The sequence below is a fragment of the Grus americana genome, chromosome 11 (assembly GCF_028858705.1).
Source record: "Grus americana isolate bGruAme1 chromosome 11, bGruAme1.mat, whole genome shotgun sequence".
In the NCBI taxonomy this organism is placed as follows: domain Eukaryota; kingdom Metazoa; phylum Chordata; class Aves; order Gruiformes; family Gruidae; genus Grus; species Grus americana.
Window position 1 is genome coordinate 7072763 of NC_072862.1, and position 144179 is coordinate 7216941.

At 44.9% G+C, this 144179-nt stretch overlaps 2 protein-coding genes across 9 annotated transcripts; both read right to left on the reverse strand.

The window, feature by feature from the left end:
• Positions 1 to 6453: 6453 nt before the first annotated feature.
• Positions 6454 to 56655, reverse strand: LOC129211520 (monocarboxylate transporter 2-like). Of its 7 annotated transcripts, none has more exons than XM_054838730.1 (6): positions 53915 to 56655; positions 48800 to 49062; positions 48322 to 48579; positions 20402 to 20545; positions 14727 to 15602; positions 6454 to 11995 (listed from the first exon to the last, which is right to left on the reverse strand). In XM_054838730.1, exons 3-6 carry the CDS (start codon positions 48536 to 48538, stop codon positions 11709 to 11711), a joined length of 1524 nt encoding a protein of 507 aa, XP_054694705.1. In that variant the 5' UTR covers positions 48539 to 48579; positions 48800 to 49062; positions 53915 to 56655; the 3' UTR covers positions 6454 to 11708. The 7 variants fall into 7 exon arrangements, with proteins under 7 accessions (XP_054694705.1, XP_054694707.1, XP_054694711.1 ...); XM_054838732.1 differs by having other exon boundaries at positions 48908 to 49062; positions 53915 to 56649; XM_054838736.1 differs by having other exon boundaries at positions 48800 to 49065; positions 53915 to 56649.
• Positions 56656 to 60647: 3992 nt separating this feature from the next.
• Positions 60648 to 71244, reverse strand: KBTBD8 (kelch repeat and BTB domain containing 8). Of its 2 annotated transcripts, none has more exons than XM_054838570.1 (4): positions 71127 to 71244; positions 68576 to 68786; positions 66859 to 67973; positions 60648 to 64286 (listed from the first exon to the last, which is right to left on the reverse strand). In XM_054838570.1, exons 1-4 carry the CDS (start codon positions 71140 to 71142, stop codon positions 63823 to 63825), a joined length of 1806 nt encoding a protein of 601 aa, XP_054694545.1. In that variant the 5' UTR covers positions 71143 to 71244; the 3' UTR covers positions 60648 to 63822. The 2 variants fall into 2 exon arrangements, with proteins under 2 accessions (XP_054694545.1, XP_054694547.1); XM_054838572.1 differs by lacking the exon at positions 71127 to 71244 and adding an exon at positions 69769 to 69886.
• Between the last annotated feature and the right edge of the window lie 72935 nt (positions 71245 to 144179).

A 144179-nucleotide genomic window follows, 5' to 3' on the forward strand; every position in this document is an offset into this window, starting at 1 on the left:
CCTTAATTAAAGAAGATATAATTAAGACTATTTCAAATTGATCCAGCACATTTCATTCAAGGATGCTTTGTGTATCACATCCTGCCCATCCCAAGCGTTTTTGATTCTGCCTGTACAGCAGCTAACACGCCATGATCTACTCCCCGGCCGGGCATCTGATAACAACAACTAATAATATTGTCACCAAAACCACAACCACTTCACGGAAAGACAGAAATACCTAATCAGCACATAACCATAACGTGGTGGGAAGGAGCCAAGCTGAAGGATATAGGAATTTATTGAAAGAGTGGGTTTGTTTTTAAGTGTCCAACACTGGTCTAATTCTCCTCCCACCAACAGCACGACTAAGATCCCCTTTCTTAGGTCAGTACAGTCCCTCTGATGTTCCACACATTTGAAAATTTCCGGAATTAGCACGTCTTAGGGCATCTCTCAGTCGGCACTGGAGCTCGGGCAGGGACAGTGGCTTGCACTGTGCTCCCATAGTCAATGTCCGTATTTTGGCTGGAGGAAGAGCTGTACTCCGCAGGTGTGCTTCCAGCCCAGGGAATCTTTTTTTTTCCTGTGCTGAAATCTCTCCTTTTTGGCAAAAGCAGGGCTGTCCCTTGCAGCAATGCCTCACTAGTGATGACTGCTTATGGGAAGAAAGAGACCTTGCTCCTGAAGAGAGGGGTGGCGAGTCCAAGTCCCATCCATCCCCGAGCCAGGGCAGGTCTCCATGCGATGCCTGTGTCCTGAAATTTCCTTAATGTCACTAATGAAAGGATTTACTACAGGGCTTTTTTTGGTTTTAATGTCACTTTGGTGCTGAAGGAAGGAAGGTGTGCAGGTCTTGCACAACATAGTAGTTCATGCCGTGAGTTGGTCAGGGCTGGGCTGGGTTGTCCTGGGAGGGCACTGCAAATAGTAATGCTTACGCCAGTATAAACTGGGAGCACAAACCTGTGCAGAGGAAGCTTCCCCAATTTTGGCACCTTTCCGGTAGCTCCTTGGAGAGCAGTTTGGGTTTTGGTGGGGCAGACACTTTCCCAGGCTCCTGCCATGGGGGCACTGTGAAAGGCAGGTATTCAGGGCTCATGCCCCAGCATTTCAAAAGCAACTCTGAATGCTTTTTGCTGGCTTCAGAGCCATTTTTTACCTTTTGCCACCAGCTGTCCCTCTCATGGCTCCGGCAGCCGGCACTGAAAGCATTTGTTGCGCTGTGATGAGGAGCTGTGTGACAGCCAACAGGCAATAAAAGTCCTGCAGCAACCCGCTGCCATCGGTACAGATCCTTAGGCTGATTCATGTCTCCCTCTCCAGCAGCACGGGCCTGACACATCCTGCTCTTTCTGGTGTTAAGGAGAAGCCAGTCAACAGCTTTGCACTTGGAGGAAGCAGCCTGTAGAGCTCTTGCTGAGCCTTGCCGAGGAATCCACCTCGCCTGGCCACACTTGCAACAAGCAGCCCTGGCTGCAGAGATGGCACTGCCAAGTGTCCATTTGGTGGGCTGTCCTGCACAAGCAGATGTAGAGGAACGGAGGAGTTTCCCTACTTCCATGCTGTCTGGGGCTCTTCCAGCCGAGGACTGATGTTTGCTATGCAGGGTTTCCTTCCCGCTTTGCAGTGCAGGCAGGACAGGCTGTGCTCCACCTTGAAGGGGGCATCAAAGGGAGTGGTGGCTCTTCTTCTTCTGCCCCCCCATCCATGTAAGGCTACAGTTCTCCCTCGTTTGGAGGTCACAGGGATAGAAGACACACTTAAAAGCCTTCTTACTTATTTATATACATATTTATATTGCTGCTTCAATAGCATTGAAGTATTCTTTGTTATGGGCTTCTGCTTTTCTAGTTTTCCAGCTCGTGTTAAAGTTATGATGTCATGACCTGCGTTTTAAAGTAAGGTCTCTGGGAAGTGCAGAACATGGTCTGTAGATAAGTGTATGAGTTCCTCTCAGCCTGACAGTACCAAGTTGTAGTGTGGAGACACTGGGAGGGCAGGAGCCACCAGCCCAGCTGAGTGTGGGACTCATGGATGTGCAGAAAAGCCACAGCTGGTGAAATGATAATGGCCAACAGACAAGGACCCAGGGACATCTGAGCAACCCCAGGATGCTTTTAAGTCACTAGGAAGACCTAGAAACAGCCTGCACACACATACATAGATTCTCTGTCATGTGCATATTGTATCTGATCTCTGTGTGCAATGTGTGCACAGATAAGTGTGTGTGCGGTGCACAGCATGCCCAGACACATCTGCACATCTGGATGTTCTGCACATTGGCCAGAGGTCTCTTTCCGACTGGGTGCTGGGGGCCTGGGCTTGTGGCTTAAAATGGCACTGGAGTAACAGCCATGAGCTGGTGCCGTTCATGTCCCTGGTGCTACCTCTAGCTGTCAACAGCTTTGTCCCCTTCTGCAAAGCCTCTCTGAACCGACACTCACATTTCTGTTCACATTGTGCAAAATGGGAGCACCTCCAGGAGTGAAGACCTACTGCTCTCATCCGTGTCCGCAAACTGCCTGTGTCCAGGGGAAAGCCCTGCTCAGCTCGTGTGCTCGCTGTCATTTCTCACAGGTAATGGCTCCTGCTAAATGAGCCCCCAAAAATTTCTCCAAACAGTGCTTAACTGCTTACATGCTTAGAAGTAAACCACATTTAGCTGCCTTTAACACTTTTCCATCTCTATTTTTATGCATTAAGATCAATTTCATGAACTTTCCTAGGTAAGATGATTGCCATCAGCAGGAAGAATGTAGTAAATTAATTATAGATGTATGTTAAATTACTTTCATTACCACCCTCAGTTCTGGGAGGGAATCGTGTGAGCAGGATGACTGATGAAACAGTGTTTTTACATATTCCCCCGGTAATGGAGATTTTTACTTGGCCGCCAGTGTTGTTTCTCAGTTCAGAGAAGCTGGAATTACACATTTCAGAAAATGGAGGTTCAGTCTGAAATTAACCTCCAAACGTTGCCAGACAACTGTGGCTAAGACAGACTTACTGGAATACAAGCTGTCTATTCAGGGTCTTCTGCTGGCATTCCTCAGTGATGTACAAAGGTGAACTTAGGGAGGATTCATCCTCTTTAAGATAAACACATCCGAATACAAGGGGGAGGGAGTCACTTGCATGTAGGTGTTGTTTCTACACGCTGTCAAAGACAGAATAGCTAAGACAAAAGTCAACATGTATGGAAAGTTATTTTCCATATTCACCTTATAACAACCTTGGTGCAGGGTATTTTCTAGGGATTAATGACCAGGTCGGTTTAATGGCTCTCTGCTGAACTTCAGGCTATCAACTTTTCACAGCCTATCATTAATCCCTGGAAAATATCTAAGTTCATGATAGATACGAGTGAAAAATAATACACTGTGTGAAGGTAAGTGTATTGCTAGTGTTTCATCATGCCCTGGCCCTAATTACTAACTTCAGATACACTTCAGAATACAAGTAAATTAGCTACAGCTTAGTTACACTGTAATTACAAAGCTGCTTCATTGGACTTCTATTTATATAGTGTGCAATTACTACCTTCTCTAGCTGAAAGCCAAAATCATGATATAAATGTCCCTCATGTTTCATACTGGAATGTACTGTACAACACTGTATTTTGGAGGATATCTGTAACAGGTAAGTCAGAGGACAAATATCTTCCGGGTAAGTGAATTCAGTATATCTCTAGCCACTGCATGCATGATCTGTTTAGTTAAAAAAAAAAATAGTTTGGCAATGGTTTGCTAACAAAAAGGAAAAGAAAAAAAGATAAACCCAAACAGTCAGGCTGTTTTCCAAAGCAGTGAGCTTAGTGAGAAGGACACCAGCCTTCTGGATGTTTGGGATTTTCTAAGCCAATCCATTGACAGAGGTCTCCAAATGGAGGTTTATCTTTGGAAAGGTGATGGTTCCTCCTTGTAGTTCTCTGTTTAAATAGCGTCATACAGATGACATGTTTGCACGCCATGCAGGAGAAGCCCCACATGGGTGTAGCTCACCCTTTGAGCAGCAGGGAGTTTTAGTTTCTGGTGTTAATTAATCAGCACAGTCATGTTTATTAACTTCTTGGATGAGACATGAAGACTCATTCATCTTCCCCATATCAACCCACTAGCAGTGTTATCTGACAGACTCCTGACAGACTTTCTGGAGATCCCATCATCTAATGAAGGAGCACGTGTGCTCAAAAATCTTTCCACATAAATACCCACAGTCTCAGTGTTAAATTGACTTTTGGGAGTAATGCTAAGAGATCTCAGAAGAATAAGTCCAAAGGAATAAGAAATATGAATCATCATACATCACGTCCCAGATCAGGAGCTGGGAACAAACTATAACATGGATTTTCCTTGCTGGAAGAGCAGAGAGGAGACCCCAGTCATGGAGAGCAAGTTGTGTTGCCTCCTCAGTCCCCAGCTGCAGTCTCGGGTTGGAAGTCAGGCTTGAAAGAAGCTCCCTTGTCACTTCACATTGTGACTGGCACCTGGCTGGGAGCAACCTCGCACCATCAAAGATGCTTTGAGGCTCTTTGCCACCAGATTTGAGTGACTCGCAGTCTTTTAACACATCAGTCCTGACATCACATCGCTGGGGAATGCAGCCCCTGTGTGCAAGGCTTGTGGATTTTCCCTCTGATCTGTTGGAGCGAGGTTGGGGTGTGGGTGTATGCATGTGCACACGAGGTAGGGACTACCTCGAAAGTCTGAAGCACATCAGAGAGATTTCCTTCCTCACTCTGCCGCTGTAGGAGCAGGCTGCTTTAGTTTCCATTAGACTTGTAGAAGTACCAAAAAAACCCCATAGTCTGCTGGGAGAATAATTAGACTTGGCAAGTTTGCTCAACAAGCACTTATTATACATAGTATTAACGGGTAATAGGTAGAGTCTGCGGTTGTTTCACTTAATAATGCATGGATCCTCCTAGATATCCTAAGGATCTCTCTCTGGAGTTGTGTTTTGTGATCAGATGGCATAACTAATGGCTGGGGCTGATTACATACTGATTAAAAACGACTTAAGAATTTCATCTGTCCAGGAAGGGAATGCCAAGCTCTGCAGTACAAGGGAAGTGCTTGTCCCTATTTCATTTCAGTTGTACCAGTTCATCTGTCGCTAGCAGCAAGCACTGAACGGCTTTGCTTTGCACATCAAAGGGAATTCAGGATACATAAGGAATCCGATGTGTCTGAGTTTAGTCAGAGTTAGACCTTGAAGCTGACGTCTTTGGTGAATGGGCATCCTCCCCTCCTCAGAAGCCAATGGCTTTGACTAGGAAAGCATAGAAGCACATTTGGTGCCTACCCAAAACATCAATGTTCCTGCAGAAGGTGGGAGTTTCTTCATGTGACACATTTCGGTGGGACACCTTTGCGCTGAGCAGACAGAAGTCTAAAAAACTCTGGAAAGCCTACAGGGAGCCAGTCCTTCTCTGTGTTTCTCTTCCCATGGATTTAGTCTGGTGTGAAAAATGACAAATTCATGGGCTGGGGACTTGGTAGGGAAAAATGGACCATTCGGAGATGATCGTGTTGGGATGATGGGCAGTACCAGCTGAGGTGTTTGCACCATTAGGATTGTCAGATAGTTTGAAGTACAGGGTTTGGCTCCTATGGGCAAAGTGCAGGACTCTGTCCTGTGCGTGCATTGAGGGACACCTCCATCCTTTCCAGCATGAGATACCTCTTAGCTGCCTTTGTAGCAATAGACATATTTCCTTCTTACCCTTCTTAAAATCTCCTGGGTAAGATGTAAAACTGAGCTGCATTCACCAAAAGGCTTTAAACTATATGCTGGGCTGCTGGAACTGCCTCTAGCCTTTTCCACAGCATTGGCTGGGAAACACTAATTCAGCTAAAAGCAAGCTTCTGGTGTGATTTTAATAAGCCTCTGAAGAGAGGGTCCTTTGCAGTGTTCAGTTTACAAAAGAAAGCTGATGGGGACAGCCATGGACACTTATGGCCAAATATCTGTCACTGAGCTACCTGTGAATTCAGAGAAATCAAAATGTAAATGCATTTTTTGAACACTGGGAGGGACTGTTATATTTAGAGCGTACAATCCTCAGTGCCTGTGCTAGACTCACCATGAGCTGCCTGGTCCCTGCTGCAAGAGGCATGGTGTTGCTCCTCCGAAGCTTTCCCCGCCTGGCTTGCACTGTAACAGGATTCTCAGGCTGTCCAGCAAAATTGCATCTTGAATTTCTGACTAAAATATGATCTACAGCTCTTTAATGACTTTGTAGTGTTTCAAAAATGTTGGAATAGGGGGAAAACATGCTTTTAAAAGTATAGGAACAGCATGCTATGACAGCCAAGGTCATTGTAAAGTTAGTGTGTCTGAATAAAGAGGTTTAAAAAGAGAAAAGAAAGGAAAGTCATTAGAGGAAGCATTTTCAGTCTAAATTCATCAATAATACTAAAGTTGAGGAGATGTAGAGTATGTTTCAGAAAGTAGTAACATATAAACATATAAACAAAATACTAAAAAAAGATTTATTTTTTTTTTTAATATCGTCCAAATGTATGCCTTTTTGGAGGGATAGGATGTATCATTTTCCCTTGCATAAATATCTTAACTGTTTGATTAATGGGCTAAGGGCTTGAGTGTCTCAAGCCATGTAGGACTGTGATTGTCTAAGCCTCTAGACACCCGCGCTGTTGAACATGTGGAGATTCGCCCTCCGCAGACACACCAAAGTTGTAGGCACAAATGTCATGGCAGGGTCAAACCTTGATAGGTGCTTGGCTCTGCAGGACAATGGGTTCTACGTTTTTAACAGGAATTATATGATGCCGTTACCTGTGATAGCAGGGTCTTGCCTGTGGTGACATAGAAGATCCCATTTAGCTATACGTGTTCATTTTTTTTGGTGTCAGAATGTAAAAGAGCCTCTCTTCAAATGCAAACCAAAGCACAGCAATACTTCAGTGAGTGCCAAAGCAGACGGCAAATCGAGTCTTCGTTTCTGAGCTGCACTGCCATTATGGGAGGCTCTGCTGACAGTTATGAATGTCACTCATCAAAACACCCTCACACAGTTCTGATAAGTCTAAATAGTCAATGTCACTGTCACTGCAGAGGGCACGAAAGTCGTCTTTTAAATTCATTCCTCAATGTAATCTGAATCCACCTGTATTGTCTACGAGGCATTTTCTGAACACACCCAAATAAATTTGGCATCAGCTGCCACAGGAACTGTCCTTCTGAATAATCTCTTGTGTTGTCTAAAATGATTGCATATTTCAAATATATAGGTTGGCACTTCATTTTTTTTTTGTTTGCTTGCTCGTTTTTAACACAGTTACCACCAAATTACCTCTACTCAGTCATGGTTCCAGACCTCTCTGGTCTTCTCGTGTTTTGCACAGTCTGGACGTGGTTCATTCTTTTTATTAAAAGGAAGCCAATTGCATTTTGCTCTATTGCTACACAAATTGGCAATGAACATCCTCCCCCTTTACTGCCATGAGCTCCTCTGTGTGCCGAATGTGGAGGACTGCCCAGAGCAGCGTAAACACACGCCGGTGATGGTTACAAACCTGAACACTGCAGCCTCCTGCGCTCGTTTAACAAGACAGCCTGGTTTTACACTCTGTTCCTTAAGTGCTGGGTACTGGCATCCTCTTGGCTATCACCTCACTGAAGAAGATTTTCATTAGCGGTATAAAATAAAAAGCACTAAAGCTCTTCGTGATGAAATCTACGGCTGACCTTGCAGAGCTGTGTCCACCAGCCTTGCTCGTCAGCCCTGCTCTCAGGCAGTCCGTGTTGCTCCTTTCCCAGGCCAAGGCAATGCTATGCGTGGTAAAGCAGCATCTGGCACAATGCGTGATGGCAGAAAATGTCCCCTTCTAGTAAGGTGGCACTCCACCATGTGGCACAGTCACTGCTTTATCATTGTGTTGAAAAGGGAGGTAGGAAAGTGTACAAATTTTGCCACTTCAGAATAAGTGTTGAAATACTCGCATTCCTCCTCAATGCCTTTCAATTTGGAGACCTAAAGATAGGGAGGGAAAAGGTGATAGGAACTATAAATAAGAAAGGAGTACATGGGAGATATCTAAATCCAGTCCATGGTACTTGTCACACCACCCCATCAAACTCCACTCGTGGCTCACCAAGCAGGACCAGGCTGCAGGGAGTGCGGTGTTGCTGCCTGGTCTGTTGGCTTCTTTTGTGGTTGTTGGGAATGATGGTTCAGCATCAAAGTCAGGCTCTTGTAGAAGTTCAAGCAATCCTGGAAACAATCGGTAATTGCTTCTAATAAGGTCACAAGCTAATGAAATATAAACCATGTCTAATAATTGCACTCCAGTGAAACTGTTAGTAATCATCCTTGCACATCTGATATCCCAGATATGCCCCATGTGCCTAGTACATATGTTTATGGTACAACACTCACACCTCTTGACTTTCCTACACAGGTGCTTTCCAGACTTAAGCATGCATGTAAATATGAATATTGTGTTCAATTTGCCACACAAATCACTAAATTAGATGCACAGGCAGCTTCTACTCCTTCACGAGAGCCTTCTCTAATGGATATTTCATATTGCGGCAGTCATTTTTAGTAACTAAAAACATTCTTCAGAAAATTTTAGACTTTTCCAGGCCTGGATTACAGCTTGAGCCTGCAAGGTGTTAAATTCACAGGATTTGATTCAGCAAAGCATTTCTAGGGCTACTAACATGCTTAAAATTAGAGAGTTATTTGGCATTGCTTTGCTGCATTGGTTAGTGAGATGTTGTGGTTTGAACCTACAGCGGGGACAGGAGGCCAGGTAGCAGAGAAGAGGCCGCCCACCCGCCTCTGACAACCAGCCATAATAGCCAAAATGGTATCAAAATAGTCTGGCTTCCTACGTGATGGAAACAGTGCCATAATCTTAAAATATCTGTTTCTGTGACAGGAGGCTTGAGTAGGTTAAATGAAGTAGCTGCTTAATGGTAGAAGACTTCTGAAGCCATAAAGAACTACTTATCCAATGTAGCATTTTTTGCCCTCAGGGACAGGTTAACAAAGGTGTACCTTTTCCAGAGGATTTTCATAGATAGCTGAGCAAAAAGCCTTTTTATTGAAAATGTTGCCTGTATTAACAAAGTTTTATGATCTAAAAAGCTTGCTTTGGGTTTCTGCTAGACCAAGAGCCTTAGCATCAGCTCCTGCAGTAAGGACAGCTGAGGATCTGGGTCATTGTTCCCAGAATTAATTGATACAACCTGGTGGGAACGTATGCAAATCATCTTGTCAGATCTTGCCAGGTCATTCTCAGCTGCTTTCAGACTCATTGTGAGCCCAGGCAAGTTGAGGTGCGAGTCAGACTAGCCCAGATCACTAAAAAATGTCAAAGAAACTGTGTGGCAAGGAGCTCCCGGTGGTGGTCCTGGAGTAAGAGGCTATGACCAAGAGTTGTACTACCACATACACGGAGCCAAGACTAGAACCCCTATGAGGATAAACTCCTTACTGAATAGAAAGGCAGCATCACCCTACAGATCACAAAGGGCAAATGTAAACTCATTTCATTTTTTTAAAAGAGTTTTATTAAGTATACTAAAGCTTCCAGGAGGCATACTGGAAAATGTTCAGGGCCTTCTATCAATGCCTTTTTTACTGAAATACCATAGATATATATTTTACAGAACTAAAGAATATTAAAACCACCACAACAAAAGCTTAAGTATATTGCATAGATTTTGTTTTTCAGAGAAAATGCAAGATACTACACAAGGATAAAATTTAAGTCCTATTGAAGTTAATGGCCAAAGACCATTACTCTTTAGTGGAACAAAAGATTTTGCAGAAAAAGTTTTGTACAAGAAGATCTGAGTGATCTAAATCTAAGAGTATAGTGTATTTATGAAAGTATTTTTACAAGCTGTTCATCATAGTGTGTACCAAAATGATAATTAAATACAGTTCTTCAGTGACAAAGTCATGAAAAAAGACTTTATCTGATCACATAAGGTTGCCACTGAAGCAAAGAAAGAGGAGACCTAGCCTACAGACTGGTGTTAGCTTCGGATTTGGGTGATCTACCTCAAAAGTCACTTGAAGCTAAATCTACAAAAGGCTGATGATTCAACTGCATGATGCCATGCTCAGCATCCTTGCTCTTGGGCAACAGCTGCTTATTGTAAAATACATCAGTGCTTGCTGTCAGAGTCCAGATCTTCTTAGCTCAAAATTATCACCACCGGATAAGAGGCTGCTACGTGGCCTGAGCTCCAGCTCTGCATCACTGACCTGGGGAAACTTTATTTAATGCAACAGGATGGCACGAGGCCACCAGGTATTGCAGTGCTAGCAATAGGGAGTTGCCTAACCCAGCCCAAACAAGGTGGGGGGGCCCCTCTGTTTGGATTCCCTCCAGCATGGATGCAACCTAACCAGGTCAAAAAAATATGGCACAAGGTCGCAGCTCTAAGACAGTGTTTAAAATCATTAATCCTGAGTCGTATGAAGCACAAAGTAAGCAGGCTGCACTGCAGAGAGGGCTGTGGTTTAATGCATGGCCATCCATGGTATTTCCTATTTTCTAGCAGGGGGATGCCTGTGCTCAGCAGGGAGGCTTTCAGCTCCCCTCCTCAGCTGCCGATGTTTTCCTTCAAGTAGGTGGCCAAGGCACCCAACTCAGGGCAGTGGATCCCGCTTCAGGTCTGGCGTGCCTAAGCTTTATTCACTGATGCAATGATGCCCATAGCTCCTCTGTGCTTCAGTTCTTCATTTGTACAATTAATTAATAGTAACAACGCTCACTGTCTCACCAGGGTGTTGTAAAGAAAAAGCATGCTGAAAACAGTAAGGCACTCAGATATTGGGTAATAAGGGCTATGTAACCTCCTAGGGAAAATTTTAAAGAATTTGTACTGTTCAAATGTAGATCAAAGTTGAAGCCCTTGAAGACTAGATTTCTGCCCCACACAGACAAAGGACGTGCAAGGACTCCTGCAGCATGTCAGCCTTGTGCTGGCCCCCTGCGTAACATCACCTTTCTCAAGGCATTTTGCTAAATGCAGAGGTCCCTGAGAAAGTCCCTGATCAAGCCATGATGAGCCACCCCACGGTTAGTTCCTTCCTAGCATGCTCCGGCCAGAAGGACAGGCTGCCTTGCTGCCGCTTCACGCACAGGCATGTACTGCCCTTGTTCTGTCCAAGCCGCTCTCTCATGTTGTATTTAAGAGAAGTGTAAGGTCTATTTTACATTTCCATGAGACAGAGGTGCAAGTCACAGTGCAGCTGCCAGTGGAAGGCAGCACCAAATCCCTGGGATGATTCTGACGCTGCAGTCAAAGAGTCAAAGAGTTTTGACCACATGGTGAGAAGATCCAGCCACCACAGTACTCAATGCAAAGCCTGTTCAGGCTGCTGGAAGGGCTCTGCATTGACTCCGATGGCCACCGGCCTTTTCACTGAGTAGAACTGTAGTACAGGGAATAAAAGTGGGGTGTCAGTTACACCCTTGCTCAGCCACTCTGGGAAATGGGAAATAGCCAAAGAAAAATGTTGCAGGACTTTTGGTATGCAGATGAATACTGCACTGTGTCCCAGCACTTTATAAGAAACTAGACTTCTTTCTGGTGTAGTCTTCTCCTACAACAAAGAGGATGCACATGGCAGAGCATAGAGCAAAATTTAAAAATCTAATGTGATTTCACAGCTGGTGTTCACTTAAGCAACCCAGAAGTATTTTCCCGTTCAGCCCATGAGAACAGGTTTAAACTTAATTTGTGCCATTCACTTCCTTCTTTAGTCCTTCTTGTTCCTCTCTCAAAGGTTCCAGCTCGGGTCCATCCTGTGCAGTTTCTTTGTTCCAGTTATTTCTGCCTTCATTTTCTGTCCTTACAGATTTAGGATCCTCTTCTTTTGCCTTTCTTTCCTTCTCCTCCTTGGCAAGCATACGATAATTATAATAATTCATGATGAACAGGAAGGTTCCTGCCAGGACCATCACAGCTCCACATTTAATGAACATATATTTATAGTCCCCAAAGGTATCGATAAGAGTTCCTGTAAAACATATATTAAAAAAAAAAAAAACAGAGATGAAGGCAAGAATACTGTGTTTTCAAATCCTACATACAAAGGGACACCCTTGTGGCTTTAGGATAAAATAAGATGTTCTCTGATCTCTTCCACAAATACTCTGATCACATGTGTTCCACTATATAGCCTGTGGGTAGGTAACATTTTTATAGGTAATACTACCGATAATTTGTACAGTTAAGTAGAAGGGGACAGAGAACCTACATTGCAAAATCTGGACTTTTTAGGTACATCTATTTTTTTCATGCAGAAACTAAGTCCTCTGATCACAGAGTCTGTAGACAGTCTTTCCGTTGACTCCAGTGATCAGCTACAAGGATGTCCATTTGACTTTGTAGTCCTCAGGCTGCCAACAAAAGCGTCAGCTTTCAGGATGACCTTTGTGAGATGGCACCTGGCCACTGGGTCTCGTCTCAGACTCTTGACAAAGACCCTCCAATTTATTCCACCATGGGTCATTCACCAGCAGTAGAGGGGACTCAGCTTTTGGTCACAGCTGCCCTTTCTGCATTTATACTCGTGATCTAAAGATGAAAGGGCACTGCGTGGAACTGGAAAACATTAGTTCCAGGGAAAGCAAAGATGATGCTGTCAATGTCAGATAATTTCAATGCCAAGACAAATGTGACAGGTTCCTCTAAAAGGTTAATGCCTCTGCTACGGAGTTACAGAGTAATTGAAGGGAGGCGGCTTAATTGAAATGTCAGTGTTCTCCATTATGTCAAAATGTAATGCAAATCTTATTGGGATTATGATCTTGAGCATTAATTCCCATTTACTGGTGCAACACAGACCAGTCTTAACATCCCAAATCCTAATTAAAGTAAGACCCACTCCTAACCTGGACTTCACAGTACAGATAGTCCTCCTTGAAACTGGCCCATCATCCATTTGCTCTGTGACTTTTTGGAATATGTTCTCCTCCTTAAACAAAGGGACCTTTAATTACTTTCTGACTGACCCCTGATGTTGAAAAGCTGATGATTAATTATCCCGCAGCATTACACTAACAAGGGATTTTATGGCCACCAAATAGATTTCTTGATCACAAAAATAATAGTTTTTAACTGGTTTTGGTCAATGGTTCTTCCTGAATCATTCCTAGATGTCTTGGTACACCATTTTCAATGCACTGTGTTTTTTGTGTTACTGGTGAAACATCAACCAAATGCTAATTGAAGCAATTTTTCCTTTTCTGCTAATCAGGATGACCTAGAGGTCTCCTAAATGGGTTTCAATGAGAGTTTTAATGAGTAGAGTATTGGAAAATTCAACAGTAGGATAGTCTTGCCTCTTTTCCTTTGAGAATAAGATAAAGTCATAAAACACACTGGGAACAATTTACTTAGTTCATCAAAGCAGAACCCTGCAGTAGGTTATTAAAATGCCAAAGAACCAATAAATTTGCTGCTTATTAAAATGGTGGGGAAAACCCTACAAAACTAATATTACTGATTATTACATAGAACTGTTTTAGCCTCATTAGCAGTCCCTGGTCATTAACTTAATCTTCCACACAGAAAATTACATAATTCAGAAAACGGTCATTTTGAAATTGTATTTTCTTTTGTTTGTCATTAATTAAATAATGAATCTCTAAGACAGCAAGAGGATACAGCTGCTTCTGTCACACTGTATGAGCTACATGGTAATAGGAGGAATTAAATGGCTCTGCAAGACGTGTTCTACAGAGTATTAGCCAGATCTCAGTTTTGAATCCAGGAAATGGGTTTAAACTGCCTTCTTTCTATCTGTGCTGTCTTACAGCACACACAACCTAATTAAACATTTTAGCATAAAGGTGACCAGTTTCCGAACCCGTTATTCAAGCTTGCATGCAGGTGAAATGCAAATTGCAGGACAGGGCACATAGAAAGGATGGTATCTATACACTGAGAGGATGTCACCTATAAAGTCATTTAGTTCATAGCCAGCTCAGATTTGATAAGGACTTTATTTGAGCCAAATGCCAGGTTCAAATATAGTGTCTTCTAGACATGGTGTGTTCCTTGTAGAAAAGGAAGGGAGCACGTGCTATAGAGGGAAAGAAACGGAGGCTGTTAAAATCACAGGAGATCACTGCTCCCACTTATCTTCAGATGACTGTAAGCCCCGCTGCAGGTTCAATATTGTCAGCATGGACCTTTGAGGGTCTCTGCCTTTTGATATTTCAAACCATGCCATCCAAAATAAACCCTTTTTTAATATTCGGAACAGCCTTAAATCTATCAGATGCACTAAGATGACTGAAATCCATAAGTGGAAGTACTCAGAGTCTTAGAGACAAGTAGCAAGGCTTAGGTTTGAGTCAACAAGAGGATTTTGTAGAACTGTTGTGTTTTAAATTGTGGTGGACTCCAGCCTCTTGCAACAGGAGGAGTCTCCAGGAGGAGTCATCTGAAGTGCAAGGTTCTTGGCGTTGCAGAAGTCTCACTCTGCAAGTTCAGGTCAAGTGTCTGAAGGGATCAGGGACTAAAAGATTACTCTCCAAACTGTTGACTTCAACTGGAGGACTACACAGAAAGGAGTAAAGAGGAAATACCTAGGACCTGCCTTCCCTGACCAATTATTAGTGGAGAAACAGTGGGTGGGAAACAGAGAAAACACATTTACAATCACTTCTTACAAACTGCGCTTGCAAGAGTCTAACTGTAAGTGACAACACAGTGGAAGCAGAGGAAGAAAATACACTCACCTCCAATAGGTGGTCCCAGCAATATCGTGCAACACTCCGCAATGGTGACCAGGCCAACAGCGCTTGTGAACCGGGCAGCTCCCACGAGGTCCATGAGTGTTTCAAAGAGCATGGCACAAACCATGCCAAAGGCCAAACCGAAAAAGACAGAGTAAACGACGAGCCCCGTGTAGCCAGAAGCCAGTGGGCACAGAAGGTGGCAGGCGCCATTGAAAGCTATGGAGAAGCTGAAAAAGTATTGAATCCGTGGCCTCACCCATTTGCTGTTTGCAATGATGCCAGTGGTAGGTCGGGCAATCATATCCACGATAGCAAGGATAGAAAGGAGGAAAGCAGCTGAATATTCATCAATGCCGATGTGCTTTGCATAGGGTGCCAGAAAAACAATGGGGGCAAAAAACCCCAGGAACATGAGCACGTTTCCGATCAGGTAAATCAAGAACCCTCTGTGCTTAAAGAGGGAAAAATCGAGGTACTGATTGATTTTTTCACAACAGTCCTTTCCTTCTTCCTCTTCCATTTTGGTCTCCATGGGGACATCCGTGGGACTACTCATTTCCATGGCATCCTTAGTGACCTCTTCTTTCAGAGCATCCTTCCCTTCCTGAGTCGCCTGTGTTTTGACCGATGCTCTGGCTGCCCCAATGGGTCTGAAGAGAGCTCCTGCCACGCAGCAGTTTAATAAAATTGCCCCAAGAATTAAAAAGCTGCCTCTCCAGCCAAAATTGTCAAAAAGGAACTGGTTGAGAGGAGCCAGGGTACAAAGCATCACGGGGCTCCCCGCCATAGCAAGGCCATTTGCAATGGGTCTTCTCTTTAAAAAGTATTTCCCTATGATTATCACTGATGGCTGGAGGTTGAGAGCAAGGCCAAATCCTGGAACAGAGAAAAATAGTTGAGATAGATACACAAAGGAAGACTTGAGACCCGTTTATCCTCACTCAGCTCATTGTTTAAGGCAAATTCGTGGACAATTGGTCCACTGGATGCAAACTTTGCTTAAGATATCCCTGAGCTTCTGGCTGCCACATTTGGGTCACCAGACCCCAGACCACTTTTAGTCAGAGAACGCCCCTTCCTTTTGCACTGCAAATCTTGGGTGGCAAACCTAGCACAAAGGGTTTGCTTCAGAATAAACTGACCCTATACCCTCAATGAGTGCTGGCTGGTTTTGGCCAGACACAGCAGTCTTGTCGGAGGAGAGGATGGATCAATTAAAAAACAAAAATGACAACTCTCAAGTTTGAGGAAGGTTGTTCTGGCTTGGACAGTGGTAACCACCAAAGTGCATCCTTCTCACGTGCGGCTGGGGCTGGCACCCCTGTCCGTGGGCGGTGGGCACCCAACACTGCTGCCGGGCAGACAGACCTGAACAGAAAATAACATCACCCTTCTCAGCCACTACTAATTTGGTGGTGTGGGCAATTCAGATCTGATGGCAAAAGTTTAAGAAGTCTGCAAGTACACAGCAAAACAACCACTGAGGATGCTAATTAAATAGGACCCTAGAGTGTTTCTTTTAATTAAAATTTATTTTTATTGCATTTAGATACATAAATGGTATTATAAATCTGCATTGCTAATTCAGTTAACCAGCCTCTCTTGCACAGGTGAAATCTGAAGGCAGAGATACCAAATGCTGTGATGGTCTCAACTTTCTGTGGTTCTGTCTGAGAGCACTAGTATATCATGATCTCTTATTTTCAAGCATTTCTATGATGTGTAGTATTTCCTTAAAAAATTTAAATTTTCAGAACTCCATCAAAATTACATTTAAAAATGATGCCACATATTTTCCACCCTAGCATCCAGGAAAGAATGAGCCACATTAGAACAAAGCAGAAGTGTAATCCTTGAAGTGATTAAACCAGAGAACATGAATTCTGAAAATAGGGTCATGCAGATTTTTTCTTGTTCATTAGTCTATATAATTAGTTTGTTTAACTGTGCAGTACATAATTAGGCATATTGCTTTACAGAAGAGAATTTAGAAAGGTCAAGGTCCTCAAAATTAATTAAGGAACACTATCATTAGTCCCTGATAGAGTATAATCCAAATGATCCAGCAGAATTCAACTGATGTTTGATAGCTTCAGTTTGAATGGGTTTACAAAATTATGATTTTTGCCAGGATTCTTTTTTTTTAAAAAAATTACTTGGAAGTTTACAATGTTAAAAATAAATTGAAATGGCAACATATTAAAATTAGTCTTGGTATGAATCACATTCTCAGCGTGAACTTTTCTAGATACTCCATATATTTGGTAGGACGTGTCTGTGGGAAGTACAGCCTGCTCGTAATGCATAAGGGACCAAATTCATCCCCGTGAAGAGGGCTGACCTGAGAACTGTGGAGGCAAAACACAGCCTTGGTTAGAGAACACCCTTGATGGTGCTCAGGTATAGGAATGCATCTTCTTTCACCTGAGAAGATGCAACGCAGTGGACTGGAGTTTGCTTTAACTCTGTATTTCCCAGGCTGGTAAGTGCAGATATCGAAACATCATTTCCACAGAATAATTTTTGGTAGGGACCTACCACGTGTCATGCGGAGAAGAAAAATTAGACTGGTTGCCAGCTACCCACTTAACCAATAATCAACTCAAATTTTTTATTATATGAACATTAATTTGCCAGTCAGACAAATCTAATTTAATATTACCTCATGCTCTTCCCATTAATTAGAGAGTTTCAAATTGACTGACTGGAATTTCAATTTACTTTAAGCTTTTGGCTGACTTTAGTTGGAAATATTTTTATCCATTTTATTCCAGTTTTCAGAAACTACAGCAGCTTTGCCATGGCTGAAATTGTCACTCAGATAACCACATTTTCTCCGCAGGTATATGACAGAGAGACCTATTGGTGGTGGTGCGTGAACAGAGGCAAGCCCATGCCAGCAGGAGCATCCTTCCCTAGATTAAATACATCTCCCTCGTGTTAGAAGGAAATAAGTGGTGCTTCGGGAGTCAGCTATGTAGCTATTGATCTTGTTCTTAGTTTATTAGCAAGGGAAGATCCTACCAGGTATTTCAGTGCTCAAGACTAACAGCTGAGGCAAAGACTCCAACCTCATTAGTCAACGTGCTTCACCCTAGATCCCATTTTATTTTGTGGCAGTCTAATTGGTACAGATTGAACTAAACTCCGACCAGTTGTTATTGCCTTGTATTTAGCTTTGAAATCTGCTGCTACTACCTCAGACTTGAAGAAGAGGTTGCATGCCTAAACACCTATTTAACGCATCCAGGCTGGCATCTATCCAGGTCGACAGCTTGCAAACCCCATTTCTTTTTCTAAGCGCTATAGGGAAACAAGTGAGGAAGAGAACATGGGTTTTACAGCGTACGCAAAGTGCCTCGTGTGCCAATCAAGGACAGAACTGCTTCAGAGCTGTCTCTGACAGCGGAGCCCGGCCCCTGCTCTGCGTGCAAATGGGAGAAGACATAATCAAGAAAGCATTTGAGATTGCCGTGTCTAATCCCTCCACCGTAAACAGATACTTCCTGCTCTGCTCCCCTGAAGAGATTTCTATTAATATGCCAAAGGCACAGGACTGTAGCAGAGACCTCCTAGTACCAACTGTCTTGTTTTTATCTCCATGCCTGCGAATTACATGAACACGGTCTTTTACATCAGTCTGTTTCCTTTTCAGGCTAGTAGGAAGGAGGCTAGAAAGAGCCTGATGTTCACAGGTTGCTTTACAGTCATTGCAAATCGCCTTTACGGAAGCCTCTCTCCCCATACAGTAACACTGTCTCAGCTGCATGATGAGCAGGCAGCTTCGTAATTGCCCTTGAATGCTTCCATGTTAGGCCTGACCAGCAAAAGCACTTCAGGCGTAATTAGAGGCATCAGGCATGTTAGAAGGATTACAAGAATATTCCTCTCTCCATCAAATTAATATTCCTTCCCCAGCACACACACACCATGTCTGGAAACGATGGGTTATTAGTGTAGACCTCATCCATGCAGCTGCCCTCGTTCAGCAAGCGGGAGGGAAAGATGTACACAACAAAAAGTGCGCTTTGCTCTGAGGAAACATCACAGCATTAAAGACGAGGGAGACACAGGGACAGCTTTGGTCCTGTACCCCGTTGCTGGCACGAGGGTTACACGTGTGCATTGAGCACAGCTTGTACTATCAGCTCTCTGGGATGGGCGACAGACCAGATGTGGACCAAAAAAAGAGCAGGGTCTTCGTAAATCCTAGGCCCATTGGGATTAGGCACAAAATTCCCTCCTGGCACATTTTTAGACAAGTACCTTTGAAAAGAGGAGTTGATTCCTTCCTGCAGCACTGTTCCTTGCCTGAGCCCTTCTGCTCACCAAATGCATATAGTTTTAGCAAAGGATTTATGGTTTCTGTGTGCTAATCCAGCATTAGTCAACTTGCTAGAGGACATTTGTTTAGCAGGGAATAATGCAAGCTCATGCATCAACGAATATTGAATTTATCCATGGGAGACATCGGTTATTTTTCTCTCTCATCACTTTGTTTCTGGAATCTCTTTCAAGGAATCTGCAAGATTTATGCATTCAGTAATACCACAGTTTCATCTAACTACAGTGACTCCCCTTAGAAAGAGTAAGGGTTAAAAGAGGGAATCCTACATGGGGATTTATTCACTACTGTACAGATTTTATAAAGTAATATTGGTGTAGGAGAACAGGGTGACAAACTTTCTGTCCCAATTTAGTTTGCTAGTGGCTGGTTGTATTGATTTTAAATGTTGAGCTCGCACTTTTCATGTTCAGAAAGCAGCAACACTTAATGTGGCTGCAGAGAGATAGGGAACATTCATTAAAACGTATACCTTGCAACCTCAAAAGCCAATTTTGAACTCATTGTGTCATGATTTCAGGCAGATGTCCTAGCTGCACTGGAAGAAACATCAGCTGTACCTTAGCCAAAATAATCGAACAAAATTGCTTACAATTAGGCATCTATACTCACAGAGGTGGAGAACTCTAATCCATCTACCTTTAAAAGCAATAACCCCACACCTGCAGGCTTTAAAGATGCAGGACTCAGCCTATGCCTTCTCCTGTTTGAGTTTCCAAAATGGAAACTCGTATTTCAATACCAAAAATTCAAACCGTAACTTCAATAAGGAAATACGGATGTATTTGTTTCACAGTAGGGAGAATATTGCATATTTTCAATCAACTCCAGTGGTTATTATTTTCAGATAAAGGACCTCCTAACCTCACAAGCAGGCAAAGGGCAAGTAAACCAAAGCAAACCCCTGAAACCTCATTTCATATATCTCGTAGAGGAAAGATAACACACAGTAATACAGGAACACAGGTGCTTTCTTCATAGTCGCACTTGTGTCTGCTTGCCCAGGGCAGAGCACAGTCAACCCGCATTCACTTCAGCGGGAGCTGAGGGCGCCGATGGCCATCCTCACCATCGCCTCTGGCAGAAAGCACTCAGCTGCAAAGAGCACATCCCCTGTAAGACCCCGCACGCGATGTTCAGCCAGGGGCATGGTGCTCAGCAGAGGAAATGATCTTTGCTAAAGCTCATCTGGAGCAGCTGACGAGCGAGGGCCCCTGTCCCACCAGCTTTTCATCTTACCAGGTTCCCATTGCATTTGGCTGAGGTGCCCAAGGGTGGGTATCAGAAGAGGACCTCAAGTGTGGGTGGAAAGGAGACGCTTTCTTCTTACCTGTGATGAAGCCCACGCAGATGTAGAGCTGCAGGATGCTGGTGCAGAAGGCAGCTGAGACCATCCCGATGCCACACAGCAGGCCTCCAAATATAACCACGGGTCGACTGCCATAGCGGTTTACTAAAATACTGCTAATGGGACCTGGGGAAAGAGTGCAAAATGGTTCCTGAGGTAAGTATCTTCTGACAGAAGGGCATGTTTGTCACAGACCAGGTAAAACTCTGCAATGTCAGCGCCCCGAGGTGCTGCTGACAGCTTCTAGGGTGACTTCAGGAAGAAGATGGAAAAAGAGAGAAAGAAGATCTGCACTGCATGGAGATGGCAGCATGTCCCATGCCACACAGTGGCTGTGTAGCTGGGGACAGCTCCCGCCTCCAGGACTTTAAAGTGTCATCAGAGAGGGGAAACGGCAATAACAAAACAGGTGGACACCTGACCCCAGTGTAGGAGCTTCTTGATTTATTATCATGCTAAACCATACACAGAAAGCAGTGGTTCATATTACGAAGCTGATATCATGAATACTGTTGCATATTTAATGCCTCTATTTAATGCAATTCCAATACTGCTGACCAGGACTGAAGCTTCAGCAGAACAGTTGTTAATTAAATCTTAACAGCAGTCTACGTAGGTAGAAACAGTTTGGGATGATGGATTACTGGAGCTCAGAAGAACCAGTTTGGTCTTGCATTCATGTAAAGAGGTGGTTCAGGAAAGTGCAAAATTATGAAAGAGGGAAATGGCTTAACAAAGACTGTGCCTGCTGAAAGGAAGCATTGAAATCTGAGGAAGTGAAACATGCCAGCAGCTTTGGGTGGAGGAGGAAAGAAGGGAGCTCTTGTGTATAGTAGTCTCAACGAGCTGGAGGACCACTAAAAATCAGAATCACAGGATAATGTATGTTGGAGGGACTTTGAAGGTCTCAGGACCAGCCTCCTGCTCAAAGCAGAGCCAACTGTGAAGTTAGATCAGGCTGAGAAGTCAGAATGAGAGAAAGCAAACTGAGCAGGAAAGAGCGGTCCAGAAGTTAATTTATGAGATGTAAGAAAAAGATTCTGTATTACCCAAAAACCCTGGACCAAAAAGCTGCAAAAATGATAATGGAAATGAGGCAGGGGGATACAGGCAGCATTTAGTATTTTATCTTACCTGACAATTTCTGGTGCTGTTCAGCACACAGCAGTGGTGTTTCAGAGCCCCGTGTGCCTGTTTGCCTTCATCCCTGCCGTTATGAACAGCCCAAACTGTCCACATACAGATTACTGGAAATGGGTATTTTAAGCTTACAGGCATCTCTGAAGAGTTTGACTGTGGGACCTACCTCACCACAGAGCCATTTGGTAGGATATTTACCTTTGCTTAAATAATCTCAGCCAGAAATAGTGCCAGAGCAGTTCCCAAACCCTGCAAACCACAGCACGCTTGAGCACAGGAGCGAGACCCAAAAACCCCAATATCCCCTCAGCATGGCTGACAGCATCCAAACAAGTTCTCAGCTGTTATAATGTCCAAGAACAAAAAACAGTAGGTATGACTGGTTTAATCTAGAGAATGAAGCCCATCATTACATCTGTAACACCTAAAATACTTTCCACTAGACGTAAGGTCAAAATACTCATAAATGAAATACACACCAGCACAGTCTTAACAGCATCCCTGTAACTGCGATCTGTGAGCTGGTCCCATCAAATGCACCATTCAATTAAAATTTCTGTTAGTGTATGATTATGTGGAGAGTTTTTTCTCCTAATCCTATAAGTAGATTCACACACATGCATCCTTTTGCTGCACAGAATACAACAGCATTCAAGGAGGAGTTCTGGGGAAAGAAATACATGTGTCAGATCAGCACAGCAGGAAAGGGACCCCTTTCTCACTGAGCTTCTCCCGGTCAGGGCCTGGATTTGCATCATGCTTGAGCTGGTCTCAGCGTGTCCTGTAATTCAATAGAACGAGCCAGTGTTCCTCGGAAAGGCAGCGCCGCATTCATCTGCAGCCTAAGGGCACACAACTCTTCCATTTTTCAATTTTCCACATGTCCGCATTTCTCCAGAATCAATCTAATTACTCAACTAAGAAAATGTGGTTTTAATTACCTTCTCCCGCTGGAAGGGGGCTTTCACATCAGTCCTAAAAGTACAGGATGTGGTACCACGGAGCAGAGCATTTGAAGCCCGTAGGACTTCTGCTAAGGCCCCTCTCCTGCTCTGATTTGGGGCAGCTCCCAGGGGAAGAAGTCCCTGCTATGAAAAGTAAAACAAAATGCTCACTCAGGTCCCACTATTGCAGCATCCAGGAGAAGGGAAATATGGATCCACATCCCTCTTGCTCCCGTCCATAAGCTGTCATATTGGCTTCACCCATCAGTAAGGATGGGTTTGGACCATGACTGCAGATGATGAACTGGAAGGGGCTGAGCGTGGGACACACTGCTCTGCTTCCCAGCTACAGGGATGACCCAGGGTAGAGGCTGGAGTAGATGAAAGCAAAAGTTCATATCCCAACCAGTGGCTTTACAAATGAGAGCACCCTTCCCATGCCCTGGGGCACCCTCCCTGAACATGCAGTGCCCCCAACCACATCCCAACTTCCCAGCCATCACTTATTAAGCCATGAGACTGCAATTGCTCCCTGTTCTTGTCTTGCGTGATCTCTCAGCAGTGCTTTACAGCAGGTCTGCGTGACCTTCAGCAAACAGCCTTCATCTGCTGTAACCAGCATTATCAGTTTTTCAGGGGGATAATCAGTCCCACTTGTTTGCCAGCCTGGGCGGGAGAGCTGTGGTCTCAAAGTTGTTATCTGCCTGGGCTGGGCCGCGCTCACAGGGAACTGTGACAAACTTCAGAAGCAACATGAGCCTTTCTCCTTCGCAGCCTGAAACCTTAAGCCCAGGCCTTGCGAACCTGCTTTGCTAAAGAAGCACGGCATACAGGATCACAGCACACGCTTGTGAGTGACAGCATTTGATCTCACCCACGTAGGACTGAGGGTCAGAGACCTCTGAGACATTAAATGCAGCCAGTTAGAGGAAAAAAATAGGAGCAGAGCATCTGGACTAAACAGATGAAGGCCATGATGAGCACTCAACCTGCAGGGAAAGCATCAGCTAGACCTTTATAAGACATCAGAGAATCCAACCCAAGGCCTCAAATAGTTGGGAAACCAAACTTCCCTGAGCTGCTGCTCATAGGCCAAATGTTTTGTAATAGTCCTGAGCAGACCTTTCAAATGCACTGAAGCAAACGCAAAATCACATCCCCAAAATTACTTCCACTTAAGTCATTTGAACCTACAGAAACGTCCATAGGCTTTAATGGAGCAGCCTTTCAAAAGCTGTCCCATCTCTCGGCAGCAACCGGCGCACGCGATGTGTCACATAGCTGTGCACACTTCAGCACGCAAACCCTGCCACCCTGGGCAGGCACACTGAGCACAGACACGTACACCCTCACCCTGCCCAGATGTCCTCAGTGATCAGCATCACACCCAACAGATCTAAATGCACCTCTCCTGCCCTGCTCTGCCACGTGCCACCCGTAGTGTATTTCTTGCAGGGGGCTGATTAGCCATCAAACATTAGATAACTTTAACGACGGTGTTCTGGAAAGCTTCGGAAAACATCAAATAGCTCAAGTCAGGGCAGAAGAATTAAGAAGAGGGAACAACAAAGCCAGCACCGCAGTTGTGGGAAATAGGAAACATGATTACTGCTTTGCTTGCAGCTATTGCAAAAATTAGAAGTGTGACAGCCCCTGGAAACATGGTGGAATTGAAAAGCAGGACCTGTCATTTACCACTTACTCAGCCTGCATGAAAAGAATAAAGATACTGTATATTACCACACAGAAACCAATTATGGTAACAACACGTGCAGCTCAGATCCCAAGGCACCTTTACTTGCTAATACCTGCCCGGCCAAACGTGCAGGAACCACAGGCTCCCTGGCCTGGCATCCAGACTAAATCATCCTTCCTTCCTGCGAGCCGCCAGCAGGAGAAGCTAACGGGAGTCGGGGTGATTTTTGTCTCTTAATTTACAGAGTCAGGTGAGGACAGGGCAAGAAAAACAGCTGGCAAAATTCTAAAAAGATGCCATTTACCTGGCTTGACCTTGCAGAAGCAGCCACACAAATGCTGTCAGAGTCCCTAAAAAGTCATGGTGAGGAGCAAAAGCCACCTCAGGTGCTGAGCGTGTCCCCGATGCATGGCTTCTCTGGGACCAGAGCAGGCAGGGCTAGTGTCAGCCAGCCAGCACTGTCCCCACACCTCCACCACCATGGTGGCATCACAACCTCTGATGAGGAAATTAGGAGTAAAATTTAATCACCCTTTTACACCCCAATACAAGGATGAGGCTGATGACACAGGAGTGCCAGTGCTTCACTGCAGGAAGGGATGGCATTTCCACCCAGCCAGCCTTAGGAAACAAAGCAGCCCCTCCCACAACCCAGCAAGTGGCTTCCTCCCTCCTGACAAAATTCCAGATGCAGTGATCATTTATCATCCATCGCAAGAAGATGACACAGACAGCAGAGGGCACGAGGGGATGCTGAGCCTCATCCTGCTGCTGGCTTTGCTCAGAGCCGTGCCCGTGGCTCTGCACCTCCCCTGGCTCGCAGGGCACTGCTGGGGGACACGCTCTCCAGTGGAGCTACCACCATCGCCTGGGTAAGAGCAAGGAAAGCCCGCTCAGAAATGCCTTGGTGTACACCCCAAGCCCTTGCAGAGCAGGGTGCATACAAAGGGGGTTCTGCTTGCAGAAAAACTCTACAGTCTAGGGAGCAACTGTTCACACCAAATATCCCCTAAAGATGCTGCTGGGATCATGGCACTCCTGGAAGACTGATGTAATGTAAAGCACTATCCTCAGCCCATATAAATCATGCTGGTTTAGCGCCTGTCCTGCATAAAGCCTCTCTTTTCTCATACCTGTGGCAGATTTCCATTCGTTGTTAGCTGGTACATGAAAGGCCATGTCAAAGAAGCTGATCTTGGTGGCAAGCAAAACACAGGAACTCGCCGGTGGGAAATAAAGCAAGCCCTAACTCATTTGTTAGCTTGTCCAATTACTTTTCACCTTGAGTTTTGTGTTTGCAGAAGTGAAAAGGACCCTGAAGAGGAGATTGTAAAACCATAAAGAAAATGCAAAATACCCTGGACTCTCCTGTCTTCTCCTCCACAAAGCTGGGCCATCTTGTCATTTATTCTTTTTGAGCCGCTGAACTATGATCCAGACAGGATCATAACGCAGAGCTGGCATTTAACAAGAAATATCAATCCAGACTGGCTTAAACCCTTGCAAGTATGACAGTGCTCAAAAAATAGACACCTGAATTGCCTGTTTTCCGCAATAAGCCTTATGAATTTTTTATGAGCTGCAAAACTTCCAGTGTTGATGCAAAACATCAATGTATTTTTAACAAGGACTAAAACATTCTTCTCTCCTATACCTCTGACCATATATATATCCCTTATTTGTAAAGTATGTTTGTCTTTTTTTTTTTTTTTTTTTTTTTTACCTTAACCTAATACTAACAGAAATAGTTTTTTCCCCTTTTCAGTGGAACCTGACTTGGATGAATTTCTGCTGAAATATTTCTGTGCAGGGCTCTCGGAGAAGCAGCTAAGAGCTGAGACCCTGAAAGACTGAACCCGTAACCCAGAGGCCTCCATGCAACGTGGGTTTTTTCCCAGGTTTCACAAGACTGACCTTCTACCAGTGTAAAGTGGCACAGAGCCATTGCAAATATCGCATGTCTTCTGGTAAGACCATTTGATGGCCACGCAGATGATAAAATAGCAATATTAAAATAGTCCACTGCACGGACCCCAGTGCTGGCAGATTTGGGACCACCAGTGCTTTTCCCACTTTTTGGCAGTGACAAGTGGCTCTAAAGAGCTGTTACTGTACAGGGACATTGGTCAGCACCAAAAGATCTGCCCAGAACGTTAATATTTTCCAAACTGCTGTGAAAACACAGATAACACTAAGGAACTCAGCACGACGTGACTGGCGTTGCCTACGTGGAGTCACTGGGGCCATAAGAAGGAGCGGAGCGTACTCAGCTGGGAGGAAAGGGGGGGAAATAATTTATACTAATAAACCAAAGTCTATTACTACACTAGTAGTAAAGCAATGACAGGAGCAGCTCTGCAATTTCCTCAGTAATAATCTCATTCCCTTGGTGGCATAACAACACTGCCTTTGGCCTTGTAATTTATCCACCAGGGTACCAGCCCATTGTAACAGAGCAACCTCCTCATTACCCCACAAATGAAAGCAAGTGCCCCCGCGTTATTAACACGCTCTCCGAATTCACCGGCCTCCCGAGGTGGAGGGCATCAGCGTCAGCAATCAGCACCCAGTAACGATGCACGCCCCAAAAGGCCTGAGAAAACACAGGGCACAGTCCCAAAGGCAGGGGGAAAGGGATGAGAGGGTTAAAATGTGCAGCCTTTCAGTCTTTTGCTTTGCTACAAGAGAAGTCCAAGGTCCAGGACCGGGGTGGCTCATGGTCTTAAGTATTTGTCGCCGGGGCTTGGAGAACTGCCGTTCACCAGCTGACCCATGTTAAATGAGCCCTGCACGTGCCTGCTCCAAATCACCAGAGGAGAAGAATTGCTGGTACCTGGTAATAATACAGTCTATTAATAGTCTCAACTGCTTGGTTCAGATGGTTTGTTTTGCAGCTGCAATGGCTGAGGAGCTCCCACACAACTGGTTCTTCCTCAGGCAGTGCTGCTGGAGACAGGATGACTGTGCACGCTGGTGCTAGAGGACAAGCGGCAGCGAGCAAACGCCCCAGCTGACAGCCATGGTATCAGATACCCCTCTGCCAGACCCCAAAGGGCAGCTTCCAAAGACCTGTCCACCCCTAAACTGCCCTGATGCCTTCTGTTAGTAGTACTTTGTACTGCAAATAATTTTTAAATGAGGCTGAAAGCCAGCATACGCACTAGCAGCTCCAAGAGCTAACCCGTCACCAGAAGCTGCCTCTCTTTCTTCCCCATAGGGGAGGAAAATGGTCTGTACATTAAAGGGGGAAATGGCTGCAGTTTCATCACAACCCCCATGAGATGCACAAGCCAAGCACAGGGGACACCACCCGGACGCATGTTACTCGGTCATCAAACTGGTTGGTCCAGGCTCTTTGGTGCTGGGTCTCCTGGGCAGGATTGCCACCATATCCAGATGAGAAGGTAGCGGGTGTAATGGTCTGGTGCAGAAACCAAGCCATGGCAGCCCTCCCTCCTCTGCACCCACCAGGCACGTCCTTGAGAAGCCAGGGACCCTGGCCTCCCGTCAGAAATACATGCATTTGCCACAGCAGCATCCTGTTGTTAAAAAAAGAAGAAAAACAAAGCAGACGAGGCCCACGCTTCAGAAAGACAAAGCGTCCTCTTCCTTATCCAGCAATCTTATCTGATCAGTGCTCTGGCATTTCAATTTCCAGATTACACAGCTGACACGCGCTGCTCCTGCGGCGCACGGAGAAGCCACAGGCCAACAGCTCCAAAATTGGGGCTGGAGCCAAGGTCCTTCGTGTCACTTCGTATTTAGGCAATTAAATATCCACTCCTGCAAGGGGATGGCGTCGCAGGTGACGAGCACGCAGCTGCCTGTGCTCAGTGGTTTCCCCAGACTGCTGGTTTGGATCTCGCCCACACAGCAGATCACAGCCGCTGACCTTCAGAAGGTCATGACTTCACGTTTTTTGAATTTCTTTCCCATGATATTTTAGCTAACCTTTTGCTTTAGGAGGACAGCAGACTTTTATCCCTTCCATCATTTGAAACCCAGCTGCAGAACATGAGTTCCCTACGCAGCTGAAACACCTATTCCCTGGGATCAGCAGCCCCTCCTTACCAGTCTTAACACAAGCAAATTGGCCCCTCCCTGGCCATGCTCTCCAAAGAGCTTTGTCCACCTCCTGGAAGCCATACATAATTTGACCAAGAGACCAGCTACGCCGAAGAGCCATCCAGGGGCAGAAAAGCTGCAATGCTGCAGGACAGGTTGGCATCAAAGCTCTCGCACTCCTTCCTACGGCAGCACACAAACCACGTGCCGTACTGACCGGGGGAAGAAGCTTTCACGTGTTTGAACTTCACTGAGGGGAGTGGATTATAACTTACTCCTGGGCTTAACACCTGTCCATGAAGCATTAACAACTCCCCAACCAAAATTCTTCGCTTTGTTCTTCCTAGTTCTTATTAATCTCGGGTTTTATTAAGTCTATCACATCTCTATTACTGCTGCCTGGTGACCTTGCTAGCTCCAATGAAGGGCGAAATGATAAAGCTTTATGACCAAGTCCACGAACACAGAAATATTTCACCTGAACCTATAAGTGCTATTATCGCTTTTAAGTAGAACAGGGCTATTTAAAAAAATAAAAAATATAAGCACATACGTAGTGACCTTGCAGGGCTTGAGTGCTCTCTGAGAGTCAAGAGAAGTATATGAATCTGCAGCACCATCCATTACAGAAATCAAATCATTCCTCACCTGGCTTTCTTAACAAAATCCAAGATCGTAACGGTGCTACTACCCCGGGGATGGCCCCAGCGTGGGAAGACATCTTGTTTCAATGACATGGGGAGGCTGATTGCCTCTTGGTGGGACTCCAAGAGGTGGTGAGGATAAGCGAAAGGATGACACCCAGCACCGGGCAGCTGAGCCGCGGGTACGCAGGGAGTACCTGCCTGGGCTTGGGCCATGATGGCAGGATGCTGGATATCCACTGTGGATAAACAGAGATACTCCTTTTCTTTCAGCCTACACAAAATATCCAGGTGGAAAAGCACATGCCTAGGGAAATCCTAGTGAAAGCCGTACTTGAGAATTTTTGTTGAACCAATGCTGTAAGCACATAAGTAGAGAGAGCTGACACATGCTACATTACTGCAAATATCATCTATCCTCCCCTCCTCTCCCTCTCCTCTCTCATAACCCTCGCTCAGCACTAAGGGCTGATGAGGAGGTGCCCATGTCGTTTCAGACACCCTCAGATAACTGAGGCGTCTCACGCGGTGGTCAGACACAACACAGGACCCAGAGAACACAGATGCTGAATTTCCTGGAAAGAAAATCTTCGCACCACAGATCAACTCTGCATCTGTATGGGCTGAGCATCTCCAAATGCAAACCGTGCCCAAGTACTGACCCTTTTATTTCTCTGCTAAGCCCAAGTTACAGAAAATGATGGGAAGCCCATAGTGCAACCACCCAAGCGTAACGCACAAGCATAACCTCCTTGCTTTTTAGGAGTGAAGCCACTTGTATGGGAACTCAGAGGCTTGGGGCTCAGGGTTGCTCAAAGAACAGGAAGAAGCCCCAGCACATGCTGCGGCAGCTCATTTCTTAGCAGCAGGCGATGAAAACAGCAGCAACAGCATGTCAGCACAGAATCTGCAAAAGGACTCATACCTTGGAGAGATTATTTCTTAAAGCAGACGACAGCCCCGTAGGATGCTCCACACAGGCAACCTGCTCTCATGCAAATAGCTCTCTTCCCCGCAGCAAGGGGGATGCCCATCCGTTTGGGACTCCACACACAGAAAATCCACTGCAAAATGCTGGGTAATGTGCAATACACAATTTTGTCAGGCACCCCCGTTACTGAGCTTTTAGCAGGTAAAGCCTCCACTGGTCAGGGCACACCCTGCCCTGGCGCTTGTGGCCCATCAGGCAATGTCTCAGCCAAAGCTGGCTTGCAGAGAGCTTGCACCTCCTGAGGCCTGGGACTTGCTGCTTGTCCCTGAAACCCCCCCCCCCCCCATCTCCCTTCCCATGCCTCAGTTTCCCCTTTTAGCGTACTTCACAACTGCACCACTTGGGATGGGTGGAGAGTGCTGGGTGAGGTCTTCTGGAGGCAGAGAAGGTTTTGATGAGGTTTGGACCAGACCAGAAGAGACCATTGGCAGTTTTGATGAAGTTAAAAACTGCAGAATCAAACTCATTATTAATATAGCTTTACACCACTGCATGTTGTAAGGTGCTTTCCAAACCTGTCACTGCAATTTATCATGCTAGCAGTGTAATAAAACACAGCTATAAAATTTTGGATTAAATGTTCAAGGTCAATGGTTGACTTTCAACTTCCCAATCTCTTCCTTGCTGCTTTAGCAGATGCTCTATTAAGCAGTTACAAGCTCTGGGAGGAAGTTTCTTTGGAGAAAAGACTCAGTTGTGGAGCATCTCCAGAATTAAATCTTTGGATATTTCATCCAATTACAAAACAATAAATAATGAATAACAAGAGTAGTAAACACTGGCTGGCTTCAGGATAAGGCTTTTACTTGAGAAAGGCTCTCTTTTCTCTTGTGTTTGCAAAAGGTGGCTCTCTGCACCTGTCTCAGAAAACAGACAGAAAGTGATTCCCTAATTTTAATAGAAATTTCGATCTGTAAGAACAGCACCCTGGAGATTTTGGGGCGAGTATTACAGCAGCAAATAGTGAGACTGAGACCAAGACTCCACTGCACTATATACTGAATAAAACCAAGGTATGGTCCTGATGCAACTTGGCTTTTTATGTATTAAGGGGCAACAGAAACACCACATGTTTACATCTACAAACTGTACACAAATGTGCACAAGGCTGGCTGCACAGCAATCGCAAAAGAAAGTGAGATTCTTCAAAAATGAGCCAAAAAATAAGCTCAGATGTCTCCTGCTCTAGACCCAGCTGTTCAAGCTTATCACCTGAAATCTGGTCTCAGTTTCACTCAGATGACTTCTGTTGTTTCATTACAATGATGAAAGGAGTGTTTTGGCCACACAGTCACTGTTAAAAAAAAAAAAAAACAAACAACTGAAAATGCAGATACTGTCCTAGGTATTAAATTATTCTCTCTCTTCTGGCACACGTGCCAGAGAGCCGGTTCATTGTTCAAACTCTAACTGTTGGCCATAATAAAAGACATTACTTCTTCCCACTTCTTGCCTCTCTTACAGCCTTAGAGGAGACCATAACAGCTACAAGAACATTGCTGCTATTAAATTAGTGGCAGCACTATTTCTTATTTTTAGACTGTTTGGCTGCTTCCCCCAATGCTGAATAGGGCAACTGAATTACTAGCAAATTAATATTGCTTATCTTTTCTTTCCTGGGAGCTCAACTGCCTCTTGCTTTCCCTGGGTAATGGTTATCTCTGGGGGCTCATCTGTGGCCTAGCTCAAAATGTGTCACCCTTAAAAAAGGGAAAAGGGCAGCTCAGTTTGGTGCTGTGAACACAGCTGGCCCAAGTCAGGAGGCATGAAGGCCAAAGGCTTTTATTTTTGCAATTACATTATTTAAGATTATCTTCCTGGACAAAATTCATTCCTGCACATGAGGCAAGACCTTGGGAACTTTGATCTCGTGTTGGTATAGCTAAGTCCAAGGAGGCAGTTTGCAAAAGGAAACCCTGCCAAGGGCATGCAGCAGCACGACGGGTGCCCTGTGATGCTCCACATTTTGACAACATTAGCGTGTCCTCGTCACCCCCAGAGCTTATACCTGGGAGCTGAGGTGCAACTGAAAGCACCTGTAGGGAGGGATGATGGCATCTCCCCTGGTCCCTTATGGACAGATCCTGGTTCCTTTTCTTTCCATCCGTCAAAGACTCTGCTCTGTAATACTTTTCTCATTTGGGGTAAGGAATGAGCTCTTCACCCATGACAAAAAAAAAGTAGAAACATTGCAAAACAGAAATCCTCCTTTATCAGATTGATAGGGTTTCACCCTGCAGGATTTGGTCAGAGAAAAGCAATGTTCCCTCGTGCTCCTCACTCACAAACTCCCCGTTGCCCTCCGCAGCTGGAAACGTGGAATTGCTAAACATGAACACTGGCGAGAACTACAAGTACCCTATCATAAAGTCCAGGCTATCCACTTTACTGCACACTAATCTGTTTTACTACTTGTATTATAGTGACAGAATTGTTTTCTGCAACCTAGTTCAGATTAAGAAACTGGGGGATAAGACACATTAAAACTTCTGCAATATATATTGCCAGAGCCTCGGCTGGTGTAAAACAGCTTCCTAGGGGAATTAAGCAAAAAGTGAAGGGCAGAAACAGTCTCGGCTGCTGATTTTCAGTTTTAGTCTGAAAAACGAGAACTGCTCTGGTGCTACAAGCCAAAGCCTCAGGTGGTCACTGTAAATCTGCATCCATGCTGTCAAAGTCAACAGAGCTACTCCAGTGGAGATTTGGGTTAGTTCATGCAAGTACTTTCAGAAAATACGCTTTATTTGCATTATTTATGAAATGCAAACATAAGCTCTGTTGCACAGTAAGCAGCACAGCCTAAAAACAAGTCCCCACACCAACGAGCACGCCAAGGAAACAAGGACTGTCTCCCGAGGATGTTTGCAAACAGAAGCTGTTGTCAGTGAGAGCGTCAGACCCTCCGCACCCTGCCAAGGCGCGGGGCGGCACGGCTGCCCGGAGCTCCCGGGGATGGAGGCAGCAGAGCAGGGTGGCTGGGTCAGTCCTTGTGGGGACATCCCCGTGCTCGGATGCCAGCTCACAGGCAGCCAACCCCAGCCCTGCCTCGCTGCCCTGAGTCCTGGCTCCGCGAGCCCAGAGATGTGGCCGCACACCTCGGAGGGGACAGCAACACCACAGCCTTTCCCTGAAGCCAACCGGGCAAACAGCGGAGCCCGTGCACTCTTGAGGAAAGCTTTTGATCTATGTGGCCACCTTCCAAATCATGGCCATTTCCTGCTGCTGGAGCAGGGGGAAGGGGTGGAGGTGAGGCAAGTTTGGGGCTTTCCTTTCGTGGCAGAGATGCCCACACCTGGGACCAGCAAATGCACCACTTGGCCCCTCCAGCCCCTCAGGACACAGGGCCTGATGCGTCGCATAGGAGGTGCTCAGAGCACCCAGCGTGGTTCCTGCGTGGTGGTAGCCCACCCACCCCTGCACCTCCACGCAGGCTGTGACAGTTCTGCCTCACCACTGATTTGGGAGAGGAGGGGAAGGAATGGACAAGCCATGGCAATAATTACCTGGTTTAGTAACTCTACTAGTTACTCAGGACTATGTTGAAAGCTTACTTTGGCATTTTTAGAATTTCTTTTTTTCAGAAAAGATTAACCAAAATCCAGTGTTTAACTAGCTTCTAGATTTTCAGCAAAGTAAATCAAGCTTTGCCGCACGGGCATCCTCACAGCTCTAACAGGCACTGCAGCAGAGCAGGACGGGCAGCTCACAGAAACCAGCGCCCCGTTCCTTTAATGGGAATTTCCAAATCACTGAAGTCATTCATAAGTCAAACCCACTCCGGCATTAAATACCCAGTCAATCAAATTAGATGTGTTAAATAGGCTCTTGGGCACGCGTGTGTCATTTGCTCCACGTTCTGCAAACTCCCACCGTGGCCCTGTCTGCAGCCACTGAGGAATTTGGCGTCTCAGCCTGGATCGCTGCAGAGAGAGTGACGATCAAATGAGCATAAATCTTATTCCAGAGCAGAGCAGAGGAGGGAAGGACTATTAAATGGACATAACTCTGAGCAACTGCAAGGCAAGTGGGAAGGTGCAAAGGTACAATCGCCTGCAATTAAGTCTAACAGTGCCCAGTTGGATCATCCCCCATATTACTATATAATAGCATATGGGAGGGAAAGTTAAAGCTCCTTGCAAAAAGGGAGGCGATGCTCAGTTAATTGGGATAAAAGCCCACTACAACATCCCAGGTACAGAGTACATGGCACTGGCTTAAACACTTGGAGAGAAAGAGAAGAGAGTGAGTTGGAAAATCTGCAGATGGGAGAAGGCAGAGGCGATCAGAGCAGCATTTCACCTGCTCCAGCACCAGCTCATCGGCCGTGACCTGCACACTGAGAGGCTCAAGCCCCCCATCTACACCCCTGTGAACAACTTCAGGTGCTGCAGGTGCAGGGTTAATCTGCAGAGCATGTTCCTTGCTCGGTCATGGTCAGGCATGAAGCATCTCTTCCATACAAGAGGGTGAGGGAACACGTTTTTATTGGAACACAAAGCAGAGCTGGCAACAACCCACAAAGGCAGCCACGGAGCCCCCAGCTGAGAGGTAACTGGTGCATTTGTTGCAGCGTTACGGGACAGGCGATGGGGTATCACTTCAGCACGTGGCAGTCTGCGGAAGGGCCATGATTTTTGGGGCTGCTTTGTCAAGGTTTTCCTCCACCCACTCCACCCCATGAGAGAGTAGGGTTTCCCACTGCTTCACTGTGGATGATGGTGGTTGAAGTCATAAAATCATCATCATGGTACCTTGAGCCCCAGCTAACTTCTACCCAAGACTGAGTGCCATGGAAGAAACAGCATTTCCCCAGGAAGAAGCTTGCACTGTACAATGCCCTGAGCTACTGGGAAGACAGAACCATGTTAGGGACCCAGCCATCAGGGAGAGCAGCGGTCCCTGCTCTCCGTGAGACACATTTAGCACACTCACCTATATTAAAAGCCCAAGCACAACAAGTGATGTCCTAATTTTAGTACCCAACCACGAAGTTTACAGCAGCCTCTACTCATTTGCATGCTTTTGGTACCAAATATTAGCCATCTCTCTTTGACTTCCAAACCATGCAGCTTCCTAGACATTCATCTATAGGCAACTGAAAGGCATGGGTTGCCTAATTTTCCTTTTTTTTCCACCTGACTGCTTCAGAGACATTCCACATAATTTACCCCCACCCTTTAAAACAGCATTTAAGCAGCATCTAAATGACAAGTGGTCCTTTCGCCTGCCTCCCCACAGCAGTGTTTCCCTCCCCCATCACGACCCACTTGCTCCCGTTCAGCCTATACAGAGCCCGACTGTTTCCTTTTCACTGCAGACTGCTTATTTATATAGCTGGGGCTGAGGCAAAAGTGCTTTTCTCTGTATTTATTAACAAGCCCCAGTAGAAATCTATCGCAAAGCCGCAGCACTCCCCAGGGCTCGGGCTCAGCATCCCGTCAGGGAGGCCAAGGGGGTGGCCTGGGACAACAGCACTGACTTAAGCGGAGGATTTCTCTTTCTAAATCGCTGCTTGGGTTTTGCCCTTGAACTGCTCCATTTGTGGGTTCTCAAATAGGAACTCAGCCCTTGCAGAGTTACTCTCCGTGGGACCAGGCCTTTGCAGTGGGTTACAATAGAGTGGATTACAATAGGCTCTGATTCAAGCATCGCTTCCTTTTTACAAACCTTTACAAAGCATCTTTACTTTCATTACCAGCTGCACTCTCCAAAAAGCACTACAGTGCATTATTAAGGGGGGAAAAAAAAAAAAATCCCTTTTTAAAAACAAAGAATATTTTCAGAATTGCTTTAATAGCCAAGATAAATATTGATGAAGTTTTCTGCAATTATAGAGTGTGGTTCCTGTCTACCTCCCATTGCAGATTTAATCAAAAGCAGCCCAAGCTTTTCATTGAGTCATGAAAGTTATATCAAAATCATAAATAAAGAGCAAAATTCTATGCACTGCTTTGCAACCATTAAGAATGACTGAAGATTTCACTGCTGTAGTTATAAGCTGCCACAATAAACAAGCAATTACTTTGTTTATTGCTCTAGTCCATGCTCACCTTTGGCTGAAACCCAGCTATTTCACACCAGCCTATTCTCAGGGCTTTTTCACTGATGCCCACGGAAAACTTTTGTAGTTAATCATCTGATTTCTGGGTAGGGGACCCTCAGCAACACGCCAGGTCTGAGCCATGCTGGTATTTCACAGCCTCTCTCGCTTGCAAAGTTGCCAACTTGTGTCAAAGCAAGGCAGGAGGATGCCAGTGTCTCTTTGAAAGAGCTCGCCCATCCCCTTGCCACTCGGATACAGGGAGCAGGGCTGGTGCTGAGTGCCTTTCGGAGAACGGAGGTGCTGTGTGACACGGCCAAGGCCACGTTTTGTTTCTGGTCTCAGAAAAATCCCCCAACGCAACCCGCAGCTGGCAGTGTGGCCAGGAAGGGGATGCAGCAACGGCACACGCCACGCAGCTCAGCCTCTGGTGTGCAGAGGACACTTCACCCCTTCTAAAGGCTTCTGCGTAACGCTGTGCCCACATCAGTGAAACGAGCCCTATTTTGAAAAGCAGCAAAGATACTGCAAACCTAGCTGGAAATAAAGGGGATGTCAGCACCAAACTGGTCACGGACCACATTTTCAAAGGCATTTGGAATCCCCCACAGGCCCAAAAAGCAGCCAGAGGGGTCAAAATATGCCTGCACCCGCTGAACCCAGTGACAAATTTGGAAGGCACCAGGCCTGTTTGAAAATCACAACCAATTTACCTCGGAAAAACTGCCCCTTAGCCCCTTTACGCTCTACATATTAGTTGTTTCTCTAAAGAACATTGGAAACGCCATCAGAAAATAAACCTGTTGATCGTGCCCGTGCAGATGGACACTGCTGCTTTCCCTGTACGCTGGCCTGGAGCGGGGATTTCTGGCTTATTTCTGCTTTTACAACACACTGCGCCGCAGGAGCTGGTGCAGGTTTACTCACCTGCACCGTACGTTGTGGCCAACATGATCGAGGAGACCCACGCGATCTCGCTATAGGACGTGCCAAAGAAATCCTGGATTTCTTTGAAGAAGATGGCTATGCCTTTGGGGAAGGCGTACGCGAAGCCAATAGAAACGAAAGCGCCGAAGACCACCGCCCAGCCCCAGCCGCCGTCCGGCAGGCCGGGGGCTCGCCCCATGTTAGCGGAGGGTGGCATGGCCAGGCTGTGCGAGCAGCCCAGCGCTCCTCGGGAAGCCCTGAAACACAAAGTGCAAAGGCGCAGAGTCAGTCCCGGAGATGCTGCTCCCCCAGATCCCCGGGCTGCAGCGACAGCATCGCCCCAACGCACCTTCAAGGTAGTTAGTTATTTCTAACCTCGCACCCCACCCCTGCCGTTTTGCGTTGCCGTTTAATGCAAAGAGCGCCAGCTATATGTAACGGTGCGTCCTGGCTCCGCGCTGGGGCCGGGAGGAGCGCGGGACGGTGCCAGAAATGCCCCGTGGAAGGGGATAGATTAGAAACGGCGGCTCCGACCCGCTGCACCGCCCCCGGGCCAGCTCCGCAAGGCAGGCTGGGCTGCAGCCCCCGGACACCCGTGGGTTCCCGCACCCCCCACGCGACAGCACCCACCTGCGGGACCCCGGTGCCGGCGCGACCAGTGGGCCCCCCCGCGGCCGCAGGGATGGGACGGGGCAGGACGGCACAGGGCGGGGGAGCCGCCCGTACCGCCCCACGCGGGACCGGCCCGCCTCCCACCCCGCCCCGCCCGACGGGGGGGACAGACCAAACCTCCTCCCGGTTTTACATGCCTTTCTGCTTTTCCCTTTGCCCCGCCCCCCCAAGCCGGGGCGCTGCAGGAGGTATCCCCAGCACCCAGCCACCCCGCGGGTGTTAATTAAAGCATCCTCGGGTATTTACGTGGAAATTTTCTGCCCTCTCCCCTGTGCTTCCACCAGCATCCCAGCACTTTTCTCCTCCTAACGGAGTCGGAGGCCGCTCTCCTGTCCCCGTACCACTGCATCATTGCAGGCTTGTGCAGCGTCCACTCGCTGTTTATGTTCACCCATTTGCTGTATATTCTAGTTTTCATGTTGAAGTCCATTTGGAGAAACGTTAGCAGTATTTGCTCTTGCTGGAAAGTTGCAGTTTTGCTACCAGACGGGCATCTTGCTCAACCTTGCCCCCCCGCCCCGGCTTAAGTAACAGCCCCACAGGTCCTGGAGGAATTCAGCAATGTGCCCTCCCGGCCCCAATTTTGGGGAAATTCATATGGAGATGGCAGGTGAGTGTCAGCACCCTGTCCCTTCCCACTCTGCCTCCAGCCTACCAGGAGATGGAGACCTTCTTTCCTCCATGTGTAACCATGAAGACTGGGGTATGATTTGGGCAGATTTTACGAATCATTTTGGCAAAAGACATTTTGCCTGCAAATCAATTACACTACCTGCCTTGCAAATGTAGCCCTTTCCTCCCAGTTCCCTTCCCCTAAGCAGAACTTCCATTCCCCTTTGGCTTCTCTCTATTTTAAGGCTCAGACCAACTCTTGCCTAATCTCTTACAAAGCTGTATTCAGTCTGTTTTCAAAAAAGATACCCTAACACTCAAAAACCAAGTCACACTAGTTAGGTGCATGGAAATCAGCTGGGTTTAAAATCTGCATTTAAACACCGCTGCTGTTTGCATTTTTCTTTCCTCCTCTTCTTTTTGAGCCGAATGCCCCCTGCATGGCGATGATGTCGCAGGGGGGCAGGGGAGTCTCCCCCTCCCGCTTTGCCTGAGACAGGAGGGCCCTGCCTGCCCGTACCCTCGGCATGGGGATGGCGGGGGCTTTTCCCAGATGGTCTGGGAAAAAGCAAATCCCTGCACTCGTGAGGGTCTCTGTAAGGCTTTGCTGCTGCTCCATCTTACACCCTTCTGGGCCTGTACACAGCTCTTCCCTCCCCAAGGAACAGGGAGACAAAGCTTGCTGGTCCAGGCTGGTGTTTCTTCTCTAATTTTGAACTAACAACACGATTTTAACAGCTGTACCACTTTTGTTTCAGGTACAAATATGTCAGTCTCTGATGAAATGAGAAGGAGCTCCTCTCCTCCCTATTTCCACTCTTCCTCCAACGTTCCCAAAACAGACCCCGTGTCACTGTAAATCCCATTTTTCTACACACGCAATTAAGCAATAATGGAGAGGGGTAAAACAAATCAGTGCCTTGCTCAGTAATTTTCCTGGCACAGTTAATCTAGAGCTTTAGAGATCTCCTTACAACGCATCTGTGAGATGTTTTATTACTACTATTTCTTTCTTCCTATAAAACTGAGTAAACTTAAAACGACCAGAAGACCTTTACTCTCAGGTGCAGGGTCACAGTGTGATGACCTGGAGAGTTTTGTTTTGGTACAGCCCAGACCCACTTTATGGGCCATACGGATACCTGCTTTTATTGCATCGCTTATACGACGTACAGTCCTGCATGCACGAAGGCACAGGGCGCAGTGGCGGGCAGTCTGCCATCACAGGAGATAATTAAAGTCTCTCCAGTATGAAAACTCTCTCTGCAGCTGAACAAGGGGATGGCCAAGGGGTCTGAGCTGTTTTCCTCTATTTTCCTGCGGAGGGATGAGGGTTTGGATTAATGGAGTTGTTCTAATAAACGGGAATGAAGTTTGTTTCAGCAGCTGGTTTCTGTATCCTGCCAAAGATAAAAAATTGGACCAAATCTAAATAAACAGACCTGAAACTGAACTTGGGCACATCCTTAGCAGCAGTGTGGAAGGCGGGGAGGGCAGATGGAAACCCCCAGCAGCAGAGGGATGAAGAAGCAGGTACAACTCCAGCCATGACCTCAGCTAGAACATTTCTTCTGCAGAAATCCTAAATTTGGTGTCATGTTGAAGAATGTCTTTTGCAGCAAACCCTGGCATGACACCTTCTGGGTAAACGTTCACAGAAACTGGTGGCAAACTCAAAACTGCAGCAGGAAACCAGTTGCAGCAGGAGATGTTGGGGCCAAACAAGTGATTTCTAAAGATGTCTGAAAACAATTAGTCTTTGCCCTCATGTTGCTGCTCTGAAGAGATGCTCACAAGCAAAGCACAACAGCCAGAGGGTGGGACTGACAGTACGAATCCTGGGCTCACTAGGTCAAAAAGGACTTCCTAGCAATTTGGGGAGACTTGGGGTCATCTCACAGTAGCTGCCTACATGAGTGCTCCCCCTCCATTTCGGGAGCACAGGCTTCCCCGGGGCCGGGCTCCGCTTACTTATCCACAGACAGCAGACGCTTCCTGGACGGCAGGGTTTTTTAATTTGCTGGCAAGCAGCAACAAAATTGATTAAAATTGCAAAATACCTTTTCAAATGACTCATTTCCCTATTGCAGTCCTCCATGTAAATAAGTGACTGCTATTGCATTCCCTGCGCTCCACTCCAGAGCTGTTGAAAGTAAAGGGGCAAGGGGGGAAAAGGGGCTAGGAGCAAGGCAGAGTCTGAAACTCTTCCTCCCTTCCCAAAAGGGCTCATTTTCCAATCTTTGCAAAGCTTTCCGTGACAGTTCCCATAGATATTTTAAGTCATGATTTTTAAATCAAATGAACTCACATCCTTCACTTGAAAGCCCAAAGTTTGATGAACAATATTTGAAATATAAGGTCATCAAAAAAAAAAAAAGTGACTAGTGTTGACAACTTGAATGTTTTTTCTTTTTGTGGAAAAAAAGGAAAAAAGAAAAAAGAAAAGAAAAAAACTGGGCTCCCCTGAGAATGGAAAGCATTTCTATCTATTCTCAGTGGACCACTTTGGTATTTGGAAAGAATTTTGTTCGAAGCCTTTTACGCAAGGCATTTTATTGCAGCCAAAGGTAGGAGCTACAACTCTATAACCCTAACAGTGTTTTTCTTTCATTGAGTCTTTGAAAGTCAATTAAAGGCTTTAGAAATTGCTTCCACGTTAAAAAAAAAAAAAAAAAAAATCCATACCTAGCTCTGCTGCATGAAAACAGCACCGGGTAAGCGAGCACCTAAAGAGGTAACTGCACTTCTTTAAAGCGCCTGTGATTCTTACTTCCATGACATACCCACATTTCTCAAAACTATTCCATTGTCATTTTCCATTTGCTCATAAAAACATCAGCAGTGAAATCGAATCCGTAACCACTGTTAAAATGGAGCTTCTGAATTAAAGAATGAGATTATAAGCAGCGATTGTCTGCAAAAACGAAGGGCTGGACCCTGTGGCCCAAGATGTGATATCATTACTTTCCTCAGTGCAATCTCTCTTAGGAGAGAGATATCCCAGTCCTCTGAAAATAGGCACACACATTTTTGTTCCTCATAATATTCTTAACTTTTTCCCAGGGATCAATCCATACTAATATAGATTATTACTTGGGAAAAGGTTTGAATTCAGCAAAATTCTTGGCTCTGGACCCCTACCAGATGCAATCACACCCTGCAAGCCTGGGGACAGATCAATAGTTCCCTGCCCAGCGAGTGCAGAATTACCCTTATCCCCCCGTGCTCTGCTCACTGCTGAGCGTGACCGGGCTGATACAACACATTCCTCAGTGTTTAGCCACAAGACCTCCAGCGTTCAGGGATTTACCACTAATATTTTCATGCTCGAGGTTTTAATTAAAGGGAACCTAGCTCTGCCCAGCAGTTCCTTGGGCACCGAGCAGCAGGAGGGATGCGGGCAGCACCCCACCAACATGGCATCCACACGTGCTCCAAAAGGGGCACGTGGGTCAAGCGTGGTCAATCCTCATCCCTTGACATCCCTGCGGCTGTTTTGGGGAGACCTGTCATTTGCACACAGACTCTTTGCGGCTGTGTAAGATGCTCTGCTGCGGGCAGAGCCACCAGCCCCACGCGTCCCTGCACCTGGAGGTGGGGTGACACTGCGTGGAGCTGAGGGACATCGGTGCTGGTGCTGCTGGGAACCACCAGGACGCTGGCAGAGCCCCATGGCTCTGCTTTCCACCAACTAATGTTTTACAAGAGGGTCAAGGAGAGGTCAAAACAGAAAGTTATGAAATGTCAAACTTGTTTTTTGCTAAACCCTAGTATCAAAAGCACGGAGGCCAGGCAGGCAGAGGGATTCATATGACAGCAAACCTCTTAGATGGCTCCAGCCCTGCATCTATGCTGTCGAACCAGCCGTGTGCACGAAGCATCGCTGCTGGATGTGCTGGTTTCCTGGAGATGATAAAATAAACCGAGCAGTGACATCATTTCTTCTGTTTTTCCCCTGTTGCAGCAGTTTAATCAGCAGCCCAAACCAAAACATTTGTGTTGGTAAAAAGATGGCTACAATTAATCTAAATCTAATAACTGGAATGTTCTCACTGGGGAATTAAAACAAATTATTCCTTTGCTATTGCATCTTCATCTCATTTACATTTTAATCCCGGCAGGATCTTCCTCTGTTATATTTGGAAAGTGACTGCATAGAAAGGGAAAAACAACACGGTTGAAGTACTCAAAGATGCATCGAGAATTTAGCTATTAACTTTTATGGCAGAAGTCTGGCTATGACAAGCCTTGAATGATTGAAAATTAGGACGAATACTATGGTTTTTTTTCCAAACACCGCTGAATGCAGAGCCTGGTGGCATTTCAGATTGTGCACACAAACACGGGCGAACAAATAGCTGGGGCATAAGGTTTTGTTGAAGGTGTAATTACACATTAGCCAGAGCAGAGCAGGTCACTCTTTGATTTGTACCGAAAGTAAAGGGGATTCTTTACTGCAGGACACTGTGAGCAGAGGGAACCCTCTGCCTTCCACCCTGTGCTCCTCCACTCCCAGACTCAAGCCTTGTTTTCCTCGCTGTGAGGTTTTACCACAGGATAATGAGTTCATACTGTTTTGCTCAAGGTAAACACGTAGTGAATAAAGGCACTTTAGTGTTGTCAAAGTAAAATCAGTACTGTATCCCATCTTTGGTTTGCCTTACCTACTTTGCCTGCTTGTTCTTATTTTGAAACAAAAGCACACCAAAAAATAAAGGACCTACATTTCTGTCCTGTCAAGGATGGGAAGTCCTGGTAAACATGAACTGTGTCACACAGGTACCACTCTGCAGATCCCCGGTGCTGTCACAGAGTAGCTGATCCCACCAGGGACACTTGGTTGCACCAGCGACAGAGACCGCGGCTTCCTCCACCCCAGAGCATCTTCTGCCACTTTCAGCCAACTTAGGCAGAGTCACCGCATAATCTCAGTTTTACCTGAAATAATTATTCTCCTGTGATCCTGTGCATCCCTTCTCTTAGGAAGATGTGAAATGACAGTAACGTACTAGAAAGGCATCAACTACCTAAATCCTTGGAGTTGTTTCCAAGGGCAGTGTTTGCCCCTGCTACCCCAACACATATTCCACACAATCTTAGACCTGTTTGCTTGTGATGATATTTTACTACATTTTTTCACCTTAAATGAATTTAGCTGATCTCCACAAGGTCATAGCTTGCAAACAGAGAGATAGATTCTGCGTGGTACCCATACACACATACCCCTGCCATGTACTGCAGCCCAAGCATGTGAGCTTGGGCTCTCCTCCACGGAGCCCACAGGTCTCCTGTGGCTTCTGATGGAAATACTCTTGTGAGAGTTTCCTTACGCACTTCAGTTAAAAGGAACCAGGTTAGCAAAGATCTGCAGCTTAGATTGTCAAAACTAATCCAATGAATTGTGACTGCAGGATCCGAACACATCCAGCCCCTCCACAAGCACCTTCTTCAAGGCATGGCCCTAAGCAGCTGTGGCACAGCTGAGTCCAGAAAACCACGGCTGTCTCCAGCCCATCCCCAAGGCTGTCCTGCCACAAATAAACTCTTAAGTAGTTGTTAACATAAAAGAGGATCACCTGCCTCAGGGCTGCCTGAATAACACTTTGACAAGGTGGAGAGCTTTAGATCTCATTAAACCCTCCTGATGTGTGAGAGAGGATAGATGTTACAGGGCCACCATGAAGAGCGATTCCCACTCCAGAACAGCAATAAACTGGAACTGCACAATGTTGGTGGAGCCTGAATTGAGGGTCAGCGGCTTGGGGACAGAGGGATGTCACACCAGTTTGTTTGCAGATCATAGTACTCTGACCCATTATATAATGCAGGTATTTTCCCAAAATATTAACCCCACCTCAACCAAGTTTTAAGGAATAGGAGGGATAGTCAATTAAAGCTACAGAAAACCATCATAAAGAGGCAGCTGGGGCTTTGTTGGGGTTTTTTGCCCCATGAAATAAAACTGTTGTGACAAGTGATCGTAACTCCATGAGGGCTTCTGCTCTTGATGTGAGTTCCCCCAAGAAATCTTCCTCTAGGACTGCAGCATTCTGGGAGCAGTTACTGCTGTTTGCTGCATATATATAGGGCACCTTTGATTTGCTTCAAGGACAAGGATGCACCAAGCAGAAGCCAATCTTGGCTGACACCACGCAGTTCTTGTCACCAGTGGGGCTGCTAGACACTGCAAGAGAGCTGGTGGGCAGCAGGATGGCAGGATCTGGTCTGCAGCCACTCTGCACATAACGAACTCCTCTTCATGGAGCAGAGGAAACCCGGCAACCTCCTTCATTACCTTTCAAATTCAGTAAATGCTGGCATACAGAAACAAGAAACAGAATCAGGCATGGGAAGACATTAGTTCCTGCGTCATGCGGTGTGGAGAGCTGTGTATAACATCACTCGAGGCTGATCAGCCCTCTGTGCCCTTAACGCAGGGTGATGCAATACATGATATTACTGGAGGTAAACTCAGCTGGGGTCCTGTGCCTGCGTTTTCTGTGTTGCTTTGCCCTTCTGGCTGACTGTTATCCAGCAGATCAAGCATGATGCTTTAGTATTAACTTTCAAGGTCTCACACAGATTGTTCTTTAGGAGCTTGTTGAACTTTTGACACTGTACATCCATGTTACCCCACAAGATCAAAAAGAGGAGACTTTTGGTCCAAGTGTAGTATTTGCTCAAGCTTGCTGTAATCCCGGATTTACAGACTGACCTTCCCAAGAGCCCCCTAAGTGCCACAGAAATGACTCCTCGTAAGACAGGCTTCAAAGATGCACCTATTATCTAGGTCATGTTTATCGGGCACTCCATCACTTAACATTCCTGGAGACCTTTGTGAAACCGAGTGTTTACAGACACAGAATTAATTTCTAAAATTTCATTCAGTTCTCAGCCCCCTTTTCCAAATGCCATGCTGGGGGCTGAAATTTGCCAAGCTTCTAGCGCTATAGATCAGCAAATCAAACTTTGCAGCTGAAAGATGAAATCCTGGCTCCACTAAAGGTGATGGCGAGATGCCTGCTGACTTCAGCGCAGCCAAAGTTTCACCCAGAAATTATATTCAGTGTTTGTTGAAGGTTTTGTTTTTCTGGTTTTTTTTAATTACTTTAGTGCAAAGAAACACATTCTGTCTTAAACAACTACTTTGTATACACTTTGCTGCAGCATTTCTGAGTATTCTAAAACTAAAGTTGGGGTTTAAAGGTATAATGGATCCCCTGCATGCCCTCAACCACTCTGGGCGGGCTTTGCTGGTGCTTTCCTCCTCCCCCTAACACAGCGTACAGCTTCACTGGATGCTACAGTATTGCTCTAGATTTATGCTGGTGTAGCTGAAAGGAAGATCAAACTGAGTATTCAATTACTTATGCACTCAAAGATATTTATTCCCCGAGATGAAACTCCTAAATCTGTTATTGCCATTCCCTCTTCCATTACTATTAGCATTCTGCTGCTTTCAGATCTATGGAGATGTCAACACCATTTACTGGAAACAACAACTGAAAGATGAGAACATGACAGGGAAATGTTTAGAATTATTAATCATTCGCAAGAACAGAGGAGGTAATTGATCTTCCTTAATTCTAGAAGAGTCTATAGTCATTACACAGGGATTCTTCCTAAGACTTTCTTTTCAAGATCTATTTCTTTCATAATTTTTTTTTTTTTAACCCAGATGCTACAGTGATTTAAAAATTGAGTGAGGTCAAGTGCAACAGCTACCACACTGCAGGACAGACCCCCAGAAAGGAAAGGTGCTCTTGCAGCAATGAACACAGGTGTTTGTGAAAACGCCAGGAAAGGTGGGACAGGACCCCCCTGCCAGCAATGAGTTCTTAGCCCAAAGTCTGTGGGCTGAAAAGAAGAAGTCATCTTGCTTCACAGCATCTCGTATTTTCTCGCTGCCGCAGACACCTCCTGTTGTTACACGCAGCATCTGGGAAAGTCAGGCGCTTGCACACGCGGTTGTAGTTTATAACGATAGCTCTGCAGCATTAAGATTTCATACAAGTCTGCATTTAAAGATGGGAAGATCAAGGATGGAAACTACAAGTTTTATACTGTAACAGCTTCTTTCCCCATCAAGAGCACTGAGAGCAGTTCCCTTGCTGTACTCTGCTCTGTATCTTCATCCAGGTGTTGAGGGCCCTGGCTCAGGAGAAGATGAAAAGCCAGAAATCTCAACCAGTCTGAGATGTGTCTAATGTTCAGTGCTCGGTTTCAGACACCCAATTTTCAGAGGGCCCTGAAGAGCCATCCTGAGGAAATGAGCCCTCTAACAGCCCCAATCTCTCTTGGATCTCTCTCTCAGACTCCGTTAGTCCTTATCAGCTCCCGACACGAAACCACCAGGGCCAAACGGCGGGCACAGGATACACATTCATTGCTGCAAGGGCAAATAGGTGCTCAGTAGAGTTGCTGAACTAATAACCCTGGAAGTGAACCCTTCTGTCCACCTGCAGCAGAGACTGTAGCCCAAAAAGCCCGACAAAGCCTCCTCGCTGACCCACTCCAGCCAGACCTGAAAAGGCTCTTTCTGCAAGCAGGGAAACAACTCATCCCTCGCACCTCTCAGGTCACGTACATCCCAAACCCCGAGCGTGCCAGCCAGCCCCGGTGGGTTAGTGACCTCAGGACCTGCCTGCTGGGAACGGGCTGAGACCAGCTGCTGGCTCGGTGGCAGCAGGGGCCTTCAGTCTCCCTTCACAAGGGCTAGATTTAAATCAGTAAGTAACAAGTCACTTGCTCCCATGCCAGCTTTCCAAGGCACGCAGTCATCTTGGGAATCACACGCTCAATAACAGTAGGCGTGAGCTGCCGAAAGAGTAAAGACACAGGTTGTCCATGGAGTCACAGGCATTGCCCGGGGCACTGACAGAGCAACATGTATCACTGTCCCGAGCGCCAGGTGAGCCTTACAGAAATGTTCTCCTCTCACCTTAATCCATCTCATATCAGATGACAAAACAGCTCTTTTTTTATTGCCACGTAAAACCAGTTCCTAAAGTACCTGAGATGAGTATGTGCGACTTGTGTACGTAGGGTGTACCCTGATGTTTGTTCCGTGTGACCCAGGAAGCCTCCAAACCGCACCATCCTCAGAGCAAGGGGGTACCAAGAGGACCCCTCCACCTACAACTGTTTACAATAGTCTTTCCCCAAGTGCTTGTCACCAACCTTGTTTGAGGAAGAATACGGGTTTGGATAGGTGTGAGTTGGTGTGGCTATTCTTGTGTTCTCAAGTGTTAATCCTTTTACGTTTCATCCTTGCAAAACAAGCTGAGAAGAAGCAAGAGTCTGCTAAGAGCCCAGCAATAACCTCCAGCAGCTGCACCTCACAGGCATCAGCAACCTAAAAGCAAGATGGTCCTCTACTAACCATTAACAGCAAGATACACACCAGCTACTCAGATCAAAGTGGCAGGCTGATACCTGGCATCAGTATCTGAGGCAAACATCCCTCTGAGAATATCCACTTGGTGATTTCATTATGAGGACAAGCAATACCTTCCCACAACCTTTGCACAACAGCAACTTTTGCAGCTGAGGTGCGAGTACTCAGTGAACGTTTTAACTTGGAGTAACCAGTGGGCACTTTTGTCCTTTCAGAAAGATTCTGCAGAGAGCAATCTAGAACTTCTTCCCTTAATAAATGACATGCAGCAAGATTTTGGCAACAGAATTATGGAATATTTAAAAACATATTTACATACTATCTCAAGATTCGCATGCATGTATACCATGAATGTTCATGAGCAAAACTTCAGGTTTTGAGTTTCCAGCATCTTCTGTACAATCTTAAGTGCAAGAAATACATTTTTTGTTTCAAAAAGAAAGCCAAAAATATGAACAGAACAAAAGATGCAATACTAAATATGCTGAAATAACTGTCCAAGACTCAAATAATTCCAGCACGGCCAAGCCTCCACCACACATAGCAAGATTTCTGGTAAAATAACAAGAATTAGTGACATCGTATGTGTTGTCAATATAATACTCAGCAGTACTGGTTTTCTGTTTTGCCAATGTACATCATCAGAAAACAGAGTGCCAAACTTGCAGATAGAGCTTTCCAAAAACTTTCTTAAAGGAATATATTCTCCCCTCCCCTTTTGGTATAGACATCTGACCTCTTTTCCAAAGAAAGATAGGGTCTTGCTTCACTTACCTCCTCCGTAGGTGGTAGCACACATGATGGATGTTATCCAGGCAATCTGGCTGTAGGAGATGCTGTAAACAGCCTGGAGCTCTTTAAAGTAGATCGTGAAAGCCTTAGGAAAGGTATATGCAAACCCAACTGAGATGGAGGCTCCGAACACCACTGCCCACCCCCATCCACCGTCAGGGGGTACATAGCCCAGGTCTGAAGGGACTGGAGGAGACATGGTCAATCCAGATTTCAGAGCAAAAACCACTTCCCAGTGTCCTGCAGAGTAAAGGATATGCGTGTTTTACAAATATGCATGTCGTGTGATCAGGCATCATTTTAAAGTGTAGAAAAATAATTTAGAGGTACAGAGGATCACCCACTCTTGAAGCCTTGATCTTTTGCTGGCTATTAACAGTTTTATTGTTCAATTCTAACACAACAAAAATCTGCTCCAATAACCCTGTCCAGCCCTTCCACCTGTACTTTTAATACACACCCTCAAAATACTCCCACGACTTCCATGTTCAGGGATGGACCTCATTCAGAACTGGAGTTAATGCCTCCATTCTCTCTTCCACATCCAGCCGGTAGCTCGGTCTCTCACCTCGGGTGACGGCTTCTGCAGGTTGCCCCTGTCACAGTTGCTCAGCCCGTCCCTCTGGCGAGAAGCAGATGCCACAGTCGTACCGCTTTTAGGGTAAATGCTTCATTGTGTGTTTTTCAGACGTGGGTGGAAAACCTTAGGATTTCAGGTTATCCCTGCTTAAAAGAATAATTCCCATTACGTGAGCAGCAGTTGATCGGCTCCGCAGTGCGTCCAAGCTCCCCCGTTCTGCAGGGGGATGAGGCTCTCTTGGCCGCTCGCTTCCCTCAAGCCAACGAGCAAATTGCAAGCAACTGCTTGCAAAGTGGCTGAAGTTTCTTTCTGCTTAGGGGCAGCAATTCCACTTGTGCCTGGCGCCTGCCAGGTTAGCAGATTATGCTCAGGAGCAACACAGATCAAAGAGGGCATTCACTCATTTGCATTCTTCCCATTTTCCCTGGCCGTTAAAATAAAATGAGGATAAAAAGAAAAAGAAAAAAAGAGTAAAACGTACGTGCCTCTCAGGAATCTGTAAGTTCCCTCTCAAGGTCAAGACATTAAATCAGAGGGGAGAGGAGAAGGTCCTACAGCAAAGGGTGCCACGTAAGTTCACCTGCATCTTTGAGCATAAAAGGTGGTTTATTGCCTTCATATTTTGCAAACTCAGAAGCAAGGGAAGGTGATAGGAAAAGGCATCATCAAAGCTAATGAGGAGGAGCAGGCCCACATACCAGCTGGACACATTTTGCTGAACCTCAGACGTAGCAGTCAGCTAATTAGGGAGAGAGGAACCTTCACTTGCCGGGGAGGGGAGGGCGGAGGGGGGGAAGTAAAACACCATAGGAAAAGTACAGTGTAATTTGCATCTATTTGAGAGTCCACTGCCTCTTCAGAGATGCAGTTTGGATTCAAACTGTAAGTAGCAGGACACCACTGGAACACTAGAGAAAAAACTATTATTTTAAGCTAGTGATGTGCCTACAGATATACTCCTGAATTCACGCTTTCTTTCGCCTGCTTTTACAGCTGTTAAGTGATAACACTAATACACTACAGGCTTCAAGCTCCCCTTTTGTCTGGACAAATGTTGCATGCACAGTAGCCGGAGACGTACTGTCTGCTCTCCAACCTCAGCAGCGTGCTGGGGCACCCCCAGATTGTGAATTGAACGTACAGCATTAAGAGAATGAGCTGAAAGCCAGTTCAAGAACACTATATAAATATAATTAGACCTGGTTCCTAAACTCTCAAACTGCTCTAAGTGTTTATTCCCCACTCCTCTCATGAAGATGATGTCCCAGAGCCTCCCACTTCTCACTGTTAATAACATACTAACTCAAGCTTATCTACTTCTATTTAATAATGGTTTTGTGCTGATGGTGTTATACAGCTCAACGGCTTTCTCCTCTTCCCTGATGTTATCCCCGGATGGTTTTACTGAGAGCAATCCTGTCCCTTTTAGCTTTCACCTCACCTAGGTAAAGCAGCTGTATTTTTCCCCTCTCCTTAACAAGGACGGTGGGAACAGAGAAGCTACCTTCCTCTGGTTACCTGTGTCCACGCTGCCCGTCGTTGTGGTGGCAACTAAAGGTGGTGAAAGGGAAAACAGCCCCAACCAAGGAGATTACCACATGGCTTTTGGATGAGATTTCCAGATACATCAGGAAATATAGGGATGGGTTTAGGAAGGCCTCTGCAAAATACTACTCCGACCTCCATTGAAAGTTTTCAATTCCTCCCGAAGGTAACTGTCGCTTTTTTCCTATCGCAACCTTTCTTCATTCTTTTTTTTTTTATCTGAGACTGTTCAGCTCCATTTACATTTTATTTAAGGGAATTTATGTAATCCCATGCTCAGTGTTGCAAAGGCATCACTGCTGGTTCTGGAGGCCCTCAAAGGGTGAGAGGTTACACTTGAGAAGGTTCACCACACATCAGTCTTGTTCTCACCTTCATCCCTCTGCATCCACTGCCAGCCACTGAAGGCAAGGAGAACCTGTGGTCAGATCCGGTCTAACAGCACATAGAAATTGCATTGCATGTGGCTGCAAGCTTTGCCCCACTGGGACCCACGTGAGGATTCGTTACCATTTATAGCCCAGGATCCTCACTGGAAGATGAGAGGAAGGTGTGGAAGAAGTCCTTTTGCCTAATGCCCCTTGAAATTAGAGTCATCTTATTCCACTGCTTGTCTGGGATTATCACGGGTACATCTGCACAGGCAAGTCCCAGCAGGCATGACTACGGCTCACGTTTTGAGGTGGCCGCATGCCTGCGAGTCTGGGGCAGGAGCTGTGCAGCCACATGAGAGCTGCACACGTCTGCTGCGCCTGGAAATGGGCAGAGAAACCCACGTCAGTCTGCACCCTCACTCGAAAGCACTCTTTAAATGGGCTCTTCACGTAGTTGCTCCGAGGGCCACCTGGCAAATGCACACCTAAGGGCTACTCAACTCTTAACACAAAGAAAAAACCCTACAGCCCTAGACCTCTGTCCAAAGCAGATGAGCAAAACCCAGTTGTAACTGGATGAAACATTAGTCCAATATGTTAATATTTAATAAATCCAGTCTCGATGAACTCTAATTTCTACCTAGATAACATCCAGGGTGTCAAGTGGTTGGGTTTTCTGAGATTTCATTGCTATATCTAGAGAAGACCAGCTAAGAAATCTTTCACAACAACAAAACAATAGATAATAATGAAAATGTCCTGATACCCTATGAGGGATGCTATGTTATAATTTCAGGACCAAGGAAGACTTTACTTGCAAAGTTTCTCCTGGTCTGATATTAAGTAATAAAATGGTCTGATAGAAATTTGTGGAACATTATTTTTCCATTGCAGGCATCCAGAATATATGGTACAAGTTATTCTGATGCAGAATCTATTATCCCCCATCATCTAAGTTTTTCCATAGAAAAAAATAATTGTCTTTTAGAATTATATTCACTACACTTCATTACTGTAGGGTGGGATTTTAAAAGGAAACCCAAGTCAAAGGATAATAGTGGTCACATTGGAATAACTGTCCATTGACAAGATGTTTAAGAGTTTTTATTACTTATCAAATATGCATTTCATTGCACTGTTTTCTTCATTTATGGCTATTCTACCCAATTTAGGCCATTCAAATATTAGGGAGAATACCAAGCTCCCAAAAATATTGACATATCCTAGTGGTTCTGAAATTAGGCAAAATAAAATTAAGGGGGTGACCATAGTGAGGAGGAGCATAGGGAGGAGGAGCATAGGGAGGACACGTTTCCTTATTTAACATTGTTTGGTATTCACAATTCACAAAGTTTAAGATATGCAAAAATTCTTAGGCCCCTCAAATTCAAATCTTTTCTGGCAGTCCTTTAAAAAGGTTGAGCCTGAACTTCAAATATATTTTCAGGGATTAACAAGAAAGGTTATTTTTTATTACCACCAATTCATTCTGCTTGTAAAACTGTGACTAATTGTACACCACCTTTAAACGTCTCACGTTATGAATATATTTGTTCATTTAATTTCATTTTCTGTTTAATGGGAGATTTATTGAGAAGACATTAGCATAAAATCAGATTATGTTATCAGATTCATTGTCCAGCTTTTCTATTTCAAGGCAAATTTTTACATAACACAAAAAAAACAAAGAGAGGAACTGAAGTTAAATGAAAATGTAGTGTACAGTAAAAAATAAAAATCACATCAGTTGACTCTCACTTCCCTGACTGTAAAACAAGGCTTCCAGAGGACTTGGGGGAACTGAACTTTAGAGATTATTTTAACAGAGTTTAATAACCTGAGCAGTGAACAGACAGTAATGTGATCATTCACATTCTCCCCTCATTTCTCCTGTGGCACCCCCATGGGTTGTGGGGGCATCAGCACTAAGGCAGGCCCAGGACCTCTCATAGGGCATTGCCCTTCCATTACCACCATCTCAGCCATGTCTTTGTCACCTCAAGGTTTCTCTGCACCAGCCTCCCATCTCCTACAGGTTTGTTCTTAATTTCCATGTGGCACCATAGAGCTCCTTGTCCAATATCCACTTCAAGGAAATGTTTTATGTTTTGATTTTCCTTTTTAGTAACTGTTCTCTATACTGTTTGATGTCCTCTGGGAAGCCCTTGTTTTCTCACGTCAATGCTCATTTACCTCCAGGACCATGCTTGTTTTTTTTCCCCTCCTCAATATTGCTCAGGTTCTGCCACACCACTGAAGTAAAATTACAGACCTAGAATTTTCCAGGTCATATTTAAATGAATGGAGACATTAAATTTCATTTGATGTTCTCCAGTTGCATTGTGCATGGAATTTCATTTGTCAGCTCTTTGATTGAGATCATCCTATCTCACCCCCTCCTTGACAGGTTTTCTCTTTGCTTTACCCAGAGAACATTGAATCCCTCATCTCTTTATTCACCTTTTATTATAGCAGAGGAAAATAGCGAGAGCTGCCTCTGTATAGCCATGCTCTGACTCAAATTCACTTGTAGGCTCTCTCATTTTACCCCTATTCCTTTTTGTGAAGTTACACATATCTGGACTTCCCATTTCTCCATCCACTATTTCCTACAGGCTTCCTGCTTTATTCCTGTTACTTTTTTGGAGTTAACTAGTCATTGGTCACATCTGGATCTTCTTTATCTACTATTCTTCCCTCCTCTGTAGGAAACTGGCTGAGGCTACTATCAACATCAACCCAAAGAAATTCCAGGTCTCTTGAATAATCAAGGCCCTGATGTCTAAACCCAGTTGATATTACTATCTTCTTTCCTTAATTTATTGAACTTGTGTCTTTTGGAACCAACATATACAATCACAGCCCTCCATTCTGTAAGCCAAATCAACTGGGGACTATACAATTATTTTCTACAACCTTTGTTTTATTTGGGCATGCATGGGGGGTTGTTATTAAATGAGAACACCATGACAAATCAAAACCAAGTCTAATGCAGCTTCACCTGTTGATCCAGGGACTCCCTGGTGCCAAGTTGCCCTCAACCCAAGCAAGCCACCAGCCATACAAATTCACTAACCGCCATTCAGTGGGACTGCTCTCTCCTTGGCAGAGGTGGGTACCACTCGGACTCCCCTCCCTGTGGCACTCCGGTTTCTGGCTCCCCTGGCAGTGACCTGCTTAGCTTTTAAAGCCATCTGCTGAACTCTTCCCCCACCCCAGATGTAGCCGAGATCAAAGGTTGAGATCAGAGGCTATATCCACAGATGCAAGACCTTGCTGTAACTCACAACACCCTCTGCCACCCGACCCTCAAGTTACATCCAAAAGCAGCCACATCCCACATTAACTAACCTTTCATGAAGAGGGATGGCCCTTCGCCCACCAGGGACAAATTCAGGGCAAACTCCCCATTTCCAGTACTCAGAGTGCTTCCCTCTCTCAGATCTCTGTGGATGTTAATAAATTATTTGTCAGATATCCCTCTTCCTTCCTCTCTCTCTTCCCTCTACATATTAACTTATTCTTTCTTCATGACACGTTTCTGCAGGCTCTGCTCCTATTCTCCTCCAGGGGAATTTGCATATGGAGAGCCCCTGTCTTTGCCCATCCTGCTATAGCAATTTTAACTTTCTGTGTGAAATTCTCTTGCATGACCTCTGGGTCACCTAAAATCCTGAGTCAGACTTCTTTTGATCACTCAAGAACAATTGAAGGGATCCAGAGGCCATGGCATCACTTATCAAGGGGTAAATTTCACCCTGGAGTGAGGGGAGGGGATACAGAAAATTCCTGAATTTCTTGCCAGTAACCGAGCAGTTGACTTGGACTAGTGAGCGAGCAATGTCCACAACGCGAGTCCGCGCTTTGCAGAGGTTTATATAACCCAGTTTTGGTAGGAATGTTTCCACAAGACTCACGTTGCAAATACCCATTTGGGGGATTTAAAACATTCCCCTGCCGTGTTTATAATCCAGACGCTGCAATGCACTAAAGCGCAAGACAGAAAAAAGCTGACCATAGGCAGGCCAGGGTAATGTTCTCACCCAAACTGAGTAGAAAACTCAGCAGAAAGGTAAACAGAGACAAAAAGAGAAGTGATTCATCCAAGCTAACTTTGCAAGTCAGCACCTACTGTAGCCCATATTTCCTGCCTTGTAGCCACATGCAGTCATCCATGTTATTTCCACCAAAAATACCTTACTTGCAAGGACACAACAAATGCTTAAAACCACACACTAACTCCCAGTTTACATTAATAAAAGGCTATTACCAGTGCTATCGCAGCCAGCTCAGATGTTCTTCTGACAAACACAGGACACACAACGCACATCTCCCGTATGAAAGGATTTTCCACCAGCCAATAGTAACAGCATGCTAAAAAGCCTCCAATGGTCAAAAGACAGTATGATAAATTCTTGGGAGAAATCCATCGAGGGCTATTAAATACAAAGATGCCAGCTCTGGCACTGCAGATTGCAAATTGCTGGACACTGGGGAATGTTGACAGCTAGCTCTGTTCTTGACTCCCCAGGTATCCACCATTAATTCACTGTCAGGAAGAGAATACCAATTGGACATACCTTGGTTTGATCGATCTTGTGGTCCAGCTCTTTCTACCTCACTGGTCATGGCTTCTACCAGTTATTCTTTCTAAAAAATGTTTCACAACCAGAAATATAACAAGCATATCTGGTGTTTCTCTGATTTCTAAAAGGAATAAATCCTTAAATGCCATTATAGGCGCTATGAGAATTGATGATAGATTGTTCGAGATGCTCCTGGTCCTCCGGGCTCTGTCCCACAGGAGGTCATCAGGAACTGCCTATTGAAGAGGCTGCAATCACACCAGATCTAGAGTTCACAGGAGTCATTTCTTTCAATGCTACACCTTTAGGAATAACATTATCGTAAAAACTAATGGCATTGCAAAAGGTGAAATTCCTTTAGACTTTTAGAATTAAGTAGCTTCTACACTGCTGGCCTTTTTCTTCCAAAAATGTGCTTTCTCCTTTGCTTGCAGACACTTGATAGTTCCCTTGGCTCTGAGCCATTTTAGACTTTATTAAATTATATTGTCCTTCCTCCACCTCTGTGTTAATAGCAATTGCCTAAATTATAAAGGTTTTCTGATGATAGTTACTGGGCTGTGACCATTTTTATGTACTTCAAATGCAACAGCAGTTCAAACTATTGAGACTGCTTTTCAAAATCACTTTGGAAAACCTTGGTCACCTCCATTGGTGGTTGAGATGGACAAGAGTAGCATAAAACTCTCCTTTACTATTTCATTGGCCTACAAAACACTGAAACTTCAATGACTAATCAGATGGCTCTTTCTTCTTAAGACTTGCTCTCTGTATACTACATTCTACATCAAAACTAGTATATCTTTTATTTCTATTGTTGAAATAAAAGCAAAAAGCAAATTTGCAGAGTAAATACAATTTAAGAGCTTCACTTAATTTGTTGGCTATGGGACAAGATTAATTTGATGATCACCAAATATTCCTGCCCCTGAACTTATTTTTCAGAATCAAGAAATTTGTTACTAAAGGAATATGAACAGAATCAAACTGTAAGGTAATAAAGTAATTCAAAATTTAACTGCAAATATTTTTCTGCAGCTGATATATCACATACCATCTTGACTTCAAATTAATCTAATGAAATTTAAAATTTAGTTTACATATATAGGTTCTGATTATCTGTATCATAAAAAAAGAGACTCAAATGCTGGCACAAACGATGCATACAGTTCATACGACTTACATTTGGACTGGACATTGCCAGGTTTCTGTAAAAGTAAGAGCTGCAGAACAGAGGTCACATGCAGGTCTAAGGAGACACGGAACACAGAGAGCATTCCTTTAAATGGATTTATTTGGTACTATTTTGGTTGATGTTTTACAGGTATGTTATCATTGCTGGTACTCAGTGACACTTAAAGATCTAAATAAGTACATACTGTCTTTTAACAGGTCAGGCTCCACACTTTAGAGACGGTAACTGAGGCTGTCGGGGCACGCAGCCCTCTCTCCTGTTAACCTGTTGTGGCTGTGGGGCCAGGCTACGTCCTGGTCCACAGTTGCAGGGAGCAGTGGCACGTCGGAGAAGCCTGTGACCCATTGTTACAGAACTACATTCAGCAATGGTCCATCCACGCTGGGAAGGCCTCGCCATCATTCAGGTACTATAAAAGTAGGACATTATACTTTATCCATTTTCCTTATGTTCCTCTTCAGGTAGATCTATGCCTTCTTTACTCAAAGGTTATGACATGCAAGAAGCTGCCCAGCCCTTCAAAAACAGCCAAACCCAGCCACATGTTCTCCAAGTGGGGATTTTTAGCATTTTCTCCATGAGGAAACACAGCATGTTGGGTTTGTACATGCGCTCAATCATTGTCACTATCTGCTACCACACACACCTCAACTTCTGAGCTAGTGTCTGGCTTAAATTACATTCTGCAGAGGGCCACAGCTTTCAAAGATATAAAGAGTCTGTACAGGTTTTGTGGGCAATTAATTGGTTAAAAAGGAAAGAGATCCCACTGCTACCTCCTGTAAGGGAAAGCTGACATACACAACCTTTGTTATATTTCAGAAAATCCACTATGGAGAGATACATTAGAAATCAGTTAGCTTTGCTGCTCCTGAAATAATTTGTTAAACCGTAGCTTGATCACACAAACTTAGCTAAAGTTAATAAATACCTGCCTCTTACAGTGGATATTTGCATTATTACTTGCGTAAAGTACAGAAACACTTAAATCAGCAGCGAGGCACGTGGGACCTTAACTAGATGTTAAGAAAGGGGAGAGGTTCAAGCTTTGTTGGTCTAACTCTTCCCCCTTCAAAAGGCAGAGAGGGGAGTACTTGTTGCAAAGAGATAAAGAGAAAGCAACGGCTGGGTGGTTATTTCTCCATCTATTGACTGCACATGAGTGCCCGGTGGTGAGATATTCCCCTGCACGCAGCATACGTGAGTCATGGAAATTATCTGCCATGGAACAAACCTGGTGGATTATTTAATTTAAGTAATGCTGCTTTGTTTAGTGTGTTCCATTCCTCCAGCCAACAGTTCCAAAATAACATGCCTTCCTTCCCAAAGGATATCTGAAAGGAAAAACAACACAGCCAGAAAAGAATTCCACCCTCCCCCAGCCCCCCAGGACAGAAACAGTCTCTCAAGTTCCCATCTATTTCTCTCTTCAAAAAAATACATCAGAGTTTACTTTAGTGTCCAAAGAAGGAAAATCCTCCTTGATGCTTAGAGGGTATAATCATTTGCAAAACTGCTCCCTCAGTTAGCTGTTAGACCTCCTCATACCTGAATAGGTTAACTTGACTGTGAAAAGTTATCTCATCTGTTGCTGTGCATTATTTCACATTATAATGCATGCCAAGTGCTAAGAGGATTTCACAAGAGCTACTAGGAAATTTGGGGCACTGCGGGCCAATCCATTTATCTCCTTTTTGCCATGACAGCAGAAGAGAAATTAGAGAATCAAAGAACATGGTCGAACCACTCCTGTCCCAGTTTTGGCTCTGGTCCCTCTCCCTGGCCATTACAAACTCAGAGTGCTTTCCAGATATGACTTTGATGACTTAGCTGAAAGTTTGCAGACATCTCCATAAACATCTTTTACAAAACAGATAACGGCTATTACTTATTTCAGATACACCGGCATCTTTTTGAAGGAGCCATGAGCACTGCAGCAAAGCACAAGAACCACTCGGATGTACCTGAAGAGTGAGGCGCTTGCTGAGGCTTCTGCTACAACTGCTCAGTTCAGTTTCTTTTCCCTCCCGTTAAAAGAAGAAATGGAGATAATTCCAGTTAGCTTCTGAAGCGTTAGTTTTGTCCTGTGGACCCCAAGTTAATTTCATTTTTGTCCCCAGGAAGTCAATGCAATTTGGTTATCTCTTCTTGCAGTCTGTTGTTATTTTGCTTTGATATAACTTTTTCCCTCAGGGATCACAGAGGGAGGTATCTCTTTTTTTTGTTCTTGTCAGCTTCAGCTCTTTCTTGATTTCAAGTCCCAAGAGCTCATTACATACCACCGTGTTGCAAAACCATAACATGGCACTAGAGGATCTTCCCTTATAAGTCCTTAGAGTTTTGGACAGAGCAAAGGTTCTCCAAAAGGAGACTTAGGTTAGGATGCTTTTACCAGTCAAGTATTTGGTAACTACAACTGAAAACTCCATACCAGGGATGGACAATTTGGACTCTCAGTCACTGTTTTATTAGCAAACTCCAGAGACAGCATGAAAGAACAGCCAAATCTAGTTAGACCTGTCTGCCTAACAGCAGCCACTAGTATTTCATAGCCCCAGCTGGGTCCTTGGGTGTGGAAGCAAGTAGAGAATGTATATAGTTCGGTGTGTGTTGATTTATTCAGCCTATTAAAATAAGTTAAACAGCAAGCCTACCTCCTCTGTGCTGGCTTCATCACTTTTTCTGCTACGTCTTCAAGGGGACGCGTCCCTGGTTTTTAACAGAACAGATCCGGACAGGAAGGCACGCAGTGCCTTTGCTCTGCTGGCTAATTTCTCTGGAGGAAGGCTTCCCAGCAATGGAAGGCTGCAAACAGAAAAGATATCAGGACTGTCCAATATATATTGTCATGGATTGGAGGAAAGGGGCTCAACTATATGAGGAACAACCCGGTGATCACACAAAATAAGCCAGTGGTTATACAAAGAGGCTGGGACCCATGGGCGCTGTAACTGGCGAGCTGCAGGCTGCTATTCAGTCTGACTGGAGGGAGTGCACTGTTCTGAACCAGTGACCGGCAGCATGGATCTGTCAGCACAAACTCACCCACGGTTAGGATCATCGTGCAGCAGCCTCCAGAAAGGTGGGTACCGCACCGTGTAGCTCACCTGCGGTCTGCCACATCAGCCTGCTGCACAGACAGCTTAGCAGCCAAGCCAGTCTGACTGTTCACACATGGCAGAGTTCATCCGAACATACACAACCACCACTAGCCTGGACTCCTGAATTCAGGTAAACAGTCTTCAAATCATAGCCAGACAAGTTTACAGGCTGGGGGCGCGGGGCTGTGGGGGTGGGAGGGCAGAAATACTGCCTGCGAGAACCTCACAATAGAAGTGCCTGCCCATACAAGGGAACTTCAGGTTGTTTTCCTAGGCTGCGATGACTTAGCATCGCCGCTAAAGTCATTAGACAGTCTCTGAAAGGAAACAAAGGTTCTCTAATAAAATGTATAGTTCACAAGCACACATGCTAAGCACCATCACTACATCAGAAGCTACATACAATGCTCAAGTTTTGCTTAAACAGCTAGGGGAGAGGAGGCCTCACTCTCAGCTCTGCAGCAGACTCCTTTGCAACCAACATCACTGTCCTCTCTCCATCCCTTTTACCACCTGGGAAGTAACTTCCCTACTAAGTAAGGATGCTGGGAAATTCAGTACGAAGTGTTTCAGGGTTTTCCAATATACAGTATTATCAGACTAGAAAGCCCTGTGTGACACTCCTGCTGGGATGTCAGCTCCAGCCAAAGGCAGGGAGGAAGGGAAGACACAATGTCACCTGTAAGTGAGAAGCTAAACTTGAGTAGTCACAAGGAATGAGACAAAAAAAACAGAACAAAGCACCTTCCACCTCAAGCAATAACTTAGTGCTGGCTTAAAAAAAAAGAGATATTGCATACAGCCGAGACACGCAAGTGCAGAAATAGAAGTAGACAAGCATAAAAAAGTTTTATCATTTGGTTAATTCAGATATTTACTAAAACGCACACAAGAGCTTTATCACAAAACTAGTTGAACGCCACCGTATTTCAACAATAGGTTTATTTTAAGAAACATAACATGACATTAAGTAAAAATGCAAAATTGTGCAATTATGGCAAAATGTTTAAAAATCCACACATTTGCCCTCATAGGACTACAGTACTTCTTACTAACATACCTGAGCACTGAATGTTGGATGCCATTTCTAAACAGCCTTACGAACAGGGAGCTCTTCAATTTCTTGTAGAACATACACACACTGCATGTTTGGTGCACCAAAACTGCTTTTAGTTATTCTAAATTTTACTGATGGAATCAAGTGGAAATTACAAAATGTTTCCTTCTAAAGTAACTAATAATTTTGGAAAAGAGATTTACACTCACATAAGTCCTTACAAGCTAGAAATTCATTTAATAAAGAGAAATAAATGAATGCAGAAAAAATACCAAGTGGGGAAAATGTACAGATTACTGTTTAAATATTATCAGTACCTTTGGTGCAATTATTTATTTGTGCTGTGCAAGTTTACCTAAGCCTGACTCTAAAGCAAAACTTTACCAGGAATCTGACTTTCAGCAAAATGTAGAAGCATTTAAAAATTGGCAAAATGTCACAGCTACATTACTGTCTCAACAAACTCCTCATGCAAAAGAATTAGTATATTCTACTCCCACAGCAAGTTCCAGGATTTAGCTTTTAAACACATCGCAGACTTGGATCACACCCTCAGTTTGAATGGTTAAACAGAATGGAGATCTTCGTACTTTAGTGCAGATAAACAAAATTAACAAACCTACTGCAGAATTAACCACAGCATATTGTACTTCTATACATCACATGACCAGTCAATTGCTAACTCAATTCTATTTCATAGTTTCAAGTAATATATTGAAATTTGTTCTACTAAATAAATATAGAAGATTGTCAAAAAGCAGCAAGAAGTCTTGTAAATATTCAACCAAGCTTAAAAAAAAACAAAAAACAAGAAAAAAAGTTACATAACACTTTGCAAAAAAAAAAAGTTTTACACACAAATGCAACACTGTTAGGGAGGGTGCTTCAGAAAGCTTGCAGCTAGAGGCCTACAACAGCGCAAAGAGAGCTAGCCAAGGACTAAGGATAATTTTAAAAATGAAATTAGTTGTAATTTTTAAAAAAACTCATATTCTTGTCTATGGATATATATATAAAATAGTATCCAGAAGAAAACTCAACAAAGAACCAACACACCTCAACTGTTGGGAAATGCAGTCTTAGCAATAATTGTCAACTTCACTTCAGAAAAAAAATTCAGGTGCTCACATTGGAAAGAAGCAGTTTGGTGAATCTCTGGAAGATGAGGTATGTAATGCAAACAGGCATTTTTTTTTCTTTTAATTTCACAGTTTTTTGTTTGTTTTTGCCTTTTAAACATTTTGTGCAAGAATTAAGAAATAGAACCAGGGAAGTATTTTTTGTGTATTAGAAAGATTCCATTTGGTAACAGTAAGACCACATAGTAAATGAACATTATCCAAATCCTCAGCCATGCCAGGGGGATAAACAATGAGCTAAATATTTGGCTTAGTGAAATATCAGCTGCTAAGCCAGATAATGGTAAGCACTCACAGCCAGTGATGGCTGCTGCCATTTCAAGTTAACTGGTTTACCTAGGTCAATTTGAGAAAATAGGGAAGAGTAAGATAGCAAACTCGCAGCTCTGCAAAAAATGAGAGCTGTAACAAATTAAACCTGGCAAATTACAGCTGACACGTCTTTTAGGATTCATCTTTTCCCTTTTAAATCCAGTTTTCACTACTGAAATAGAGGCTGAACTTTGAACTTATTTACTTCTTAAAAAGTCAGCTAAATGTTAAATACATTGAGAAAAGTGTTGCAATATATTGGAACTCTATTCTATATTTACATCTAAGATTATTTAAGCCATGGATACTTATTGTCAATTTTGCTTTAATACACTGGATAACGAAGACAGCTCAGTAGTGCAAATTTTCACATTATAGATCAGAATGAAATAGAAGGTATTTGAGGGCTTGATTGTGGGGAGAAAAGGAAAAACAACTTGTAAAGTTAAGCCACACTTTTCCAAATTACTGGAGCACACGCCAACACTGCACATAGCACTGTACTTCAGTGGAGACAGAATGAACACTCCACACAAAAAGAAAAAAAAAGAAAAATCAATATTATTAAGGCCATATCCTGTCACCACTCTGTGCAAGAATACCACTGCAGTAAAAATGTTATGTTAAAAAAGACAATATGATGACAGGACAGGGCCTGATGACAGACACACACTCTGAAAAATAACAGGCTGTCTTAAACAGTAGCATAAGGCTAGCCCATTTCAGACAAACAAGTAGTAAAAATGTACTAGCACCATCAACTTTTGGGTTAAAGCCCTTTATGGGATGAAAAAAAAAAGGTTTTAAGCAGTGTTAAAAAAAATGTTTATTACAGCACTACATCTACGTAGCAGAAAACAGGTGTTGGGATTCCCCACACCCCCCCCCATCATTAAGCTCAATTTTAACAAAAATCCACAGACAGGAAGTGGTACAGCAATCTGAACAGGCCTCTGTCCACGGCAAAGGTACTCCATGTTCTAATTCTGACTTGAGTTTTTCTCCCAAACTGTAGTGCACAAACAACATCACAAGCATCTTAGCAGATTTCAAAAACAGTAAAAAAAAAGATCATTATGAATCAGGATCTACCATTCCTCTATGTCATTTCAATCTAAAATTAAAAAACCTTCGTGATATTGCCTCAAATTTTACCCGTATTTAAAAAAAAAAAAAAAAAGAGAAAAAAAAAGTCACTTCAAAACTTCTTGGACATCCTTAGCTATTAATGCTAGATTTTTCTCTCACTGTAGTGCATAGTTATCCTGGCTCTTCCACTTAATTTGCTCTTACCACAAAAACACCCCTCTAGTATGACATGATTAAGTGTTTACCAGAAAAAAAATGCTGATAATTGCACTTTGTAACCTCCTTCTCATTTCCCAGGAAAATATCAGTAAATATGAAACTGAACCAGTAACTCCCTCCCCAGACTGCAACCTTTAAAGAGCACCCATCCCCATGTACAAAAAACTGTCTGTTTCAGCTTACAATAAATACTGACAGAATTTCTTTGTTTTCTTTTAAGACATGTCTTCTCTAGCATCAGATTACCACTGAAATCACTAAGGCCTGTTACTGGAAAAAAAAAAAATTAAATAACTTTCTGAAGACACTGCGGATACAATTTAGCAACAACACATTCAAAATGCCGGCCTAAATCCCAGAGCCTATCTGGAGTCTCATATACTTTTTGCCATTGGTCAGTAACCTCATCATACTGGTAGAGGGAATTCTTCCTGCTGGTTCTGAAAACATGTTCTTCGACAGTGACTTGAGTAGCTCTGACAAACAGATGGAGTTTATTTTTGAGGAGTACGAGTTTTATATACGGATTAATGGACTGATCACATGGAAAGTCTTTTTTTCGAGTCCACTTATTTTGTTCAATGTCATAGGCCTCTACGGTAAACATACGTTGATGGTTTCCACAGGTTCCAGCTATGTAGTAGATGGAGTCATTGTATACAGTTGCCAAGCCTTGGATTCTAGGCACAGTCATTGGGGTCAAAAATCCCCAGTAATCCTTCTGAGGATCATAGCAGAGAAAAAATTCCCCTGAAAAGAGAGAGGAAAAATAAAACATAACTTACGCTTCATTTCCAGAACAGCAATTCTGCAGCTACTAAGCTTTCGGGTATGTTCTTCCACAGACAGAAACACTACCAATTTTTAAAAGCCTTGATCCCATAACAAAAAACCTAGCACCATCACCTGCTTTATTCCAAATGCATGAGAAAAATATTAATAGCATGAGTAAAAACTACTTTGAGTTTCTATTCCAGTTTAAGAAGAGGGGATTTGAAGTATATCACAAATACAACTGTTTACATATTTCCTAGCTATCCTTTACTACTTCTAAACCATGCTTAATAATTTGGGACAAAACCTTTCAAGATTCCAGTGTTGAAATGTCTGAAGTATTTGTTTCATTCTTTAACATCTTCACGTGTCATCTACAGGCTGTGGGGTCTCACAATTCAGTGCTTGAAAAGTTGTTAAATCTGAGCAAATAATTGTGTCTTGTACTACACACAGATTTTGAAGCTACTTGTATCAGGTGGCTGGGTTACACATTTAGGTTGATTTGCTTAAAAGGATGCCAGGTGAATACTTGCATGAAGCTACTGATTCATCGTTAGTTTTGCAATAAGATTATAAAACACCACTTCTGTTGACTGTACAGAGTAGCATCTACAGACCATAGATAATGGAAGTTCAGATGACTGAAAGCTCATGCTCTGGAAACTTGATGAAAAAAACATGGATAAAGACCACCTCGTCTTTTGTAAAGCCCACGGGAAGAAAGGCCTAATGTTTGCCAAATATTAGCATAATTCAAATCATACATAATTTCACATGGCTATTTCAAGAATTTTAACCAAGCTGCTGTGTAACCAAGCACCTCAAGTATAACAAAGAATACAGAAATAATACAGTAAAATGTGTGGAACATAGTTTAAGAATTCAAGTCTTTACAAATAATACATTTTTTGACTATTCACTTTTGTTCCACAATGTAATCTCCTATGACTGATGCTTGTGTTCTGTTGGCATTTTAACACTCTCATCAATCCTTATTGACTACTTCAAACTTACAAACTTTCTCTAAAAAAATTATTGAAAGTTAACTTTTTTATACTACTTCAGTGCAACTCAATCAAGGTTTTATCTACCACCCTCAAGCAGAAAAGTTGCCTATTTTCCATAACATGAATCTTTATGATTTGCTGGTTAGCATAGTGAAGTCAGCTTGCTTATTTATGCAAGTATTGAGTGGTCATTTAAACCACTGAAGCACAGAATTAATGCAGCTAAAATTTGTAAACAAGATGCACTCTTATTCTACAGGTTACAACAATATCCACTTTTTAGCAGTTCTAAAACACATTTAAAGGATGAATAAATACTCTACCATGTTAACTATTTTTCAGCATTCCTTTTTAACCATCTAAAGCAGATGTCTGACCCAATAGAAGAGACAGATTGAGAGAACTTGCTAGCGTAAGAGATTTAAAGCCACGACCAACAAGAGTCAAACCTGGCACAGAAACAACAGAAGAAGAAAACTCCCTGCAAATCATGCAAAAGCCCACCAACCTTACTGAGTGGCAGGAATGCAAAGTCAAGAAATCAGGTTGACTTCTTCCGGTAAACAACAGTGACCTTACAGTATTCTCTATCCCATTTCTTTCCTGTGGTCCAGCTTTGTATGGAGAGTGACCCAAAGAGGGAGCTGGTATGGATCTAAGACCCCAGCTTCTGCAGGTGTTTACACAGAGGTGGCCCTTAGTAAAACATAACCAAGACACCCCCTCCTCCTTTCTTTCCACTTCTTGGGACTCTTACTACAGCCTCATAGACCAGTCTCAGCACTTTTAAGTGTAGACTGCTATATGGCTCATATAAAATATGTATTTGTATGTATGCATAAGATCTCCATAAATAAAATAAAGGGAAGAATAACTTATTTGATCCATTCCCATAATGATCCTTTTTATTCATTTAAGAATCAATATCTAATACACCAATAAGTCGTATCATTTACCGGAAGAAAGGATGTAAAGGCAGTATTGTAATTACTGACCAAAGAAACAGAGCTAACTAGAGAGAGATAAATTGTCTGTCTTAGTTACCAGGATGACTTCAAAAAGCAAGGCAGGGCAGGAAATGAAGACCCACAGTGGTTAACTGACTTTTACAAGTTACCAAGAATACAGACACCAGGAATTTTCACAGGTTTAGCTAAATAAAATGCAAAGTGCTTTTTCACAGGACAGTATCTTTTCTTCAACATTAGTGCATTTCACCCAGATAAAAAAGATTTAATGAAGAATTTTCACACTAAACTTAAATCTATACTGTTGACTTAGAACACCACCAAAACTGCCATTTGTGCAATAACTCAGTACTACAACTTAGTGACATGTTCCCAGAGCATGAGAACTCAAGCAGCAACCTCACTCTTCCTTGCCCACTGCTCTCCCTAGCTTTCCGCCCACCCCATTGTCCCAGGGCACTCTTTAAATGTCCAGGAAACTTGGGTTTTCTAAGATGCTCAATGGAGAGCAGATAGTTGAACAACCCCCACTTCCAATAAAACACCATATAGTCAGTCAAACCACCTTACCCTGTAAAACATAGATGTTATCCTTATATTCCACAGCACTATGAAACTCCATTGCTACCGGCATTGGACAGACAGCTGTCCAACAGTTCTCTCGGCTGTCATAACACTCCACAGACTTGAGTGAGTTTCGCCCGTCTCCTTCATAAACGCGACCACCTATTGCATACAGTTTACCACAGCAATGAACCAATTTGCAGCCTATTCTGGCTCGCAACAAAGGAGCTTTTGGAATCCACCTATTGCCAGAGTGATCATACATCCAAAAATCACTCTCTGCTCTGTGGTCAATGGAGACCTCACTGCTGCTTGGTCTGTAACCACCCGCAATATAAATATCATTATCAGGAGATACAAGAATTCCAACCTCCCTCAAGTCATTTGGTGGCTTGCATAGTTTAAACACTCTCCCTGTGACCGAATCTAAACAAGGCACTGTTTGCTTCTTTCCTGAGTGTTTGTGGGCAGCATCAAAGCATATGATCATTTCAGAAGCGGTCATTCCAAGCCGTTGTGTATAGCCATTGGCACTATGTTGTCCCTTTTGTACACAGCTTTTGGCCATAGCCTGTGCAAACATGGGAGGGATTTTCTCTAAAAATGTCTCTTCCAACAGAGGCATACGGATGCATTTGGCAAATATTTCTGGAAGGTGCACTTCTCTCTTATTTTGTTCATGTTCGAACCATCTTATAATGCTGTCATAAACATGTTCTTCTTTGTCTACATTTAAATCATCACTGTCGAGTATACTTATCAGTTGGTCTTTTCTCAACTGAAGGAATTCTTGCTCTTTGGTGACACTCAGAAACTTTTTACGAATGTAGTCTTGTGATCTGTCTTTGAGTTCCTGATGACCGTAGTGATCAGCAAAGATAAACACCCCAATGGAGTTCTGTGGGTCCAAATGACTGATCATATATTTAGCACACTGGTCTTGTATGGAAGGGATCTGGAAGATACTAGCTGCAGTGAACAAAGCTTGAACGTTGGCCTCTGTCAGCATTACTCTGGAGGTATATGCATAGTTCAATACTAAATGCATTGACTCTGCTTCAACACCAACTATACGAACTTCTTTCTGGGTACTCTCTGTAAGGCCGCTAGTGAACATAGATCTACAAAAGAAAAATATTTAGCAGTTTATTTGCAATTACCTTCTAACTACAGGTATAAGAAATGAAATTATATTGTACAGCTAATCCCAGTGCATTTGGCCTTCTATCAGCACAAATACGTTTATCACTCACTGATGTTACACTGTTCTGTTTGGGTACCTAAAATTCACTCAGTTTACATACAAAGCTCTTGACATACACAAGTCTTTGCACTCAACTTTCAACATGTTATTTCATATGCATATTCTAGCATGCTAAAAATATATAACTGTAAAAGGAAACAAGTAGTTTAAATATGCTGTTACTGTATCCAAGATGCCCTCAAAACTGGAGGCATTTTTGTTTGGTTGGTTTATGCTTGGTTTTTTTTAAATCATGTGACATTTTCCCCAATGAAACTCTCCTTTGATAAACAGATACTGATAATTCATTGACATTAAGAGACCAATAATCTTTGCTTACGAGGTGCACTATATTATCAACAGTTACATGGAACATTAGTATAGGTGTGATATTTTATTATTTTTTTTTTTAGTTTTCATTTAATGAAAATAAGTTATAATTCTGCTTTTAATCACCACTAGAACAATGGACTATTGTACCTGAAATAAGGACTGATTGCAGCAAGAACATTCCTATGACAGGAGAATGTTTTCCCATGATCCACTTCTACTACGATATCTGTCAGTTGTCCTTCATCGTACATGGTTTTAAGCTGTTGAAGAATACTACAGGCATGGAAGGGGTCCATTCCACTGTTGACTGTGTTTGAAGAAGGAATTCCGTTCAGTGTTTGCGAAAACTTACTTGGTTCTACAAAGCAAAATTGAAACTGTTTAACAAAAAAACAACCAAACGAAAAGCAACCCCCCAAAAGACCCCGCATGCACCAAAAAACCCCATGCATGAACAAGAATTAGCACAAATTAATATTCCATACTTCCTTACTGTCATCATCCATCAACAAGTCTAACATTTTCAAGGGTGAGTAAAGACATAAAACTACCTCAATTTTTTCCCCTTTTCCCCATGTACATGTAGGTTACCATTAACCTATAAAATTATATCCATTAAGAAAAAAATCATATAAATAGTTCATATTTTTTACATATCACTGGGGAAGGGGGAAATTAAGTCAAGAATCACAATGTTTACTGACTTATAAAACAGAGGGAAAAAAGAATGTAGAAGAATAAAATAAGCCCCCAACCTACATCATCATTACGCAAGTCTATATGTACATACTTAACTTTACACTGAAACAGGAACTGGCTACTAACTTACACAAGTTATGGTTAATAATGTAGACGCATGAAGAAACAGCCCTACAGTAAGTATGTTGGGCAACGAACAAATTCACATAAATTTGTGTATGCGGTCACATGTTTCTCTTTACAAATAAAATACAATTACCATTTAAAATTACTCAAGTACAAAGGAGCTCACATATAGTTGTGAAAGCATATGAAGTGGAACGTACGCTTCTAAGTAACATGTGATATGCCTAACAAAGTAAATTCCAAAGTGAAAACTGAGCAATATCTCAAGCACAAAAATCTGTTTCGTAATAGCAACAAAATTTTGATGCAACAACAACAAAGTAAAGCTCAAAAGAAAAACATTAGGTGGTAAGAGCTGCAAATCAGGTAAAGCTGCTGACTGCAACAGAGAATGCTTCCAACAAATTTTAGGCAACACAAATGGGCAGAGAGGATAGCAAACAACAATGCTGATGATGAATAGGACATTTAAATTCTAACTCATGGCGATATACAGTAGTTACAATTTCTCTTACTCAGAATTCAGACACAGCTTTGAGGACAGCCACAATTAAATCTGCTGTTGGGCACACATTTCCCATGGCAGGCTTGGTGCCAAATATTGTCAGTGTCTCTTCAAAGTACTGTTAGCAAAAGTCTTCAAAACATTTTTTTCTTTTTTTTCTTTATTTTCCAAATACAATAGTAAATACTTAAAGGTAAGATCTACAACAGGGGAGTTTTCTTTATCATGGTGAGCTCCAACATTCAAAACTAACCAATCCTTAGGGAAGGGGAGAATTTGTTCTTGTTTAGAAACAATGTTAATCACTAGCGAGCAAATTCCAAGTAAATAATACCCTGCTAGATTGGTTCCAAGGCTTTCCACCCAGGAAAGCTTTGATGTACAAGAAAACTTCGATGTAGCTACCAGCGCAGAAGTTTCATTTACTTTCTAACAGTGAAAAAGATGCAAAATAGTTCTTCTCTGACCCTGCCAGTCACTTGGGCAATGAGCACAGCGATCAAGGCATCTTCCAGCTCTGGTGGACTCAGCCAGGAACAGATACCCATCCCCGTATTCCAGGTTTTTTATGTAATCCTTGACACTATCCACATTACAGTTTTCACCCTGTAAAACCTTCCCAGTCACTTTCTTCACCTCAATTTTTCCCCCTCCCACCCCAAGCACCTTTTTCCTCTATTAATATACCTCCCACTTGCACCTCACAATTTTAACTCTGTTCCTCCTAGACATCACCCCAAAATACTCTCTACACTAATTTCTCAGGCACCCTTCCCTTCTCCACTCCCCACATATCCACCTTCATAGAACCTTTTATCATGGACAACCTCGCTCCTCCCTTTCGGCTCAGGTCCCCTCACATAGGCCACACTGTGGGGGTGTCCCTTACAGGAAACCTTCCTGCTACCCCAACAAAGCACAGCACCACTGCACGCCTGCTCTCTCGCACTGCTGCTCTCTCCCCATAGACAGGCCCTCACTCCGGCGTTCTCTTACCTCACACCCCTGAGCCCATCTCCCACAGACACCTCCCAGGCACCTCCTCTACTATCACCTTCCTAATCGGAAGCGACACCCCACACTGCAAGCCCCTCACCCAAGCAGCCCAGCCCCAGCGGGCCTCCCCACCCCTCAGCCCAGGGGCCCCACGCACCCCTCCCTCACATGGTGCTCCCCACGGAGCACCCTCCCCGACATCCCTCAACAGAGAAGCCCCAACACCCCTCCTCTACGTGCCCCCCGCAGAGGCACCCCTCAGCACATAGGCCCCAACACCACTCAGCAGCGACCTCTCCCCGAGCTCCCCACACCAGAGGCCGCTCCCCACCTTCAGCCCGTTCCCCCCCCCGACGACCCGGCCGCACCGACCTCCTAACGCTGCCATTCTCGGGGCCCCGCTCCGGCAGCGGGAGAAGGGGGCGGCCCGAAAGGAAATGTCACCGGCGCTGCTTCCCCTGCGCCGCTCCCTCTCCGCGGCCCGCTTACTCCCGCGGAAGCCAACCCCGCTCCTGGCACCCACCAACCTGGGGCACACGGATTGGCCGCCATCCCCGCTGCCTGCCGGGAAATGTAGTGCGGGCGCCCGGAGGCGCACAGCCCCTGTCGCGCGGGGCATGCTGGGAGTTGTAGTTCCTCCTTGGCCGGCTGCCTGGGAGTTGTAGTTTTCAGGAGGCGGCTCGGGGGGCGGGCTCTGCCCGTCCCGTAGCAACGAGGAGGCGGGCGCCTCAGGGCGGGGCGGCCATTTTGGAGCCATCAGGCCGGGGCCTGTGGGCAGCCCTTAGCGCTTTGCCATGGGGTGCTGGCCTCTCCAAGGATGCCCGGCAGAAATGGCCTCTCCACATAAATAAATCCTCCCTCAATTCCTGGTTTATCCTCCCCTATGCTGCCCCTGTCCCATCCATGCTGACCTGCACCTCCTGGAGCAAAACCCCGAGCTCCTGAAGGGGATCAGAGGTGTGACCCAGAAGCTGCCAGCCCAGCAGGCCGGGGATGACAGCCACCATGGCTGCTGCTGGAAAAACGCTAGAAAAGGGGAAAAGAAAATGCCCGGCACTGTCCTAACTCTGCAAGGACACAGTAAGGGCAGTGTCTGGATGCAGGACCCAGAGCTGCGCAAGGCTGAATTGACCTTTAAAGAAGAAAGTATAATCAGCTACTTAGTGTGAGAGCTGGTCATGCCAGGAGTCTTTTTTAGAATTTTTTAGCACTCTGTGGCTAGCCAGATCAGCCATGCCCATCCTACACACAGCAGCTGAACGACTCCAGCAGACAAGCAACCATTTTGTCACCAATGACCTTTAATATCACAAAGCACATTTCTCTGTCCATCCCGGAGATCAAGTGGCTGATAGTCACCAACTTTTCCAGTTTTCTTCAGCAATTAGCCACTGGCTTCGTTCTTGGTGACTGAGTCATTACTCGAAGCTTGCTGTGGAAGGGAGTTTGTTTGTTCTTTTTCTTCTTTGTGAAATACAATTGATGAAAGAATTAACAAATACTGGAAGTATTCAGAAATCCAGTATATTTTTCTGGTTTTAATCAAAATGGATTCAATAGAGCTCTTAGCTGGGAAGTTTGTTTTGTTAAGAAAAAAAAAATGCAAACACCACCAATTTAAATAAGATTTTTCAAAACACATTTCCCTTTAACTCTCAAAAATAATGTAGCAAGGGTACATTACCAGTGCTCTAAAGCAGATGAATTTAAAGGCAAGAGTAGTACCAGTATCATCCGACTGCTGCTCACATGGTTTCGCTTTCACTTGCAAGGCATAGCTTTTCTCTAGTTTGGCAATTATCAGTGGTGTCCAGGCCGCTGCCGATAATAATACTACACAACACAGGAATGATAGAGACTCTGATGAAGGAGATGTAAAAGAAAATAGAACTTCACGTCTGCAAATCGATTCTGCACTTTTCCAATTTCCCTGTTCAGCAATGGCATGGCCTGTGAAATTGTCCCTAGAAATATAAAACGAAGGGAAGGAGAATACCTCCACACTCTAACCTTTTAGCAAATGACATTGCCTGATACAGTTCATTTCCTTTAGGCTGGACACTTAGGCTGGGCTGGATTAGTGGTCAAAATGCAGAAGCAAAATAGAGAATGTTTTTTAATATAGATACAGCATTGAACTGGTACATTGGAGCACAAGGTTTTCTTGAAATAGCTTACCTTTGTAAGGTTTTTGGTGAAGCAAATAAATTGCCGTACAAACAGGTTTAAATATTCTTTAAGAGGTATTGTTATCAGCACTTTCTGTTAATCCGAAGTCTTTCTCAAGTGTAATACACCATCACCCGCTCCCCTCTCCAGAAGCCTTCATTAGCACTCGTAGCACTCAGAAGATTTAGCACAGTGTCACACTCCCTCAGAAGTCCAGGGACCTGGCTTTTTCACCCAGCATATGCAGCTCTGCATATTATTCGCTGGATCTCTCAGGTGCAAAATGAGAAGCATGTTGCCTGTGCAAGTTACTCTGAAATCCATAGCATGTGGAAGCTAGGTATTATAAACGGCATTTGCATCACACACAAATATGAGAACCAGTTGCTTCAGAAATTACAAGAAGCTTAATGAGTTTCAGGTTCCTTTCCTTCTGCTGCATCCTTTTCTTTCTACCTTCTGTCGTTGTTTTGCCTGGGAAGCGATGCAGGCCCCATATTTGAATGTAGAACTAGGAGTCAGAAAATTGGGTTCTTGGCTGGGTGCTGACACTAATTTACTGCATGCTGTTGATCAAATCATTTGATTTCATGGATTTTGGCTTCCCAGGAAACAGTGGGGAGTTGTGAAGCCCTTATATATTGATGTAAATTTCTTTATCAATTTTGTAATAATTTTTGGTAGGATGGTTTTGTTGATTGGGGGGGGGGGGGTTGTGTGAGGGTTTGGGGGTTTTTGTGGCATTTTTTGTTTGTTTGTTTATTTTAATTCTTCTGGTCAGCAATGCACTGAAACTGATGATACCATTTTAAGATTTTGCAAGAATCCAAAATGTCCTGGTTATTGGGAGACCAGGATGCTTTCACTTACGCTTTAATTTCACACCTAATTTATCATTCCTGCGGATACAGCTTGAAAACATACAGCTGAAAACGCTCAGTGGAGAAAGTGGAGTTTTTTTCCCATTTGATATTCTAAAGGTCCAAAATTAAAAATGAAATAATATCAACTGAGAAGGAACACAGAGTCCATGTCTGTTTTTTATAAGTGATTAGAAACATTGCCCCTCTTATGAACTCAGAGCTGGCACTGCTTGTTCTGGGATTCTTGCCTTCAGAATAAAGAATGTCTTTGTCATGAGCCCAAGCAACAAAAAAGGGGAATGAGAAGGTTTCAGGAGAAAAATGAACAAAATACACACTTTTTCAGATATTTGAGAACTTAGAAGCTACCAGAAAAAAAGTTGGAACAAACAAGTTATTGAAAATGTTTCTCTTCATTACACCTACCGAATAAGTTAATTAGACAACTATGGTTCATCTACCTTCAATATAGGGACCATGAGAGCATCATTGGCAAATTGTTGGTTTGGGTCATCTGGTAGGGAACTGCCCGAGCCCTCCTCAGGGCTTCTGCTGCATGAGAGATGACGCATAGAGCACTTTTGGAGGATCCAGCTCTCGCTACACAGTATTAGGTAAGACTTTTCGTGTTTTCTCCTGCTGGCAAAATGAAGATAATAAATTGAACTGGAGCAAAATTTAAAGAAAAATATGAATAGAGGTTTGTTCAAGCAGCTTTAAAAGGGAACAATTTTTAATCCACATGAATATTTCCATTTTCATTCTTCTTTAGGAAGAAGTCGTTGCAGCCTTTTTTCCTTTTTTTCTTGGCCCTTCCCTGTATGGTGTTTTTTCACTGAAAAATGGAGAGCATTGTGAAAGGAAGGGCCAGCCTACCCCCTCACACACACTACACAGTCCAAACAAAGCAAAGTAAGGTTTGCGGAAGCTTGACAAGACTTTCCCGTTTTTCACAGCAATATTTTGAATGGTCACTTTTTTTCATGAATCTTTTGAGTTAAAGAAAACAATAATTTCCAGCAAAATTGTTTAACTATAAAATTTAAATACAATACTAGTAAAACAATACTAATATTACGTGCTATCTCCCAAATGTCTCAATTACTAATATTTACAATTCTTCAGCTATTTGTACATGTTAATTCATACAGTGAATCTGTGAGAACTAATACAGCTGATACAACTGCATTCTGAAAACCCCTCATATTTTAATTGGAAAAAATCTTGATATTCACAGTGGAACAATCTAACCTTGAAAAACAATCTTTTACCAGTTTGTCTTTAATGCATAAAACACTGCTCATTTTCTGCAATTCTGTCACCAAGGGGCACATTAATTTAGTTGCACAATAATTTAATACATCAATACATTGATTGAAGCAGAGAGGTTTTTGTTTAGCGGTTCCAAGAAATCACGCATTTCTTGCAGAATCTTTAAAAAGATAGTTCTTGCTGCAGTTTAAGTAGGGGGGATTGCGGATCGTTAGGGAAAGTTGCCCTTCAAAGCCGATCGATCCTGCCATACTGAGCACAGTGGGCATTACATCAGAAGAGAGGGAAAACTGGCAGGGGGCAATTAATGGGGCAGATATTGGAGTGCCTTTTCAGATTACCCCATACTGTACAGTGGATTTGGCCTTGCTGAGACAGGCTGGTAGAAACAAGAACCCTGATGAGATATGGCTCTGCTAATGTCAAGAAGTGCCACTTCCTAGCAGCAGGAGCAACTTTATTGAAACCATCTGTTGTTTTGGAAGACACGTGTGTGCACGCACACACGTACTTCCTCCTCCCAAAGTGTTTAACCTTTCTCTTAAGGCTGACTGAAATCGCACAGCTAATCCCTCCTTAATCTCAGAATGACAGGCTCTACTGTTTTCAGCAAGTTCCAGCAGCTGCTGAAAATCTGCGTGACTGGTGGTGTTTAGGTGGTGCGACAGTGATGTATTCTGGAGCAGTCACTTTAAAACAAAATACCCAGTCACCCACCATCAACGTAAAGTTTCGCAAGAGCAGTCTGTGATTACTGGGAGCCTGACAGAGAAGGCTTGGGTACCTGCGTAGAGGCGAGAAATCTGTACTCCCTTGGATCTGCTGTACACAGGGACAGAAAGAGGAGATTCAGGGAGTTTGGGCCCAGTGAAACTTCATTTTTCAGCAGGTATAACCCAACGGCAATCTCAAAGGAAATGGCCCTGTTTGGGTAACAGCAGACTCAGAGTATGAGCCCTGTTCCAATTTGTCAAGTCTCTAATGGTATTTTTATGATGATCCCTCCTTAACACGCCAGGACCCTTAAGCTTCTCATGGCTGTTACAGGGGTATGCATGCATCAGAGCCCCGGTTGCCAACAGAAAATGTGGCACTACCAGAGCATTCACTGAGATCGAATTAACTCTAGCCTCTTTGCAGGTCAAGTATTTCTGTCAGTATTTCATGCACATCTGTGAATGTTGAATTTCTTATTCCTAAAAGCCATGTTTAAAAACACCACTTAAAAAATAAACGGCTTCCCAGCTATTTGGAACAAACACTGCATATCAGACCTAGAGTCTCTGAAATCCCCCTTGCCAGCAAGCATGACCCATATCCCCCAGGCTTCTTGGCCACTCTGTAAAACAAACCACAGACAAAAGGGAAATATGCCTGCCCCATCCAGAGCAGGAAGAGGTGTATTTCTGACCTTGTCTCCAGAACCAGATTTCAGCAAGTAGGTTAATCTCATCTACAAACCCTTCTGGCTACCTCCAGAGGGCCCAGATCAAACAGACCCTTGCAATGGTGGAAGAGGGAACAACAGAGAGCAATGACTTCTTGCTCTCCCTTCTCTCCTCCATCCATTTTTGCTTCTACCTACATACGTGTGTGTGTGTGTTATTAAAACTCGGCAGCTTGCATGGGAAAACCCACATAGATCTCCAAAGAAATTGGTTGGAGCTGGCCAGGCCACCAGTGACCTATAAGAGCTGGAACTTTAATGCACTAGTGTAGATGTAAACTGATCCAGCCGCTAGTCAGAATGTGATCCAACTGCAGGAAAGATGCAGAAACTTCCCAAAGAGCACAGATGGCTAGAGAAAGAGGAGAGCAAAAAATAAAGCACCTCTTCTGCCTGGAACAAGCAGAGAAGGTTAAGAACAAACTAGTTTTCCTTATTAATTGGGGGCACTGGCATAGCTGCAACCACATTTCTTTCTTTTTAGGGACAGGACAGTAAACTTGAATTACTCAACACCATCCTATATCCCTGGGCCATTCTGAAGTCATCACTCAGAGCTGCTGTGTTTTTCATTTTTTTCTCTCTTCAGTAACTTTTTTTGTGTTTTAAAGAACTTGAATATGGAAAAGACAATCCCTGGAGCTGCAACAGGAAGGAAAGTATCTCACCCCTTCGTACTTTCAGCCTGAAGAACACTGGAAGCTTAATACACTGGAGCTATTTTCATAATTCAGAAGGCCTGATGCTTAAAAGCAAACAAACAAACAGTGTCTCAGACATCTAATTTTTAATTGCTATTTTTGAGTCAATATTATCTGACAACAAGATGGGGCAGTGTGGTGTTACAGACCTATTCACTGAATGCAGGAAGGTAACAACCGTAAACAATCTTAACATCCTTGAAAGGGTAAGGGAGAGTGTGAATGTTTTCATAGTGCCTCTGTATTTGCCTTTTTGTGTAGAGGAAAGCCCAATGTGTCAGCTTTCAGAAAGAAATCTGTTTAATACATGGTATTATTTTTTTAATTAACAGGCTGTAATACAGATGCCTCATTACCTGCCCTGCCCAAATTCACTTGCATAATTTATATCCTATGGATTCAATTTGGAATATTTGACCATTTATGAAAACTTCAGTTTACATATTTCTTGGCACTGGCAATTTTCATTTTCTGTTTGTGGCTTTAGATCTTTCTCTCATTGTGGTCAATAGCTTTATTATTGAATGGAGGGACACTAAGATGAGGTCCATGGAGGACATCTAGTCTGTTATTGACTGTAAAAGTGTATTTGATGGTTATGTGTTAAAAAGAGTGAAAGGATATTTCCTCTCAAATCTCTGTGCAACAGAATAAATCAGATAACTGGAAGTCAGACAATGGGTGGATTCCTAGAAATTATTTGCAAATACTGTGTTAGAATATACAAAAAGGAAGATGACTCATTCTGGAATCTAACACAGTAAGATGGACGACAGGGTTTTCCCCCAATTGACCCCCACATTCCCCCAAATAAGGTCATACAGGTTTTGCTCACTAAGTCTTTTGCGAAGACTATGTCTAACAGCAGTCACTCAGCTTTAATCTGGCCCAAGGAAATACTAGCAACAGTAAAGCTGCAATGATGCCAGCTGTAACACAGACCAGCCACCCAATTTAGGCTCCAAAAACTTCAATGATTAAGTTGCTCTTTGGTCCCTGGGCTAATCAAATTGTAGGTAGCTGGACTGTCCCCGCACATCCTGCCATTGCACCTCTGAAGCAGAGGAACTCTTCCAAACTGCATTCTTTTTAGTGTCTTAATTTCTCCTCTAAAATTCTGGCTTGATGATATATGGGAAATAATTGCCAGTTTAAAAGGCCATTTTGAGAACTGCCTTTTTGAAAATCCTGACACATGGTACAGCTTTAAAGCCTGGAACTGTGTTCCTTATACAAGAGGCCTTGAACTCTCTCTGGGCAGACCACTTTCATATCCTCTTGGATGGAACACTTTCATATCCTCTGAGCTCACATATTTCATGGTAATAAGCTGTGGGATTTAACTGTGCCGAGACAACATGCCTGCTCTTTAACCTAGTAGAATGAAAAGCAGCTTTCCAAGCAAAAGTAGTTAAGATAAAATGGTACTTGGAGCTAGCAGGGTATTCACTTTTTTGCTACTGAGGGGTAAGGGGAAGCATTTCCAAGACTTCAAATCTGACCATTTAAGAATTATACTGAATATCACCATATCTTCACTACTGAACTTTCCTACACTTGTTTGATAAATAGATGATAAACTGACATATAAATAAAAGCAGAGGCTCATATGTAGATACCTGTATTATCCTGCCATAACATCCATTCACATTTAAACTTAATTCTTTTGATTTGTTACACAAAGTTAAGAACAACTACCAAAGGCGATATTGGAGTCAAAACCAGGATTCTTATCTGTCAGGCTCAAGATGGGACCACACTGTGCTGAAATGCAGAAATTGCCGGCTGTTGTGCCCCCAGCCCCTTGTTCTGTATTCAGCACTCACTGAGCCTCACACAACCATTTCTGTTTCAATCATAGGAGTTTTCACACTTGGCCCTCCTTAGGGGGAAAGCAAGAAACAAATGAGAGGTGAAAAATCTGGAATTAGCTACATCTTGGAGAGATTGTGACCAGTTTCAGTTACTGGGGCAGCACACGGTAAAAGACACTTGCAAAAACCATCGATTGAGTAAGGAAGGGAACTGCAAGGTCTGCCGAGAGACTGCACAGCCCGTGATGCAAGATGACAATCTGGCATACAGGGGAATGAGAAGCTCTACTGTTGAGGCCACATCTGAAAGGACTACACATACAGACTTTAAGTACCACTTTGATATTAGGTCAGATGTTCAGGCTGAAGACCTCTAACCCCCTTAACTGGGACTATGTTGCCTTTTGTTTTAAGGATAAGTGGTATGACATTAAGTACTTCTTTGCGTAGCATATGCCCACCAGTTTGCAGAAGCTCCATACAGTAGCCTTTCCCTGCCTCATCCCAGAGCAGGGCATTCAGCACATGCACAGCAGAAAGACCTAAGGGCCTGATTCACCACTGTTTTTCCACCCTTTGAACGCACTCACCGTTAACCAAATGGCTTTGCCCTGAGTCACGTGCCAGGTGAGCCCAGAAGCACATACAGTTCCCGTAGGAAATCTGAGACAGCCACACTGGAGAGGAGCAAAGCACTCACCCTGGAGCATCCATCTCTACCAGAGGATCCACCTGCACTGTTTGTTTTTAAAGTCTGAACATGCCTTCAGAACTAAATTTGCTGATTAGTCAGAAAGGAACCCTACAAATGTGACTGCAGGTATGGCTGGGCCAGCTAGGGCCCTGCATGCCCATCAGCTCCTCTGTAATCTTCAGGCAACTCCTCAGCAGGGTCATCAGACCTTCCCAAGACCTGGCTTGGGCAGCATTCCTCCACCTGCTGGGAAATGGCCCATCACTCCTGCTGCCCCAAACCAACTGGAAGGCAAAGCTTGTCAGCAACACAAGGAGCACGGGAATTGAAGGGCATGGAAAACGAGTTAGGACATTTATTCCTTTTTCAGGTTCGTCATGCTTGCTTGTCACTGGCATGAAGAACATTCAGAGCTCGGTTCTTTTACTAATACAACAATAGTATAAATGCTAAAAGGGAAAGTAATTTTAACACCACTTTCTTCTTGCAGAGGCTGTTCTCATTTCTAGCATGCACTGTGCAGGCAAGATCTCAGGGTAGTCACTCTTATTCACCATTCTTTCTTTTTACATTTCAAATGAGGGGAAATTAAAATTTTTCTCTATTTGCAATAGAAAATAGCAAATGTGCTTTGGGGACCTGGTAAGACAATTAAGTACCATTTTTAGCAGTTAGCATATCTGCTCATTTCAGCTAAAAGATTCAAATCTTTATAAATAAGGATTTTATAAATTCAGATCTGAATAAAGATTCATCTTTTTATCATTAAAAAAATTAAATCCAGTTCTATCATAGTCAATATAAATGTCCCTTTGAGGCAAAGGGAATGCTGGGAGAAAATTCACTATGAGCCAGTCACTTCTCCACAGAGTAGTGGAAATGAAACTTGGGGACAGAACTTAATTCTTTCAGTGACAGAAAGATCAACAGTTGGGAAAGCAAAAGCATGTATCTGTTGAGGTTGGCTCCTGTCTGCTAATGGGAATAGTTTTCTATAGCTTCCTGAATTTATACACAGACTATTGATCCTGGCATTACAGCTTTCCTGTCAACAGTAATGAACCAAAACATACACACATTAAACATAATATACATAATTTAGACATATATGTCACACTATGTATTGTACATACTTTCTCTCAAATATATAAGCCTGGCATTCAGCTAAACAGAGTTGTTAGGTACAACACACATGCTTAAGTGTAAGGCATCTGTTATTTTTAATATATTAAACCCCTTACCTTTCAGACGGAGGCCAGGCTTAGCTCCCCATCTCATTGTTCTCCTCTATCTAAAGCTGAAATGCGGGATTAGTTCCACTCTCTGAATTCAATGCATAGCTAAGCTTACCTGATGTGACTTGAGGACAGCTACTCAGCAGGGAGGTTTGAAACCTAATAGTGGAACAGGAACAGAGAAACTCCCCAGCGACTACAGTGCACCAGCGTGTGAAAGCTGGAGCTGTCATTTCAACCGCATGTCAATGGGGGAGCTGTGAACTGGCTCTTGGCAACCACGCACGATAGAATGAGCTGCAGTTCCAGGAGAAGAGGCTTGAATAGTATCAGTAAGATAAGGAAAAGAAACTCAGTGCCAGCATTTTGGAAAATTAGCTTGACTGGAAAGTTTGCATTGCAAAGTTTGGGATTTAACACAGCAGCCTCTTTCAAAGTCTGTCTGTTTTTCCCAGAGCAGCCTTGTTTTGTGTCTTAAATGTTATGGCATAGAGAGTAAAAGAAAAGAAGTATCGGTGGCAAAAAGGAGATAAGCCAGCTCTAAGTGCCAGAGGAAACTGTGAACGTCACACCATGGTGCTCCACACTCAAATAGCTGTGGCCATGCAGTGACTTCTGTCACCCCATCCCCTGCCAGACCTCACCTGGTATGTCAGAGGAAGATTCAGAGTGAATAAAAGAGCATGGAAAATAGAGAAAACACAGAACAGTGGAGAGCAGAGATGCCACACAGAGACAGGGAATTTGCTTCCCACAGCAGAGATCCCACTCCAACCTCTCCTTCACCAAATATGACCACAGAGCTGTGCACACACCAACACTTCTGTTAAATCTGTCAGCCTGACAACCCAAACATACACCCCCTCAGTGATACACTCTTGCCAACAGGACTTGGCTGCCGTTGTGTGCCAGTGATTTTAGTTCATTCAGACACGAAGGGCTGGTGTGGATCCACAGACAGTCCAAGGAGCTGTGTCCCTGATTTAGTGACCTCTTGGTCAGAAGGTGCTCCCAGCCAAGGTGCCACGCTGGTTTCAGTGGGCTGCCTCCTGTTGTCATCTCACCAGCTAGTGGTTTGGCAAACCCCTTGTCTTACCTCTGTTGTCCTCTTTCCCAGAGGTATACAGGATGGATGCGTAATGGGATCACTAATTGAACGTTTCACTTAAAATAAATAAATAATAATGAAACACTAATTTGCATCACCCCAAGATGAAAGCAAAGAAAATACATCCCCAGCCCTGCATTTGCCAAGGTTGGCATTCCCGGCTCACTTTGCTCTGAGCCAGACCTTTGGCTTTTACCTCCATCCTGTTGATTTCTGAGGCTAAGTATTTCCGAACTGCAGCTGTGCAGCTCAGGAGCTCTAACAGAGCCTTGCTGTTTTACACCAGTGGAGCATCCTATCTTGAAGGCAAAGCTCAGGAGAACTCCAGCATGTAATGAATGCAGTCCAATTTCCAACCAACAATATTCATTTTAAGGCCAGGATCTTTCAAACTCCCTGCGCTGCCACACATTACCTGCCAAACCTTCCCACACTTGCGGACTGGAACAATACCAGAAGAGTTGATTAGCGTTAGTCAGTAAATAACATGGGATGAAAACAAATTAGGTAGTAAAAGGACCCTTGAGAAATTAGGAAAAAAGCTCTATAGCCTTTCAACTTATTCATGATTTACTAGAAAGTTGTATAATGTAGCAGGCCTAAGAGCTAGCTAAAATGCTTCTAAGGCCAAAATATCCCCGTTTGAATAGCTAAGTTGCATACTGAAAGCCTGGGGAACTGTTTAAAGTAAGCTAAAAAGAAAACCGACATTCTCCCTTCCCCCACCCCAAACCTTTGATTAAAAAAGCAACAAAAATGCTAATCTTCTGTGGTTAAGCAGAAAGGCTTAAAAAGTGGCTAACAACATGAATTATTCAGGAACAAGGTTACTGCTATTCTACACACATCGCTCCAGAATGTGAGCGCAAAGCCACACAAGCACTATAATTTCTATGAGTGTTACAGTGATAAAATAGATTCGAATAACCTCTATTAATTGCATCAATGTAATATCGCCTTTCTGGATCTTTAAGGATCCATAACAGACTCTCTAAAAATGGACGGCCTGATCCCAGTCTAAATTGAACAGGATTGATATATTACACAACTCCAGTGGGACAAGTATTACTTTATGTTGAATGTCAGAAGCAGCCCCATTCTTCAATCTGATATTGGGCAAGCATCCTGGAGAGCTGGCAGTCCATAATCAGAGGAATCCATTTAGAGTTTCCATGCTCATAATCATCACCATCTTCCCTAAATCCAGAAGAAACCTTGCCTCCTTGCAGGCTGAAATCATATATGTACATGCATAGACACATTTCCTTAGCAGGAAAAGTGAAGGTGGACCAAGCAGGCCCATTCAAGAACTGAGTGACCACAGCAATTGCCCAGATCTCAGACCACAGAAGGTAACCCATGCATTAAACTCACTACGTGTGTTTGGGAGGAGAGGAGGCATGAGCAGCCTCCAGAAGCCTATCCTTGACCCAGCTTCCAACCTAGGTAGCTAGAGGTCTTGCTGAGAGGCATTGGAATGCCTTTGGCTTCATGGTTTCTTTCTTTGCCACTCACCTGCAGGTCCTCTGCTGCTGTTCCATAAACCCTTCAGTTTGCTGGGCAGTTTGCTGCCCTGCAGAGCTCATTGAGAAAACAATCTGCAGCCTGATTAGGGAATCAGGATAAGGGACTCATTAATAAACTTTTCCAAGGTTCCTGCATATGACCCAGCATCTCTGAAGCACAAGGTGGAGAGCAAGGCAGCAAGTCCCTGAAATTATCTCTGACCAAGCACCTACAGAAGCAGGGGCCACCCAGACCTCTATCAGCCTGGCTTTATAGTGCTGAAAGTCAGCACCCTCAGAAACAGCCACAGATATTTTGGTACATGTTAGTAGCTCTGCAGGGGACTGGCTTTTACCCCAACACACATAAGACAGTCCTAGGACTTCCCTTAACTTTATGATCCACAGAGTGCTGCAGTACTTGCAGTCCTATTAAGGATCCCCTAGGGCCAGAAATCCCCTTTATTGCCACTGATGTCTACACAGCTGTGATTACAATCTCAAGGGAGACAACCCAGTGCTGGTCTCACAAGGAAAATCACCTGATGCTGCAACACATCGGATTGATGAAGAGGCCGATGTCATAGCAAACAGCAATGCTGTTAACTGCACAGCTGTATGAAATGATTTGTTTTCTGTCAGTGGGTTTTGGGTGGGGATGGGAAGTAGAAAAACAGTCAGAGAAGCTCATTTACAAAAAAACCAAAGGTAAAGCTTCCAATTAAACACATAGCAGTCAAGTTAAAATTATAGGTGACAATTACTGTAACTTGATTAGGCACAATAGCAAATTCACTTCCCTAAATCACTTTCACAACTCTCCTAGGAGGTCTGAAAGATGTAGTATATGAGGTTCATTTAATTTCTAATGTAGTAATTATCACTACTGAATAAAAAAAAAAAATAGCAGTGACAGACCCAGGAAATAAATTTAGCACTTGAGGTTTTAATAAAATTTTTATGTGCAACCCCGTTGGTTAGAAATTGTTTAATCAATCTTATCTGGTTCACAGACTTTCTGCTGAGCTTTTGCTTCATGTTATTACAAGGCAATATGCTGCGGCACCTTCTTAGCATCTCAAGTTGCAAAGCCTAAACGCTGTTCCTATCCAAAGCTAGCGTGAGCTGCTCTTTCAGTTGTGAACACCCACAATTTTGTTCGTGTGCTGCCAGTTGTTTTTTGCTTATGGAGCTGGTCATAAGTGCTGGTAACTCAAGAGCAGGGTCCAGCCCACTCTGCCTGCCTGCCATAACAGGGTCTCTGCTTTAGATGGTAGCTTATTTCTATGGCAAAGGTAGCTTAATCAGGTTTTTAATGTGTAGGAGACACTGCCGGTCCTTTCTGAAGGGGCTTCGTGTTCCAGGCTTTAGTATAACACTTCCAGAGGTATCCATCCCAGCCTCTCCTGGCCCCTCCAGGCTCATCCCAGGGCAATCGGCACACCTGGAGGCCAGTCCACTGGTTTGCACGGGGGTAGTGGAGGCAGATGAAGAAATTAAGTCCAGGATCTCCAACTACTGGCATTTCCAAGATTTTTCAGACTCCAGAGGTTTTGCTTAACATTTTCCCAAGCCCCTGGTCACAGGTAGAGAGAAAGCTGAACCCAGATCTTCTGTCCTGCTGCTTGCAGGGTCACTACTGTGCGTAAATTAAGCTGAAATGGTTTGCAGACCAGCTCAGTGAGAGTAGCAGGAAGGTTAAAATGCAGTTATTAGTATCTAAGAGAAAAAAAAAAGACAGTGTATTAGCAAGAATCCTGGCCTATTTCTTTATTTCTCTTATTTAACCTAAAAATTCCATCTCCACTGTTGAACAAAATTACTCTCACTGCCATGCCACTTAAAATACTCACTGTTTTAAAGCGTGCCAATATGAGTTCCTTAGTGCCCTTTTAACTGGGCATTGGCACCATTCAGAAATGCACAGAACGAGCACGAACGCCCAGCGCAGACAGGACTGCTGGCAGCACTCACGTGGATTTCTCCATTTTCGTCCATCAGAAACAGGTCCTCCCCCCACCAACGGGATTTAGCTTGTTCTTTCTATTTGCTGGCACGCTCTGCCCAAACACACAGAACAATCAATCATCCAAGTTGGGATTTTTTTTTTCTTTTTCTGTTTGCAGCTAGAACACTAATAATTCCTGGAGTGACCCAGTGGCTAACAGGTAAATTGATAGCTCCCAGATCCATAAAAAGATCAATAAATATTTGGGCGTCATCATAAACAAAACTCTTTCAGGAGATTAAAGCACTAGAACATGGTAATTTGAAGTGAGAGAATAAACTGCTGCCCAGAGAATTAATGTAACTTTCTTCAGTTGCTTTATTTCAAGAAAAAAAATGTGGAGTAAGCAATATTTTGCCCTGCTGCATGTTGGTGTGAGTCATAACATGTCCTGAAAGTCTTCTGAGATGCAGCCAGCCAAATGAGGCCATCTTCCTCTGACCTGTGAGGATCTCCCCTCCACTTTGCTGCTCCGTAGTTCCCTCTCCCGTGGGACGCACACCCTGCACCCCGGCCCCAGCTGGCCTGCAGTGGCCGAGGCGATTCCTGCCTGGGGAGCACTGCACAAGGACCCATATTCCCCACCTGCTCGGGAGGTTTGGTGGTGAATGCGTCACCAAAAACCCACCTCTTGACACAGCCTGTGGCCTCCTGCTCCAGCCTTTGGTCTCTCTCTGCCAAGGTTTTAATGCTAACCCCGCTGAGGACTTTGCAGGCGGGTTCAGGCAGGAGGGGCAGTGGCAAGACTCGCACCATGGCACAGCAGGCAAGAGGCTCTGTGACGACGCAGCCAGCACCAGCCAAGGTCTTTCAAAGCCTCTTGAGACCGAGGGTCAAAGATGCAGCATGCCGCAAGTCCTGAGTGAGCAACTGGGATCCCCTCAGAGAATGCATGATCAGAGTTAGCAATCACTTTAACCAGGCACCCAAAAATCCCCATGACCTTCAAAAATCCTAGTCTTTGCTTTCACCTGTCAATGCAGCACCAAAGCCATCAAAGCCATGACAAAATGATTAATTAAAGCATAACTGAAGATACGAATTTTCTTTCTCAACTTTTTAAGTTGGAGTCTGTGTGTCATTTTGACACACTAAACAACTACAGCATATAGATACTCGGTGCAATTATATTTTGACAGCCCATATGGGCAGGATGCTGAGTGAGCCCCAGCGCAGGAGAGCACAGAGGGAAGCTGTCCTCCAAATATCGGGGATGCAGAGAAATCCTCGCCTGCCTCTTCGCTCAGAGCTGGCAGCATTGCTGGGATCCGAAGGCCACTGCTGCCATCTGGTGTCACTGTCACCCGGTGGAGGAGACCTGGGACGTTGCAGGCTGGAGAAGTTGTGTTCACTCAAGCTGGATAAATGAGAGGTGACTTGGTCCCAGACATTGAAGAAGGACAAAGTCTTCCCCGGCAAAGGACAGCTCTGCTCTGACATCTAAGCTGCCTCATGTCCAGCTCTATCTAAAAGGAACCAGCTTGTGTGCTTGAAGATAACAGAAAGAGACGTAAGAAAGGAGAAGAGAAGTTGCTTAAAAGGCTTTTTGCTGAAAGGAGATGCAATCTAGCAGTGTGGGTTATGGATCAGTGGCTGCGGTCATCCTGCTCCAGCAGAGCCACAGGGCAACGCTCCGGGAGAGGGAGGTTTGCAAAGTTACAGGGCTGGGGGGGCAGTTCAGGTCTCTGGGACATCAAACTGGAGCCATGTGGGGAGGAGGAAGGCAGCGGCTCAGTCTTGATTATGTCTTCCAAGTCTTGGTCTTAAGTAGTTTTGTGTATTGAGGTGACATTCCCTTAAGGCTAAAATGCATCCTCACTGGGGAAGGGAGACCATTTAGAAGAGAGGATCATGCTTCCAAAGCCGTTTGTTGTTGTTCAGCTGACCACCATGGCGGAACGTGTTCCCTATGGTGACAAGTTCAAGTTTCAAAGCAACTTTCCTCCCGTTCCCAGTGTGATGCTGACTCCAGGCTGCCAGGGCAGCATTTGTCATACAGGCCTGCAGAAACCTGGATTTGAGATAGCATTTGGGGCTGAGCAGGGTGCTCAGTGGCTGGAGACAGCGGGCACAGAGGGCCACCCCAGCTGTGGGAGCCTGGACACAGCACTGGGTGCCACCACGCTGCCCTGACTCCCTGCAAGCACACACAACTCTCCGCAGCACCAGGGCATTTCGGAGCCAGCCAGGGGACATTAGTGGCATTGATTAGATGACCATCTCCAGATGTCTCATGCAATTTCTCCTGTCCACGATGCATCGCTGTGTGTATTTTCATCGACTTAACTCCCAGGAAAACAAAATAAATAGTGGTGACCTGGGAAAAGGCTCCTTTGCGTTTGCCATCAGCGTGAGAGCTTGCAGGGCTGTGTCCTGGAGCCACATGTGCATTTCTCCATGAGAGTTACCCCTTGGGCACCAACATGGGCCTGGGGGAAGGGTCAGGCCCCCGGAGTACTAGGGACCCCTCTCTATGGTCCCGGGGCCAGCTGGCTGAGGGGTTCATTAAGCCTTGGGTGCTCCGGACAGCTAAACCCTGGCAAGAGCCAGGCTAGCAGGGGTGATGTGTTTCTGATTTGTAAGAAGTGTTTCCGGTATATGAAGGAGCGATTTATTTCAAAGAGATCAGTGACAAAGGAGATGTTTGTGCCTCTCGTCACCGCAAAGGACAATCTCTCTTGGCGTGGGCTGGTTGTTGAACAGACAGCATTCCTGGATGCTGCAAGATCCAGGGGACATCCTGAGAGAGGGGCTTGTGGCCTCCTATTCCCTCAGGAGACAATTATACTCAGTAGAGAATCAAGCCAATGAGCCCAGGTATCAATTTTTTAAGTGATGGCAATAGAAGCACTCACTCATCACAGTCCCTTTTGCTATTCAGAGGTTGGAAAGCCGCAGCTTCTCGCTGAACTGCGTAGCACTAAAAGCAGCTGAATCAATTCACCAGCAATTACAGATCCAGGGCACAGATTTGCAGCGGGAGAGATGCTTCAGAATCTCTCCTGAAGGGTAGTGGTAAAGCTAAGTTTAAGGCTATTTCCTAAACGTTATTCTCCCGAATGCCCACTTTTCCTGCCCACTCCCAGGCCTCGCAGTCTGCTCAGCAGCAATGCACGCCTTCGTTACGCCTCTGCGTGCCCAGCAGTTGGTCTGGGCAGCTTCCGAGATGAAAGCCCCAGGGCGGTTGTTGGGGCTGTTGTCCGTCTCAGCCCCTGCAGCACAGATCTGCTTTCAGGCCAGTTTTCCCAGAGGCACAGTGATATCCAATTATGCCACCCTATTCATTAGACATGGTTATGGCTCCAGTTCTTTTTTTAAGTAGCAATCATGGTGCATGTTAGCAAAGACCCCAAAGGGGCTGGGTTTCAGAATTCATCAACAGGCAGGGACCCCCAAAGTGGCTCTAGGTTTGGACAGCTGCATAGTAATTATAATCTGGGTTTTGGTCCTCAAATCTCACTTGTCCCCTGGGTTTTGTCAGACACACACACACATCTGTGCACTTGCATAGGCATAAATGAAGGGATACAGTAGCAGTGGTTTAATCCTGCAAGGACTTAGACATGGGCTTTACTTTACACACTGTGAAGAGGTCCGGAAAAATTGCAGGAGGATGATAAATGGGGATTAGGATATTGGCCAGGGGTGTGGGAAGAACTGTGTTCAATTCCCCGCTTTGGCAAAAAGCTGCTTTGCGGTTTTGAACAAATCACGTAAGTCCAGCACCTCAAAGCCCCATGGGAGTCACTCTTTTACATCCCCAGAGACCTAACCCAAGGGCCACAGCTTTAAAATGAAATTCCCCTGCCTCCCAAAGGTGCCCTGATGTTAAACCTCATCATAGGACTCAGGTGCAAAGCTAAGGGGGGAAGAGGGACCATAAGTCAAGAGACAGATGGACTTGGGGGGGATTGGAAAGGCAAACAGCCTGGACAACCTGGTGTAGACTAGTTAAGCCACGAACGTGCTTCTAGAAAAGAAGAAAATATCTCCTGGGAGGGTCAGTGTGGATAGGAAAGAGGCTTTGCCTTCATTCCCTAGCTACTTTCTGCATCATCCCAAATCTCAGTGTGGCCAGTTCCCTGCAGCATCCCCTGCTCAGGGACCCGAGACCCCGACAGCAGGGCAGGACAGGACCGGTAGCCCTCACCCCTCTGCTGAGCCCGCTGTGCTCGCTGAGGTCCCTGTGGGCTCCGGCGCCACAGCCGCGGGGGTCCCCATGCTCTCTTGGATCCAGCAGAGCCAAGGAACCCCAAGAAGTAAATGCAAAATTTTCCGCAACCTTCCATTTGCTGCAATTCCTGTTCTTCAGGCACTGCCCCATTAAACAAGATCCACAAGTTAAGCATGAAATAAAGCCACCAGTAAGGGAATAATAATTATTTGATCAGTTCCCAGGGTATCAAATAGCAGTAAATTGAACTTCAGTTTAAAAAGCAGACAATTTTCAGTGTCATACCACTACATTTTCAAAGCTAATTTAACTATTCCATTAAAAAATGAAAACATATTCAAATTAAAACACCCATAAGATATGAAAGGGGGAAAAAAAGCCTCGTTGGAGAGAAGACATGATATGCATCAGTAATTTCCCATCAGGCTACAGTTCCCTTAACTGACCATGACAGTCAAAGATGAAATAGAAATTTCTATATCAAACAGGAACACAAAGGAGAGCTGACCTTTGATCAAATGTCTGTTTGTAGTTTTGACAAGGAAATTTGCATGAAAAGAATTTATGCTGGACACTTACAGGAGAAGTTAACTCCCAGCATGTAAAGGAAGAGAGAGGTCAAACCATCCTTAAACAGCCTGTCAGATGAAAGCCACTCTCTCCTCATTGCGGAGCTGTGTGAAGTTTCGAGCCGTTCAGGGTCTCTTTCTAAAATCCCAATGCTGCGGGTTTTGCGATGCAATTTTTCAAAGTGGTATTTATGCGGGGGGGGGGAAACCTATTTCAGGCAAACAAAGGCTTTCTCACACAAAGAAAACCCACTTTCAGCATATCGGCAGAAGGCATATAAAAAAAACCCCCAACCAAAAAGCAACAATTAATTATAATATTTAAGCTGTAGACTTAGTTGATCCTCCTTGTTTTCCAGCAGGAAAAAGAAAAAAAAAGAAAAAAAAAAAGAAAGCAGGCTGAGAAGGGAGGTCTGGGTCTGTCTGGCCCCAGAGCACTGGTCTGCAAGGGAGCTGCAGAGGGGTGAGTGCTGCCTGGGGGCTGCTGGAGAAGCTGCCCGAGAGCCACTACCTCATCATCCGCCTCTCTGGAAAGCAAAGGTGAGCTCCTAGCAATGGTACTCTGGCTGTAAGGTGCCAGGTGTTAAAACGTTCAGCCAGGAAATATCAGTTGAATGAGGTATTTTTGAGGTGGTTACATAAATAGGAGGAATTTGTGGAAATCCATAAGAACAGGGAGATTTTGGTTTTATCTTGTCAGGAAAATTACTGCCGCTTATTTGAACTCTTACTACAACTGCACAATAGCAGTAATTTTCATACAGGTTTTTACAAAAGGTCCCACACTGTGCAGCTAAGAGATTTACCAGATTCCCTTTGTAGAAGATGCCCTCCCCAATACATGTGATAATCTCTTGGATTGTCTCCTTTCTGCCTTATTTCTTTACATTTCTTTAATATTTATGAGGTTGCCCAGTTTCCTCACACGCCTGATTTTGCAGCCTTTGGTTTCACTCCGAATTTTTCCCCAGTAAGGACTGTGGGATTGGGATGGATTTTTGGGTGCTTCCGGGTCTTCCTTGTCCAGGGTCCTATACTGTGGTTTATTACTGCAGTGATAACCACTTGCATGCCATGGTCTACTCCCAATCACAGACGCATTTAGTTTGTTAATTAAGATATCACTGAAGATCTCCTGCATTTCCCCAAAGTGCTGCCTCTGCCTCTTTTTTGCCTTTTAACTGGAAGTTGAGACCTATTGCTGCTTGCCCAGCAGGAATGCTTCCCCGGGCAGGTGGTCAGGGACGCCTGGTTTCCAGCCGGCTGCGAGATGCCTGGCGCAGCCCAGCCGAGCATCCTGGCTCTGGCCAGGAGAGGTCAGTGAACACACACACAGAGCCCACAATCTGCAAATCTGGCAATGAAACTATTGCATTTAAGGAAAATAAGCATTTGGCAGTTTCAAGCTCCAGAAATGGGAGGCATCACCCCCAGATACCAGAGATTGGTACCAAAGTCAGTGCAAGGTGCCCTTTGGGGGATGCACCGAGGCATCAGCATGGCCTGATCTGGTGGGGGGCTGGCAGCCAACGACAGCCTAGCAAGCCCTCCACATGTGCTCCCTGGACCAGCAGCTGCTTCAGCCCTTCCCATCCGCTCAACTGGTTGTCCTCCAAGATAAAATTTTCTCCTGGAAACATGCAGGAACCAGGCTATAAAATTTAAGTGTGCAATCCTGCTAGGGCTGCCAGCATTGGAGGTGAAAATCTCATCCAGGGTCTCCAGGTGCCAAGAGGCCTTGGAGAGAAAAGAACTAAAATTGTTGGTTGCATGTGAGACATCTCAAACTGACACGTTTTTCCATTGGACAGTCTTTCTGCTTCCCCCCTGCTACCTCCCAGTTAACTGACTTGCAAGAGCCCCAACATCAGATGCTCAGTAATGGTAACAGTGACCTCCATGCTGTGGGGGGGGACACAGTGACACCGGGAGATTGCCCTCCAGGAGGGTGGGAGGGGGAAGAGAAACTGGGCTGGAGTTTTATAGTGACTGCTAAGTAGCCAAGATTTCTCTGCTGCATCTGTCCTTGGAGTCACTGGTGTCATTCCTGGTTCAACTAATTTTATTGATTTTGAGGACTCTCCATGAGCCCAAAACATCTGTTTTCTGAACCTGTTATGGTGTCCTGCTTATTTCAAATATTCACACTGTTGGTGTTTCCTCTCACTGTAGTTTGATCTTTAGTCACAGATTTCTTCTATTGCTCAGTATGTGTTTAGTCCCTAATCCTTCAAAATTATAGGAGTCTTAGTAAACTTCAGTTTGAATCAAGCATCTAGTTCGGTCATCAGCAATACTATCAACACAGGCCCTTCCTTCCAGCGTGGGGCCCTTTATAAGGTTACAAATATCAAGTTGACCTTTTAACATATTTAGGTAATAGATAGTAGATACATGGTGATAACAGGAACCAACACACACTTATCCTGCCAGAATATTAAATAATTCTTTAGGAAGTGGAGTGAAATGCTTCTGCTGGGAACAGGTGCATAGCTCAAATGCTATCGTGGCATTTAGGTTAGGAAAGGAAATCTTCTGGTAAAAAGCTTACAGACAAATAATTTCCAGCACCCAGAAAGAATAAGGTTGGGACTCATGACTGAATTAAAGCTGAATTAAATCTCAGAGGGGAGGATCTGGGCTGTGATTCCCAAGAGCAGCACAAGCAGACTTGCCTTCACCATCCTCTTTCTGCTGCTTTCTTAGTGCTCAAAAAGAAAGACTTCAGCCGAGCAACTTCAGCTGCTTTTTCTGCTGCTTGGAAATTAGTAGCATCTCGTTTCAAGCAGATATTATCTGAGTTCATTTGAGCTATACTATTTCATGCCAGCAATGAATCTTGTTCTCAAACTCCAGCTATCAGAGCTGCCATACAAGAAAGAAGCACATGCCCTAGTCCACCTGCTTCTTTACCCCAGGACGGGGTTTCATCCTGTGACCAAATATTTGACTCCAGGGAGGTGCTATCTGCTCTTCTCCCATGCCCTATATACTCTTTGTGGTTTGGTTTGCAATCCAAAACCATAGAAGCTCTGAGTGAGGACAGAGGGATCTGTCCATCTTATTTCAAGTCCCCATAAAGGCACATCATAAATCCCTCCAGCACTGGGAAGAAGCAAATGAAGTTCACAGGAAGTGGAAGGAAGCAAGTGGCCTTCTGGCCCGGCCATCCCTTCCTCCTCCACCACCACGACTGGGACAGCGAAGCCAAGGCAGTGTCAGAGCTGCTTTCATGTCCTGCCAGCACAGTCCCCCCCGCCCCAGCCCTCCCCGGGGAAGGGGTGGTGGGTCAAGGGGCCCTTCCCGCTCCGGCACCATTCCTGGAGGCAGCACTGGGGCTTAGCACCCCTTGGCAGGGCTGTGAACATACTGGTGTCACTTGTCCTCACTTCGTCCCCTCTTGCGACCACTGAAAGCATTTTATTTTCCTCCCCTGGATGGTCCTTGGCTGTATCGGCTCTTTTCCTTGCACGATTAGAAGGTGGCCAGAGACTATCATCACATAGAAGAGGTTCCAAATAACCTCAAAAATAAAAGATTTCTAACACACACACACACCCGTAAGCACTGGTTTGGAAGAGCTTCATTATTCCAGAAAGCATTCAAGGACACACTTAAACCCCACTGAAGCCTGTGTTCTCCTGCAGAGAGGCCACGCTCCCAGAGCAGAAGGTGGAAAGATTTCACCTGGTCCATGGATGGTATTTCCAGCCTTTTTTTTTTTTTTTTTTGTTTTGTTCCATTTCACCATTATGTCATTGCTACCGAATCAAGCTGAGCTCAAACAACCCTCAGTCTCTCACCCTGCTGGTGCCCACCACAAACATCCTAGTCAGAGTGCAGCGGGCAGCGGCAGGCATTGCACAGGTCAGCTGCAAAGGAGGGAAAGCGTCGGAGAACCAAACCAGATGCATTTTGTAAGGAAAGCCGGCACGTTCCTTGCGCTTTGCGAGACGTGGGTTCACCTGGAGGAGCGCAGAAAGCTGAACCCCCGCCAGAGGAATAATCTGGTAAACTTCTTAATGAATATTTCTGCAACGCAAAGTCTCTTTGTGGATTTAAATTAATCTAAAACACGTTCATTAATTCATAGCTAAGAATTGAATTATATTTTGTTGCTGACCTCCATGTTGTTTGTCTGTAACTAAATTTCCCCTAAAAGGCAGCAGCACTATTTAATCATAATGCCAACCTTTGGATCTACTTCAGCAGCAATTACCCTGAGCTTTGACTTTGATATAATTTATATTTCAGAACACATCATAAATAACTTTCTTCTCCTTTCAGTACGGCTGTGTGAATGTGTACAAACCCATGAAAATATGAATCACTACTTATTTATCCCATTCAGGCTGAGCGAGTGAATGCTGCTGCCCCAGGCACGTGTCCCCGGCCACCCCCGTCTGCCCCATGGGGACACTTCCATGTTCTTGTGGTGTGAGATGAGCACTGTGTGTGCTCGTCATCGAGCTCCATCAGTGATACCACCAGGCAGAGTGGTCCTGGAGGTGCCGTAAGATGGACCACAACCAGCCTATAGATCACAGCTGTGAACCCCCTGATCCAGGACATACCACTTCACTTTCCTGGGATGCCCAAATATATTTTAGAAAGGAAGACACTTTAAGGAATATTTACTATCCTAGCTGCTTCTGTTATAACCATCCTTACCCCTTAGGCTTACTAGGGCGCAGCCAGTCATTGCATGTTCAGTTAACGGTGGCAAGTCTTCTTGTCCCTTTCCTGTTCCTTTCAATAAAGCACCATTTTTTTTAATGGAGATTGGTTCTGCTTAGACCCAGAAGAGAGATGAGTTCAGTGCAGGTTTCAGTTAGGAAGAGCCCAAGGACAAAGTCTGAAAGCCAGCAATACAAGATTCCCAACCACCCTAATAAATTTAATGCCAAATCATCAAAAATCCCATAAGATTTCTACTGGTTTGGATCCAAGAAAATGCCATTAAGCAGTTCAGCTGTTTAGATGCATAGGAAGTAGCACTTTGGGTTCTGGACAGGATTTTTAATGCTCCTATCCTCCTTGAAATTCAGGGGGAAAAAAATCAGTTCTGGGTTACAGTTTTGCCCAGTCTGGATTTTCAACCAGATATGAGCATGTCAGCAATGAGCTCAGCTGCTTCACAAATAACAGGTATTTCTAGTGCCACCGGGCAAACACAACCCAAATCCTGCAAACAGGATGTCTCAGCTGCTGGCAGCGGTGCTGAGAAACAGCACTGGTAGCTACAGAGCGCAAATAGCAGGAGAGGTAACCCGCACTAGAGCAGACCTGGTGGCAATGGGCACGTTTAGGTACTGTGTGTTTGCACCAGCAACGGAGTGTGAACCCTAATCACGCTGAGAAACACTCCATGCGTGGTGGAAACACCATCTGAATGCACAAGAGGGTTTGCAGGTCTGTGTTCATGAGGGAAAATAATAGTAAAGCTGCAGCATGAGCTCGATCACGCTGTGCTCTTCCAGATGCTGAAACTAGGAGTTATTTGCTCTCGGTGAAGTGCAAGGATTTTAAAAGTACCCCCCCAGGAAGGGGGAAAAGGCTGCAGAAATCTTAAAAGTGCAATGAGCGGTGTTGGGTCTTTATAGAAGCAGCGTTTTATTATTGTTATTTAGTTTTTTATGGATGAGTTTGACCAAAGAGGATGGTAGATTGCAGAAATTATTATGCATTGGTATTTTATTTAATTGTTTTATCATAATATTTAAATGAGACTAAAAAGCACTTCTGCAGGAGTCTGACGTAGCCTTGCAATTAAAGTCAAGTTGCTTTCATGAAGAATGACAGCCCAGCGGTGGGAAAAAAAGCTGCAAAAATAGTGCTCAAGACTGTCAAAGCAATCAAATAGCACCTATTAACTTCTGCTCAGAAACAAAACTTCAGACCTCTCCCAAAACCTCCTTGAATAATCAGCTTTTGCAGCGCTGTGATGATGGGGGTAGCAGGAGGATGGCTGATTTGGGCACAAGCCAGGTTCAGGTTGTGCCCATCAGGTGCTTTGCTGTAGTTTTTGCATGCACATGTGGACTCCTTGGAGTGCCCGAAAGGGCAGAATTTGGGTTTCTGCATTCAAATGTGGAAAAAAAATTCAGTTGTTGTCCATGTCCCCCATCCCTGGATGCTTCTGTGCGTGCAATGTCCGTGGGGTGCTCTGCGTTGTGCTGGGGCAGGTGGAGAACCTCCTTGACCTTCCACATTGGCGTGGGTTAGCGGCACCGCCAGCATGGCTGGAGCACCCTCCCTCTCCTCCAGCATGGATTCCTCGAACCCCGCTGAGCAACCAGCTCCAGAAGTGCCTTTTGCTTTCTATTGCCAGCAATGGATTAGTGCCATGAGCTCATCCTGTTGACATCCACATGTAAATGAGTCCATTTTTTTTATTTTCATTGCAATGAATTGTTCACAGACTCCCTGTTTTAGTGACCAACTGTCAGTGTGTTGGACCACAAGAGAGCTCCGGGCTCCAGCAGTGAAGGCTGATGGAGGGAACCCAAAGGTGCATAAGAGTCAGTATTTGTCAACCACAGTTATATTAACTTTATCCAAATAGGAAGGCTTAGCCTCAACAGGCACGCAATAAACCTGCATGGTGAAGCCGTAGCTTTTATGAATCTAGTACAAAACTGATGGCTTCACCGAACCCCAGAATGTCATTTTACAAAAATATTTGTCACTTACCAGTAAAATCCAGTAGTTGGGTACAAACTCTACCCTGGGGTCAGTGGGTCCCAGATGAGGCAGCCCCAACCCAAAGTGGGGTCTGAAACCCTGAACACCTAAGCACTAAATGTGTGTCTTTGAAAGGATGGAAAATTCCCATGAACCTTTCATGTTGCTCAGCCTGCACAAGGAAGGACCTGAAACATGGGGCCTTGATAACATGGAGATGACCCTTGTTTTTATGGTTCAGCAGTTTTTCATGGCAGCTGATGTCCATCATCTGTTTTGCACATTGACCAGGTGGGCCCAAAAATAAACTCCCTACTACAAGCTGTGATTATAACCAGCTCACGTTGCAGAAGGTCTCCTGTGACCAGCCTCGGGCCTCTCCCATTACTGGGAGAACTCAACCAGTGACTTCTGCATCAAGCTTAATGTTGTGCAGTTGGGCTGGTGGATCAGGAACTGAACCTGAAGGCTCCAAGCAGGAGAGAAATTACTAATGCTGATCCCTTCGAATTAAAATTCAACCCAAGCTCCTGCTTCTCAGTTTGAACATGGCTCCATCACCCCATTGGGACATCAGTCCTGCCAGAAGTGTCTTTGCTGGCCACCTCAGGCAAGTCTCCCGATGGACGATACCACTGCATCGCTCTGTGTGTAGGCTGGCACAGTCCTCGGGAACTTTTCACTCTGTTTCTCGATAAAAAGCCTTTGAGTTAACAACCTGCATTTTCTCCATCTGATTATTCTTCATTGGGACCCTTATAAGTGAAGTACCATCCAGAGACAGTGGCCGTGGCCCATAAATTTAATTACTAACCTTTAATTCATAGGTGGCAGAAACAGTTCTTCAAGCATCTGAGTTAATCAGGCTTTGCTGACAGTGGCAATCAATTGTTCAGCGGTCTACTTTTTGCTTAATTACTGTTGGACTACATTGCATTTTCAAAATGTCAAGCATCCTCTTTTAGAAATGCAATAAATCATTTCTACACAGCGCGCAAGGCTAGGGTAGGAGACTATTATTCTCTCACACCTGACCTTGGCTACAAGGAGCAGAAATTGATCATTTACTGTAGCAGTGAAATATCATTTAAGGAAAAATGAGTCTTAACTAAGAACTTCAGCTCAATAAGAGGAAGGAGAGTTACTTTCTGGCCGTGCAAAGAAGATGCTGGCATGGGGATGTGGCTCTCTTAAAACTCCTCTGTTAATGAGGCACCATCTATACTGGGGATCAAGTATCAGAGTATCAGTTGCAGCAGGAATCCACAAACCGCTTGTGCCCATGTTTTCACTGTGTCCCAGGGAGACATACCCTGATTCTTGTCCTTCTGATACCAGGCCAGGATATTTGTGTCAACCAAAGAGTCTAGTCCTCTTGGTTTCAAAAATGATGTCCCAGTGGAGGCAATTTAGTCAGTCAGAACTTGGAGAAGACAAAAAACTTGACTACTGAGATCGCATTAATTCAGATGAAATAAGGCATTTCTCAGAACATGACTTTTCCAAGAAGAACATCTCTGGGAAGCCCCACCTGTGACATCTCACCACGGGCACCGCAGTCGGCTGCACGAGCCTGTGTGGGCATGGGTGGAGGGGCCGTTTGCTGGAGCTGTGGCCCTCACAGTGCCCATAGCTCAGACGGGCAGAGAAGAGGCAGTTCCTGCCCGGCGCAGCTCTGCTGCTAGCACCTCATCTGGCCCCATCCTGCCCTAAGGGACAGATGTCTCCAGCTGTAAGAAGCAGCGGGCAATTTTTTTAATTGTGTGTATTTACAGCAACTAACACAAAAGAAACCTGTTCTTTGCTCGGTCCCAGAAACTAACGGGGTAGAAGTAATAAATGACATCTTCCTTGCTGAGAAAAGGGAGGCATTTTCAGCAACAAGATTGTGCTCAAGTATGCTGAGAGTGGTACATGGATTGTGGCTAGTGTCAGCCACGATGATATGAAGATAAAAGACATCCTCTGAGGATGCTGCCAGAAATAAGGAAGAGGCTGTGCGGTGAATCATATGGATCAAATTTCCTCTCTCATTGTGTTTTAATAGAAAAGCTTTTCGCCTGCTCCCAAGGGTACCAATGAAAATTTCCTTCAAACCAGAGGTAAGATAGAGTTTTTGTTTTGGGTTTGGTTTTTTTTTCGTTAAACATACATGCATCCAGAAAAAAAAGCGTTTTTCCCTTCTGGAAAGCCGAGCTGATTCAAGCTGGGAGCCAACAGCAAACAAAGTACAATCAAGAAATGAAAATGAAGCAATAAAATGTTTAGGACTTGCAAGACAATAAAAAACATTTCTTAGAGGAAAAAAGAGAAGACAGATACAAAGAAATCCCTAATCTAAATTAACATTGCTGTTAATTCAAAACAGATTCAAGTTTTCTCCCCATTTATGCCAATGGCATTTGTTTCATCAGGAGTTCGACTGCGTGTGTCAGGCAGCACCTGTTGGTTGAAACACGCTGGTTTAGAGGCAGCAGAGTGTGATGGGTTGTACGGGACCTTCCCAACATGACAATGCCACAAGCTTGCAGGGATCCTGGCCACCACACTGGGGACATGAGGCACCACCAGGAGAGGACATCCCTGCAGAGCCATCTCTGATCATCTGCACGTCCCAGTTCTTCCTGTGGCTCGGGGGCGGGGGGGGGGGGAATCCCAGCATCGAATGGGTTTTCCTCTGTGTCTCCTGCTGCGCAGTGGCCCATTTCTATGATTCTATGATTCTCCTCACTGCTGGCCACCATGGCCATTGCCAATGCAGCTCCTCCAGGGACAAGAGCAACCACGGCCACCCCATGCCCAGGGTGCTGGCACAGCGGCTCAGGGGTTGATGTCCATCCGTCCATCCGTCTGTGCCACCAAGCCACCTCCGACAGGAGCTGTGCTCTCGCAGTTTTCCCCTTCACATCCAGCGATGTCCAAAGGCAGCAGCACTAGAGGGCAGTGCCTGCACGCCGTGAGAAGAGGGGGACGCATCTCCAGTGGGTCCGCCAGGACACCCAATTTTGGCTGTTCGCTGGCACCTTCCCTTCCCACCTGTGCCCTTTCTGTAGGGAAAGAAAGGGAGCCAGCCGGGGCCATTAATTTTGTTGGCTGCAAATGCGGTTGGCAGTACAAGATGATGTATGAGATCACTCCCAACAAATGGTTTTGGTAAAACCGAAGTGAGGCGTTATCAGGTACGTTTGTTACAAGCACAAAGCAAGCAGTGAAACAACTGCACGCGTTTTTAGGCAAAAAGATAAAATCGTGCCGGGGGGTGCCCAGGAGCACAAGGGGGGGCAGAGCCCTGCCAGAGCCCTCTCCTGAGGCGCCCGCAGGAGCTGTGCCCACCCGCGCTGGGGGGACCTCGCTGCTACGTCTCTGCTCCAAACCCCTCCTCTGGACAGAAATTCCCTTCTGGATCCAGCCACGCCAGTGAAAACGGCTCCTCCACCCTCGCTCGTCCTCCTGCTGCAGCAGCAATGCCCATGGACTCGTGTCTAGAGAAAGCAGTGGAATTAATTGAGCTTAACCCAAACCACGTGAGCTAAAGCCTTCAAGCAGAGCAGACCTCCGTAGGGCTGGCCTGGGTTACAGGGAGCTCGTAGCAGCCCGGCCTACAGGTGACAGGGAAGCTGATCCCCTTCCTTTGCCAGAAGCATCTCACGCAGCCCAGGAGGAGCCGGGCTCCTGCTGCCTGGCTTGGCCAGCACATGTCACGAATTAAAAGTCCTCAGCAGCACGGCTGGCACTTTAGTCTCTCTTTCTCCGTGCCAAGCCTGGTTGCACCAGCCTCACTTTGCACCGAGTACCACAGATCCTCACAAGCTCCCTGGATATCACCCTCCAACCAAAAAGCCATCAGGCCTGGACAGTTTGCCGTGTTAGATAAAGTCCAGACAGAGCCAAACTCCTCCGAGCTTTCCTCTGGGGCCCTGTGCAGCTGAATTGACACTCCCGTGACTGATTTCTTCCAGCCTGAAGTATTTCCCTTGATGATCTGCCCTAATGGAAAAACAGCTTTTCCACCTTTCAAATGCAAGCACGATAAAAAATGCCTTCCTGGTTTGAAAAACACGTGGAACTGCTGCCAAAGAATATGCATGTTAATAACATATCCTTTGTATGAGAAGACAGCACAGAAATTTCAAGTGATTTCCCCAGAATACAAACAATACCCAGAGTATGGCAAGGAGATTAAAATAATCCTTGGGTCGCCTTTCAATTTTCATGCCTTTTGTAAAAATAAATAAATAAGTACAAATTAGCAGTGTATTACAATCTTCCGAAAGCTCGTGTTTTCGCCCCCTAGGATTCCCGCTCCACAGTTAATAAAAAGCAGTTGTATAGATAACAGTTCCCTGAGGCTGAGGTGTTATTTCTAAAATAAATTGCTTATTTGAAAAATTGCAGGGAAATCATTGTGTGTGGAAAGTTTGAAACCTTTTCTAATTAATCTGGGAGCGCGAGGGAAAGGCACAGATCCTGCTTTGCAACCCGGTTTCTCGAAGTGCTCGCGCACCACGGGGGCTGCTGCCGGGGCGTGAACCAGCCTGCAACCCAGAGGCTGAGTTGTTTCGGAGGAGAAGGACTTGGTGATGGCGTTAAGCTACTTTTTCACTAACGGGCTAATCGTTTTGCTGGAATCAGGATCAGGGACTCAGCACAGCAGCCGCCTCCAAAAAAAAAAAAAAGGTACTTCTGTACAGAGACAGCCGATTCTGCTTTTCTGGGGAGGTGGAAGGGCTCTGCTGCAGCGGGGCATGTTTCCTTTTCTCTCGTGGGGAAACGGTGCTGCCTTGTCACCCATCAGTTTTTCCATGGGTAGGGGGCTGCAGGGCGAGAGCGGCTTCAGAAATCTGCACATGCTTCACACTGATCTTTTCTTTCTTTTGGTCAAAAAAAAAAAAAAACCAAACCAAAAAAAACCGCTGGCATTCCCGAGACAGGGAGGTGGCGTCCTCGCTCAGCAAAGTCACCTACTGTGCTTTGTGAGAGCCCTTTTGACATCCCAGCACTCCCCTATAAAGCTGTTCCAGGGGGTTTGGAGCTCTGTGCCCAGCTCAGCCCCTATATAAGGTCCCCGGGGCTATGGCAGTTCTATAGGGCAGGACACCACACAGCCAGATGAAAACCGGCCCCTCCCCTATCGGGAAGGGAGTCCTGCAGCCCCTCCGAGACAGGGCTGTTCCTTAAGGCACTGAGCCACAATGCAAATGCCCAGGACGTCCTTTTGGCTTCGATTCGTCAAAGAGAGAACATTCTGAGTTAATTAAAAATAAAAGCAATAGTCTGTGGTGGAACTGCCATGAGATATTCCCTGCGATGCTCTTGCTGCAGGAGGAAGCAATGGGCAGATCTGGGGATCAGAAAAGTCCACACAGGAAGACAGCCTCCTCCTTTGGCCTGGAAATGGCCAGATTCCCATGAGGGACCAAACATCCAGCCCTTGTCTTCTAGGCAGAGGTTGCCTCAGGGATGTTGGCCTCAGGAAGATGAGCTCATGGGCCACATGGCTATCAAGGCGCAAACTCAACCATGAAGTATGAGATACGTTGGCTGCACCTGGAGACCGTGTGTCTTCCCACACAGCTCCTGTAGGTACAGGTCCTCCTTGGCAGGACCCACCTCTCCCGTCCCTCCACCACCTCATGCTACCTGTGAACTTGGCCCGCTGGAAAGTAAGATAAAAGTGAAGTGGGAACACTTGAAAATTTCTATAAAATGGAGCAATTTCAGGACACTGAGATATGGAAATGACTGTGAACTCTACTGCATTTATTTTTCAAAAAACAAAATCAGGTTTCTAATTTTTAAACTGATCTAATGAAAAAATAAATAAATATGGGGCCTTGCTTTGCAAATGTATATTTATAGAGACCACCCTCTCACCCTTCATCTTTGCCAGACTAAACAAGCTGGCAAGGTTTAGCTTCTTCTCTGACAGACTCCCCATTGCCTCGCCATCATGCAGCCCTCCTATGTATCCGTTTCAGCTACAAGTCTCTGAATATGGGTGACCAAAATCATAGGTGTTGCTCTAGATGGTCCCTCACCCACAGCTTCTACAAGCTCAATACATACATCCCTGCTCCTCCTGGAAACACTTGACCTGTGTCATTCTCAGAGCATATTTTGTGCATCCTAGACTCTCTGCAAGAACTTTTTCTCTAAGGCCCTTCCAACACATTTGCAACTGAGAAGCACATTAAGGCCTTTGGTTTCCATCTTTCTCATCCACTTGGTATCCTTCTGGTGCCCAGTCTCCTTTGATACTAGTGACAGCTACGGAGCACAGCTCATGACAGGCATGGGTACAATGGTAAGGTGCACTTGGGTGTTTTCATCTCCCAGCTCCTGAAATTTCTGCCCAGCTCATGGAGACAGGCAGAGAGAGTCCATGTCGGTCTGCCATGAATATGTATCATGGGAGAGGTGCAAATGGAAAGATGATGTCCTCAGACTTGTCTTTATTAGATGGAAATCACACTGGTTTGCTAATTCATATCCTATCCCAGACTCCTGGTCTTGTCGTCCAGGACCCAGCCATGGAAAGAACCGAGTACCTAAACCACCAGCCTTTACCCAAACTGATTACACTGGATGTACCAGGATTTCTCAAAACGTTTTAAAATAAGTGTACCTGAGAGACAGAGAAGACAATGTCTATGCAGCAGTAAGAAAGCCAGTGGCCTCTTTTGTTTAATGGCCCTTGCAGTGGGCAGCACAGTGTATTTTTACTCATTAAATCAAAGTGGCTGCTCCCTGCCCTTCAAGTCCCCGGAGAGCAACTATTCTCGATAACAGCCAGTCCCCACTGACTCATTAAGCTTTCTTGAAGCTGTTTGCAGAGGCAGGGTGCTAATCTATGAAGATAAGAAGTCAAACCTTTCACTATGAGGACATTTTTTACTACTTGCCTCGTGCTCTCCCTTGTAATTTCATCAAAGGCCAAAACTAAAAACCTATCTAATCTGTCAGAAGGGCCAATCTAATCTATCATTATTAAACACTTTTATGGAGAAAAATGGATTGCAACATTAGAGCGCTTGTGATTAAGCACATGAAAGAGATGGAAAAATGTCTCTGAAATGACAAACAATACAAAATCTGCTTTCCCAACAGAACAGATTAGCTGGTGGCACAAATAAATAAGTAAATACAGTTAAAATTGCTTAGGTTTATAACAAGAGGTGTAGAAAATGCGTGGGACTTGCCAGTGATAGCCTTTTATGGCAGAAGTAGATTTTAGCAGACATATATCGAAATGAACCTTCACCTACTCTGCCAGCTTTCAGAGCCAAGTGCCATGAGAGCAAAACTTGCAAGGTCTGTCACAGGGCCTTGAAAAGACATCGCAAGGTGGTGGGTGCAGAGGGGGTTGGTGTTTAATGTAGGAGGTGTGATGGTGAGAAGATTAGTACTCATATGGCCAGTGGAGAAAAACAGGCTTTTCCAGAAGATAATCATAGGCAGGGACAAAATCTAACTCAAATGTCCTTCTGGAGCAACTCTCAACCCTTCCCTCTCCAGGGTACCTGGAGACCTGGGAGAAGTGGGTCTTCTCACTGTAGACACTGAAGAAGAAGAAGATTTTTTGCTCCATCATTTCCACCAGACCAGGGAAAGCAATGGCCTGGCTGCAGGAGTTTCGGATGCTCTGTGGGTGGGGATTTAAAATTCTGAGCACTCCTTGCACCCACAGCTGAGGTGCTCAGTGAGGTGCAGAGCTGCCCATGGCCTGCGGAAGGGCTCTGCGACTCTGGATGCCACGCTGAGCCCAGGGTTTTCTACTTGAAAAAGGAGTCTGAATTCAACATAGGGAAACTTGCCATCATCCCAGACAGATTAATTAGACTTGGCAGATTTCTCAGTAATTGGAAATGAGATCAGTTGCCATGAAAATGTGGGAGAAAAAAAGAGGTACTGGATGATTTGTATAGGGGGTATATTTGTATTGCATGCCTTGCAGCCTGGGCACAGGTTGGGAGGACTCTAAGAAAGTCAGACTCCAAAGCTCAGTCTTTGCATGATCAAGGCTGAAGATGACGCTAGGATGTAGTAGCAGACCCAACCCTTTCTTCCCTTGACTGCAGCAGGGTGCCAGGGGCAGGACCGGGGCTGGGGGTGAGTTAGGCGGGCAGCCGTCCTTTGCACTGCTCCACTGTGTGCTCATCGGGAGATTAACTCAAGCTCTACCGCATGTTGGCTATCGGGCCACCAAACTACAGCAAGAGTCATGGCATCATCTTTGCAGAGCAAATGCCCTCACAACAGGGAAAGGATGCAGAGCCTCGCTGTGCCTGGAAAGGACCTAGAACATGAACACCCCACCTGCAAAGCATGATACGTGCCCTGACCCCTCCACTGACATTTAGGCTAGAAAGCTGCTCTTTAGCTGCGCTGAACACTTCCAGATTTCCAGCATTTCAAGGGAGATTTGGCAGGGCTTGCTTATGCTTGATTTTATTTCAGATGCCATAACATTTGGGCCTTTTTATGCAGCTTTTGGCTGGTGTTGAAGCAATTTCTGTCTGTTTCTTCTTTCTCTTCCCCCTCCCCTTTGCCATCCATGGTGGGAGGCTGACAAAAGTCAGTGACTCAGCCCTAGAAGAGAATGGAAAACTCCAACAGGGCTTTGAATTGAAATGCAGGCAAGTAAGGAGAGACCCAAGGGGAGGCTGGAGAAAGGGAAGGAAAGGGACTGTAATGAGAAAAAATGCCCAGGGAGCAAATAAGTGCTCTATATTGAATAAGCAAGCATGAATAAGTTCTAACAGGAAAGTCACTTATACTCCACAGACTGGGGAAAGGTAGATTTACACACAAGCAAATCCAAAACTATTTGAACAAACGAGGAATTTCAAGAGCTGCAGAACTATAGCCTGTTTAAGCACAAGTTTGTGTCCCCTGTCCCCTGTCCCCTCACCAGTCTCAGCACCTCCTTTCTATATGGCTCTCACCAAGCAAGAAAGAGACCGTCTCAGGGATAAAAAGGTAAGCAGAGAGACAAGCAGGCAAGAAAAGGAGTGCCACAAAACTTCATGGTGTGTGAGAGACGTCAAATTAAAATCCAGTAGTGGGTTCTAATGCCAGCCCAAGCTGCAAACACAGTTCTCCAGCAAAGCTGTGCACCCCAGTGCATCCCAACCTTTCCCCAGTCTGCCTATGCTCTTCCCCAGCAGCAGGGACAAAGACCACCCCCTTGCCTAGCCAGGCGGGAAGGTGTCTCCTAGCACCCACAGACACGGGTTTGTCCTGAGGACAACAAAGGACCTCTATCCCCACGCACAGGGTACTGCATCTTCTCCCTGCATGGATATACAGCTTCCCCTCCAAACAGGGAGGTAACAGGGAACCTCTCCTAAGCAAAGGCTCTCCCATCAGATCTGTGCATATCACACAGGGACTCCCCAGGTTTTTCAGTCCCTGAACAGCCAGCGTGCTACCCCACAGACCTGTAAGCACAGTGAGACGGATACACATACTCTCCCAGGCTATCCAAGCACCAAATTACTCGGACGTTTGCTGTTCTGTGTCCTTGACATGTCTGTGCAACACACCGTGGAAGCATTTCAAAGGAAAAATCTGCCATTTTGGGGTTGTGATTCTCCCTCAGTGGCTCATTGTGCCAAGGAAGGGTGACAACCAATGCATTGTACTTGGCAAGCATTTCTCATCGCACTGAGTCCCTGGGTAAGCTGGGTCCACTCTAAAGAGCTGTTGTCTTTTGCCCGCCACCACACCAGTGCAACATATCTCACACGTCCATGGCAGCCTACTCGCTTCCCATTCACAAATTCCTCCGCTGAATCACACCAAAGAGTTAAGGCTCTGTCAAAAGGTTGCGTTATGGGAAGGGAAACTGGAGAAAAAGTGGCTTTCAATGCAATGCATAGACAATACTGTTTTGTAACTGCGCCGTTTGATGTGCAATGACAGGAATTAATCACTTTACTTAACAGAATTACTCTTTGTTATGTAAACTTTGTAAAGTCAGTCTCATGTGACCTCTTTCAATTAGGAACAAATTGTTTAAAACTGTCGTCTTTCTGAAGGCGCGGTATTCGTAAGAGTGACCTCGGGGATGAGTTGTCATTTCACCCTGGAGTACTCACAGCTGTGCAGTTTGACACCAAATGGAGACCAAAATGTGCAGAATTACTCTTTTCTTTTTTTTTTTTTTTTTTTTGAACAGAGTGAGTGATCCCTCTGCGCTTATTCTAATCTGGGGCGAACATTTGTTTCCCATTTCATTTTCTTCAGTCTGAGAGAGCTGGATTTGTTTTTATAGGTTTCTCACCACCTCCGTCTGTGAGCACCTCAGTGGTGAGAACAGACATGCTTCCCGAGAGCCCCTTAGAGAAAAGGAAGCATTTTCCATCTACCAAGAGAGAACCCAGACCAGAAAAGATGAAGGGCCTCATCTTCAGCAAATGAAAATCATTGCTTCAGAAAAAAAAAAGTAGAGCTAATATCACACAGAAAGTCTGTAGCAGAGCCAAGACAGAGGTCCACAATTTCACCCCAACTTCTCAGCCTTCTCTCCTGGTTCCCATAACCTCAACAGCTGCTGGAGCTCCCTTTGCTGCCAAACTGTTTCACACAAACTATTTGACCTGCGAAGGGCTGGAAGCATCCTCTGTTACGTGGGGAGGTGCTCAGAGTTTGCCATATTGGCCATATGAAGGCACAGAGCAAGACTCTTGCCAGGCTGGTGTGAGCACCATGAATTTGCTTTTGAAGCTGCTTGCAGAAACGAGGCAGCAGCAGCCCTAGGGTGTGCATGCCCTGACGGTGCTGGGGATAACTGAGCCTCTCCGACCGGGCTGTGCATCGCAGTCCTCTTTGGAGATCCCATTTCACCTCTGCTGCCCATGGAGGAGGCTGCCCGTATTCCTGCTCCAGTCCTGCCCCTCCAAGAGGAAAACTCATTACACCTCATAACCTCTCTCAACTGCATCAACAGACCCAATTTTTGTCCCCTTAGTGCCATGTTAAGCTAATAGCCAGCCCTGATCACTCTTGCTGATAAAAGCATTTGCTCTCGGTGTTTCCCATGCATAATGCAACGCTCAGGTCCTGTGCACTTTCAAAGGGTGGCTGTGCGGCTTTTATTTAAGAGCCCAATCAGAAGATACGCTGCTCAGCTTTGAAAGGCATCGGGCAAACTTTGATCTCATTTCCCTGGCTGCCCTGCCCAGCAACATTGGCCGCATTAAGAAGAACAAACCTGCCTTGTCCAAACGAAAAGGCTAACGATCTCACATCCAGGGGCTTTCAAGTCGAGCTGAGCCATTATGTACATCCCACCTGAAATCAAACATGGACAAAGACTGCAGAAGGACCGTCGCCCAGAGGCACCCTGCCAGATGAGCTTGTCCCTTGCATGGCGCTGCTCGTCCATACGGACTTCCCCAACCTGCAAGTCAACGATGACATGACTCCCATATGGCCATAGGACTGACTTACGACTCACCACAATATAAACTGAGGCAGCTACGAGGTATGCAAAGGCTGGATTAACAGCTGGGGCCACAGCCCTGTTAACCAGCAGCCTAGGGTTGACGAGGAATTAAACCACTGCAGTAGCTTTTTCTCAACATCTTCCCATGGGGGTAGCTGAACATAACCCCCAGCCCCTATTGTGCCAGGTGAAAGATGCAGAAAGATGAAGCCCAAGGAGATTAAGTGGGTGTATGAAGGTGCCTGGGGAGTCTGTGGCACAGCTCACGTCACAGCTGACATCCCCTGGGATGACAGCCTGGGCTTTGCAGGATGGCATCATGGGATGGAAACCATGTGGGCCCCATGCTCTGCAATAAACCACGCTGGAAACCAAGCCCCATAAGCAGGAGTTTATTGAACAAGGCAGGCTGCAAGTATCTGCAGGATCTAATAATAGTGTCTTCCTCTAACAAGCTCATTAGCTTCTGGAGCAGTGAAATCATCTCTGGCATATTCTTCTTGATTGCTGTGGCTGTATCTAGTGTTTCTATCAAGGCATTTCTAATAGCTAATATTCATTGTGGTATTTCAATATGGGATTTACTCCCACTCTCTGCAAAATAGGCCTAGTTCAGCCCCAGGAAATAAAAACAACGGTGGCTATCAGCACTGTTAAGTATTTGAGAATTTTTCTTGTCTGGTTGTGCCAGTCTTTTACATTTTTTCATCAGTTCTTTGAAAAAAGGAGCCCTTCCTCCTTTCCCAGGACAGAAGCTGTGTGTGCTGGGCAGCCTCTCCATCCCAGGGGAGCAGCCGTTCACCCTGGGCTCATCATGTGATGGGAAACCGCCTTGACTGCACTGCTGGTGGAAATGAGCTTTTAGCTTGACACTGCCATGAATATATCCCCGCAAGCAACAGCCAGTGATTTTGACCCCCTCGAGCCAAGGAACTCAGCCTCACGGTGGGGAACCGAACAGCGATCTTGTGCAAGGATGAGGCTTCAACCCACGAGACCAAACTACCTCACAACTGAAACCTCAGACAAGAGGATGTCCACTCTGCAAAACCACGCCTCAGCCTTCAGTATCTTTTCTCAGTCCTCTTCGGGTCTCTTTATCTGATACTGCATTTACATGCCCAACTACAGTCTTCATGTCAAATATCAGCAAGACCTGGCATTTTCCTGGGAAGTGAAGATGTCGAAGGCGATTCAGCTAACACTTCTGTCCCTCTTCTAAAGTTTCTGCTTTGTATCCCTGGAAAATCCCTGTCTGATGACAGTTTCCTTAAACACATAAAACCCAACAAAAGTAATTCTAGCAGTAACTTCTGCTTAGCACCAATGTCCTACCACTCTCAACAGGTGACAACAACAGCATTCCGATGCAGTCTTCATTGGAAGTAGAAACACACACACACACACACACACAGAACCTTGTATGTTTAAAAGAAAGGTAATTTCTGCAAACTGTATTATTTTTTTCCTGAAATTCCACCTGATTCTGTTACATCCTCATTCAATAGCAATAAAGCTTAAAGAAAGAACATCAGTCCCTGTTCCAAGAGGACAGAGCAAACCAGAGAAGATAGTGGAGAGAAACGCATTTCTTGGGTAGAGTACACTTTTTTCCCCCTCGCTTTCTCCCTTGAAGCCCAGGAATTTCAGCAACCGAAGGCAGTGTCTCAAGGCTGGTTCTGTCTGGAAAAGTAACAGCACAAACCTGTGTAGCAGCAGCAGCAACACTCCTAAGGGCTGGGCCAGGCTTTAGGAGCAACCTGACCAAAGAGTGACCCCGAGGATGTCCTGGGAAGATGTGCCCCACAGCTTGTCTTGGCTGTGAAAGAAACTTGAGCTCCATCTGCAGCCAAAAATGCTTGACTGGGAGGGAACTGAAGGCAAAACTCCATTTCACCCTGTTCAGGGTACTACTGCAGACCATGGACCACGCACACTGTTCTGTGGAAGCCACCAGAATTACTCACAAGTTACACCAAGACCAGGTACATTGCAACACATGACAGTCTTGTAATTTCCTTCACCTGCAGCATGTTTCGGTGGCATTTACAGAAACTGTGGACACTCCCCAAAACAGATCCTGTGGATGGAGCCAGTGGTTATCAGTGGAGCCTGCCATCGTCCCAGCCTCCTGCTGTGTTTTTGGTAACAAGCTCCATTCCTTCAGAGTTTTATTTTCACTAAGAATTCTTCATAACTTGTATTTATTTGCTCAGTGTCAGTTAGATGTCTGCTTTTCTGCCTGAACTATCTTTAGCTTCCAAAATATTTTGCATTTCAGGGAAATATTTAAGCAACTTTTCTGAGGAGAAATAATGCAGAGCATCGGAGTGCAGATGCTGCGGCCACGTGCAGCACGCCGAGGCACCCTTGGCAGCTTGGGGATCGCCTGTTCACCTTGGAACCTGTCCTGTTTGCTTTTATTCTTCTCTGTATGGGGGGAATCCATGACCTCTCCTGAAATGGTTGCACGAGGTTTGTACCCAAGGCGAGATTAGTGGGACTACATGGAAATAGGAGGATGGGCATCGCAGCACACGGCAGGACGCACAGCGCCGCACAAGCATACAGCATGATGCACAGCACGGCCCAGCTCAGCACCTGCTGCGCCGGGGACTGGGAGCAGTTTTTAATTAAAGAAGGATTTCCATCTAATGCCCAGGGAAGGAATGTGAATAAAACCGAACTCCCAGAAAACCTGCGGGATTAGTTTTCTCTTTTTGTTGTCACTGAGAGCGCTGTTTGCCTGTAATACTTGCTGCACAGTTTGGGTCCTGGCTTTCCTTCTCAAGCGTTATTCTGTAAGAATCAGTGCCTGCACCATTCACAGGTAATCATTAGCATGTTAATCTGCCTTTTGGATATGCAAATCAGAGCTATTTGCCTTCCAGATTTTAATTTTAGCACAGAAAAATAAAAGGAAAAGAAAATACTAGGAAAACACTATGGGATATTTTGGAAAGTGTTCTGCACACAGAGATGCAGGTGTGTCATCTAGCGTTAATAGTAGAAAGTCCCCTTTGAGATCAGTGAGCTGGAGAGGGTTTGAAAGTGTCAGTCTAGGATTGGGACAGTCCCCAATCCACCTTCCTTCCCATGCAGACTCTCACATCGTAGAGCAGCTTTGGTGAATGCAAACTGGGGTCCACTCGGAGGAAAGCTGACCATAAGCATCCCCCAGGATGGGGGTTAACCAGCGACCAGTTCTTCAGAGACATCTACCACTTATGAGGATATTGGATCTACAGGACTGGACCAAATCTAGTCCTAAATCAACCGTCACACCACAGACAGGTAGAGCTGGCTCCCTGTGGGACTGCGCTGATGCTCAGCTCCTAAGGCTCCATCCAGGGTGCATCTCCCCGCAGTGCCCGCAGAGCTGGCAGGATCATTAGCTTTGCAGTAAGCCGTTAATCAAAGCCCCTGCTTGCTGTGCGGGGATACGTAGTGGGCAGCAGAGCGGGCCAGTGGAGCTTGTCATCGTTAATGAGATTACGCTCCCCTAATCTCACAGCAAATCAGATTTTCATGCTGTGTGCATTTATCGCGGGCCGAGAGCGAGAAGGGAGGCGGGAGGCAGCGCAGACCCGGCGTCCCCCGTTCAGTTCAGCGAGCGGGGGCTCTGCGGCAGAGGGGATCCATTTCATGTCTCTTAAGCATTTATTTGTAGATGACTTCTGCAACCGGAGAGCAGGGGGCTAGCAGATTTGCCCAGGACCCCCAGGACAGGGAGCGAGTGTCACGGTGCGGGATGGGGAAAGGAAACCTAATTGCAGGCGCGTACCTCTGGCAGGGGAGGACGCAGCTCTTGGCATGCCTGTCCGGCGTGAACAGCTGTGCTGTTTTCCACAGGGTTATGCAACTGTTTTGTTCCCAAATAATATAACGGGTGTTATGTTTAAATTCATACCAAATCTTGTTTATCTTTCTTCAGTTTCACAGAGAAATCATGTGTGAAATTTTACCGGGGTCTGACAATCACTGGCCACAGCTGCGGCGCTCGCTGCCTCCCTCACCGCGTCCTTCGACGTGGGTCGGGGGCTCTTCCAGCAGCCCCCCAGCCCCACGCTGGTGAGCGGGTTTGCTCCTGTTTGGGGACACGGCCTCTCGGGTGATCGCAGCTTGTGCTGTCTCAATAAAGGCTGCAATCCCCCAGCAGCTTCCCCCATGACAAAACCCCGTTGCCTGATGCGGAGCGAGGAGATAAGATGTGGTCTGGTGGGGAGGACCTCTCCAACGAGTCCTAGCAGGAAGACCCAGTGCCCAAGCTCAGAGCATTACTCGACCTAGAGGAGACCTTTCATCCCTGGTTAAGCCCCAAAGCAACAAATACATCTACCACTGCCTGAGCCGACAAAGCTACATTTCTTTTGATACGCTCATCAGAAATACAGGTAAAATGCCAAGGTCCAGCTTTCGGTGAAGAAAAGAGGGTTCATATAACCTCTCAGTGCTCCTGCTGCAGCCAAACCCGCGGTCCTGTTAAACGCGAGTACAAATCCAGCGTCTGCGGCATCGCCAGAGGGTGCGAGCAGCATCCCTGCATGCGCCGGGCGGTAACTGCATGGGAGAGTCACATGTTTTTGCAACTGCGTTTTAAGAGTCTGAGCCCAACTGTTCAGCTACGTATTTAGGACAAAGTTGCAATAACCAGAGAGGCTTTTGAACTTGGGAACAATAGGAGCTATTTTCAATGGGTGAATAATGTTGAAAATCTGTCCCTTAACGTCAGCTCGCAGAATCATCATTTTTCCCAGTAAATAATATAAAAGTTAAATTTTTTTTCAATGGATTTCAATGCAGCATTTACTTTGAGACCGTTTATTCCTCATCCAAGAATAGCAGGGAGACAGGCTGAAAAAGAACAAGATGATCTTTATCATTTCAAATAGACCGATTCCAATATTTTTTTCAACTGTCTTGCTGCAGTTCTGCGTGTTTATATGCATCTCATGAAAAAAATTTTAGGAAATCGCTTATTTTCATGTTTCACATCACATTCCTTTGATGAGGAAAAATAAAACTCATCTAGATACTTCTACTGTTGGTGTAAAAAAAACCCAAACAGTTTTCTGTACAAAAATGAAGCATATCCAAAACACTGCACTTCAGGAGGGTGTACTGATGTTTACAGGAAAAGAACATTATTCACTTGGATTCTTTTTCAAGGTAATAATTTCTAAATGTTCATCAATAGCTTAAATATTGCGGGAGATACATATTTTGAATTGCATAATGTTTTGACACTACTAAAAAAACTTTCTGAATAGACATGTTTTAGAAATCCAACTTGGAACAAAAACTAATTTTGAAATATTGGAATCTCTCCGATTTCAAAGTAGGCCTCTTCATTACTCAGTACAAGTATCTCTTCTTAATTAAAAGAATACATAGGAGCATTTTTCATAGCCTGGCAGCAATGTGCTGGGCAAATAATTAATCTTGTATTGTCTATTTGGCAGCATAGCACTTTCCTGCAACACTACTTGTGCAGTAGTTTATCCCTGTATGAACTAGGAGCAGTTTATGCTAAAATAAGGTTCTGATTCAGATATATAACAAGGACTGAGATTTTATAGCCATGAAAGCAGCTGTGCACAACAATTAAAAAAATAGCAGTTTATCTAATCCTGTGTTTCATGAACATGGGTCTTTTATTATTACAATTCAAAGTTACCCTCCTTTTCATGTCAGACTTTGTGCTTGCAGTATTTGCTTTTTTGCTGCTTGTTGTACACACTTAAACATCTGTTTTCCATTACTGACCCTCTGAAACATGGCTTGCCACTGTAGTGCAGGCAAAAACTTTGAGGATGGCCATGAAAACCCTGCTTTTGTTTAGAGCACAGTTGCCAGATAAGATTATTTAAGCTGATAAAAAAACAAAACAATCTCAGGGTCACCGATGTTGGCGTTCTGGCCCACTTCTCTTTATTAGATAGTTTTGGCCAAGGGGCTTCGACTGATCTTGTCGTTGTTGTAACCTCCTGCCCAGCGATGATTTCATCTTCCTCTCGACACCATTCTTCTGTGATTAGAAAAGATCCTCTGACAACATGTCTGAAATGGAGAGGTGGACAGGGTTTACAGATGCAATTAAACGAGCGATCAGCACACAACGTGCTGCGACATCTATTTCTATGCCGGTATTCTCCGACATCAACTTGACAGGTACAACAGGAGTGTCTTCATGCCACGGTGTGCCACTGTGCGTCATCTTCACCTTACTGGTGAAAAGAGGCTACTGCCGATATAAGAGTTAGCGAGAGGAGGTGGTTGCAAGGAAACCAGCAATGTTCTTTCATGATCCGCTGCGTGTTGAAGAGGCTGGAAGTGCCGTTAAGTTAAAGCAAACTGTCGGCTCCGCTGCAGCGTTCATCCCTTTAGGTGGTACGCAAAGCCTAGCTGGAGCAAACCGCATTTTCCCCACAGCGATGATAGCAGCTGCTTCCCAAAGCTCAGCTTCTGGATGACTGCTGTCCTTGAAAACCACCTGCTCTCCTGGACCGGGGCTCGTGGCACGTCTGACTTATCCACACACGAAGCAATTTCCTGCCAGATTTCCACTGCCATAAGAGAAGGTTATAAAGATGCCCAAATAGCTGCTCCTCTGTATTAATTAACACTGTAACTCTACATAGCCCTATTTTGGGCCAGCATTTCCCCATGCTTTATAGTCCAAACGCTCCCCCCGCCTGTTCCGGCACTTGCTTCCCCTCTGACAGGACACGGGCAGAGACCAGCGAGCAGTTTCCACCTCCCTTCACAAGTGCACTGACACACTGGCAAGCAGAGATAAGGTCCCTCGAGTTCAAACTTGAACAAAACTGAGTGAATGTGGCTGCCTTTTACCACGAGTTCAAGAACATGGAAATTTTTAATGCATGTTTTGATATGTCCTGGGATAATCTATGACCTTTTGAGTCCTTTTTTATCCAAAGCAAACTTCAGAACATAATCCTGGCAGATTTCTTGGAATCGTGACGCTGAGTGATTCTACAGATATCCCAAGTGATGCTCTGAAAGGAATGAAAATATCTTCAAATTACCTCCCATTTACCAAGGGATGAAAACGAACAGTAAATGCGGAGTGCTTATTGCATGGGAAGCTGTCAGAGCAATCAGTTTGTATGTCTATATTGTGTATCCTAGTCCCAAAGAAATTCCTTGCATATTTCTGTAATATTTAAATAATGCCCGCTCCTTGGAAAACAAAATGTTTCACAGTCTTTCATGGGCTTTTCACAGCATCTTGGGGGTAAGAAGTTCAGCTCTTTCTCAGAGTTGCACAGTTTATCTGAATTTGCCGGTTTTACCAGCATTCAGAGTGGCACCCAGGGTATCCCGAGGCAGAGCTGACTCGGCACATCACAGCCAGCTGCTCCTGCACATCTTTGTTCCCATGGCCAGAGCCACGCGGCCAAGCACCATCCGTGTTGTGCCCTTCCCCCTGAGCAAAGCAAGCTGCCTCACAGATGTGACGGGACTTGTGTTGGAGACAGCCATGGCTGAGAAGGTTTCACTCAAGGACACCAGGACAAGAAATTATACTTTGAAAGTCGAGTTGCTCACTGTGCGTGCAGAGCACAATGAACTTCTCATTACTGTCTCATTGTACAAGTCAAGAATTATTTTCCCTCCCAAGCTATGACCTGTCTCAACTCCCTGAGGAATTCCTCCTGCAACATTTACCATGGAGCAGAGCAGACTGGGTAAAAAGCCTCCAAATAAGACATTTTTAACATGGGATATCCTTGCTCCCCTGCACCAGGAACAGAGTTTCTTTCACCCCTAAATGGTTAAGCATTATGTTGTGGCTTCATCTAACCCTACTGATGGCCAAGATAAGGTCATTCATGGTTCCTCTAATGCCAAGTACCCGTTTAACGTGTTCCATTTTAAATACACCCTCTTCAGAAGCTCTGCAAACACCAGCCAAACAGATCACAGCTGAAAACTTCCTGCCTCACAGAGTTTAAACAGAAATGCACATCTATGTGTAGGCACGGCTCAGCATCTTTCTCATTGATCAGGGTTTCTGGAGTGTGTAAAGGATTAAGATGAACCTATCCTAGATACCTGCTAGCTAATAGTTTGGGTCAAGTGAACCTTTGTTTAGCTGCTCCCTTCATCATTACTAAGGGAAGTTCATAGGTATTTTGCCACAAAGAGGAGAAGACAATGATTTAAAACAAGATATAATTAAGACATATAAATGTAATGACATCTGTCAGAAGATGTTGTCTCAGGAAAGGCAATGTTTGTGTGTTTGTTTGCTTCAAAATCACTTTGTTTAGCTGCCAAGAGGACATCGCTTGAGGAACTTCCTTTCCAAACATCGTGTATATGCCACCAGCACTCTTTCCTACTCCAGATGAGCTTTTTGCACATGATTTCCAAACAGAACGACTGGTTGAACCTCCCTATCTAACTCGTTCTCTTTCCCATAGCAAAAAACACGTGGTCTTGATTCTGGACAGGACAGCAGCATCTGTGAAAGTCCATCCTTGTTCATCAAAGCACTTAAGTTCACGCTTAAAGCTAAGAAAACACTTAAGTGCTTTGATGAAAAGGGAAGAACCACTGAATTGGGACCAAAGAGATGCTGCAGTTAATTGATTTCCTTTGAGAACAGCCTGTATTTTCCCCAACGGGCTAATACTGTAGTTCTTCTATTCAACTCAAAAGCTGTTCTAAAGCTGCAGCAAGTTTGATAGGGTTGGCATTTCTTAGAAGCTATTTATTCACCCATGACCAAAGTATTAACACTCGCTCTCTGCAGTAAATATGCACAAGTGGACACACACTGGGAAATTCTTTGTCTTGTCCCCTGTTCTGCTGCTGAAGGAAGACACATGGTTTCAATGATGTCTTTGTTATCTGATCAAGCATCCAGTCCAATTTGCAATTTTAATGAAAATCAGACACCTGCACTGCAATTGATCTCCACTCCCAGGATTAACGACAACAAGGAAAAGAAGCATTCCTCCTTATCGGAAGAACTGAAGCCACCAGTATCCTGTTACCAATGCCCAGGCTGTGATTTCAGATGTTACCCAGAAGAAAGGAACCCTTTATCCCTCTTTGGACAGTGATCTCCTCAGATGGTGAACCAAACTGAAATGGCTTGCTAGTGGTAACATTAGATCAAATACAGAAGCACAAGCTGGGGAGCTCTGGCCGCACCAAATCTCTGCAAGCTTCAGAGCCAGGCCATGCTGGCTGACTCCAAGGTAGCACAAATATTGCACTGATCACAAAGTCAGCTTCCTTATAAACATAATTTACCCAGAATTATTACCAGGACATGCATCTTTTGGTGTTGATTCAAGTTTTTTTCCTCTTTTTAAATCGGTACCTGCTCATTTTTAATCTGGTCTGTCTTGGACCTGAAGATGTCACACCCTGTAGCACTGAGCAAAAGCCCAAATGGAAATCAGAAGGGGATTTGGAAATGGGACAGGCGCCCTGGTTGCAACGTCACCCAGGAGAGGTCCCCCAGCACACCGCCATGCCACAGCTGAGGCTGAGTGATGCCTGGGAAGGAGCATGGCCAGGCGCCGCACAAGGGGTATTCAAACATCAGAGGTAAAAGATCAGCTCAACACACGCCTGGCACATGTAAAGGTCCAGGGCACAAAAAATGGGAAATCATTTAATAGAGTGTGTCAGAGAGATTTCCTCCACTCCAAGATGCAAAGAAACCCATTTCCTCAGTGTTTTAGCCAATGTTTGCTGAAATACTTTCCAAATGCTTCCTGATTTCTCCTCTTGCCTGAAGCTCATTTCTTTCTGTCAGCTGGGTTGGTGTTTGTTGGTGTTTTTCATGTAGGGGGAGAAGGATAAGAGAAGGAAAGGAGGAAATAAAAATACTAGCAAGCATTTTCAATGAGTTGATAAACTTTAAAGACTTACCCCAAATCAAGAACTTCTAATAAAATGGGAAAGTTTTCACACAGCTTTTGGTTGTTGAAAGAAATTTGTTTCAATAGAACCCACCCCCAGCTGTGGAGATGCCCAGGTAGCTCTGACCAGACCAGGGAAGTTTCAAGAGCAAGACCTCTTGGGATCTTCCTTTTCCTGAGAAGAACATCTTATCTATTGTATAGTTTGTCTTCTTGTTGTAGCATGAGCTCCCTCTTTTGCCCTTCAGAAGGTAAATCAGGCAGCTCCAAAGAAAGGGATTGTCAAATAGTTTCAAGCCGTGCCTCTCTTCCTGTCCTACAGCAAGGCAAACCATTTGGAGACCCCAGGTCAGCAGAGCATCGCATGTATTGCTGAATTGAGCTCTTTATGTGCATGGGCTTATGTTCCAGAGAGAGGCAATGATGCTTTTTATAGCAAGACTATTTTCTATTCAACTCTGAGTTGGGCTCTGCTTTCCTAATAAGGATTTTTCACCCCATTTTGCAAAGGAAATTGTATTATTTTGAAACTACATTTAGCCACCCCAGGCTCACAAAATGTTCTTGAAAACAGTGTGCGCTTGAACCTACCACCCGTGAAATGTAACAGAGGGAGCTTTCTCCCCAGGCTGTTTCTCTTTCTGTGTGGTTTAGGGACAGCCTCTTCATCATACAGTGGATCACGTCCTGTTGTAACACCCGCAAGCCTGGTGTGCTGCTGCTGCTGAGGACATGCACGCTCATTTCTAATGTGACTCAGGGCTCACGTAAGCTGATGGAAAAAATCTCCTGCTGATTCCAGGAGAGCTGGACACTCTCGTAACATCCCTGCACGGCATTTGGACATACCCATGCAAGTGCTGCAGCAGTTGTAACGTGAAGCCGTTCCTTAAGGGCCTGTTTGATATGTCGCCTGGTCATCCAAATTACATCCACAGCGCTTATCTCTCCCATCATTAATCTTCCTGCCTCCTATAAACACCAACTCTGAAAAGGTTGTAAAACAACCACAACAGATGTTTAAATGCCACGTTCAGGTCCATGTTAAGTCTCAGATCTCTTCCGCAAGTCCCACTGTCCCTGTGCATTTTGGTCAAGGAGCATTTAGGGAAGGATAGTCACGAACGTGGGACGTTACCAGGCAGCTAAGTGATGGTGTTTGCAAAAGCACCTGCAAGTGACGATATGTGACTCAATGCCGAAAACTGGATGTTTGAGTTGTGTCCTAAAGCTCAGTGCTGTGATTACCCCAATGGTCATGTCTAACAGTCCTAAGAGGGGTCCTGGAAGCAGTGCAGCTGTGTTAGCTATTTATCCAGCAAGGAGCCGTTCTGGTGCAGATACATTTTCTAACCCTGAAGCTTGATCTTTGAGAGCTTCCAGGAGGATTTGTGCCCACAATGTGGTGCAGAGGTGCCTATTTCAGTCACCTGTGCCTAACTGATTTCGATGCCCAAAGTTCACATGGTAATAAAGAAGTGTTAGGAAAATTATATGCAAAAACATCAATCAGCTAGGATGGAGGGGATGTCGCAGGGCTGAACCCAGCTCCTGTGAATGTCCCTCTGCTCTGGGAAGGGCCAAAGAAGAAGCAAGCCCATCCAAGCACTGTACACATGTCCTGGGCACCATCCGTGCTCCCCTCTCACTTGTCACTGATGTGCTCGGCATGTCCCTGTGGGCACGGCAGGGCCATCGGGGCATCTTCTCTCCAGTAGAGCCTCTAGGGACCATCATGGTCCAAAACCCAACCAGCAACAACAGCTCTGCCTCCATCCAAGGTTTTTAGCAGTTGTGGTATAACAGTCGGAGGGGGGAGGAAATTTAAAACCTTGTTTTTATCTTCCTCTCTCTTCGCTTCTTTTTTCTTTCCTTTTGTTTTTTACGCAGGCAAACATCTGCAGAGCACTTTAAGATAACCATAGCAATGACACGAGGACAATTGGCAGGCACGCTCTGTGCTCCTCAGCGGCGCGCTGTGATTCACTGGTCCAGTGCACGGGGCTGCGTCCAAACGGCCCAACAAGGAGGGACCTCTTCACATCGAGACCTTGCCCCGGGGTCAGAGATAGAGCACACGAGAGCTTTTATTGGAGCAGAACGGGGGAATGTAGATATCAGGGGATTTTCAATGGAAATCACAGGTGTTTCTTCCCTGCCTCCTCCCTGCGAGAGGCCCCTCTATGTTCTGTTACGATTTGTTTTTCTGGCAACCAGCGTGCTCTATTTTTCTTGCCTGTGTTTTTATGAGTTATGTTTGGTTTCTGCTAAAACAACAGAAAACAGCACAGGGCTGGGTTTTTTTGAGTGGGTTGTTGGTTTTTTTCTTTTCCTTTTAGGAACTATGCAAAGGGTCATTTGGAAGCCCTGATTCCAGTAAAACTTTTCAGGAGGATTGATGGAGGTTTCAGATCAGCTGAAGGTCACAGGTCAAATGGTTTAGCCCCCCAGGCAGGCGAGAAGATGAGATTAGCAGCCATGCAGCCACAGCTAAGCCGTGAAAGAGGACACAGGGCTCCGCAGGACACGCACGGCGGCAGGAAGAAGACAAGCTTTTAGCAGTGGACTTGCAAACCACTGTTTAAAAACTTCTCACTGAAGAGCCACTCTTCCAGCCCATTTCAGCAGAGAAAGTGAACTGCAGCTGGCCAGAAGTGAGGACATGGAAAGAAGCAGACATGTGTTTGCACAAGAGCAGGAGAATAAATAGCTTGGGTTTTAAGATGAAGAGATTTTTTTCATTTTTGTGGAAGTCTATGTTTTTAAAAAATATCTGATATTGTTTAAAGGCAGAATCAATTGCAATTTAGTGTAGGCCTAAGCCAAAGATCAAGCAGGGAGTAAGAGCAGGTGTTTAATAAATCTTTAGAGGAGTTGCTTTAAAAGGTATCTATGCTTTGCGCTAGACGTGAAGTATTGGTATTGGTAAAATGCGTTATCCACACACCTCCATCTAACCAGTGAAAGATTTTGGCTGTGTTTCAGAGAAAAAAATCGGTGGCATATGGTCTGCATAAAGCGTAAGCATGACTTGTTCTTTCGGCTGGTCTTGGCACAGGGTAGTTCATGAAATCATCTTTCAGAAACCTCAGCCGGACCAAGGCAGAGCCTCCTCCCATTTTCATAGTTCTCCCTACCAAGAACCTTATTCACAACCACTACTGTCGTCATCATCATGCCATGCATCTTCCCAGGACCAAAAATTTTGCTCTTCTGAATACACAAGCATCTTGCTTTTTCTCACTGAAGGTAGGGATGGAGATTTAAAAAAAAAAAAAAACAAACCCAACAACAGGTATTATTCCCTGAGAAATGCATGTAAGACCTCTGCATAATCTAACATTTCAGATCGCTCCCCTCATCCATCGCCACTGGGGACTCCAGGCTCTCCAGGGACAGCCAGGATTCGGCTCGTGTTGCAGGTGTTCAATATTCGCAGGAGAAATTGCTACCGACAGTGCGTCACCAGCCCTGCAAAGACAGGAGGTAACGAGCACCCCTAACTTTCAGGTGTAACCCTACCTGTGAGACAGCTTTCAGGGGGAAGAGGGCAGTGGAAACTCTGGAAACAGAATACAGAAAGGAAAAATTTGAGGCCTCCATGTTATGTGAGATCATTAAGGCGAACTATATACCTCTGTAAGCAAAACCTACAGTGCTTATTTGCATGAACAAGCATCCTTTCTCTGCCTTTACAAAGAGTTTGCAAAGGATTAACAGACTGGCTACTTCAAATCATGCAGAATGGACAAACCCTGTTCCTGTGGTCCCCAAGAATGAAGAAAATACGTTAGCCACCTACCCAGCTGAGAAATGTGTTTGAATGATGACCACAGCATTTACATAGCCGGGAGGTATTGCATAGGGTTGGTTCCTTAAAGGAAGAAAAAGAGTCTAGGCTGGGCTGCTTTTCTTCTCTACACAAAAAGTGATTTATTTAAAGCCAAAAGGTGTGAAGGATTATCTTTCGAACCTGCCAAACTGCTGCAGGCATCCCAAAGAGCAGATTTTTTTATTTTGTATTATATTATTTTTAAAAGAATGAAAGAAGCTTTGGAAGCAGAGGTGAAAACTGGCTTTCCCTTGACATATTTATTCCTCAGATTAAGTGTGTGTAATTGTATGCTATATACACACCACTGTAGATAACAGAGGTGTTAGCTGTAGGACATTGGAACATCCGGGATGTAATTTATATCTCTCCCCACGTCTTCACTCTCAAACATATGTCGTTCATCATATTCTTTGCCATTGCTGGACTTTGGCAGGGCTCCAGCGTTTCAAAGGTCACTGGGTTCTTGAGTGGCCGATCTGTCAATAGCTACTTTTGCCATGTTTACCCAGGTAGTATCCAGCTTTGTACCACTAGGACAAGCTGGAACACGCTGGTTTTGTTCCACATATTGTTTATTCTCTGGTGTTTTGACCTTAGAGTTCATCTATGAAACATGTCCAACCAGCACTTCTAGAAGCTGCCTTGAGGCTGTAGAGATGAGGACAAGGATAGGAAAAGACAGGACAGGACAGGACAGGACAGGACAGGATAGGGACTGGTGTTGGGGAACACCAGTAAGAGCAAGATGAACTTGACACTTCTATTAAACTTGATGTTTGCAAATTTCATACACAGCAGAGGCATCACTCCTCTATCTCTAAAACTTACAGCATGAAGATCACAGCTTTGGCATACCTGTTTTGAATCCTACTTAACATAGCATTGGGGTACCTCAGGAAGGTACTTTTCCCCTGTTTTACATTTAAAGATCGCAAATTTTATCCCAAGGGGAACATCTGTCCTTTGCTCATGCCAGCCAAGTACAAGTCCGAGGAGAACTAAAGCAGCACAACACAGCAGGTACAGTCCAACCCCGCTGCCTTCATGGCAGCATGACTCTGAAAGACCATCTTAGGATGCCAGCGATGCTCCACCAAGCCCAACCTGCGACTGTGAAAATGTCTGCTCCATGAAGAACTCCATGGACTGAGTCCAGTCGCTTGCCAACAGACGTTCTACAAGCCCAATTTTCAGAGGACGGCTATTCAAAGCTTTCTGAAAACCAAGACCTTAAGAAGTTTCTTCAGCTGGACACCCAATAGCTAAGGCATCCCAAATCCCTAGCTATTTCTGAACATCTTGGCACACAGTGCTGAGCATAGGAAATGGGTGAGATTAACGACTTCAGCTCACACATTGAGCAGGATATGAAGGGCTACATGTGCTATGTGCATAATATGTCCCTTTTGCCAGTGTCAATCAAATTTTAAAGCACAAAAAAGACATTGTACCCACTTGGAAAGCAAACATGTCATTTCTCTGGATCAAAACTTAAGGGAAATATCCTCTTTCTTCCTGTGCTCCTGCCATCATATGAGCTGGAGAATACCATTATCTAATATGAAAAATAAAATTAATCAAACCAGCAAGTTTACAAGCTAAAAATTCAGATGGAACTGCTTCCTCTCATTGAACTTCTTATGTTTTTGTTGCCTGAGAGAAGACTGAGGTTTTCCAATGGATCTCGCACAAACACGCTCCACTGCACTGGGTATTTCTTATCAGCCTCGAACTGCGAAAGCTGTGATAGGAAATGTGCCATTCATTCACAGGGTTGCTGGTGGGGATCTGAGGCATATCTTGAGCGTGTTATCACATGCTTTGTATTGTCTACTCCATCCTGAGAAAGAAACACTCTAATCAGCCCGACATTTTCTCCTTCTGGAAATCACCAGCTCGTTTCTCAGCCTCTTGCCTCGTGTTGATTAAACACCTTCCTGTTGAAACAGTAACTAGACAACCACAATAGCAGCAAAAAAGACTTTGAAACTTGGTATCAGCTTCTCAGATTCCTGTTTTCTTTCACGTGAGAACAGAGTTATTTTGAATGCATGGGCAGGGAATAGGTGGAGAAGGATTGAGAGAAGACATTTCGCTGCTTGGTTTAATAACGATCACCTCCTAGTGCTATCCTGTACCTATGTACAAGTGGCCTGGATTTGGTTCCTTGGGGTTTGGAAGGCACTTCAGTGTATGACCACCAGGAAGGGATCCCCTCCGCAGAAGATCTGCTGCCAATGAGCTCAGGGAGGCTTTTTCTGTGAGCAAAGTCATACATACTTGAAATATCAAGGCCAACAGATTTAAATCTTATACCACCCAGAAATTCTAGGGAATTTACAGTTCACTGATTGAAAACAAGATGTGTGTCTGAAATTTTTTCCAGCAGAACCTTTTTCCATTTTTCTATGGGAAAGGGTTTTCCCTCGCAGCAGCCGCATTACCCATTTAAATCTGCTCATTCTGACAAATTCCAACTTCCCAAATACTTTTAACTGTATTTCCCAAGCATAGGATATTCTTGCTGTGTCCTTTTACATTAGCTAAACTATAAAAGGATATTTTCTAATAGGAAGGGGAGCTCAATCGTTAAAAATGTACACACACGAGCCACTAAGGCGGTATGCATGTAAGAGTAACGTTTATCTAATCGTACCTATATCAGCTTAGTGTGACATTGCCTCCCAGAAAGGGAAAAAAAAATACACTCATGTTAACATTGCAATAAGATAAAGGGGTTTTTTAAATGTAATTGTATCCATTCAATTAGCTTCTAGCACTTACGCTTCTAGGCTGCCCTCTTCTGTAATTGTCCTTTCCTTAAAGGCAGTTTTTAACTTTTCACCTCACTAAAATCTAGTGGAGGAAAAACAAAACTGCTCTTCTTTTTATCTAAATGGGTAAGTATACAGATCTCAGGCTGCTTCTGTGAATATCCAAGAAGAAACAATGCTGTTCTTAACATCCTGTCTATATGGTAAATTAAACATTCTGTGGATACCAAAATATTCCCTGTATTACAATGCTCAGCAGCAGAAAGAAAAGAAATAATACAGTCCAGAAGTTACTCTAATTTCAGAAAACTCATAGAAAAATTCTAACTGCAACAGAGAGAATCCTTAAACTTTTGCTTATGTCTATATTAATAACCGAGTTGAGCACTTTGTCTCCTTTCCAGGCAAATACTGCATTAAGCTTAAGGATGCTGCATTGGTCTTCTCTCAGCTGCAACCCTCTGACAAAGGGCCCTTAGTATAGTGGGTTGCACAGACCTTATGAGCTTGCAAAGCAGTGATATGCAGAAAAAAGACTGGGTACAGAAAACTCCCCATGAAAATGAAAAGGCAATCCCAGCATTCTTCCCCAGACATCATTCAACTCAATGAGGACATTCAAGTGTCCTGGTAAGGGGCAATCCCAACACCAGGTCCTCCCAGACTTCTTCTCAGCTGTGGTTTGTCTTCATTCAGTGCTCAGGTTTCTTAAACCCTTATTCTTGCCAGTTTAAGGTTTTCATCATGGCTAGAGTAATAGTCTCCCTGGTATTCTTTAAATCCCAATTTGGGATGAGCATATTTAGCTTGGGCATCACCACATATTAAATATATTAAAATGAAGAGTCAAAATGGCCCATTACTCCACTTAGTGCTTCACACACTGTTGAAAAATAGCAAATAACAAAATGAGATTCCTTGGTTAAAAACTTATTAGCAGACACTTTAAATCCTCACAAAATTCACCTTATACAGTACCTCAGCTGAAACTACTCATCAAATTCCACTCACATTTGCTGAAAATAGTTCACTAAGCTTTGCCTAGCAGGATGCTCAGCTGGATGCTGAGCAGCAAGACACAGCTGATTGATACACGCATACGTACATGCAGGCATCCAGAGAAGATTTAAGAGCCATCCTCTGCTGCAGCTGTTTTCATAATTTAGACCCAATGTTCTTCCTCATTGCACGTAGTCCTATCAGTCAGACTTAAAGGCATGAGGAGCACCTAAAGATTGGTTCAAACCTAAGCCCTCCTCATCCATCTTAGTCATTTTACAGGCTTATAGCAGGAGCTTGTCCTTAGAAGCGTACACACAAGCCTTTCCTCGGTCAAACCAGAGCTTTAATTTATTGCAATTCAGCCACTTTGGACAAGATGACAATGTGATGACAGCAAGCCGGTACCATCAGTCTTTCTGAAAGCACCATGAAGATAACTTCTTTGATGTTTCATGAAATTCAAAGCTTCTAAAGAGCACATTGGAGTAGCATTAAAAAAGGGGATGAAAATTTAGTCCAGTAAGAATGACACAACCCACCGAACTCATGGGACCTTGTTATCTGCATAGTTCCTACTGTAATCTCCCTGTCTTCAGGCCTCCAATAGTAACTAACATGTTGCACAGCATATTTTGCCTATAGTGTCAGCAAACCTGCTCTTGAAAAAACAAACATGCAATGGCATACTCTTATCTTTACTGTTGCTAACAGTTTTTTCTAAAATTCCCATCAAAGCCTGTGGGATGTTCAAGACAGTTCTCTTCATAGCAAAAAATAAAGGCTAAAAATTAAGCATGTCCTGTGACCAGTCCTAAGCAGATTTTGCATCAGTGCTTGCATTCCTAACCAAAATAGACACCTGCTTTATAGTGAATCACTTACCAAATTATGTAGTGTTTCTGAATTTTTTTACCCTACATGGGTGATGAATTCCCCCTCAGAGCAGAGGCTGTGGGTGGGAGGGTAACTGCTATGCAGAAGCCTGAGCTCACTAGCAAGAAATCTCACAGTACAATGATCCCTTTGATCCAATGCTCAAGATCAATCCCTAATATTACTGATAAGCTTAGATATAGTCTTGAGAGGGACAAAACAAACAATACCACAACAAGAGATGGAGAACCACATAGAAAAAGAGAGCCTTAGGGATAAGAGTGCAACTATCTTTGGTCTGATCCATTCCCATTTAAAATTGCTGGGTTTTTCTGGGAAATCCTGACCCTTGAGACATCAATATAAAAGTGAATTCCTTATTTCACAGCTCTCTCCTCTTGATCCTTCTTGATAAACTATGACTTTTTCTTTTACAGTAGCTTCCAAATGCAATCTTTAGTGGGTTTTTTGTTGTTTGTTTGGGTTTTTTTCTATTTGTCTACATTAGAAACAGTTTTGATATGTCCTCAGACCTTTGCAAATATATTCAGTATAATTCAGATTTAATCGCCAGTGATTAGGGACAAGTCGTTGCTAGAGAGTTTGCTTTGGTGTAGCTACCCAATTTTCTCTGTCGTAGAATATATGAAGTGGCTGTAGCTGAGACATGCATTGTAAATCTAGCCCCGACAGGAGAAGCCGGTGTGCAAAGCTGGGTCTCATTTCTTTTTTAGATCACGTATAACAAAAGGTTGCATTATTGCTGCATATTCCAATTACTTCTGCAGTTCTAGGTACTATTGGCCCATGAGTCAGTATGTCCAAGATACGTGCAGGATATATTGATTCACTGCAGCATCTCCTCTTCCTTCTGTAAAACGAGGTATTGTTCAAATGCCAAAGTTGCATGGCTGGATTTCCAAAAGCACTTACCCTTTGGATAACTTTGTTCCTACTGATACCCTGATGAGCTGTTGAAACACCAACCTGCAAGACTAGCAAACTGAACAGGAGGTGATTTCTCAAGATCTTGCTTTTAATTCAGCAAAATTCACCGCTCCTGTGAAATGCAGGCGAAGGCCAGTGCATGGACTCTGAAGGCAGTTCCTCCATCCCCATCACAGATCCAGCTCTCCTCCCTTTCTCATTGCAGAGGGAGTGGAGGGGACTGAATCCCTAATTTAATATACTAGCATTAGCTGACCGTGTGTTCGGAAGGAATGGGACATGTCATGGTCTTGCAAGATGTGTATACCATGCTGCCAAGAAAAATCCTCATCAAGGACAGTATCACATCCTGCTGTTTTTACAGCTGTCAATTTTTTTCTTCCTAAAATGGAAGCAAACCTTTGCAGACAAACTCATCCCTGGTGTAAGTACACTGAAGCCAAGTTCAGTATCAATAAATCAGTGCCTTCATCAGGAAAGCAATTGCATAGTTGTTTTTATCTGCTATTATCTGTAAGTTTAATTGGAGTACAAAAAGTAAGTAAATTTTTAATGACAGCTGCATTCCCCATCCCAGCCTGTTGTATGACCTTCAGATATTGAAAACAAATGAATAATTGAAAACAAAGCTTCGATCATGCAACTTTTAGGTGTTTTTGAAGCTTGCCTAAGAGACCTCAAAAGACTCCTTCCTCCTACCAGAAAGCAAATACTTCAATCAATTCTGATTTTAACCATTCCTCCTTTAAAAATAATTAAAATCTATTTCTGTACTTCTCTAATATGGAAAAAAAATCTATATAGAAGCTCAATTCTGTTGGTTTTCGTGTAGCTTAAGTCAAATAAATTACTGCAGATTTACACTGCACTAAGAATCCACTGTTGTTATGTTGGGAGACTTCAGCTTTGGTACTTATAAAATTTCATATAGGAACACTAGATTTTCTTGCAGAAAGAGGAGAAATTTATTTTTCCATAAATAAATTAAACAGACAGGGTCAGAGGTTCTGAACCAGCCCCTGGACAGTTTTAGCTGATATTCTTTGTATTTCTCCCAGGGTGGCTCAGGCTGCCCCAGGAACGAAGCTGCAGCAGGATCTGCGGGGCCACCCAGGGAGAAACCCACAGATGAGGTGACAGCCAGGAGACCCCACACCCATTCCTGATCATGGTACATGGAAACCAAACTAACACCCAGCTCGGAGCTGCACATCAGTGAAAAAGGCAGGCAGTGTTTGGGTAAAATCCAGCAGAAAATATCAGGCTTGCCTCCAATGACCACTTTGAGTAACAAGGGGACGGGGAAGAGCATCAGCCCAGCAGCCGGGTGCCAAGACCTCTCCTCCACCACATGCCAAGACATCACCTCCAGAAAAGTGATACCTTGCCTCACTGCGACACCGACCGTGTGGCCACATATCTGCCCAAACCCTTTTTGTTCAGGGGTACGTGGCAGAGGAGCAACACCTCTGCCCATGAGCATCCTTGCAGGAAAAGGAACACGCAAGCATAAAATTTACCTTCTATGTGCATCCAACCCCCTCCACACACACATTTATATAGAAACCCTCCTTCACTTTTTGCTTTGGCTTTGCCTCTCGCTCCAGCACAGAGGGTGGCAGGCACTGATCCTGCGCCCAGCTGCTCCCCAGCTGCTGCCCGAGAGGTTGTGGCACATTTTCCAGTGACGGGGCTGAGCCGGTGCGAAATGCTGCACATTGCAGCCAGGCCCAGGGCACTCGCCAGTGTTCTAGAAGAAGCCCCTGAGATTTCCTTAGTTGGAAGAAAAAACATTCTCTGAATTCCCTGCTTGGACTTTTGCTTTGTCTTAAAGGAAATAAGAGGGGGCAGGGAGGGAGGGGTCGCCTGTCCATGCTGCTGCGCGGGAGAGGACTCACTCCTGGCATTGCAAATAATTAGTCGTGCATGAAGCAAAGAGTTGCAGGGAATTGCTACCTTCAGCAAAACCTGTACCTGCTTGTGGTGACAGACCACCAACTGGGAGGACGGGCTGTTGGCAGCAGCACATACGTGTGCTTTATTGCAAGTGTAGTTGCTTGTTGCAGATAAACCATAATTGTCAGCTGATGTCCGTACACTCGACTCGGTGCTCACGGGTCTCCCTGCAGCATCGCCCTCTCTGAGCATCATGGTCATTCAACCCAGAAGGCCTTACTGTTTCTGGAGTTTTCTTGATTTTTAAAGCCTCCTAGAAAGACTACAACTCATTGCATCCTGCAGTCAAACCATTCCCACTGCTGCAGAACTGGAAGTTGCCCTGGGTAGAGCACAACTGCAACGGCATTTCTGGAAAAGCTGACATTTTGTTTTCACTTTCTGTCTTTTAACTGTGAGGCTTTAGAAGGAAGCAGTGCACACGATATGAAACGTTTAATTTATATATATTCCATTTTATGTTTGCTATCAGGTAGAAATTCAGTGTCAGGAAGAAAATCATTCCCCAGGGCAAAACAATTGGTAACTATTCAGGTCCCAGTGTGGCAGAAGACCACAATATTTGTAGCAGATTGGTGCACTTTTACTAGCGATAGTCTCATGTAATTGCTCCCACTTTATGCCAGCAAGTGCAAATTCACTATTGGATTAATCATTGTCCTTGTCAAAGAGGTATGGGTTTTTACTGAAACTCACAGTTTTGTTGTTGTTTTTTTAAGTTTAGTAGATTTTAAACTGAATATTAAATGAATTAAACAACTGGTATTCCAGTTACTAGAATGCAATATATTCTCCTTTTTACCTACCTTGAGCTTTTTTTTAATCTTCATATAATTAGCTAACTCAAGCAGCATTTATCCAAAAAGGAATATACCACATGTGGGATGTGAGCGATCAACAGCTTTTGAAATGAATAGGGACTGAGCACTATATCCCTAAAACATCTTTGCAAACCTCAGTCTGAAACCATATTCATATGCCTCGACCCCAGCCTGAGTGAAGCATCCAGCCCCGCTTTCTCCCCTTAACCTGGTTTTCATTTTGAATCTGCAGTTTACCTTTAAGAAATTAATCTTTTAAGTATGAATTGGTTTTCTCAGATGCCTGGCTATCATAAAAGGCTCCAGACACTGCCAGGAATGAGATTATAATGAATATTGGTATTTGTCATGATTTGTCTGCCTCTTTGCCGTTTTATTTTATGTTTCAAACTTGAATAACCTGGGCCATGCGTATTAAGCACCTGTGGCTTGTACATTCACAGGCACACTGGGCGGAAAAAGGACAAGCTTTATTTTAGAAGTGCCCAGTTACACACCCAGCCGTTAGCTATGGGAGTAGTCATTTCCATCTGTTCAGCGGGAAATTAATCTCTCCTGTGTCAGATTTTGAGGAAACTTGGAATTCCTGATTTTGAGCGCAGCCAGCCAAAATGCATCCTCCCAGTTTCGAGATTACAGCCTGGTTTGGATAAAGCTTTGCAAAACTACGTGTTGCAATTAAAGCTCAGGCGATGGGCATTTGGCAGCACTGCGCTGCACCAAGCAGGAACGGCAGCCTGGTCCATGCAGCAGCTCCCAGGATAACCCTGCTCGGCGTTCCTGCACTTGTAGGATGCCACACACATCCCCACTCCCAGCCAGAGCCCAAGTGGCACCCAGCACCTCGGTGTGACACAATGCCACAGGCTCTGGGGCAGGAATCCTACGGCTGGCTGAAGGCTGGTGAGGCAGAAATTGAGGACTCCTCCATGCTCACCCCATCTCCACACTCCTCCCATGCCCCTGAGGTGGACCCCAGCTCTCCAGCGGCACCAACCTGCACAACCCATCACTCTCACCAGCTACGCCCGCTACCCTCAGGAAAATCCAGAAAAGGGCAAGCCAAAGCAAACTAAGTCTTTTGCCTTCAGTAAGAGTTTCTCAGGCCTTGTTTACAAAGATAACATTTGGTTTTTTGGAAAGCAGATGTGTAAAACCCTACCAAACGCTCCTCCTCCCAGCACGCCTGCTGGCTCTCGTGAGTTTGGGCGGTCTTGTTTGTACACGTTTGGTCTGCTACGCATTCACTGTGATTTCTCTTGATTGAATAAAGCATTAATAAGATAATCAAAACAAATGCCACTCTTTGGCTGTCCCTTAAGCATGTCTGGAGCTACGTAAATCGTTCGATATGACTGCTGGAAAATGGGAATGGTGTAAAACTGTACGCATGGTGCCATATGGCTTACATGCAGTTTCACGATCAATCAGCATCAAATTAAAAGCAGGAGTTATTGAAGTTGAAATGAAGTACAGATAGCAAATGTGAGTACTTAAAATTTCTGGGTCACGCTTGAGCAAGGAAATGATGCAAAGAACTATAATCGGTTCTCTTTCAAAGGATCCTTTACTAAGAGCTCAAAATATTTTTAGAAGGAAAGAGTCCTATAGCTTATCCCCAAAGACCAGCGGAAGGCAGCGAGCTGAAGGGGTGCATGTTGGGGGCTGGCTTTCCCCACCTGAGCCATTTTTCTGACGCTGCCTCAGTTTCTTAAATCTGTAAAATGGGCTAATATTCCCAGCAGCTTTGAGGCTGGATCAAAGCAAGACACGGAAGGCACTGGCACACCCTGCACACCACCGCAGAAAGTAAGGCATGGTCCACCTTTGAGGACTGAAAGAAGCCTGTACCACTTTGAGCCTAACCCTGGCCATATACTTTCTTCTCACCAGCTGCCCTGTGCCTGAGTGAAGGGGGATGCCACAGCAGCCTCTATATTGCATTTATCTCTCCCAACTATTTCAGTGAAGGGTGTTGTTGCCATTGTGATCCCTGCCTTGCATTGTTTTGGGGCAGTGATTGCATTAGAGATTTTCTGGGAAATCTCCTTTCCAGCAGATTAGCAGGTCCCTCTCCCCACCCTCCCATCCCATGGTGCCGGGCAGCGAGCCCCTCCGTTGCCTGCAAATCCGGGAGCAGTTAGGAGGAGTTCTGGGGCAGAAGGGCTGCAGGGCTAGGGCTGGCACTATTGCTAATTTAATCCTCTTTTCCCATTGCACCAGAGCCCACAATACACGGAGGGTTGCAGCATCCTGAGAGTTGCAGCATTTAGTGGTGGACTTGGCAGGTTAACAGTTGGACTTGATGATCTTAAAGGTCTTTTCCAATCTAAACAATTCTATCATTATATGATTCTATCTGCAGATGCCCACTCTCACTTATTTTATTAAAATTTGAGAACTTTTTCTTGTCAAATCAAAATATCTACTGGTGTCTTTGGGCAGTGCCTTAGAAAACCAGGCCTCCTTTGAAAAACAAATGAAGCAGACAAAGCCAACAGGTAGAGATGAGGGCTTCAGTGGACATGGGGATGTTTTGCAAGCTTTCAGGGTTTGGTTTTTTTTTCCCAGTATTTCAGATTGGACTAAATGAACCAGGTCAAAATGAGAATCAAAAATCTGCTAAGAAAATGACCTTTTTCATACAAATCTTTAAAGGGACAGTTCTGCCCGCAGGAGCAGAACCAGGCTCTTGTCTTAGACCTCATCGATACAGAGATAGGGAGAAATACATATTGGCATTTTGAGTTAATATGGAGCTTTTGGATTTTATCCTCTCACTTTTAAAAACAGTAGAAGCGCATTCTTTGCGGTAGCATGATTGGCTTTGCTGGTTTGCTTTAACCTTTCTGTGGCAAAAATGACAAATCTCGTGTAACCAAGCCCCTCATCAGGAGAGCGCTTAGACCTACTGCCAAGCTTAAGGTGGGGGAACGCTCCCACTGAACCAGAAAAACAGGCAGCAAAGCTACTCACAAGGCCAAGTGCTTGGCTGAAATGGTGCCTGAATAACCGGAGCTGCAGGGGAAGCAAGCTGCGCTCAGCTGCTGATTTCCCCGGGGCCACGGTGTTTGCTCGGGTGCTTTTACCACTGTGAATCAAGGGAGAAACAGAGCAAAGGAGACTGCGATACTAATTATGGTTGGGCAAAACCTAGGACTCACTGCTGCTCTCATCAGACTATTTGTTTAATTATGAAAATATCCTCGTTAATAAATGAGATCGAAGAAGCAAGAGCTCCTGCCCCCCTGAGCACCTTATATGTCCTTATATCACTGTATACAACAGAGACACTTTCTCAACAGCATCGCAAGCTCCCCTGAAACCCTCCCACCCTCTTTGGTCTCCCTGCCTGCAGCAACCTCAACAGATTTGATCCTTTAAGGATTACAGACCTTCTCATTTTCTGCTTGTTTATGTCCATTTGCTCTGCTGCCAAAACTCGTATTGGGATTTTTTTTTTTTTTACGCTATTATTTTCTAAAGAAACATGAAGTTAACTCCAAGTGCCATGTCCCTTCACTTGAGCCATGTTTTGACAGCAACACCACAGACCCCTTGCATGTCAAGAAATTAAGCCCTTCAATTGCTCCATCAAACTGGGGGGGAGGAAAAAAAGGTAAGGTAAACAAGGCACACTTTTGCCCCATCTTTAAAAGAAATCCACCCAGCGTTGATTCAGGCAAAATGCCAACTTGGGAGTTCAGTGAATTACCACCTTTTTAGCAGAACTGAAGAAAATCCTTTCCTTCTATGAGCTGCCTTAGTCCCCCGAGGCTAGACCTGGCTAAACAGCTCTGGGGCCAGAGAGCCCCTGGGGAGGGAGCCCCCACACAGTGTCCCGCATCAGGACGAAGCCACCGAGGGACCACGGCTTCTCCTAGCTCCCCACCGGCATCCAAACGTGACTTGGGACTGGGAGGGAGGCAGGGAAGGGAGAGTGGTTTTTAAGTAATAAATGAATAAATAAGGAATAAAACTAACATTGCCAAGGGCCACAAGTTAAAAACACCCAAAGTGAGCTGGAGCATTATGAAATCCAGGCAGAATATGGGAGCACTTCCTTCACTGTTTGCGTTACAACCAGCACCCACAAAAGTTCACACCTGTGCTGGGAACCTTGCCTAAAGAAAGCCCAGCCAAGTATTTGAAACAAACACATTTTCAGACTTTTCTAACCCTGAGGCATTTTCGCAGGGATTGCCAAGATTCCAAGTCAAAGCACGGAGGGGAGAACAAACACGACAACCCTTGGCCAAGCCTGTCTTGCCTGCCTCGTGCAAAGTCACCCCAGCGGGATGACCACAACTGAGATGGGGAGCTGTGTCTGGCCGGGCATGGGTTTCCTAAAGAAAAGGCTCCTCCAGCATCCCAGTCCCACCTCCTGCTGTGGGCGTCATAGGGAGGAGTGTTATCAACTCAGCATCTCCAGGAGAAAGGAAAGAGCGCCCTGATTTCAACCGTCTCGAAGCTAAGTAGGACTAGATAACGACATTGCACAACGTTGCCATAAAATGTAAAAATGGGCTCAAAATGACGAGCTGTGAGTTATGCAAGCATGCTGTGTTCAGGGAGGCATTCTGCTCGCTTTTTCGGTGAGGTTTGACAGTAGCTTAGTAACTCCGTGTCACCAAAATATTGATAGGGTTTCCAACCTCGCAAAGCCCGCGTACTGCATGGAGACCAACTGTATCAACAAACAAAGCAACTCCTCCGTGCTGCTCTCTGTTTAGTTAAGCGTGTCTTCCTGAAAGAAATAGAAAGGTAATTCCTCGGCTATTTATAGAGCAATTTACAGCGCGAGTTGCCACAAACAGCCCGCTTACCCTTGCCATGTCCCACAGATGCCTGGGCTGTGTTTTGCAGTCCACCTTGCTCAGCGTGCACGGGTGGCTCCTGCCAAGCAGTAGCCAGACACCCGAGCAGACACAGACAATTAGCAGCGTCCCTCATCGGATGGCTGGACTTTCTGTGTGGTCCTGCTCTTCAAAGGACAGAGACTCAAGCCCAGACCCATAAGGCACGTAGGAAATGCTCGTAGGTGGTTTGTCAAGAAGACAAACCTCCCTGCCTGCCATCCCGTGACGAGCTGGACCACGCTGAAAGCCACTCTGTGCATTTTCTGCCTCGCTCGGGAAAGGCACAGGGAAGGGGAGCTGGCCTTCCCCCACCATCGCTCATCCTGCCAGATGTGGGGTCAGACATCTGAGTCGACTCAGCCCCTTAACAAATGCTCCCCATGGAAGACCATGGAGGTCCCAGTGCCAGGCAAGCCAACAGCTCCAGCAGATAAACCTGAGGTTTAAAGCCATCCCTGTGATGCATCGATGGATGGCAGAGCTGTTGGGGCTGGATGTGGGCTCATGCATGCACAGTGGGAAGGCTTTGGGTTTGCATCTGTCCTGCTGATAGGTGGAACACCACCAAGAGCCTCATGGTCCTCTGTGGAGGCTGCTGGCCTCATCACCTCAGTGCTGCCGATGGCACTTGTGGTGGGGATAAATCAGAGACAGTCACATTGGCTCCATGCCCCCAACAGGTGATACTAAGGGGAGAAAAGACTATTGTTGTTACCAAACTTGGGCTTCTTAACACAGGACACTAGGGTCCCTGAATAAAATCAATGCTTAGGTTACAACCTTTGGATTTAAGGATGGAGAACTGAAAAATACTTCTGAATCCAGTCTCCTACCACCACAAAGGAGCTCATAAAATCTCTTTCAAAAGCCAAAAAAGCTTCTTCTGGAAAACCAGAGGGGTTTAGCTGTCACTATTCATCCCAGGCTTGTAGGAGAGGAAGCTTTATGAAGGCAGGGCTCAGCCCACCAGCATCCCCCTTCCCTTGCCATCCCTGCTGAGGGTGGGGAAGGATGGATGCAGTCGGGGTTGTTGGGAGCCTTATTGCTGGGAAAGCCCTCTTGGGAAATTTGGAAGTTTCACTGCAATGTTTTAGGGATAATCAGTTAAGGAGAAAAGAAATGTTTAAAAAGCTGCAAAAGAAGGTGGGACGGGCGGATCCTAGGCTGGGGTAAGCCAACAAACAGCTCTTGCTGCTGGGGACAGCTTGTGTCAGCCAAAGAGCTGTCTCTAGAGCTGAGGGTGAATAGTGGAGAAGTAAACATCTTCATCTCCTGGTATGGAAGAGGCAATAATACATCTCTACACCTCCAGTTTCTAGTTATTCTGGGTGAGAATTCAAAGCCCTTGCCTGAATTAGCCAAATCCGTTAGCATCCAAATCCCATCTTCTCCTTTGAGCATCCAAAATCTGAATTCCCAAAAGGAAAGGCATTCAGAGGCAACACAGGGATTGAAGGCACTTTACAAATGCTCCCTTGCAGGGCAGACTTGATTTCACACTAGCCCTGCAGTTTTCCAAGGGAGAAGATGACTGCAGTTTGTTGCTGAGCTTCATCCCACTGACCTGTCCTGTCCTGGCTGGCTTTGTGAGTGGTTGACACAGTGCTCTGCACTGCTGGTGGCATCTAAAGCTACCTGAGTTGTGGACCACATGATGCCAACATAGGTCTGACTCTGTACCAATAGCACTGTCCCCAGGGCAGCTCCCTGCACCCAGCATCTGCTCTTTTTCTCTCTCTGCAAAGTGAAATGTGATTGCATGTTTGTGACTGCTGCACCCTCGCCAGAGTCTCAACAGCTCTGCTAGTGTCTGGGCTCCCGAGGGAATAAACAGAGAGGGGAGAAAGAGCCAAAACACCAGGGGAAACAAGAGAGGAGACGGGGAGCTGCCAAAAAAGACTCCCTCCTGCTTGTTCAGACAAAGCTTGTCTCACAGCCAAAAGTGGCAGAAAAATGCTGCCCTATAAAAGCAGGCAGGGAGCAAGAAAAGCAAGAGATGCCCCTCGCTGCCGGCTGGACACTGGGGTTTGGGTGCCAGGGGAGCGGGGCTGGCTCTGCTAAACCAGGCTCCCGGGATACAGGCGCACCAGGTCCTTCGGTGCGTGCATAGTTGGGAGGGTGATTTGCACCCTGTTGTGAATGATGGAAGGGAGGAGCAGTGAGAGATACCCAACCTTCTGACTTCTTAAAATGCCCCTCCTGACATTAAAGCGGAGAGGAAGCTTTCATAAACAGTCCTTTTTTAAAAGCTTCTGTCTCCATCTTTTCTGGATTAAACTGCGCCGTCTGTCTCCAATCTAAATGTTAAGTCGAATCGGCTACAACGTGTCTGCAGAAGCCCCAAGTGGAGCCTGGGATACTGTCTGGGTTTGAAAATACTCCGTTTGAAAATCCCACAAGGTTCGAAGCTGTTAAAGCAGAGCCCACCAGAGTTGCTGATAGACATCCCTCTCCTTCCTGCGGGCTTTTGGCTCGCTGCTGAGCTGGGACACAGCAAAGCATTTGACGATAGTCCAGTATTTTGGAGAAGACAGGGTGGCCGAGCAGAGGAGGCTCGCAGCTGCAAGTCAGGAGACCCAGGCTGAGCTACCAGCGCCATGACTCTGGACATGTTGTGTCCTTTCGCCATTTATTGCTGACAGCATGATAAAGCCTTCTGCAACATCAATCATCTTAAAACAATAAAACCCATAAAACAGACCAAACATCTTGCTTCCAAACACATCAGCATTAGTGACTTCAGATCTGTATCGGGTGTAAGCGCAACTTTATTATGATAAAGCAGACTCTATTGGTCCAATACTTTTAGCAAAGGCTACTTTAATGGGCTGAAGTTTATTTTCCTGGACTACCACACACAGTCACGACTGAAGAAAACAGAGAAGACTTGATGGGACTCAAGAGCAGACAGATAATTCTTTGCAACTTTAAAACTGACTTAATGTTTACACATATGTAACGCTCCTGGATGTTTTTAATTCTGAGAAGTTGCTCAGAGGACTGTGCTTAGGATGTCCAGAGGAAAGTTTTGTGTGGGTAATTAAAACACACAGACAACCCACCCTACCCAGCACAGTGAATCTACTTTGCAAAGACTGAACTAAGTATTAGTTGTTCTTGCTGGCTATTGCCATTTTCGTACTTGGCACCCCAGGACCCAAGCCCATAATGAAGTCAACTTCAACTCCAAGAGCCCAATTTTCCAGCCAGACCCGAATATCTCCCATTACTTTTTTTTTTTCTTTTTCTTCTGACCTTTTCTTTTTCTTGCATGAGAATGTAAAGTTCAATTTCTACAAATACTCATGCCAATGACATCCTGGCTTCAATGCTTGCATGCTGCTGCCAGTAAAACCTGATAGACTGAGTATCAGTGAAAAGTGGATACAAAGGGTGTGATCACAGCTCAGGCAAATTCATGTAAAAATCTCAATGAATATTTATGATATTTTTGTGGCATTCAGCCATCATGAGCATTTTGGATGTCTTCCATCAGTATTGCAGCCAGTTGTGGGGAGTGAGAAAAGCTTTGCTCTTCACACAGGAGTTATCAACCCTTCACTGCTAAATTAGGACCAACACAAATTTGCTTCGAATGCTTTGCAGCACTTAGCACCACCTTTAAACACCCCAAACACAACTCAATCCAAGACGTGCCCTCCAGTTGTCCTTGATGTGCTTTACCCCTGCAGTCTCAAAACACAGGGCAAACACCAACCTCTCCAAATAATTTCAGATGCACTGACTGCTCTGCTAAAGACCAAATGGAAAGTGGGGCACTGCCTTTCTCACAGAGGTTTTACCTGTGCAAAGCCAGCTTGGGTTTGGAGAGCACCTGGCGCAGGGCAGAGAGCCTGAGCTCAGCCAGGTTCTCTGGGTGCTGCTGTAAGGCATGCCACTAATAATATTTTCTCTCATCAGCAAAAGATTTAACAAAATCATTGGATATTTCTACTTTATTCATGAAACCCTTGCTGACTCTGAAAGAGAAAGCCTGTTGTGGGTGAAGAACAGACAGATTTCCCTCTGCCAGCTTCAGTCACCTGAAAATCTCCAGAGAAACATCTTAATCAAGACAGATAGTATTTACTTTCTGCAGTGAACATGACAATAAAATACATTCAAGCACATTGTAAAAATGAAATAGTACATCCATTACATCACAGCTACCACACTGCCAGGGCATTTGGTTTGTTGGATCCACAAAGCTTTAGCAGGAAAGGCTCTTAACATTCAGTCAACTTATGATACTGCAAGATGCCAGGTCATGTCCCTAAAATGTGTCATTTCCTTGTGAAAATTTGGCTTACAGGAGGTTAATGAACCAGTCACTGCTACAAGAAAGCAGTGGTGTCTCTGGACACCACCATCTCAATGTTCTCCTACAGGGATGTGAGGACACTGTTTGGGGTTGGTCCCAAAGACAGTGCTCAGTTATAACTATCACAGCTCTGGCTTGGAGCTTCCTGGGGCTCACGCAGACCCACAAAAGCTTTATCATATTAGTTCACAGAGATAAAAAGACTGGCAGCAACCCACCAGGCAGACTCCCCTTTGCTCGAGGATGAAGCAAAGAGAGGACAGGCTTGGGCAGACTCCGAAACCCTCACCAGCTCGAAGCTGGGCACACCAAAGGAGTCGGTCACCCTTCCCAGGTACGGGGTGTCAGCAGTGTTCGTCTGCACCAGACATTTACATAGTCCCGACCTGGTGTGAGGGAGCAGGGGCCTGTGCCCAAACATCTGAACGCAGCTGGGAAGCACTGACACTTTTTTGGGTCATAATCTGAGCTTTTTTCCCTGTCATCCATTGCTGACATTTTTATTAATCCCTCCCACTTCACTGAGTGCTCTAGCTGACCTTAAATTCAGTCCAAAACCCACCGGAGCCTTTTTCCAGTCTCCTTTGTGGGACGTGATAAACTTGTGCTAGTAAAACCGAATGCAAATGGCTTCAGTCTGACCTGATGTAGCTCTTCTGGGATCTGTCTGACTTGGCCAAAGAAAAGACAAATACTCACTCTGCACACAAAACAAGACAAAGCTGCAAAAAGTTGTTCGACAGCTTTTTGTCATACAGAGGCACTTTCAGAGTTGTCAGGACATGAAAGAAAGCACTATTAAATAATATTTGACTTGAGTATTATGTCACATGAAGTAAACATCATCTGTTGCCCTGATGGCTTGCTTCGGGTTGGAAAACAACTGCCGCTGCCAAGGCACCCAGGCAACTTTCTAAAACAGGCTCTTGCCCAAGCTCTCGGAGCAGAGTTTTTCCGGCTCCGCGCCGCAGCCGAGCCCCTGGCAGAGCCAGCCTCCCGGCTGCGGACAGATGGACGGATGCAGAGGACGCCTGAGCAGCCTCAAATCCCATCGGGCTCAACCAGACGAGCAGAGCTGCGTCCCGCTCGGACCCTGTTTCCCAGCCAGGAAGAGACGCAGACCTCCATGGGCAGCCTTTGAGCCTGAGGCCCAGTTTCCAGCTACGGAACAAGCCCAACCAGTCACCCAGATGGAGACCACAGACCTACAGCCATGGGAAATGTGGTGCTGAGTATGCAGAGACACAGGGAAAGGTAGAGGAGGTGTGTGGAGATTTTGGCTGCAGCAAGGGTCAGGTTTATTCAAAGTTATCAGCAGAGAAGTGAAATCAGCAGAGCAGCCGCTCCAAAAATTCACCTTGGAAACGAAATTGCTTTAAGGGAGAAAAACGATGCAGGGGGAAGAGTCAAAATCAGAAGGTGACATTTTGCTTGGGAGAGAAATACAACCTGATGCATCAAGGAGAAATTAATTCCAGCCTGGAAAAAACCCTTAGGATGAAGAGCTGCTGTAAAGAGCAGTCTGGGGTGTGCATGCACCAGAAAAGGTTTTTGTTTCCTCCTAAGAATATCCCCATCCAGGAGATACCAGGAGGTGCAGAGGCACGGATATCATCCACCTTGGGCCAGCTCTTTCCTCTCTGCAGCAGAAAGAGAAGATGTAAGCATCAGGATGCAGCGATGGTCTGTACAGCTGCAGAGACAAGCAAGTCAGTCCCTAGACAGTGCGGTTAGTGGCACGGTCACCCAAGAAACACCCAAAACATTGCAAATAATCTCAGCACCTTCAATTCTGGACGTATGAAGAGCACCTGGAAATATCAATTTCCTTGGAAAAATTCCAGCAAAGTGCTGTTGAAGTGTCTCCGCCCCAGGGAGGTTTTGCATATGTAGAGTTACTCCTGCCTGGAGAAGTCACAGTCTTGGGACATGCATAGGTCCCCCCGGAGATCCCTGTACCCCAGGAAACTCCCATTGCTTAGGGAAGCTGTCAAAGAGTCTGAGCTGAAGCCGAGACAATGGGCTTGGCTTGGGAATTGCTGATTTTTACAGCGCTAAATTTGATAGATTACCAAGATTTATTCTGTTTGGTTTTTTTAAGGAAAACGTTTTATGGAACCCAAAAATATTTTGCTAACAAAAATAAAAAAGCCACTTACAGAAGGCTTTGTGAACCACCAGAAAGACAAATGTTACTAAGCACGATGTTTAAATTGGGATTAGAGACATGGACATTAAATACCAAGAGGCAACACAACCTCTAGCGTGGGAAGTCCCCAAGCCATCGATTACCATGAATCAGAATGATGTGGAGGGTGGTATCAGGGCAATCTTGCCTTGTCCTTAGACTTTTTCTCTCGGCATGCACTCCATGGTCCCAAACGCGAGGCAGGGCTTAACTTTGGTCTGACCCAGGGGTATGGTCCTAGCCTACATGCAAACACCCACCACACGCAGGACTCCATTTTGCAGTGGGATTGCAAACATCTCCTGGAGATACCGGGGCTTTTGCCTTTGGATTAAGTACAAAGGCCTGGTGGCAGTTTACAAATAAATGTCGTAGAGATAAATGCATGAAGTTTTTGTAGGAAAAGATGTTCTTGCGGGAAGTGAAGGAAAAGCAAATGTGAGCTAATCAGGGCAAAGGCAGAACAAATGAGTTCATGGCCAAAAAACCCCTCAATTCATTGCCATAAAAGATAAAAATTGAATGAGTAATGAGAGCACAGCTCTGTCACAGCGGGAGGAAAACTGGATAAAATTGCAGAGGTCTTTTCACCAAACAAATCTCTTCTACAGGAGGAAAAAGGGAAAAATATAAGAAATAACAATTATCCATCAACTACTTAGCCAATTTTCTCTTGGTGTCCTTCGTAATAAATGCAATTTAACACTTTGGGAATACAAAGGGAGAATTGTGTACAGGACCTGACAAACACGTGAAGGACATTAGTAATGGAAATTCAAGTCTTTCCAGCTAGGCAAACATGTCCCAGGAAGGGGCCACACTGTTACCAATGGGGAAAGAGGAGAGAATGAAAACAGAAAGATGAGCAAAGGAAGTCATCGGTGAATTTGGGGGAACAAACAAACAAACAAAAAAATCTTAAACTAGGCCTGGCCTCTCTCCTTGGTGCCTTTGCACTGGTCCAGAGGGGCCTAAGAAGTCTGAGCATCCCTCCTAGATGTGCTTAAGTAGTGCAGGTTGGTGCCAAACCGCACTCCAGTGGGGCTGTCCCAGCTAAGGCCAGCCTCTGCCGGTGCCCAGCCTTGCCGCAGACCCCGTGCACGGACGACTTCACATCTGCACTCTTTGACGGTTTTCTGGGAAATGACGTTTTTACAGGAGATGAGAAGCAACCGGCTGCTAACCGCAGCGGAGATGGAGCAAACGGGAAGCTGGCCAAGCCAAGACCGGGGCCGTGCCTCATTGTCATCTCCGCTAACGCTTCCCTGGATAACGAGAGCATGGATCGGTTGCAGTGAGGCTGCCCCGGTGGCCCCCAGCCTCGTTGGCTGGTGGGACACTGTATACAGTCCAAAAGCAGGGAGAAAACCACAAGCCTGAAGATATCCTTCCCCATTCATTCATTTGCACAGCCTCTGTACGCTAAACGATATCCCGGGTTTATTTTATGTAGCACTTTGCAATGGTTACAGTTGTCAGATGCTTTCCATGACCAGACACTGATTTTTCAGTTGCTGTTGCCAAAATTCAACTACTGGGGCTTAAATTTTCCAAGTGAGCATCTGCTTCAGTCTAGATTTTGGGGGGAAAACATCACTTGAAATATGTCTCGTGTTTCGTAGAATGAGCTCATGGAAAACAGGGTTGTTTTGTCTATGTTTAAGAAAAAAAAAAAGAATCCTCACTGTTTCACAGAGTGACGCTAACATTTCCATACAATAGAGCAAAACATTAAAGTTTGCTGGAGGAGAGAGGAGTTTGAAAGTTCAAAGCCATAAGAAGGAAAGTATTGCTGCTGGGGAGGCTGAGCGGTGGCCAGGACGTTTTCCCCATTGTTCCAAACAGAGATCTGCCATCAGACAGACTCACTCCCAGGACAAACCCAGCACCCCACCAGGGACCTGGGGCATGTCCTCCTTGGAGCAATCACTAGAGCCTTGCTGGATGGAGCAACTGCATGTGTCCACATGTGCATCTGTGAGGCTCTCCCATTGATGCTTGGCCTGAACACGGGCTTTTTTGCATGGCAAATGCAACGCGGTCATGTCTGGAGAGCACTGTGGAGGTATTTTCAGGCAGGCTAGTTCAAGATGCAGCTGTGATTACATCATTCATTAATTTGTGGTACAGACAAGTATCCCATAACTCAAGACCAAGAGAGATTTCTAGTGCTTTGACGCTAGAGATTAAACAGAAGTAAACACATGAGTATCAGTAGAATTGACTGCAAAATACCAGAAAGGGTAAGTGG

What these genes read in the sequence shown, in the direction of transcription:
- KBTBD8 (XM_054838570.1), bottom strand. An exon ending in GCAATCAGTCCTTATTTCAG is followed by an intron (nt 67,974 to 68,575) that starts GTACAATAGTCC and finishes TTTCTTTTGTAG; the next exon opens with ATCTATGTTCACTAGCGGCC. An exon ending in TAACATCTATGTTTTACAGG is followed by an intron (nt 64,287 to 66,858) that starts GTAAGGTGGTTT and finishes CTCTCTTTTCAG; the next exon opens with GGGAATTTTTTCTCTGCTAT.
- LOC129211520 (XM_054838730.1), bottom strand. Translation starts at nt 48,538, where the DNA reads ATGTCTCCTCCAGTCCCTTCAGACCTGGGCTATGTACCCCCTGACGGT. An exon ending in TGCTACCACCTACGGAGGAG is followed by an intron (nt 20,546 to 48,321) that starts GTAAGTGAAGCA and finishes CTCTTTCCCCAG; the next exon opens with GTCCCATTAGCAGTATTTTA. An exon ending in GCTGGGACCACCTATTGGAG is followed by an intron (nt 11,996 to 14,726) that starts GTGAGTGTATTT and finishes TATGTTTTACAG; the next exon opens with GAACTCTTATCGATACCTTT.